The following is a 144,179-nucleotide window of genomic DNA, read 5'->3' on the forward strand; positions in this document are numbered from 1 at the left end:
GTTAAAGTACCACTTTAGTCCCTGAACTCTAGTTTGGGACTTTTCTTAACATTTTTCCTTTTAATTAAAATTCCAACTTTAGAATTGGAATATGATATTAAATTCCGCATAATTACTTTCCCAAGACCGACCTACTAAAGGCTTATTTACTTTAGTTTCTTGGAAATTATTTCCGATATCGCCACCCTGGCGAATCAGAACTAGACACATGGTACAATTAAATACTTAAATATTTTGGGGTATTACATCAAAGTCAACGAGGTTGAAAAATATCTCTAACCTTGTATGTATAACCAACTGTACTTGGGCATGCCAGCAATGTTTACCGCTTTCCAAAAGCATATCAATTAACTGGTTAAAGGACTAATCACACAAATAAGCCAATTAATGCAATTCCAGCCCATCATCTAGACATCGTAGGACTTCCATGAAATGAGTAGTAAATGGTTGTATAGGATATTCAAGACTCCCTAATAAAAACAATCAAATCTTTACATCCAGATTTAGGATTTGTGCATGTAAAATATCCAGACTAGCCAAACTCTACTATGAGTTAGAAACCTCTAAAGTTAGATGTATGTGTATGAGTGCTTGCTACTTGCCTCAAATGCCAGTCGAGGTCGAGCCATATGCGGGTCAAACCTGTTTACACGCTTTCATACTTGTCAATTTCCAGCTTTCATATCCAGTTAACTGTATATACTATTGAGATGAGATTAATGCAAATATGTCCGACAAATAAAACTGGTAACCGATAAGTTAACACACGAGTGTCGGGGAGGTCCACGAACCCGATCTTTTGGTACGATGTACGGTAGTCTTACACATAAGTAAGTAAGGTTACCTAGTCGGTTAAAAGACATTTCCTAGAAGATAAAACAGAAAGGCCCGGGCAATTTGATTAACATCATAATTGCTCCTCGAGATACGTCCCTAGTAGTGGTCATACACATAAGCATACTGCAGGGTACGACCCTTGGCTTTCAGCAACACACCCATCATCTCAAAGATGTAGTCATACGACAGAGGTAGTTCAAAACACCGTTATTTCCCACCAAACTCCAGTCTGATGATAAGAGAGGAATCCAAAGGATTGACTATCATCTTCCCTACTAGTAAATAAAATGTGTGGGTGGTGTCCATCCATGTCTTTATCAAAGCATGCAATGAGGGATCGTCGCACTTTCTAGCTCTAGTGAACAAGGCACAAACAAAGCGACCAAAACCAACATCCTCGATCCAGCTTTGAACCGGAAGAGGCAAGGACTCAAACCACTACCAAGCATGATGGAAGTTACCTAACGTCCGTCTCTGCCCTGGAATTATAAAAACGACAAGTTTGTTAATATTGATAAAGAAATAGCCTAAAATTAGGCCCGAAATTTGATTTTTTAGGAAAAAATCACGCTCCACTAGCATCATGTCCATGGCGCTAGTTCTTTGTGGCGGAAGTGCCATATTAAACTAGCGCCAACGACAGTACAAGTTGTCCTTCGGACGACCATTTTTCGAACTCCCATACCTATTTTTGAGTATTTTTGAGCAATATTTTGAACGATCAAACAATTAACCCAAGAGAAAAATTTGGAAAAATGTACCTCAGATCAAAATATGGTGCAAATATGACGCTCCATGCGGAGAAAAAGCAGGACATCCTGGATCATATCGACAGACAAAGTATCTTACATATCATGCCTGTCAAGATCCGGACACGGCTCTCTAAACATCCACCATCGCCACATGATAAAGATCAATAGAAGATGTTTTTAAAGTTGCGAGAAAATAAAACAATCAAGAAAGAGAAAGTAAGTAAGTAAAAAAGTGAAAGTGAAAGTAGAAAGTGAATAAGGAATTCACATTTCTAAGGTATTTATGGCGTCAAGCCTTCAAAAGACAAAACTGCCCAAAGCCATAATTTTCACCTGAAAAAGGATATAACATCGGGTAGATTTCAGATTCTCAAACACTAGAAGGATTTTAAATTCTTAGACTAGAAGGATTTCAAATTCCCAAACACCAGATGGATTTTAGATCATCAGACACCGGACAAATTATCAGATCTCTAGAAAGTTATCCCTAGAGGACAAAATTAACTTCAAATAGTCAGCGGTATAAAGACATTGGGATATCCAGTATTTGTAGAATGTGACATAAAAATTGGCACAACAATAGTCTAACCCTACATGCAAGACTCCACACAAATGAGAATCATATTGTCGAGAAGACATCACAGATATCGTCTACAATAGTTTAAACAAACTTCATAAATTCCTGGTAATTGTGGAATAATTACATAATCCAAATTTCCAAGCAATAGGATGGCCCTCGGGAAGGTCGAGGGGATGTTGTCCCCTCTACAAACTCAAGAGGCACCAAACATGATAATTACCAAGCATCCCTATAATAGGATGGCCCTCGGGATGGCTGAGGGGGTGTTGTCCCTTCTAAAAACCTAAGAAGCACCAGACATGATAATTATCATGAGTTTAAGCCATTAGACTACCATCACGCCAGATGAGGGGCATAGGTCTATTCCACGGGGCAAGCTACAGGTAGTTCGGATCCAACATACAACCTTCAAGACAGCTGATTAGTTTTACTCTCGAAGAAGAGCAGAGTAAATCAGAAAAAGGAGGCATGGAATCAAAATCATGCACCTCAACATATAATACTCATGCTAGGGCATTACCAAACCACTGGTGAGTACCTCCAGTGTTGGACAATATCCTTGTCACTTTTCGAACAACAAGTCTCGTTCTTTGACGAGAATTGACCAACTTTGTCATTTCTTGTCAAAGAGGGGGAAAACTATAGACACCTCTTTTCCAAATAGGTAGAGAAGTGATAAGGGACTGAAGCGTCTGATGATGATTTTCAAAGACACCCGTTCAGGTGACGAGCTAGCGATCCGATGTTAGAATTCAAGCGGGTTGGATCAGTGCACAGCGACAAACTTGAAGGATTAAAATGTCATTTGCCATAAATAGCCTATAAAAATCCAAAAGGATTAAGTTAGAAGTCTAAGAAATTGGACTAATTACAATGCTTTAAACGTTTATGAGCTAATTTGTAGATTTGATGGGTTAAATTTCTTTTTGATACTTTCAGGCACCAAAATAGCCCTTTTGACACCTTTATGAGGGGATATCTTAATTATATGAAAATTGAGTTCTAAATATCCTAGACAGTAATCTAATCTAATCTAATCTAAACACTTACCATAACGATCCTAACATACCTTAGACTCTAGGAAACCCCAACCTAATCCTAATGAATATAAACAACTTCATAACCAATTAAAGGAGGGGACAATTCAAATAAATAGGACATAATCAAACATCAAAAACCATAATATTCCATAGACTTTGCTGAACCAAACATCACCATAAACACCAAATCACAGGCAATTCTACACTTCAAATCAAGCTTAAAATGCTTCAATCAATCGAGCAAATTGTTGCACTTCGATCCAGAGCTGGATTCTACATCTAAATCACCCGAAAGCGACCCTAGGATTCAGAACGATAGTTTGAGGACCTAGTATCATCCCTTTCATTATTTTAGTTATCATATATGCATTCTGTCATTGATTTTGTTCATTAGGATGTCTATCAGCTTTTTTGAGAGGAAAGTAAATATATTGAACTTCCAAAGTTAGAGAATTACAAATGCATGCGGGAGGATAAACATCCCAAAACACAACATCAGAGAAAGAAATTGATGCTCTCGCTAAGGCGTGGGCACACGAATTCGTTGATCTAAAAACAAACATTAAAGTCACATCCACTAACTCTTTTAAAAGAGTTTTAATATCCTGATTGATTATGCCCTAATCCGACAAGTCCTGTTTATTATTTCAAACTGAGAGAGCCACTTCCTATGCGTCTGATTCAACAATGATCTTTGATAAGTTCATTTTTTGAATCCAACCTAATGCCTCTCTTATACCTACAACTTCAACTATATGGGCTTCAGAGGACGAGCGAATAACTCTAGAAACATAAGCCAAAAACCTCCCAAGCTCATCCCTAACGATCCATCCATAACCTCTAAGATTCTCACTGTCGAACGTAGCACCATCGACATTTATCTTCTTCCACTCATGTTTAGGCTTAAACCAAACAGCTGCACCATGTTCTTTGGTAAGCAGGGACTACCGACCTGATGCATTTTGAGCATCCTCCACTGAGCCAGAAGCATATTCATTTATTACAATATCCGTTGAAAACCTGTTTATTATGCCATACCACGCCATTTCTATGCTTCCAAATGCTCCAAACCGTTGTGAATATATACTGAAAGGTATACGCGCTAACTTTAATAGCCAAACCATGAAGCCAAGCCGCAAAAGAGTTGTCCGCATGATCAATAATACATGTTGCAGACATAAGAAGACACTTTTTGGCAAACCTGTAATTGACAAGAGCATGGGAAATTGTTTCTCTTTCTAAACCACACACAGGACAATAAGCTTCCACCTCAATGTGTTTTACACGCAGTTGGACTCTGGTAGGAAGAACATTCTGGCACGCTCTCCATATAACATCTTTAACTTTTGACGGAATTTTACACCTCCAAATTAATATCCATAGACCACTATTCCAGTTTCTTGTTTTGTACTCCTCCATATCCTTATAAGAGCTTTGCACCGAATAGCAACCATCCTTTGAAAGGTTCCAAACCCACGTATCTCTTTCTATAGCATTACTAAGTCTCAATTTTCTGATCAACGAAGCATCACTGTCATTGAATAAATCCGAGATTATCTCCTCGTCCCAATCTCGAATACCAACTGCCATCAAAGAGTTAACTATAGCGTGCTCTAACCTATCACCATAATGCGATGAAATAAAAGGGTTATCATTATCCGGCAACCAAGGAGCCCCCTAAATCTTCACCGAGCTGCCATCTCCCACTCTAACCCGTAAATTACTTCTCAAAACATTCTAAATAGACCAAACACTTCTCAAGATATAGCTAGGATTACTACTAATACACGCATTTAAATAATCAGAATGAAGGTAGTATTTGGCTTTGTAAACTCTAGCCAAGAGAGAGTTAGGATTTGATAGCAATCTCTACGCACTTTTCCCTAACATAGCTTTATTAAACTCATTAAGCCTTTTGAAGTTTAACCCTCCTTGCTCTTTATCAACACACAACCTGTTCCAGGAAAGCCAATTGATTCCTTTCCCCTTCTCCTTGTCTCTACCCCAAAAGAATGAATTCATCATGCATTCTAATTCAGCGCACAACTCCAAGGGAATATGGAACACACTCATAGTATATGCTATTGAAATTGCCGTAAACTGTTGAAATTGCCATATTATCATGATTGTAATTCTAAATAAATATTTTAGGATTTTTTATCTATTTTATGCATATATTTTGAATATACTGAATTTCAGACCTTAATTTGCGCGTTTCGACTACTTTTTACATGTTTTTCAGGCGTATCCTAAACCGTTTCGGTTCTTGAGCTTGGTGGCGCCACTGCCACTTCTCTATGGCGCTGCCGCCAGTTCAAATGGTGCCACCTTGTCACGACCCAAAATATTGAGCCGCAACCGGCGCTAAGGAACGGGAGTGGTAGCTCCGGAACCCGTAGCAAGCCTTAAATCACTATTAATTTTTCGCAAATAATAAACAAATAACATAAAGCAACAGAAGCAAGTATACATAACATGTATACACAAACATTTAGACTAACTGTTCAAAAACCTCGCGGGCTCTAGTTACCGTACCCTGTACGAACTGGCCTCGCGGTACTATATCCATCAGTTAGTGTATCCAACATATCACCGGCATCTGGTGCCGTGAATGAAACATAAAACACGTAGCCTATCAAAACATATAAACAAGACAGCAAGCATTATGTACAATCAAAATGTACTGCTGTCTAAACTACGACTCTGTCTACGCGGGACCACTACTGCAGCATTCACAGAAGTCAGAAACTATACATACACAACTGACTTCTGGACTTCAAAATTGGCCTCTAACTAGGTCCACAAACTAAGCACCTGAAAGACATCAAAGGGGAGGGGTCAGTATTTGGGGAAATATTGAGTGAGTTGACATTTACTAACGGTATTAATATAAAAACATAGCATCGCATTTCAAGAAAACAATAATATAAAACATATAAACATGTATTCGATCCATACGAAACTAATACCCTAGCATGCGGCACATCTCTCGAATAATCATGTATCATTCAACCCAATCGTACATTTCAAGTTGTGAGTCCAACTCACTGGTGGGCCCAGCCCACTAGATACGGGAACTTCCAGACTACACCGTAGCCGAGTTCACTCTCGTATCGAATTCATATCGTATCATACATATCCAATCATTTCTCAAATGCAAACACACTAGACTGACTCAATACTAGTGATCACACAGCCTATTGACACCCAATAGGTAGCTAGTTTCTTCGGATCGCATACTAGTTCTTGTATATAGAAATTAATAAAGCATATAACATTTCAATCAATTATATATAATGCGATGCGTGTAAACAGTATATATATCTATATAAAATAACTTTAATATATAATACACGAAAGTAAAATGCAACTCACAGTGACCGCAATCCAATCAATAATGTGGTCGATGAAATGATATGCCCTCGCTATCCCACGTCTACTGACCTCTCTGCTCTGACACGTCTGATAAATAATTAACGTTTAATGATTAGACATTAATCTCATATTCTTATACGTATAATACTTTTAAGTTTTAGGGTTTAGTTTCATTTCGATGAAGTTTCAAGGAGTTTTCAGGACAATGCGTAGGTGCTGCCTGCACACTGACACTGTTTAGTAAAATGACGATCTCTCCTAATTGAACCGTTGGATCGAGATGAAATTTGACAGAGGCGTTTCTAAGAGGAAAATCTATAAACCGACCGTTGGGATTTTGAATATGCCAAGTTTTGGGTGGTGTGCGAACGCACACAATGAGTGTGCGAACGCACACCCTAAATTTCAAGGAGTGTGCGAACGCACACTCAATGTGTGCGAACGCACACCCTTGATAGCCCCCCGGAAAGTCGTTTTCTGGGGCTTTTCAGCCATCTCGACGTGCTATACATTAAACTATACAAAACCCGCATTTCGGTTTTCATTAAAACGGTATAATAACTTCAAAAACGTCGCATTCAATCCTAAAACTCAATTCCATCAAAACAGCCAATAAAATCCTATTTTTGTACCAATTCTCGAGATATTTACCTTGATTTGATGCTCGGGATTGATAGAGGATTCGATTCTGACGAAATCGCCGCGAAAATCGCTCGAATCGGACTTCGAACGGCGAAACGACGGTATCGTCGAAGGTTTTATCATTTCTTTCGATCCTTCCCTCTGTATCAAATTCCATCTTTCATTTCTTATATAATTCGGATAAAGTGCCACTTTGATTCTTGTTCTTTTTGTTTATTATCATTTATCTTTTAAACTTTTCTTTTATTCAATTTAATCCATAACTAAATCAATAACTTCTTAAATTATTACCTTTACGTATTATTTATATCCGATAAATAATACAAAGCTCGATATTAATATTTTCCCGTCAAAACCTAAAACTTCCGTTTTCGACACTAAGTGGCTAAATTACCACTTTGGTCCATGTACTTTATTTTGAGCTTTTCTCAACACTTTTCCTTTTAATTCCAATTCCAACTTTTGAATTGAAATATATCATTAAATTCCTCGCATATAATCCTTTCCAAAACCGACCTACTAAAACTTATTTATCGGAAAACTTTCTGATATCGTCACTACTGCGACTCAAAACTGGACACGTGATCCAATTAGCTAATTAAATATTTTGGGGTATTACATTCTTCCCCCCTTATAAAAATTCGTCCTCGAATTTTCATAAATCTTGTGGGGATCTTAACTTATCCTTATAGTTTCCTTGACGTCCATTAATACGTTTTGATCGCAGCTTTTCCTCTTACTTAAACTCTTAGCTTTCCACGTATGGCTGTGACCTCATTAATCGATTATCTATTTTGCTCACAGTAGGTTCTTGCCGCTGTATAATTAAGAATCTTCTCATTGTCACATTTGTCTCATTTGTCGTCTTTCCAAAATAGTGTAGTTGTAGATGCATCCTTGACATCATAATCCTTGCGTCGTTACTACTTGGTTGTCACTAATCATTCTCGCTCCATCACTTCATTTTTAGTAGCCCTGGGGTTGTTACTCGTCTTCTTTATACGTGAATAGTCACGACGTGTTGACTCCATCTTTAATAACGTACTTACTTTATTCATACTCCTATGAGTATTTTCCTTTGTAATCACAATCTACGACTTTTAATTTTTACTATCTTCTGTGTTGTCACTTTTCTTTCTTAGCTAGTTCTTGTCATTTATCATTCCTTTCTATCATTGTCTAATACTTCATTCCTCATTAATCAATTTTTCTCAACTTGCACCATGTCTAATACATTCACTTTCTCTTAATATAGCTAAGCCTGATACTTCCTTTACTTCTTCAATTTGTCCTTCCTTTGTTCCTTTAATCTATCGTGAACTTCACGTCGTTCTGTTGGTCGTGATCCTTCATCCTTTACTATTGTCTTAAACGTTTCATTTCACGTTACTTTTAATCGTATGGCTTGTACAGTTGCATTTGTTACTAATACTATTCGTATTATCCTTTTCACTTCCCTCTCATTAGCCTTTTGAGGTACGTCTCGAGTCTGTTATTGACTTTCTAGTCAAAGCTGTCTTACCTTTGCGTTACCGTTCCTTTTTCATGATGATCTCGTAAGAATCTTATATGTTTCTTTAACATTTAACTATTTCAAGAATCCTTATCGTTAGTTAGCCTTCGCTTAACTTCATCTTTACCTTTAATCTTTAACAAGTTCAGTAGGTCCTTAATAACTTATTTACTTTCTTTATTGTTATTCTTCCTTACTGTATAAACAACTTTCTCTTGTATCTTACACTTCTTCTTCTTACTCTCGAATAGCTTCACAATATTGTTCTCACTTTTCAAGGTATCCTCTTGGCACTGACTACGATCATTTCTTAGTTTGTCTTTACTCTGGCTCTCATCTTCTTCTTGAAGTGTTTCCGACTATATATTCCTATTGTATAAGTTATACATAACCTTATAAATTCCAAAATTAGGGAATAGTTTCGATTTTGTTGTCCTATACACCTTATGCTTCTTTAGCACTTATAACATGGTTCTCATTGTCTTTAAATAACTTAATTTTTCTGTACTAGCATCATTTTTCGTTCTTGTGACATCACGACTTCTTAGATACGGTTCACTCCTATCTGTTTAATAGCAATGAAGTATCATCTTATCCTTTACTTACTGTATTTATTACGTCTTTCCTCCGTTTATAATAGCTCCATTATTATTGTTCTATTCTGATGATCCTTCTGACGTATTTCTAGAACTTTCCACTCCTCTATTCATCTTACTAAATCTTAAGGGTATATGAGTTTCCTCATTATACTTTCTTTCATATTATCCACAATTCTTACATTTACTGACACGTATGCCTATACGTGTGCCTTTCTCCTTATACTAGAATTTTACAACTTAACTTTTCTCCTTTCTGTTAACGCAATCTATAGCTCTTAATGTTGATATTAGTGACTTCACTTAATATCAGTCATATAGCATCATTATCTCCTACATACACATCAACACTACCATCTTGTGCCCCAGCCAGTGCCATGTCCATGACATGGTCATCATTTTCCATAGGAATTAATTCTTCAGTATACATGCCAGCCCGCCTCCAATAATACATTAACAATCCCTGAACCTTCAATTCAAGTAACCACTTATCTAGACCATTTAATCCTATATCCTCAATATGAAATTTTCTGACAGCCACATCCTCATTAAAATAACCAAACCATTCAAAGTCTCCATTGTAGTTAAGAATAATTTCAAAGACCTCAAAAAAACATTCTTCACTAAGAGCTGCGCAAACCAACAAATTTAAAAACAAACAAACAATTTTCAATTACTGAACAAAACCCAAACTGAAACAACAACCAATGACAAACTAGAAACAAAATACCCGCAAAAAACAACATCCCATAAAAAATCAACCCCAAAATTCAAAATAATCAAAAAAAAATAACAGAGACCAGAAAAATCATACCTTTTCGTTTCTTCCTTTCTCTTTCTTCTTTTCCCAATTTCATCGTTTTTTTGGATCCCATTTTCTGAAAATTAACAGAGACAGACAAGACAAAAATTTAAAAACACTTCGGTAAATGACAAACAATGTTGAACAATGGAGGAAGAATGGGGAACAATGCAAGGAAAATAAGAAAGAATGAACGAAAAATGGGAAAGGAGCAAACCCTAGGTCAGTGTCAGCGAAGAAACGAAAAAACGGCAGTGAGGGGGAAGAAGACGAAGAGTGGAGAAAATATTTGAAACGAAAATAATGAAACGGAAGTGAGGGGGAGCGAGTGGGGAAAAGGAAAAGTAGGAGAGAGAAAATAGAAAATTACCGCGATTACTTTTCATTTGTTTTTTTTTTTGAAAAAAGTCAACTGACGCATTCTTACACAAGCAGCAGATGTCAGACATGCATGCAGGGGGGACAGGCGCCGCCATTTGGTGTCCGGACGAGAAATAGGATGCCACGTCGACAAAAAACGAAAAAAACGGCGATTTTTGGTCTTAGGGGGTTTTGTGAGCGCCGCCTCAAAGGTCAGGGGGTTTAGCGCCCGTTTTTAAACATCAGGGGGTTTAGCGCCCGTACCCCCAAAGTTGAGGTGCCATGGGTGATTATTAGCCCTCTTGATCTATCAAATTTCTAACTTTCATATCTTGCAAAATCACCTTCAAATTTTGCAAAATCGTCTGCTTCATCATTTCGTATCCTTTCTCTTTCTACTTCTGTATCTTCGAACACTGATAATGATAAAGTTATATTCTTTAAATATCACTTCATGTTCATCATATATAGTATCATCTTCTCGTCCTTTATACTTTCAATTTCTTTTCTCTATTGTTATCCTCGTTCGCTATGCTACTTATTTCACCATAAGAATAATCGTTATATTCTTTGTCCTTACGTATTTGTTACGTTTCTTTCGTCTAACATGATTCTCTGTCATTTCATCCTTTTTTCTATCATAAGGATAAATACTGTATCCTTAAATATTGCCAGCGCATTGCTCCTTGACTGTGTTCGCTCTCCGGCAATAACTCCTCGTTCACATTTTACTGTAGCTCCCTTAACATTATTGCAATTATCATTAACAGGGCTTTATTCTGTTATTGGTATTTGTTTTTAAATTTTGTTCTTATTTACTAAGAACATTTTATTATATGTCGCAGAGTTTCACATCTGAGTTCACTTACTAACAAAAGATTTCAAAACATTCTTTGGCTGACCAACTCTTTTAAACCACTTTTCATAAATCGTTTGAAATCATTAGTACAATTGTAGCTCAGAGTGATGACGCCTCTCATCACCAAAGAGTTGCTAAAAATCGCATTTTTCTTCATCGTTATAAAGATATGATGCATGATCTACATTTCGAAGATCATTTTCTTATGCATTCTTATCGTGATTATGCAATGTCATATGCGATGTCTGAGCACAATTGTATCTTGAAAAATCTTAAATTTTTTCATAAAATCGTAAGTTACTCTAGATTGTACACTCTGCGACTATTAACGGCTTTCTTTATATTTATTGGGTATATTTCAAATTTTTGTATTGCTGTCACTTTCTGTCACTTTTCTGACTATTCGTCTGTCATATCATTTCTTTCTTCATATCTCCGACAGCTCAATTCAATTCAAAATTTTCTACTGCTGTAATCACCACATCCAATTCTGCAACATTCTGTACTATATCATATAAAATGCAGGTACCGATGTTCCACATCGATTTCCTCTTCTAATAATATATCTTTTCCTTTACAGCTTCTAGAACGTAATATAGGAATTACGTTCACTACAAATGTATTATGTAGTGTGTATTATATTATTGTTTTTGTAAGTTATTTTATATATTCTTTTATTAGTCGCGTGTTTAACAACAGCGCTTCCTATAGGTTCTTACTTCTGTGAGGTATTATCCTATAGGCGTATCCTTAATTGCTATGTTCTATTATGCAATGCAGCATATATACACAATAATGCAACACGTAAACACAATTACATAGAACATATTAATCATTTGATACCAGGGTTGTCTAATATGGGACACTAGGTTTCCTAATAGCTACGCCTATGTGTCGACCCCTAATTCTTCTACTGGAGTTGCCTCCGCCTCTATGCACAGAGTGGGGGTTAGTCCTAATACCAAAGGATCGACCATTATAGTCTGGATAGAACGCAAGTCCGAAAAAAGGTAGGGTCGTACAGGATTGCCATCCCACTCTCGGTCAGCCTCGATCTTACGGGCCATCATAGTGAGCGTTCCAAAGTGCTCGTGAACATACTCATATAGCTCATCAAACTCGAGTCCCAAACCCCTAACGTATCTACGGTTAATCGTCTTATTATCTTCATTAAGAACTCTTTTGTCCATGCGCAGAAAGTCAGAGGAATACAGTCCCACTGGTAGTATTCCTTTAGAAAAGGAGCGCATTTGCCTCCTAACCTGATTCAAAACCACATGCCCCTGACCTTTAGCTATCTCTGTATCCTCTCTCAAATTGCGGTATCTCCGCACATTAGACTAGAAATGTTCACTCTGATACTCCTCGACGTCTGACTCATCTGATAACTCTTCTTCTTCAAAGTCCTCCTCTTGAGGAACTTCTTCTGATTCTTCCTCTAGATCCTCCTCTGGATCTTCCTCGGGATCTTCCTCACTTTCCTCACTGTGCCCCATTTCAAGCGAGTGAGTTCTACCTCTAACCCTAGAAGAACTACCAATTTCTGATACTGACATGAAACCATTCTGATATATCTCAGATGATCTCCCAATATCTATGTGGAATCCATTCTGGTGGATTCCAGATGGTCCGCCTACTTCGTTATGAAATCCATTCTGATATATAGGAGGCGCTTCCTCCTGTTTCTCTGCAGCATGTAGCTGAGCTCCATTTTGCCCAAACATGCTGAAAAGAAACAATTCCTAACGTCACCGACTATCTGAGCCCCTTTTTCCTTGCTTAACTTCATTATCATCTCATAAGGCATCACAAATATTAAACTTTCAATCAGTCTATACATAATTCATAAATATGAAATCACCTAATATTCCTTACACGAGCAATACACACTTAATTTCCTTAGCAGTTCGCATTTGCAAACATTAATCACTTTATTCGCTTAACTATCTGCGTTCGCGCGCGTTATGGAACTTACTAATAATGCACATATCAAATGAATGCAGACAACTAAGGTCCGACTCTCTGATGCAGTAGTTCCTATGTTTACTTACTGACAGAGTATTCAAAGTCAAACAGATATTCAGACACAACTGGCAGTGGTAACTAGACCAACTGCTCTCAAACAAACACTAAAACAAACTTGCAGTGGTAACTTGACCAACTGCTCTGATTCCAACATTGTCACGACCCAAAATATTGAGCCGCAACCGGCGCTAGGGAACGGGAGTGGTAGCTCCGGAACCCGTAGCAAGCCTTAAATCACTATTAATTTTCCCGGAACCCGTAGCAAGCCTTAAATCACTATTAATTTTTTGCAAATAATAAACAAATAACATAAAGCAACAGAAGCAAGTATACATAACATGTATACACAAACATTTACACTAACTGTTCAAAAACCTCGCGGGCTCTAGTTACCGTACCCTGTACGAACTGGCCTCGCGGTACTATATCCATCAGTTAGTGTATCCAACATATCACCGGCATCTGGTGCCGTGAATGAAACATAAAACACGTAGCCTATCAAAACATATAAACAAGACAGCAAGCATTATGTACAATCAAAATGTACTGCTGTCTAGACTACGACTCTGTCTACGCGGGACCACTACTGCAGCATTCACAGAAGTCAGAAACTATACATACACAGCTGACTTCTGGACTTCAAAATTGGCCTCTAGCTAGGTCCACAAACTAAGCACCTGAAAGACATCAAAGGTGAGGGGTCAGTATTTGGGGAAATACTGAGTGAGTTGACATTTACTAACGGTATTAATATAAAAACATAGCATCACATTTCAAGAAAACAATAATATAAAACATATAAAAAAACTAATACCCTAGCATGCGACACATCTCTCGAATAATCATGTATCATTCAACCCAATCGTACATTTCAAGTTGTGAGTCCAACTCACTGGTGGGCCCAGCCCACTAGATACGGGAACTTCCAGACTACACCGTAGCCGAGTTCACTCTCGTATCGAATTCATATCGTATCATACATATCCAATCATTTCTCAAATGCAAACACACTAGACTGACTCAATACTAGTGATCACACAGCCTATTGACACCCAATAGGTAGCTAGTTTCTTCTGATCGCATACTAGTTCTCGTATATAGAAATTAATAAAGCATATTACATTTCAATCAATCTATATATATTATAAAGCTGAGCTTCAAATAATCTATCAACACAATTAAGCCAAGTGGAGTTCTCTTTGTAAGCCATGTGTACTCTTAATTAGTTTTATGTTTCTTATCTATGTGGACTCCTCTTATCAACATACGTTACAACTATAATCACAATTGCAAAATAAATTTTTCATCTTTTTTCATTCCATTAATCTCAATAATTATTACGTAACAACAAACTCTTACTCTCCTTTTTATTAATTCTTTTGAATGTCCATCTATCTACATCTACATCTACATGTTGAATCTATCTATAAGTAGCATTAGTTTATAGAAGAATTTTTACTTGTCTTCTTCCCATATACACAAGGTAAAGAAATTTTCAATTTAAAACTATTTTATGGGCAAATCACTTTCTAAATTATTTTTTATTTTTGATTAAATTGCAAGTTGATGGGTTAGTTTTACCACAAACTTTTGTCTTTTTATTAATTTATTTTGATTTTTATATGTAAATGCAATCATATGCTAATTGCGTCAAATATTGGCATATTTGTATATCAATTTACAGCACCAAATATGGAGTTTAAATTGCAGGCAGTGGATTTCACTATATTACAACATCATGGAGATATGCTGGTTACATGTATCTGGTAATTTTTTTCTGATGAATCACATGTATATGGTAATTATTAATTTCTTTTAAATGATACATACTTTTTTCTTAGGATATGCAATTGCACCTGTTTATTGATTAAATTATACCCAAGCCGGAATTCACATTTTAATAAATATTTGGAGGGCCTAATGGTAGAAAAAACCCAAACCTTTACGACTTGTTATAATTATATTCAAACCTTTTAATTTTTGCAATAATATCCAAATTGCATTTTTTGTAGCAATAATAGTCAAATTGATGGCTAAACTTGTTGTTTTAAATTAAGATATTAGGCTATTATTATGTTTTGATGTATAATAATATAGTAAAAGTCCTAAAAAATGGCAAAAAACTCAAAAAAATTCACATGAAAAGTGCAATTTGGATATTATTGCAACAAAATAATGCAATTTGGATATTATTGCAACAAAATAATGCAATTTGGATATTATTATAAAAATTAAAAGATTTGGATATAATTGCAACAAGTTGTAAAGGTTTGGATTGTTTTTGCTCATCCATGGGCTTTCCGACAAAAAAGATTACAAGTCTTACTGAGATAGATATCAGAGGTTATTACTAATACTAAATCAATAGATCTTACTAATACTAAATCAATAGATCTTACGAGTGGCTCTATTCCTTATCAAATGTCATTCATTCTATGTAGTTAAGTGTATGGTTACAAAAATAAGCATTACTAAATTGCTAATTATGTTTATTTCAATGACCATTTATTCTAACATAAATATTTTCATATTTCAGGCAAAGGCATACTAGACGAATGAAGTTAGTCACATTTGCTTAGCTAATTAGTCAAATTTGCAAAGTTCGGATAGATGATGAAGAAAAAATATCTTTCTTTCAATTTTTCTTTTTTAAAATATTGTATATTTCATCAAAAAAATATCATATTGATTATATAAAAAATTTAGCTATATGCTAATATGCAGATATTACACAAATACAAAAAGAAAATAGATTTTTCCATTACATTTGCAAATTTACGATTTAAAAAAGCATTTTCAATGGCTATACATCATTTTTTGAAGAGTTTTAATTGATTTATAAACAATTTTAAATATTTGAAAAGTTATTCAGTTTGTCATTACATAAATTTTCTTTTGATTTTCTTTAATTATTAATATGCTTAATTACTACTCCCTCCGTCCCAATAGAGTTGTCCATTTTGCCTTTATCACACAGTTTAAGAAAAGCAATTATTGTTTATGGGTTTTGTAAAATTTACTTTACTTTTCTTGTCATACCCCTATTTAATATGGGGTCCACTTACAATTTACTCATTAGTAGATTTTTAATAGGGGTAATATAGAAATATTAAGTGTAAAAGTTAATTATTTTTTGAAAGTGGACAAGAGTTTTGGGACAAATTTTTTTCTCAAAGTGTACAACTCTATTGGGACGGAGGGAGTATTAGAGATTTATTTTTCAATCTTTTGTGTTACTATTATTTGATTGTGAAATTGTTTTTAGCATGTTATACATGTATTGTTTAATATATATTATCTCTTATTATATTCAACATCTCTATTTCAGTTCAAATTAGTATATTTATAGTGAATTCTTACAATAAACTAATTCATTTTTTTTATAAATCTAATTCAATTATTATATTGAATAAAACTCTAATAAATTAAAATAATATTATAAAAATTGACTATTTTTAACAAAAAATTAATTTTTAGAAATCTATAAAATTATTTAATCTCATCCGCGCAACGCGCGGGCATCGACCTAGTTATATATAATGCGATGCGTGTAAACAGTATATATATCTATATAAAATAACTTTAATATATAATACACGAAAGTAAAATGCTACTCACAGTGACCGCAATCCAATCAATAATGTGGTCGATGAAATGATATGCCCTCGCTATCCCACGTCTACTAACCTCTCTGCTCTGACATGTCTGATAAATAATTAACGTTTAATGATTAGACATTAATCTCATATTCTTATACGTATAATACTTTTAAGTTTTAGGGTTTAGTTTCATTTCGATGAAGTTTCAAGGAGTTTTCAGGACAATGCGCAGGTGCTGCCTGCACACTGACACTGTTTAGTAAAATGACGATCTCTCCTAATTGAACTGTTGGATCGAGATGAAATATGACAGATGCGTTCCTAAGAGGCAAATCTATAAACCGATCGTTGGGATTTTGAATCTGCCAAGTTTTGGGTAGTGTGCGAACGCATACAATGAGTGTGCGAACGCACACCCTAAATTTCAAGGAGTGTGCGAACGCGCACCCTTGACAGCCCCCCGGAAAGTTGTTTTCCGGGGCTGTTCAGCCATCTCGACGTGCTATACATTCAACTATACAAAACCCGCATTTCGGTTTTCATTAAAACGCTATAATAACTTCAAAAACGTCGAATTCAATCCTAAAACTCAATTCCATCAAAACAGCCAATAAAATTCTATTTTTGTACCAATTCTCGAGATATTTACCTTGATTTGATGCTCGGGATTGATAGAGGATTTGATTCTGAAGAAATCGCCGCGAAAATCGCTCGAATCGGACGTCGAACGGCGAAACGGCGGCGAAACGACGATATCGTCGAAGGTTTTCTCATTTCTCTCGATCCTTCCTTCTGTATCAAATTCCATCTTTCATTTCTTATATAATTCGGATAAAGTGCCACTTTGATCCTTGTTCTTTTTGTTTATTATTATTTATCTTTTAAACTTTTCTTTTATTCAATTTAATCCATAACTAAATCAATAACTTCTTAAATTATTACCTTTACGTATTATTTATATCCGATAAATAATACAAAGCTCGATATTAATATTTTCCCGTCAAAACCTAAAACTTCCGTTTTCGACACCAAGTGGCTAAATTACCACTTTGGTCCATGTATTTTATTTTGAGCTTTTCTCGACACTTTTCCTTTTAATTCCAATTCCAACTTTTGAATTGAAATATATTATTAAATTCCTCGCATATAATCCTTTCCAAAACCGACCTACTAAAACTTATTTATCAGAAAACTTTTTGATATCGTCACTACTGCGACTCAAAACTGGACACGTGATCCAATTAGCTAATTAAATATTTTGGGGTATTACACACCTCCTTTTGTCGTCGACGCTAGTTCTTCCAGCGTCGCCGTTCTCCGCTGCAGACCCCTTCCAAATCTTTGATTCTAGTTTCTATTGTTGTTTTTGTAATTTCGGGCCCGTTTAAGCTCGAAATTGAGCCTCGTTTGACCCCATAAACTTGTAATTAGTTGTAGGACTAGTTTTTGTAATTTTCCAAACCCATCCTAGCCAACACGTGTCTGCCATGTCAGAACTAGTGGATCGGCATGTCATCATGGGTTTCGAGGCCCAAACCCGCCAGACCAGCAACTTCCAGACCATAATCCCGGTTTATTTGAACTCGAAATCAAACCCGGTTTGGACTAGAAGATTCATATCGACGAGAGGAACAACTTTCATGTTCTGCCTGGATCCTAAATCCGAGTGTACAGACATATAGAGGACTGACAACTACTGGACACTCCAAAATAAAGGTTTTAAATTATAGTATTTCTAACCTTGTATATATATCAATTTTACATAGACATGTAAATAATGTTTAAATGATTTGAATGTATGTCTAGATCCATTTTAACAGGCTTAATCAGATAATCACGCTAAATTAGCTTCAAATTAATCAAATCACATAGAAATCTTATGACTTCCATGAAAATATAATTAATGGTCTTATAGAAATTCAAGATGATAAAACTAAAATTAATCGCATATACATTCAGTTTAGGATGTATGCATATAAATGGAATAAAATACACCTCTGTCTGTTACATGTTAGAAACTTCAGGATTAGATTTAGATGCTTGTTTAGGAGTATTTTCTACATGCTCACATGCCCGTGCACATCGAGTCATATGCGCGTCATGCATGCTTATATCCAGTCTTCCATTTTCCAGCTTTTATATGCTTCAATCGTTCAAGTTCGTCGCTACGCATTGATCTAGTCCGCTTGAATTCTAATATGCGGATTGTTAGCTTATCATCAAGACAGGTGTCTCTGGAAATCATCATCGGACGCTTTAGTCCCTTATCAGTTTTCTATCTGTCGAAAATAGGTGTTTATACTTGTAAATCGATAAATTTAATAAATGCCAATGCTTATAGTTAATTATGTCCACAAATCTGGATTTTTAGTACGATGCGCGTCGTCTTATACATCTATAAATGAGTGAGATATCTAGTTAGTAGAAACGCTATCCATAGCCCTGCTAGATAGCGACTCCATTTTCACTACAAAACTACCAAATTGCCATAAGTCTGAGCAAACTCGACACCCCCACGACCCAATCCGCTTTGAATAACATGGTTATTTAATTGAATAAACATACAACAAGTGAACAAATGCACTCAAATTATCCAAAATTGGCAAAGATATGACCTAAATTGTCCTCAATAATCAATTGTTGCTTTAAATGAGAGTATGATCCAAGTTTAGACACTAATTGAAGTGTTTGTCCAAAACTGATTAATCATACAATCATACGCGGATTGCAACTGCTACAGTCATTTGTGTAGGCAGTGGCACCCACCAAGAAGACGACGTCACACTTCCCAAAGCCCTTCACTTTATATTATAATTCTCTCTCACAATTCCAAATTTTCAATTTCAATCTCAATTTCTGGGATTATGGCTTCCTTTACTAACAATCTCTTGTCATCATCAGCTTCTTGTTTTCATCTCAAAACCTCTTCTTTTCTCATCCCAAATCATTTTTCTAACTCCAATGGAATCTCTTTTTCCTCTCCAAGAAGGTGATTCAAATAATTATCAACTGTACAAATGTGTATTCATTTCTTGTTTTTTGGTTTCTAATGTGTTTTTTGTATCAGGGTTATGTTGTATGCTTCTTCTACTAATAATACAAATGCTACCAGCTCAAGCTCAATCCCCTTGGTCAGTGTTTTCTATGATTATTTGTTTTTTTATGAATTTATTGACTTTTTTTATGTAATGTATGAGGGTAATGATTATATAGGAATATTTGTGTGCTGAGTTGTTTATTGTATGCAACTCTTTAATTCTTACTGAGTTGTAAGCTTCTAGTTGTGAGAGATCTGATTTTATTACCTCAACTTATATTGTTCGGCAAGTGCGAAATCTGAGGGTGTAATATTCATTGTTCGAATTTGAGATTTATGTTTGACTAAGGTGGAACTACATAAACCTTTTTGGTGCAAACTCTGGAATCAATTGTCGGGTTGGGAGCTAAAAGGAGAGGGATGGGGGGTTGGTTGCGGTAGAAAACATAAGAATATAAACCGTGGGAAGAAATGTTGCTGTTTTGTTCTTTTGAAGATTGTCAGATAACCCACATACTGCAAAAGTGGTCATTACTTAAAAGATTTGAGGGAGCGAGAGAGTAAGTGTGACGTTTTAGATGTACACAGAATCTGGGTAGCTGCTGATCATCCTTTTTTAATAGCCTGCTTGCTGGTGAGTTTTAGCTTACATTTGTCTCCACTTGGAATTCAAATGTTAGATCTCAGGCATGAGAGCATAAATTGTCCTTTTGTACTTAGAAAAAGTTTAGGACGATCATCGCATGTTGTTGGATGGTAGAAGAAGAAGATAAGACTTGACATGCCCCCGATAGGTTTCTGTATAGGCAGTGAAGGAGCATGTGTTAAATTGCTGTTTACAGATTACAAGCTGGAAGGTTTCATGGGTTCATTGTATTGTTTCTTTTGTCTTGGACACTCTTCTTACACTATCACTGCATTGGAATGTCTAATTAGTGAAAACCCTGAAAAAGGTATATATTCTGTTATATGGGAAATGAAAAAGCGAGAAACTTAAGATAAAGAAAGAAAATCTAGCTGCTGAATGTTTGTTGGTATAGATTTTATGTCCTTAACTGAATTCTCTAATGCTCTTTTTTGTTCTCTTCTTTAACAAGTGAAATCCTTCATTTCTTTAGAAGATAATATATAAAGACATAATTCATGACAGAGGGAAAAAGTATTTACTGCTTATTAATTTTGTGGATGGATACTTGGGTAGTGCACCCAACTATTAATGCTTTGGAAGTTTGCATCCTATTGATCCTCGTATAGTTCAATGTATATGGTTCTCGCGAAGCATATTTCTTGCATTTAGTCAATAATTGACGTACAGGAAAACTGCAATCTTGTTGATTTTAGCTGCAAATATTTGTAGATGGAAAAATGGTTCCGGGAGATCTTTATTGCAGGTTGTGAGTAATGATAGATTATAGACACAAAACTTTTTATCATCTTAGTTAGAGATGCAAACGTGTTAGATACACTACTCTGTCTTTTGACATAATAAAACATGTGAAAAAAATGGTAAAACATGTAACTCTGCTGTGTTAGATAATCATAGCATCACTGGTTAACTAGTTAAGTATACGAACTTTCTGATATCGATGTTTCCTTTCACCAACTGTTATGCCAGTTTTTGAGCATAGTTTATGGTTTTTTCAAATATTTGTTGGTCGAAGTTTTTGCAATTTCGTACAATTTTCAGGTTATTTTACTGTAAATGTCGTATTTTCTCTATTTTTGCGTACATGTTCACTATTTAACGAGTGCTTGTTGGAACTGTGATCTCTTCTATTCCTCCAAATAACTAGTTCTATGAGCTGTTGTCACGTATTTTGTCTGAAACTCTTGGGAATTTGATTTGGAACTCTTGTTGCTTGGATTGCGTGCTTGGCAGAAGTCATTTTCTATATAGATCAACTAGTGTTTGATTTTTCATTCATTTGATAGTTTATCCATCTTTTAGAAGAGTATAACCTTTGTTACTAGGTCTTTATGTAATTTGTTGATGGCATTTGCAGAATTTTGAACAGGATGCTGATGTTCCTATGCCAGTAGTTCTGATAGATCAAGATTCTGATTCTGATGCGACGATTGTACAAGTTAGCTTTGGAGATCGACTTGGAGCTCTTATTGATACGGTAAAGTAACTTTCTTATACTCAGACCATCTCTTGATCTGAAATCTGGTATTATCATCACTATGCATCTCTAAGAAGCTTGGGCTTTGTTCACTTGAAGGGAAGCAGCTTGTGAATAGGAACTAATGTAATGTATTTGTGGAAAAATTAACTAGTTTACCTCTGATTGCTATGAGAAGCACTCGAAATAAATTTTTTTTTTTTATGTTGTTGAGAGCACATTTAAAAAAGCTGATATTGCCTGAATTTTAAAACACCATGTAAATATTTAGATCTGCAAGGAGTTGATATCTTCTCATTTGTTGCATGGGAGTGAAAATCACACAAAAAAGATAGTAACTTGTGATGGTCATTGAAACTGCCTGTTGTGCTTACTGATGATGAGACTAATGGGTACTTCTCTTTGTGATTTTCTAATTTTTCTTACAAGTTCTTGTCATTGTGATTGTAATAATTTCTAGAGAATGATTTCTCATTTGGAAAGGCTTCCTATGCTTTTAATAGGAAGCTCCTTTCTTGAAGTTGCGTTACTTTTCTCCTACTTGATAAATAGTTATCATTGGTTGATTTACTTATGCACAACTACACCAAAAACTGCAGAAAAGTGTATTCAAGGGGATTATGTTGGTTGAAAGAAATGGTGTCTTTACTTTAGTCACCAGTCACTGAAAAAATCAGAAGTAGGATGCTTTCCCATACATCCTCAAGGGTTGAATCAATGCATGTAATTTCAACTGATTATTAATACTGCTTTATCCTCAACTTGTATTGCACTTTACATCTTTGGACTCTGGCATCTATCACCTACATTTGTTTTCTTGAGCCACTGTGTGCTTTCATCAACATAATAATTGATTTCCGGCCTATATGATCTCATTTTTTTTGCATGTACACGATTATGTAACTCTAGAGACTTATGGATAAAATCAATTTTGTGAATCTTCTGGTTTTATCTTAGGACAGATGAATGCCCTGAAAGATTTGGGATTGGTTGTGGCAAAGGGTTCTGTTCTTACGGAAGGATCTGTCAAGCAAATAAAATTCTTCATTACACGCTTGTAAGTAATCTTTTCATGGGTGTTTATTGACCTGCTGGCTGCTACAGGGTGATTTTATGTTGTACAAACAATTATACATAATCCTACTAAAAGTTTCTTTCTAGTTTTGAAATTCTGACTTTTTTTCCCATTGTTTGGTAGCACTAGCTTGATGATGTTTTGTCATTTCAATGCATGGATATATCAAACTATTTTCTCTCAGTAGGTAGGTCTTCAAATAAAGTATCAACAACTATACATAGAATACAGTAACTATTTATATTGTGGTGCTTATTCTTCTTTTTGTCTCAAGAGATTTCACAAGTTAAATTTAGATTTGGACTTGAGTTGGTTAGAAAGAAGCTTGATTTTGAGTTCTTATTTTGGAGATTTTCTTGGAATCTGTTCTATTTTAAACATCATTCATTGAACAACATACTTGTTGTAAGCCTAGTGAGCTAATGGCTTATCATACACTTGCTACATTCATCTCATAGTTCAGATGAAGTCCTGATCTGCAGATGCGTTAGTTCTCTAGATCTCAGCAGAACTGCTATTGAACATTAGTAAAAGAAATATACTGAGAAACTAGGTTTTGATGCAGTGAGATGCATGAAGCAGGAAGAGTCATATTATTCCTTTAGTTTCTATGTCATTAACTGAAATTGAGGAGGGAAAACATGATTTTGATGAAATATTGAAATAATCAAAAGCAATCATTTATTTTGCAAGATGTTCTTCAAAGCTGATGGCCGTGGCCCTCTTCTTGCTTATTTTTGACACTGAAATGTTAATTAACTGTGTTTGCGTTAATCTACATGCGCAAATTTCATAAGCTGTTGCTGTACTTTACTTGATTCCTTAAACTTCTGAAATTTGTACATATACTTGCCTATTAATTATGGATAACTATATGGTTTATTGCAAGTCTTAGCATTTAGAGATTTGTTTTGATTATGCTAGAGACAGTGGGCGCAAGGTTGAAGATCCTGATTTGTTAGAGAGAATTCGACTTACCATCATTAACAATCTTTTGAAATACCATCCAGTATGTATATTGAATTTATATTGTTGGCTTACTCTAATTTTTGCTCTTTTGAAATTAATGATATCTTCAAAAGGCTACAGGCTGGAATTAGACAAAATATATGCTCAACATCTATAGTTTATGGCAATGAAATTGTTTCTTTTGACTCCCTCACCAGGAATCTAGCGAGAAACTTGCAATGGGCGAGGCTTTTGGAATAACAGCTCCTAAGAAAAAGGTAAATTTTTTATTCCTAGATTTTTTTTTTCCTTCGTGAGCATCTCAAAATATAGAGAAGTTTCCTTATTTGGTTATTAATTAAAGTTGGTTAAGCACCAAATTATAAAAAAATATCCATATTAAGCTATATTAATTTCATCATAAGATGTGAAATATTTACCTTGATTTATTGCCCACAAGTAATTAAGTTTTGGTTTTAATGCACTAGACTTATGCAAATGATTTGATTATTGTGAATTTTACTCCACTATTATAATGGAGTGTCTCCCCTTAAAAGGAATTGGGATTCTGGGAAAAATATAGTAAGTCAACTAAAAATACCTACTTTTCTTACTTCATGTGCAAAATAAATTTCTCTATTTAATGGGGGTAAAAAAGTATATATTTTTGTTATTCAATTTGTCACATATGCCTAAAAATCAAACACATACATGTGCCTTTAAACTGAAAAGGATACTTCAATACTTATGCTTTAAAAATTGAAATTAAAGTCAAGCATGGATGAAAAATAACGGCACTCAGAATTTGTTGTGACTTTGAAAAAGTCATGATATGAATTTACTTCTTTATTAGGGGTAGCTGGGTTGTAAAGTATGTACGCGCAAATTCACAAAACGTTCAGCCTCTTCATCATGCAACCACTTGCTGTTTCTCAGAAATGGACTACCTATGTTTATCTAGATGGCTTGTGACTCTCATGTGATACTAGATATGATTGAGCTCTAAATTCTCATACTGTTGTTAGTTAGAATACACACCATCTCTCTCGGGTGATAAGGGAAATGAAGAGCCACATTCTTTAAGTCCTAATGATAACTAAATGATCTTTATTTTCTCTTGAAATTAATTCCATTAACTTCCTAATCCATGTTCTAGTTTGAACTCACATTCAATGTCTAGTGCCCCGTGATCTTTTTGACCATTGTTCTGCTGGCTTTTTTAATCAGTGGTCTCTTCTTATCTGATGACTGGTTGACTGCACCAAAAATATTTTTTTATGAAGATCTGAAATGCCATCTTTCCTTTACTTTCCTGCATATAATTAAGCTTCTAAGAAATGTTATATTTTCAAAATAGTAGACGTATCTTCCAAAGTTCATACAAAATTTGAGCTAATTTCTTTCTTTATTATGGCAGCTTGATGTGGATGTTGCGACTCATGTTCATGTCAAAGCCGATGGACCTAAGAGGAGGTGTGCGTCTTTACAAAATAGCAGTATAGAATTATTTTCTGGAGCTGTATTTGTCTTTTGTTTTTTTGCTACATACTGAATCCAAATAATCTTTATTTTGCCAGTTTGCTTTGCATTGAGACAGCAGATCGACCTGGATTACTTGTAGAAATAATCAAAATCATGTCTGATATTAATATTGAGTTTGAATCGGCAGAGATTGATACAGAAGTCTCTCTCTCTCTCTTCCCCTCTCAAAATACACACCGACACTTGTCTTTTAGTATACCTGTCAATACTTTTCCGTTCTCATCACTAACTTCTTGTTACATCCAGGGATTGGTAGCCAAAGACAAGTTTCATGTCAGCTACAGAGGAGCAGCACTAAACAGTTCAATGTCTCAGGTAATGAGCTGACAGGACTGTTGTTCGAAATTTGTTGATGAATATTTATTTTTTTTGGACGTATGAACTCCAGATTTGTTGGTTTTCTTTCCCGCCTTAATGAAATAAATGTTAAGTCACAAATTGATAACATAGCAGTCTTTGAAGTCTTGGGAAGGACATGTTTTTCTTGCCATCTAATCTTGCACGGAAACTCCTTAAATCTTAGGCTTTGGTGTTCCGTCTGCATTTTCAGAAATACTTCTCCGAGCTTCTATATTTTTAAGTAAAAAAGGTTGTTCCTCCGTTTTCTATTCTAATAATCTAACTTCTTTCAATATTTCATTTTGAATGTGCAGGTATTGGTGAACTGCCTGCGTTACTATCTTCGAAGGCCAGAAACAGATGTGGATAGCTACTAACACTTGGTGAGCCATTTGTGAATTGTAAAACCAGTGTAATGGTCTGTGTACCAAAATTCTATATAAGTTGTATGTATGTTTCGAGCTACTGAAGGACGTGTCCTTGATTGAAATACGACGCTTGTGGAACACTATCACAACGACTTCATTGCTCATCCTCAAAAGGGTAATAAAATGGAATATCCAATATAAGAATATGTACCCCCTTGTTTGTCACATTTCCAATTTTACTTTTGAGGATCTGTAAACTTGTGATGTTTGAAGACAAAAGGCAGTCTCATCAGAAAGGTTTGATCTTCTTAAACAAAAGCTTAATGTCATTTTATTGGGGTTTGGCCAGATTCATCATATTTTGATTGTGAAACCATGTTTTTATTTTAATTTTAAATACATTTCATGTTCGTTGCGTAGCTTAATACACCTTTTCATTTTAAAGAGATAGAAGCTCGCTAGGTCAGATAGACGCTCGCTATGTTAGTTGTTAGAGGTAGAATTTTGTGTTAATTTAGTTGAAATAGTAGGCTGTGCTGAGGCTAGGGTCGAATTTGAGACCTCATGAACGCATTTGGAGAGTCTAGCCACTACCACCCGCTCTTAACACATTTTGTTAACATGTCTTCTAATTGATTTTTTGTGATGTGTAAGCTATGTTTACTCTATGTTTGAAATGAAATAGTAGTGTTCATAAGATTCAAATTTAGATAAGTAATACTAATTCTATCAAATTGTTTTTCTATAAATTTTTGGAATAACTATTTCCTTAAAAACTAAAGAAATTCTACCACTGAGCTATATTTCAAATGGTATAAACGTTGGAAAGTTAATTGCTAAGTCTTGCGTTCATATCTTCCCACGCTCTCCTCTCCAATTATCAAAAAAAAAAATCTATTTTATTGATTATGATTGTGACATTACATTTTTGGCTTTGCTGTCAAAGAGTTTACATATGAAGATACATACTTTTTAATCACAAAAGGCGCAGGAACTTTATCATTTCCCCCAACTCAGTGACTAGATACAAGGATCTTATAACAAAAAAAAAAGCTATTGTTATTTCAAAGACTGTATAATGGTCCTTTATTTATGATGTTTTTGTTATTGAGAGCTTAAACTTTTAAGACGGTTTGAGGAGAAAGAAGAAAGTTCGGATACCGTTGGTGAAAATTATCCTCGTAGCTAAAGTAAAACTAGTCATATATAACAATATAAAATAAATATATGCTACTCACCGAGTTAAGACCGAGTTGTGCTCCGACAGCGAAAAGGTGCACTAAGGAGTTCCACATATGTTTCTCAAATATGCTCTAAAAGTATGATAGAATAGTCCTAGAAAGTGTCCCATGTCATTGCTGATTCATATTAAAGTGTATGGCTGATGTAGTAGTTGGAATCTGGCGTTCAGTTTAAGTAATCTTTAGGTACAAGCTTAATCTATTAACACAACTCATGTCATTTGCTTTAATCATATATTTTTCATTAAAATCTTCCAAAAGCTAAACCACCGTTTGCACCTACTCCATTTTCGCTTTCTTATCAAGCAAAATGTACCATAAAAAGGGTCCATTTCTATCCCATACAGAACGTATTCCACACGGTGTTCGTGTATTTACGCTCATAGAAATGGCCTTAAGAAGGGCATTAGTTTTCTCTCTGTTTCTCCTCGATGTCTATGTTGTCTTTGCTTCAGACCCGGATCCTCTCCGGGACTTCTGCATACTCAATAACGATGCTGCAGCCTACGTTTCATGCAAGAATTCATCGGCTGCCACAGTAGAAGACTTCACATTTTCCGGGATTAAATCTCCCGGAAAATTCGACGAAACAGGACTATCATCTATTCCTGTGAATGTGAATGTGTTTCCTGGTCTCAGCACATTAGGTGTGTCGCTAGTTCGAGCAGATTTTGAAGCTGGAGGTGTGAATGTGCCTCATTTCCATCCGAGAGCAACCGAGATTGCAGTTGTTTTAGAAGGGAAACTATATTCAGGATTCGTCGACACGCAGAATCGAGTTTTCGCTAAGGTGATTGAGAAAGGTGAAGTTATGGTGTTCCCCAAAGGTTTGGTGCACTTTCAAATGAATGTTGGAGATAAAAAAGCAACAATTTTGGGTAGTTTTGACAGTGAAAATCCTGGTTTGCAAAGAATACCAAGTGCTTTATTTGGATCAGGAATTGACCAAAAACTTTTGGAGAAAGCTTTTGGACTGAGTTCTAAAGAGATTGCTAAGTTAAGGAAAAGGCTCACTGTCCATGATCAGTTGAGCTAGACTTCTTACTAAAAGCTTTATGTCGGAATAGAATGATAAAAAGCGCGTACGATCTTTCCTCGCTACTATAAGAGAGCCTCTAGTTCGAAAAATTCTTACACGAGTTCAGTTCATAGTAGGACGGATTATAAAATTTTCATTGATTGTCACTTAAATTAGTGATTTTTTAATTAGAATGGAACGCTTTTTAATTCGAATTAAGTGCTCTTTTTAATTAGCTTCATCATATATCATATCATCAATGAGAATTTCATAATCCTATGTGATGAAGTATATTTATCTAATAATTTTGGTGTTTAACATTTAGTAGTTGATTAGTAAATATAGGTTTCTTTTATATATGTACTCCATTTAATTGAAAGAATCAATAAATTAAGTCATGTTTTAGTTTGTGCCTGCTAAATTGCAACCAAAATACTTCTAATCTTTAGCATTGCTTTCTACTTCTAATTGAGGTTAAAATTTAAGAGTTCTAATTCTCTGATAAGTCTTGTACCATTAACAATTTATGCGAAGAATCTAGATATATACTCTAACTAAAGCGTTATTTGAGAGACACTCCAAAATATATCGTTTCATCTAAGTTACTAGAGTCAATTCGTTTTAAATATATTATTTCAAGTTTCAATTCTAATTAGTTGCTTAACTATCTTACTAAGTTAACAGAGTCAATTCATATAATTATATGATGATTAGATATTAAATAAGACATGAAAATAACATTTTAAAATGACAATATCACATAATAAAATATCATAAACACAAACCATTTATCACAATCTCTAACATACACTAGAAATAAAAAGAACACAATGAACAAGAAATAACACTAGATATTTAGTAGAAGAGTTATTCTACTCACTTAATACTAACATTTTCTCTTAACCTAAAGAATTGCACTTAACATCTCATTCCAAATATCAGGTACACCTGGAAGGCACCAATGGCTACAATCCGACGAGAAGTTTGTCAAGTGCTGCCTCTCAGCTTCTTGCCTTACCGCCCTTCTATACACGGACGGATGCCCGTCTCTACGTAGAGCCGACATCGTTGTGATATCGTGTAAATATACCGGAAAACTCATCTTTTTTACTACCTCTTGTAGTACTACTAACTCTTCTGGTATGTGTTGGTGACTGAAATGTGTTAAAGGCTCCCTCTGTTTGTAGCATTTCCAACCATTTTGCCTGCAACATATTATTTTTGTCCGTAAAATTTTATTCTATTATAAGAATTACAGCAAGTGCTTTATTTTCGTCAATTTTAGATTATAAAATTATTTTTTAATCTATGTAATGTCATGTTGAACATTATCATGTGGAGCCAGGGCGGAACCAAACATATAGCCTCAAGGGGCATCCGCCCCGCAAATCCTTCAACTTTTTATTTTTTTAAAAGATATAGTTATTTTTGTACCTTTCGCCCTTTCAAAAAACAATTATATGATTACGTCCTGCATTTTGCAAAACCTAGTTCCACCCCTGTGTGGAGCTACATCAACCGATGCTTGTATTACAGGTAACATGGTTGCACATAGTCTTAATATGTGCTACGATAGGATTTGAAGGTGATATACCTGTTATGCCTTGGAGACATGCTCCGAAAAATAACTCTAGTTCGACGAGGATCGAGATTTAAATCGATCCATTTAGCCCATGTACTCAGTCCCTTCTCATAAGCAATCATCGGATTCATACTTTTTGTGACAGACCCTCTTTCCATGTAATAGTCCCACCTGCAATTTTACTATCTTTGTGTCATCTCCAATTCATACTAAATAATTCAATATATTCAAATTTATGATATCATGAATAACATAGATATTAGGAGTGAATTAAAATGACTTACGAACTCCATTTTTGAGAGTGAGTCCACCAATGAGCTGAATCAAAGACAAGAATATCGACATTTCGCCAATATCTTGCATTCTCTTCGATCCTATCCAAATGAAGAACTCGCTTGTTTCCGCCTTCTTTTTTCAGTTCCACAAGCAATGGTGCCCATGTAAACTCTATTGATGTCTCAAATTCCTGTTCAAACCATATCGCTTCTTCAACTTATTACGAATATCGTGACAGTATATTATAAGAATATGTTTCATTAGACCGTCCTATCAGAACCGAGTAATTAAAATTAAAAATTTAGACTATTTAATGTGACCAATTTGAAACATATAAAAATCTAGAATCTCTCACATAATAAGAAACTAGAAAAGAGTTACCAAAGCATGGAAAGCCATAGAAGGACCATTGTAGGTGAGCTTCTTATGAGGAGTGGGAATAAGTCCTTGGACTAAGCACACAAGAGACTCCCATTGGTTTCTCATTATGGAATCACCAACTAGCATTATTCTTTTCCTTCTCATCTTTCCAAGAAATTTCAATGCATCAAACCTAATATTTCATCCCAAACATAGAATTAATAATGTTCAATTGGTTTATAATTAGGAACAACCAACATTATGGTAATTGATTTTGAAGGTATTTAAACTATAATATTTTATAAATACGTTCATAGACCAAACTTTAGTTTATCCCATTTTGGTTTTTAAATTTTATTTTTTCCAATTAAATTATTAAATTTTAATTTTATTTTAACGGAAAATTTCCCATCTAAAAATGCATATGTGATAGCCAGATTTTATTTTTTTTCTTTTTATTTGCAATCATGTATGCATAATTTGCCTAAATACTCCCATCTAAAAAATATTATACATACGCGACATATTTTAAAAAAATACTAAAAGAATCCGGTTGTCACGTTGTAAAATCCAACTACCATTTATGCATTTTAGCCGAAATGTTTTTTTGTTGAAACAAAATTAGAATTTAGTAAATAAAATAAAATTCGATCACCAAAATTCGAAATAAAAATAGTTTGTGTTGATAACAAATAACCCGGAAAAACTACAAGTTATTACCTAGGAAGAGTGCAAGAATGAGGGTTCCATCTCCACTTTTCATAGTCAGAATCAGGCCTTCCATTAGTTTTACAAGTGACTGAAGTACTAAGATAAGGGCAAGTTGAATCATAGAGAGGATAGGACTCATCATATACCCATTTCCCTGAGCTTAGATCACACTGATCATGCCTTGTTTGGACCATGTCAACTTCATTATCGTCCTCATTCAACCAGCTAGGCAGCTCAGATGCCTTGCCACGGAGAAAAATGCTGACGACGAAGACGACGACGACGACGAAGTGATGTACAGACATTGTTGGTTTGGCCATTGATGAAGAGAAGAAGCTATAGAAGTGGAAGACTTAGTAGTTCATTAAGGCATGAATTACGGAAGTGCATAGGACCACATCATCAAAATGTTACTTTTTATTCATTACCTATTGCTTCTACTTACTCATTATTCATTATTATGTCCATTCTTTTGCTTTATGGTGTTGCCAAGACACATATTTTTCAGTTTTGATTCGGTTAAACGGTTTGATCGGGTTTTTTTTGCTCACCCCTAGATACCGGTATCGGTTTAGTATCAGTTTCAAAATTATTGCAATTATGTATATTAAAAAAGTTACAGTTACCAAACAGTTGTAAAAAAACAAACAAACAAAGGTTAGAATAATGTAGTAAGTTTAAGATAATACTAATATTCTAATAATAAGTTATTTACATAATAGTAATTTTTGACATCAATTCGTTCCATATAAACCAAAGTTGAGTAAAATAATTTGTTCTTTTTTTCTTCACAATATTATCAAATTGCTTAATAAGTTACTGAAATGAAGCTTCTAAGAAAGAGAGGACCCTGTGATCATAAATTTGTGTTTACTTGCTTACAAAAATAAAAGAATACAAACAAGTAATTTTGCTTTTTATAAATTGTACAAATGGTGAACAGTTTACTAGAAAAACTAATACTTTCCCTTTTCTTTTCTCCCAAATAAAAAATCTTATCCGTCGGAATTTTTTTTTATTTCCTTTTCCGGCTGTGTTAATAGTTTATTTTTAATATTGACGATAATCATTTTTTTTAATGTTACTTTAACACATCTTAGGTCTCACTTGATTGGGAGTGAGTTCACTAAGAAAGTTTAACTTCTCGTAAAATAACATTTTTTTTTGTTGGTTCATTTTTGTCAATTTAATTCCTGTAAAGTTGAAGGGTTGACTTTCCTTTAACTAGAGAAATGACTTCCCCAACAAAACCTAAGTAAGTTCTAGTTCTCTAGTTAAGTTAATGACAATACAATTATAACCCTATATTTAATTAGTTAATTTAGTTATTGAAGGTAATATTGTCTTTACGTTTTAATTAATTAAAAATAAAATGTAACTTCCCGACAAGTTACTAAGTGAATCAAGCAATAAAAATATTGATTTCCTCCACACTAACTTTCTTAGTAATGAATTATACTCTTTAAAATCAAGTGAGGCCTAAATATACAAATAATCAAATTTACTTTCGTCTTTTTTATTTTAATTGGTTGAACTTGTCGGCGAAGAACATTCGAATTTAATTTTATATATGAAGAATCGAAGATAATAAAGATGAAATTATTTAAGGTTTTTATTTTGCTGTTTGTCTTTTTTATAGATATTTTGTCTGTTTTTTTTATGAAAGGTTGCATGTTTTTTTTTATGAAGGGTCTGTTTGTCCCTTTTATATTGATAACTTGAAACTTATTAGAACGGGTCTTAAGCCTACGAAGTCCTCAAATCCCACCTGAAACAAGAAGAAGCAACCGTTAGGACTATTTTTCAAAGATGGTTTTGGCTCATACTTGATATTATAATATCTCAACATAAGTCTCTAGTTTTCCTAATGCTTTCTTGAATGGTTGGTTGGTGCACACCACTACTATGTGCGTTTGAAAGTATCTTTTCAACTTTTCGACCGTCAATGTCAGAGTAAAAGAAATTTTTTCTATCTTGCCGCATCTTAGCTCGAGGGCCTTCAGTACTTTGCTGTTGTAATATACAGGTCTTTGCTCTCCCTTCTCTTCCTTAGATGACACTGAAGCTACCGTTTTACTAGTGATAGATATATGCAGGTATAGAATCTCATCAATCTCTGATATTTCCAATAACGGAGGAGAGCTTAAATATAACTTCAATTCTTCAAAAGCTTTCTGTCAATCGTTATTCCATTCAAAACTTTTAACGTACCTCAGGGTTTTAAAGAAAGGAAGACATTATCTTTGCTGAGCATGACATAAATCGTCCATGCGCTATCATCTTTTTCAAACTTGAGTCCATGCACTAAAAAGTATTAAAATTATGTCATATACTATCAAAAGTCTTCAATTTAAGTCCCTCCGTCTCATTCCGTTGGAGAGTAAAATGCACGCACTTACCTTTGAGATTGGTTGTATTTACACTATAATTGTTTTGTCAATTGAGTCTTTATATTACTCCCTCCGTTCCGTTTAAGAAGGGACATATCCCATTTTTATTTGTCCCATCTAAAAAGGCCATATCGTGTTTTCCGTGCCAATTTATATTAAACTTCCACTTTTATCCCTTTAATTATTCCAATATGTATTAAATGCGACTCAATTTACAATATATCTATACTATTATTAGGAGAAACTATACTAATTAATAGGGGTAGACATGACAAAATAGAATATTGTCTTATTTTATTAATCTTTGTGCAAAACTCATTTGTCCCTTCTTAAACGGGACGGAGGGAGTATAATTTTTTGTCAATCGAATCCATGCACTATAAGTGTTACTTAAAATCTTATTTATTCAAAATTTATTAATTTAATTAAATTAAAATTAATTAATTTAATTAAATCAAAATAAATAATTTTTTATATTTAAATAATTTTTAATTAAATTTATTAAAATCGTTCGTATTCCTCAAGATCTATCTTGGTTCGTCTCGAGGAAGACAAACAAGATTTGATTCGTCTTTCATGGTAGGAAGACAACCCAGTTGTCTTCCTCCCATAGAAGACGAACTCTTTGGTTGTCTTTCATGGAAGGAAAACGAACGAATCAGATTTGGTTCTTTTTTCTCGAAACCAACCAAAATTGGACTTTGAGAAAGATAAACGGTTTTTAACATATTTAATTTTTTAAAATAAAAATTAATTATATCTTTAAAAATATTTATTTTGATGTAATTAAATTAATAAATTTTAAATAATTAGAATTTTAAATTATATTTTGAATAGGTCTTAATATCAGGAGACGGTTTCAGTGTCGAAAACGCTCGAAATAATTAATAACATTAAAATAAAATTAAATAAACAATTATTAATATTATTTGAATTATGTGACAGAAGGATTTAAAATAGATATTTCTAATAGCATAGGGATTTAATTTGAATTTTTTTTAATGCAGAGATTCAATTTGGAAAAATTATAATGTAGAAATTCAAATTTATATTTTGCCTCCGTTAATTATAAAAGTCATTCACACTCCGTAAACTCGTGCAATAATAAAGATTTAAAATAGATATTTGTAATAGTGTATGCTATATTTTAAATGTTTTTGAGTGTACATATCCAAATTAGAGAAACATAATAGCGCAGGGGCTAAAAAATGTGTTTGGCCTAATTCATTAAGGCATGAATTGCGGAAGTGTAGGACCACATCAAAAATTTCTTTTTATTCATTACATATTGCTTATAGTACTCATTATGTATCATTATGTTATGTCCATTTTGGCTTTTTCGTGTTGTCAAGAGAGATATATTTACTTAGAAACCGATAAAAACCGAAAATTTTTTCTAAAGAAACCACTTTTCTTTTAAAACTCTATCAGGTCAGGAGCTGAGGTATGCATGTATACACACATTAAATTTTATTTTTTCAGCTTAAACCTAAACTAATTTAAGCATCGGAGAGTCAATCAGACAATCATTATTTTATTAGTTATTTACCTTGTTTTACAAATCATAACAGTCGATTGGAGCACACAATCCATCCGTTATCATTACTGGCATCGTTGTTGTACATTTATTTTCCTTTCTTCTTTTTCATCCCGTTGTTAGTTTTCTTCTAATTTATTTTTTGATATTTTTTAATGATTCTTTTTCCATTAGCGTGTATAAAAACTTCAGTATATTGTAATGTATTTTTGTATTATATAAACGATTTTGTAAATTTTATGTTTTTTTTATTATGATAATTGTGAGTTTATGAAATTAAATTGTGTTACTTTCGTATTTTTATTGTGTTTTTATATTTGATGTGCTTTCTATAATTACTTTGTTTCGTCAAATTTTCACTTCTAGTCAAACATTTTAATTTTGTCAATTGTGGCTGAGTTCTTAGTACATTTAAATTCAATTTGAAGGCGTATTTATAAAAAAAAATGAACACTTTTTAACCTTTTTTCGTCAATTGTATAAGTATCTTCAGGGTGACGTAAGGATATGTTTGGTTAGAACCAAAAAAATTGAAAAAAGTTTTTTTTTTTATGAAAATACCATTAAATTGTATTATTGGCTATTAATAAAAGTTAGTTATTAAAACAGTTGACTAAATAAAAAGGTTCGGTTAGAAGTGAAAAAAATCAGAAAAGATTTGGTTTATTTTTTACAAAATAAATGTTGCTCAGTTCACTTATGAGTGTCACCATTGGATGAATTTAATCCCATGGTAAAATAAATAAAGTAACGGTAGAAAAAGGCGATGTGCATAGTACAAAAAGATTATGTTGTTTCATAGAATGTGATATTTGAAATTACTGTGATTCAGGTTTCTTTTGCAAAAGAAGAAAAGCTCTTGCAGATTCAGCTGCGACAAAAGAATATAGTGTCCTTGTAAGTTGGTTTTCAATTTCTATGTTATATGTTGGGGAATGTTATATACAAGTGATGATGAGCACTTATTTGACTGATTTTAGAGGTATTTCAACCCTTTCTTGTATGTACACACAGGCGTAAAAGTTTGAGTGAACTTTGATGTTAAAAGTTTATGTTTTATTAGCCGGCAGAACGCTTCTTAGCAGCGTTTGACAAAACTATGAAACCCGGTAGTTGTATTTCGGCATAATCGAGTTCCGATTTTGGGTTTGTCATTCTATAAGCGAATTTCTTTTATTTTAAGAAATTATTAACAAAAAAAAGGATGACTTTTACATTATTCCTTCTACAACTTTATGGTACAAAAAAAGATTTACTTATTAAATTTTACTTTATAGTAGATTATATGGAATCTAATGATTAAAAACCATTTAAAAAATTGACAAAATTAATTAACGGTTAGATAAACTGATCAAATATAAAATCAACGACATAAAATGAAAAGGCCATTTTTCAGCCTTAAGAATCAAGATATTAAAAAATACCAAGGGTAATAAATGTAAACAGTAGCAAATACTAAGGGTGATCACATTATGCTGAACCATTCTACTACTGTTCAAAAAAGACATAATCTCTTCATCTCAGATATCTTGTAAAATCATAATAATATTAATTTAACTCCAAAAAGTAAAACAAAGCTTTAACAAAATTAACTCCAACACCTCCTAAATATGTTCTCCAGTTCAAAAGGAACAAAATAACAAAAATAACCGATAAGCCAGAGCTTAATAGATCCAATCCGATGTTGAATCCTTAACGGTTAGCCTTGGCAACTCTTTCAATCTCATCCTTTTTCTTGATAGCGTAACTGCAATATAGGAAAATAACAACAGTTAAGTAGTATGAACAAACCAGTAAAAGGATGAAGCAAGTGAGCAAAAAGAAATGGGACCAACCTGTTGGAAGAGCCCTTGGCGGCATTGATAAGCTCATCAGCCAAACATTCAGCAATAGTCTTAATGTTGCGAAATGCAGCTTCACGAGCTCCAGTTGTAAGGAGATATATGGCCTGGTTAACACGCCTCAAAGGAGAAATATCAACAGCTTGACGCCTAACAACACCGGCAGAGCCGATACGTGTAGCATCTTCTCGTGGCCCACTATAGTAATAGAAGAAAGAAATATTCAAAGTTAAAAACTCATCCCAAAAAAGAAAAGGAAATTGACATCCAGCAGAAAGCAAAGTGCATTCTAAAATTTAAAAGTGACCTGTTAACAACAGCATCTACAATGACTTGAATAGGGTTCTGATCAGTCAAAAGGTGGATGATTTCCATGGCATGTTTAATAATTCTAACAGCCATCAATTTTTTGCCATTGTTTCTACCGTGCATCATAAGAGAGTTTGTAAGCCTCTCTACAATTGGGCACTGAGCCTTCCTGAAACGCTTTGCGGAGTACCTTCCAGCAGTGTGTGGAACATAAGTGGCATGCTTGGCTGGTTGCACACCAACATAGTCACTCAAGGAAATATCATTCACCTAGACCACAACAAAACAATGAAGAAATGAGTACATAAAAAAGCGAACATAACAATATCAAATCAATAAGAAGAGCTACTAAAATGATTGAACATAAATATACATGTCTCAAATAAAAATATTAAAGTGATTAGATGCGCATTTTAGTACTGTCTAGTCTAAAAGAAATCAACATTTACTAGCATATCAGCAGATCATGGCAAACGCATAACTTAACAGCCATCGCTTACAAGATACTTCCTACACCTGTACTAGAGTAATACACGAGGGCAACAACGAACATAACAGAAGAGAAATTACATAAATCAATCTGCAGTTATGTAGTTCGAATATGTATTCGGCAGAAATAATACGTATGATATAATCTAAACTAAGCACTGATTTCTTGAAAAGAGAAAATTTGTTTGGCAATCCAAAACCTAACATCGTAAAACCACTAAAGTCGAAAATTACACCAAATACAAATAATTTGACTCTCTGAAACTTAAAATCATAAGAACACTTGAGAACATTCAAATCAAAAATGCAAATAATTTGAGTATCCAAAACCTAACATCATAAAATCAGTTAATAGCATTTAAATCAAAAATAGACATCAAATGCAATTAATTCAAACCATTAAACACTCGATAGGGTAAATACCGAAACATCCTCGAAAGTCCAGCGATTGAAGAGCTTGACTTCCGTATAGGGCTGAGTTGGCTCAGCATTGACCGGAATTGGAACCGGCGCCGCCACCGCTGCTGCTGCCATATTTGCACCGAGCTAGTCTTTTCTTCAAAACAAAAACAATGCAATTCGATTGAATTCAATTCAATTAAAATAGAGTGAGCAGTAATACAAGAAAACCTACCTTGCTTTAGACGATTAGAGAGACGGTGAGAATCGAAGCGGCTCAGACTGAGAAGCGAAGTTAAGGGTTAGGGTTTTATTGTTGGCATTTTAAGGTTTCTGAGTCTGCTTTCTAATGTGGGCCTTGGGCCATGTCAATACCCTCCTAGGCTTTCCTAAGCTATGTTTTTTTGGGCTTTTTATATGTTTTACGGGATTTCTTAGTCCAATAACTTTTATACGGGCCAAGATTTTTCTTTACTTTTCATACAGTCTTTTATTACTTTTTTGACCTAAATTTTTAAATTTTTCTCTTTTATACGAACTTCTTTCTTAGATCTGATATTGGCGGTTTCTTTTTTGTTTTTCTCTGAAAGTAGCGATTTCTTTTCTTCTTCTTCCCACGATTTCTTCTTCTGATAGTCGTCGCCCTTCATCAAGTCTCAACTCCACTGCCGCCTTTGTTGTGCCGCCGCCTTTCTCTTATTTTTGTGTTTTCTTTTTCAGATCTGAATCGGAGTTATTGTCGGAAGGAAGAATAGATATCAGAAGTTTTTAATGATTTTAAAAAGAAGGCATATGATCAGATTTTGAGACAAAAAGATTCACCATTCTTCTTCTTTTTCTTTTTCATTTTCAGATCTAGAAATTGTTTTATTAACTGTTTTTAAGTCATGATAAATTTTTTTACCATTAAACATGTGTAAAGATTATCTTTAAGGAATGTAATACTAATTTTCATGTATATAAAATAATTTTATGATTTTATGGAATGAAAATATGTTATTTCTGCAGTTTTACTATGTCTGGTTATAATTCTGTGTTTTTTTAATTCTGCAGCACGATTTGTTGATGATGGTAGATTGATAAAATTATTATAATGTTTCAGTGTTGTTGATTTTATGTTAATTTTATGTTGATAATCAGTTGATATTTATTGATTTTAACATTGACAAATAAGATAATGATGTCCGTAAAATAAACTAAAAAAATAAAAATTTAACTGAGACTAGATAATGATATGTTAGCTTTGGGAAAGAAGACAAACAAAGATGTTGAATTATTGCCACTTTACAATGTTGAAATTGTGTTGATTTTCGGTTAATATTTTGTTGATTTTAACATTGGTGAAAAAGACAATAATGATATTGAATTATTAAAATGTTACAATGTTGATCTTGTGTTGATATTCTGTTGATGTTATATTGATATCAACATATGTAATAAACTAACTGATTTAAATTTTTCAATCTTTTTTTATACTAATTTTTATTTTTTCAACATTTTTTCAATTTAATTTCAATTTTTTATTTTATGTTCACATATAATGTGTTATTTTTCGTTAATGATAAAATCAATTAAATATCAACATAATATTAATGCAATATCAACATAAGATCGACATTGTAACACTATAATAATTTAACATCATTATTTTCTTTTTCACCAATGCTAAAATCAACAAAATATCAACCGAAAATTAACACAATGTCAACACTATATCATTACAATAATTCAACTTCATTATTTGTCTTCTTCCATGATGCTACCATATCATTATCTAGTCTCAATTTAATTTAATTTAATTTTTTAGTTTATTCCACAGACAATATTATTTTATTAGCCAATGTTAACAAAAAAAATCAGTTGATATCAACATAAAATCAACAACACTGTGATATTACAATAATTCAGCAGTCAATCATCATCAACAAATCGTTCTGCAGAATTAAAAAAAAACACAGAAACACAAAAAAAATGCAGAAATAACATAATTTTATTCCATAAAATCATAAAATTATTCTAAATAACATGAAATGAGTATTAGATTCTTTAAAGATACTCTTTTATACATGTTTAATGGTGAAAAAACAGTAAAAAATTAGCAAATTACAGATCTGAAAATGAAAAAAAAGAACAAAAAAATTCAGATCTGAAAATGAAAAAAAAGAACAAAAAAATTCAGATCTGAAATCAAAACGATAAAAAAAAGATGACGGCGAGACGAAGACGGAACGGCGGAGGCGGAACGGCGAAGGTGGAACGGCGGAAGTGGAACAATGGAAGAGAAACGATGGAAATGGAACGGCGGAGGCGGAAGGTGAGCTGAGAGAAAGAAATGAGAGAAAAATTTGAGGAGAGAGAAAATTATTTGGTTTATGAGGATTTGACTTGGAGTAGTATATATTAGTCCGTATAAAAGTAATAATCTCCAGCATGGATGGTAGTTTTCATATTGAAAACTCTTACCCGTATAAAAGTAATATTTTTGTAAATGTTAGATGTTTATGTAAAAAGCCCATGTTTTTTTGGGAAAAACTGGGAAATTAAGAAAATTACATATTTATGCTTAACGCGGTCAATGTTTACAGAAATGCCAAGCTTTCAAATGTTTTTACTAATGCGAATTTTAACTTTACACATAATATCTAATTTTTATATTTATTTCACCTGATAGTAAACATCTCCTAAGAACCAACACGTGTCACAGTTTTTAACTTTAAAAGAATGAAAAAACACACACCTTATTTTATTTATACTTTTATCAGTAATTTTAATTTCTTATGATTTTAAGATTTAAAATTTCTCATCCAGTTTTCTCAAATGTAATCTCATATACACAATTTTAGATCATTTTATTTAATTTTCCACACAAAATTGATAATATTTTTTAAAATTCTAGGGTTTGTAATTGAAAATTAGTATTTATCTCAATAAAAAAAAACTTAATGGCGAAAAAAGAAAAACCTTTACGATTTGTTAAAATTTAAACCAAATCTTTCAATTTTTATAATAATAGCCAAACTGTATTTTTTTTTACAATTATAGCCAAACTGCATTTTTATGTGAATTTTTTTGAGTTTTTTGTCACTTCTTATGACTTTTAATATATTATTATTTGTAAAATAATAATAATAACCTAATATTTTAATTGAAAACAACAAGTTTGACTATTAGTTTGGCTATAATTGCAACAAAAAATACAATTTTGCTATAATTGCAAAAATTGAAAGGTTTGGTTTAAATTGTAACAAATTATAGAGGTTTGGCTTTTTTCACCATTAAACCTCGAAAAAAAAAGATAGTACGATTTTTTTTTGGCCTCCGTAGGGGCTGCTGCGGTGGAAGTTATCTTTTGACTTTCGACTCTTTCGCCATCTTCTTGGTGACTTTCATTGACTTTGTTCCCTTTTGGATGACGGTGCCAGAGTGCAAATAACGGTTTCATCCATTTAATTAACTCAACGAGTTAAATCAATAAGTAGGAGAAGCTGCTATGATTTGTAAACCAGATAGGGACTAATGTGTTATAGAGTAACTGTAAGAGTAACACAATGCTTTGCTATTTATATCGTACTGGTTATACATAAAAAAATGCTAAACTGCAGCTTCTGCTTTCTCCTTTTGGTAAAAAGATCATAACCAAAATAAGCAATACAAATAATTATGTTGATTAGCCAGAGAGAAGAGGGTTAGTTAATGAATTTCAGTAAATCAATTCCAGTTGCTTTTATTATTGTTTATATTTTACAACTTATGTTAATCCAATTTGTAATAATTTTAATTGATTCAATTATGTTGGTTGACATTATTGTTGATTCAATTATTTTGGTTGACCTTGTTGTATCCTCAAATAACTCTGGTAATTGACTAATATATAATTCAATTATGTCATTGTCTCTTAGTTACTTTATAGATATACCATTAATATATTTATAGTTTATGGATTCAAGAATGTCTTTAATGAGAAGTTTAGTATATCATTTTTTTAGAAAATTAATTTAAGTTGTCTCTGAAATGTATAGAAAATGTATCTGAGTTGTCTCTGATACATTATTGATACATCTCTAAAACATCGTGGGATAAATATGTAAAGAAAGAGATTAGAACTTTCAAGAGGGCTAGTAATCAAATATTGACAGCCAGAAAAACTGTGAAAGTTCGTTGCAACCAAATCTCATCAACCTCGTCATTCAATCCATTGTTGGAAGTGAATAAATCGTTTTTATATTGTTACGTTAAAGAACTATAAAATTATGTATCAAATGTGTTGTATATATATTATTTCAATAAGTTTCATTAATATTATGTGACCGTCTTCGAGATACATTTTTAATACATATCAGATACATATTCTATACATATCAGATACATATTATAAACAACTCAAATACATTTATTTTTAAATATATATTAATTCATCAATCGCGTTTGACATGTTTCTTAGATGTATTTGTAGATAAAAAAAATTTAATATATAATTTATACATGATAAATATATCCTTGATATGTGTCTTCTCGTCAATGGCGGTAGCTCAATGCCTTCGAAATACATTTTCGGTACATATCATATACATTTTTGATACATTTCGGATACATCATCAATACATATCAAAAACAGCTCAAAGAATATTTACATATATATTGTGTATATATGTCTCTTAGATGTATTTTTTAGATCCATCTTTCATATACAATTAAAACATGATAAATATTGTTGGGTTTTCTAGGTTCATAACGCAGCGGAATTTCAAAATTTTTATCTAAAACCCAAAACAAGATCCATGTAATTCGAATAAATAGATTAACTACAGAATTAATACTTACTTGTATGTCGAATTCAACAGCAATGTAGGAAGGAAGGAGGTGGTTCACTTTGGTGATACCTGGCCTCGGATCAGAAACGCCTCCAAAAGAATGCGTCCTCTACGAGTATCCACACGAACAGACCTTAGCCAAAACTAGTGCTTGTGTGCTAGCACTATTGCTTCACAAGCAATTTCGAATTTTTAGTGATTTAGTGAATAATGAATTTCGTGATTCTCAAACCAATTGCTTAATGTGTATTTATAGTGATACAACAACACTAGGGTTTGAGACAAATTCGAATTTCAATCTCATTGCAATTCTTACAAGTTTATGTTTATCAAAAACTCCTTTTTTGATAATCATCCATGTATATTAATTATTATATTTATTATCTTAAAAATAATAAATTAAGGAAAACACTTATCTTTAGTTTCGAATTAATATATATATATATATATATATATATATATATATATAATAATAATAATTGATCACTTAATCACATTGGGCTTGTACAACCCATAACTGTTTTGGGCCTGTTGTTAGTGTGCGGCCCTGTACGTTCATATAACGTTGGCAGTAGGCCCAAAATCCCTATTTCAGCCCAGAAGTCATAAGTGGCCTCTAGCAAGACATTATGACTACCCAAGTTATACGAATATCGACAATCCGATTGAACCATTTACAATAATATTTTAATCCTTTTATCTCTCGATATCCGGATTAAATATAAGACATAGTCCGTCATCCTTATGATATTCAATCATTAGTTTCTTGACTCTAAGTAGACTGAAAATGATAACTCTTTATCAATTCATTTAGCATGGCCATGCATTTCCTTCAGTCTATCTTCTTCAAGGGGCCCATAGATATCTTACTCAAATAAATGAGGGACAAATTCCTTCTCAGTCACTCACATTTCTCACATAGTTACTTTCATATCCAATGACAATCTATTCCATTATCCTGTTAAAGATAATATAAGATTATATCAAAATATGAAATAGCTATGTAGAAATCCATGATGATTTCAAGGTCAAAGAATTATACTAATAGAACTGTAATGAGAATTACTTATGACAGTAATCTATGTAGTATTCTCATGGTGGGTCATCCAGTGCCTTATTTCTCAAATAGCACCTATGATTTGACTTAATATCTCATATATATAATTAGTAAACATAATCATCAGTTAACATCATACTAGTCTCAATGTTCTATTAAGACTAGGGATAGATGGTATATAATTCTTTTATAAAACCTAAGGGTTCTACTATCAAGTCACATACTTGATAACCTTAGAAAGAATTAACCATTCAAGTATTTTAATCATTAATATAAAATGATAAAAACTGCCAATCAATAAATAACAAAATGATAAAGTCACAACATGGTCAAACATGATTGACCCAGTGCATATCACTAACAAATATATCCTTAATACGTATCATTGATAAATAATTATACAATTTATGGAGCATGCGACATATTTTTTATTTTAATATATGTTACAAACACATTTCAACTACCCGTAAGTTATATATTCAATGCGTTAAATATATAACTCAAATACAAATACTATACATATTCGATACATCTTTTGTACATATCAGAAATAATTTAGATGTATATTTTTTATTTTAATATATGTATTATGTGTGTATTTTAAGATGTAGTATTAATGATAACAACCTAAATAGACCCGCTAATATCCAAGCATATAATAACTCGAGTATGTAATACATAGTAACCAACAAAAACATAAATAGATCTACCAGCATTCGAGTATACAATAATCCGAACATATGATAAACCCGAGTATACTCATGCCCGGCAAAACAAGGCCGAAACATCAGTGTCTAAACAATCAACACTCGGCAACAATGTCAACCCGACAACCACTATAGTCTCCGAGACAGCCACAATCGGACATAACCGAACCAAGTTATCTTATACTCGGTATGTCCGAGCAAAACGTCACAAGAATGATGTCAACACCATATCGTCGTTACTACCAGCAGAACCTTCGAACTGATATAAAACATCCTCTTACAAAAAGAGAAATCCTGACCCAAAAGCTACTGACACCTAGCCCCCAATCTATCTGACAGTACGGACGGAATAGACATACCTCGTACCAAATCCCATCAAAGTCAGCAGGTATAAATATTCAAACACCATCAACATAAAAGGATAATATTCTTTTTCACTCATCACTCCCTCTTTCACTTCTCTTTTCTTTCTTTCACTAAACACTGACTTGACTGTCGGAGAGGAGTCATCGGAATACCACTCCGACGTCCTTTTAACGATTTCTCTTTGGATCTCAGGTACCTCATACGAATCCCTGCTTTAGGAGACGTCTGGATAATTCTCAAGTTATCATTTGGCGCCGTAGGGGTGTTAAAATGGGTTGGTGGGTCGTGTTCATGTCGCGTCGACCCACTCTGTTGACAAGATTAGGGTCAACACGAACACGACCATTTAACTAATCGTGTCAAAATTCCCAACCCTAACACGACACGAATTTTAAATGAGTGACACGACAAGACACGATTAACACGTTAAGATAAATGGGTATCACGATTAACACAATTACACGGCTAACACGACACGACTAACACGACCCACTTAACATATAAGAATTTTTTAAATCATATAAATATAATTTTAACCTCAAATTTATCAATTAATTTTCAAATTGTAAAATTTTAATATAATTAATTTATTTTTATATTAATATAATTAATTTAGTAATTTTATTTTATATTTTTTATAATTATAACTATTTATTTTTATATTATTATAAATAATAGAATTTATAAACGATTTAGGTGGGTTAGATGGGTTCGTGAGTCAACCCGTGACACAACCCATTTATTTCGTGTCATAAACGATTGACACATTTTCGACACGAACCCGCTAAGCCTCAACCCGGATTCGTCAAATTTATGGGTTAGACGAATTGTGTTATTGTATCATGACCTATTTTGACACCCCTATGGCGTTGTCTGTGGGAAAGAAAAATAAGAAAGTTCCCCCCTTTCTAACTCGTAAAATCGGCACAACATTAAAACATGGAAGAAGACAACCCACTGACCAAAGATCCCGGAATAATGCTTAGCACACTCAATTTCACACGGGAAGAAGTAAACACCCCCCTGTAGAGAGGAGCAGAAGGAAGCGTTTTCTGCCCGGTACTAATATCGGGTGGAGGAACTCACTTAGTAACCATGTACGGAGTCACTAGCCAATACCCTTGGGGAATGCCTCTCACAGCATCAGGACCCTCGACTTCACACAATCCAGCAACATTCTTCACCCCCACACATCAGATTCCGCAAAAAATTTCTATCCGACCCGGCATTGCTCCCACCAACTTTCACCAACAGCCAAATGCCGACTTCGGCAACAACTCATGCCCCGACAACGGCCGTAGAGAACACAAGCCCACACCTGCTCAGATACAAGAATATATTGATTATCATGCTCGCCAAATAGCTCTTCTACGACAGGCACAACAAGGTCGAACTCGACCTCCCATCCCTGGCTCCTTTTTGGAAAACACATTACCGCAACCATACATACCGATCGCACCACCTCACCCCCCAGAGTTCTACCAAGGACAAACAACCTCCAAGGAAGCAACCCCAAATAAGAACCAGCAAGAACACCAAATCCCAAGAAACGAACATTTAAACCAAGCCGGTCATAAAACGCCCAAGGAACCAGGAAAACTCCAAAACGAGTAGAAATCGAAGAGAATGTGCACAACTCAGGTGTGGGGTCAGGCCAAAAGAAAAATATGGAGCAGGAAATAACAGAGAGGGTGAGAACCGAGATGGAGAAGTACAAAAGAAGAGAACCGAGAAGTACGAGCTTTCTGAACATTGGGAATCCATTGTCTGCAGAAATCCGAGATGAACCTTTCCCATTGAACTACCAAACGCCACAGCTGGACGACTAAAACGGAACGGGAGATCCCATCACCCACCTAAGTTGTTTTAAGGTAGTCATGATGGTCCAAAGCTTATCTGAGGCAGGGGTTTGCAAACTATTTCCAACAACTCTGAAAGGACCAGCAGTTATATGGTACCAAAGTTTGGAAGAAGGGTCTATTCGAAGTTTCGACGAGCTGGCAAGGGCCTTCCGAACTCATTTCGCACCGAGCATACAACGGAAAAAATTATCTAGTGACCTCAAACTCTACTACCAAAAACCAGGAGAAAATTTACAAAGTTTCATCGGATGATTCAACGCCGAGGCAGTCGAGGTGGAAAATTTGAATGATGACACCGTAATAAACGCAATGAAAGACAACACCAGAATAACGGCATTCCGAGATAACCTAATTACTAACCCAGTACAAACTTACTCCCAAATCATGGACCGAGCATGGGATTACATAAATCTAAACGAGGAACAACGGAGAAAAGCAGCTACAACTACCATACAATCTCAAATGCCAAGGCCGACCTTCAAGCAGAATAACAGGCAAGATAGGTTCAGACCGAGAGAACAACGACAGCCCATACCCCCCGGATGGAGCCACACGGCCGGTCAAAATTGAAGACATCCCACTTAACACTCTGAGATCACACATCCTGATGTGGATTCAAAAAAACAACGAGCCAGTTAGGTATCCCCCAAAGATGCAATACGTCTAGTTATCCTCAAATGAATTAATGATTTCATGTTCCAATACAAGACTCACCAATAAACAAGTTAGTCATTAGTATATTATTTACATATCTAATAATTATAGAAGGATAAAATTGGAAAGTTGAATAAAAAAACGAATTTTAACAAACTTAACTATATTTTTCTTAACTTTTATGTTTGTCTAAATGGCCTATTTTTGTGGGACGGAGGGAGTAGTGTATAGGACCTCATAGAAACAATCGGAAGTCGAATCGGAGCCTTCTAGCAAGAATCGAGCTTTTGGACCTCAAGTTGTCCAGTAGCTTTTCGCGGGCGCTACAGTCTTCCATCTCGGGTGCGACAGCTCAGTCGCGGGCGCGGCACATCAGATCTCGGGCGCGACATTCATACCTGTAAAATCCTAGTTGGCCGTTGGAGATATTACGAGCGCGACAAAGAGATCACGGGCGCGACGTATGTGACTGTTGGTTGCCCAACAGATAGATTTGAGCTGTCCCAATCAGAAGTTGCCATGTGTCAAGAGCCGTTGAAGATCTGCTGATCTGGCACGTATCGCGGGCGCGACATTAAGCATCTTGGGCGCGACAGGACTGTTTTCTGCCAAAGTATTTTTGTTTGTTTATGCTTTTGTGTAGATTGCTTTAGGCATAAATATGAACCCATTTGCAATGTTTCAAGGTTAATGATTTCCAAACCTTGAAACACCAAACATACAACTTTAAATTACATTTGTTTTGTTGTAGTTTTGAAGTAAGCTTGTAAACTCCTAAATCATTGTGTGTTCTTGATTAGCCTTAGAAAATCAAGTGTGAGTTAGAGTTTAGCTTTGAGAAAACTCAATCCTTGTAAGTTAGAAATTAGCTTTGGAAAATCTCATAGTTGGTGTTTAGCTAAAAAGCACTAAGTTTGGAGTTAGCTTAGAAAATTCTTTGTGAATTCCTTTTGGTGGATTCTAAATCTCAATCTTTGATTGAGTAGTGGAGTGGGATCGATTTGTGATCCGAACCACCCTAAATCTCTTGTGTCAATCCTCTAAACTCTAAACCTCTTTTAAATTCTTATTTTCGCTTGAAAGAATTTTAATATTCTGATTCACAACTCAAAAACCGGTTTGCCCCTTATTCTTAAAGTAACAGAGACGAAGCAGTTGGGTAGCCCTCTGGCGGAGAAGTAGTTCGACAACGGTCCAACAGAGAAGCAGATCGCGGAGAAGTAGTTTGCAACGGTCCGACAAAGAAGCAAATCGGTAGCGGTCCGGCAAATAAGAAGTTTGGCGGAGGTTTGGCAGAGGTCCGGCGGAGAAGAAATTTGGCGGAGGTCTGGCAGCGGTCGCGCCGAGTTTAGCGTAAGAAGAGAGCTTAATGTCAGGATCTCCTTCAATTTTTTCTGCCCGCATTTTTCAGTACTATTTTCTATAGAAATAGCTGCAGCTACCACACCGGCTATGTTGATGGTGAGTTCAATTTTTTAGAAAATGAATATTGCTCTATTTTGATTGTTTCTGTTTTAATTGACGTGTTCTCAAGTCTTTTAAATTGTTTTATTTTTTGTATTTTTATTTATGCTCATTATATGCTTGATAAAAGTCCTGAATAAAAGAGTGTTAAAACAAACAAAATTCAATCTCGGTTTGTGATTTTTTTTTTGTAGTTTGTGTTTGTAAAGTGAGTTTTTTTACATATATTCCATTTGAAGTTCTACTAAATTAATTATTGATCCAATTTTATGCAAACAAATCACATTATTCATTCAATCAATTGATTATTGTTATGCAATAGAATGATGACCAAATTACTTCTGCATATTTGATTATTGTAGTTTGTTTGTTTGTTTGATATGTGGTGTTGCTGGTTTATTTAGTTTCCATTATTGGTCTTGTAATAATGGGTATATTTACATGAGCTCACTTGTTATATCTCTACATATACTTTTCATAAGGCCAGTCTAACTCAAAATAACTTTATTTGCATTATACGTCACTACCAATTCATTTTTGCTCTTTGTTCCGTTGATGTCTGCAGACTTGAAATGTGGAAAAACTCTTCCAAAGCCAAATTATGAAATCAGAAGTTAGAATCAAACTCAATATGTCCATAAAAACTGTATCAAAAAATTCAATATATGGTATTATTTCAGGTTGCTTTTCAGTTTTATAGACTGTCAATTACATTTCACTCAAAAACAATTATTCAATTTTTATATTAAACTATATTTTAAAATTATCTCTATATAAATTATCAGATAAGATTGTAAAGAGCAGTAAGACAATTTTTTTAAAAAAACATGAATTAAAATAGTGCAGTTTATATAGGTTCATATCATGTTCACATCCAGTTGATTTTTGGTTTTATAGACTATCAAATACATTTCACTTAAAAGAGATATTCAATTTGTATATTACACTAAATCTCAAAAAAATTATCTATATAAAATGTCAGTTAAGATTGTAAAAGTACTAAGATAATTTTTATAAAAAAATGAATTAAGGTAGTTCAATTGATATAAGTTCATATCAAGTTCACATCTGGTTGATTTTTAGTTTTATAGACTGTCAAATACAATATACTTAAAAGAGATATTTAATTTGTATATTACATTAAATTTAAAATTTCTCTTTATACACAAAGTCATTTAAGATTGTAAAGAGCATCAAGATAAATTGTATTAAAAATTAAATTAAACTAGTTAGTAGACATAAGTTCACATCCGGTTCACATCAGGTTGATTTTCAGTTTTATAGAATGACAATTACATTTCACTTAAAGAATATTCAATTCTTAAAATAGGCCATATCTCAAAATTCTCTCTATATAAAATATCAAATAAGATTGTAAATAGTAACAAGACAAATTTTATAAAAAATGGATTTATATAATTCAGTTGATATAGGTTCATATCAGGTTCCCACTTGGTTGATTTTGGATTTTATAGACTATCAAATACATTTCACTTAAACAAGATATTCAATTTCATATTATACTAAATTTCAAAAATTTATCTACAACAAATGAATATAATTTGTATATAATATTAATACATTATCCAACTTTTATTAATATTTTAAAATAAAACTAGAAATAATTCATCATCAGTTATTTTTAGGTTATGATGATCATGTAAGGGGACAGCTGGCAAGTGGCAGCCATTATCATCTCTAATTAGAAGATGAATTTGCAGGAAGAAATTTAATTGAAAAGTTGTTTACACAGTGACGTTCATCTGTTGGAGTTTTATACCCTTCACCTTTAAAAACATGATCCACATGCCCACCGCAAGCTGCACTTGTGATCTTCGTTCCTCCCATTTGGATCCGCCATCATTATGCCATTAAATCAAACAAATTTTTTACACACACAACATATCTCTGAATTGATGTCATCCGATAGGATCTAATGAAGCTCTAGTCGAAACCAATCCCAAATTAAAAAGAAAAATTCTTGCCATAGAAAATTATATGACTGGTGGTCTGACCACTGCAGGTCCTACCGTCGACGATGTCTCCACCAAAAACCCACCATCAAATCATGGTCAGGCCAAGCTTGCCTGAAAACATTCGTGACATGGTTTCGGACTCCATGACAGTGACGGTGGAAGTGAGAAAAAGAATGAAAGAAATGACCGAGCGCGTGATACACAAAAAGTAATAAAAGTGTGAGTGTAAACAGTATAGGGTTAAAAATGGAATGCAAATGTAATTGAGGTACACCTGCAAATGACTTTTTAAAAAAGAGAGATTCTTGCAAAAAGAAAAATAATGAATCACTATCATAAAGTTTTCAATAATTGAGTCATATGGCTCCATGCGAAGGGACATAGTCAGTAGCAACAGAAGATATGGCTCAAGGCGAAGGGACATCGGGCATAACAGCATGAATGGAGGCCAAAGAGGCAGCAAGATTATGAGGAGGAAGGTCACCGGTTGCAGTAGAGGGTCCATCCTCGTTATCAGACAAGAGAGAAATAAAGGGAGTAGACAGTCGATCGAGTAAAGGAAGACTGGACATGATAGTGACCTCATCATCGCTCAACATACCCGCATTCATAGCATCAAATATGTTCTTGGTCATTCTTGTAAAAAGAAACAACGAAAGCGAGCAAAAAAAATCGAAGAGAATATTTCGAAAGACGTAAAGAAAAGAAACAAAAAAGGAGAGATTTATTTATAATCTTTCCCATGAAGGTAAAAAGGAAAAAACAAAAGGGTAAAAGCGACAAAAGAATTAATAAATAGCAATAAAGTAACTGCAACTACTACTGCGCTAGGAACAAAAAGGTACAAGCAACCCAACCGTCAAAAGCAATCATGAGAGAGAAGCACGATGCGTGAAAAAAGAGGAGAATTCAGAAAGACAATACAGCTATAGTGCATTACTCTAAGACGCTATAAATACAAGAGAAGAAAAGTAAAACACACACACACAAAAAGAAGAGGAAAGGGCAAAGAGAGGAGTCTTCCCGAGCACTTTGTAGCTTGTTTGAGTTTGGTTAAACAAAACTAAGAAACCAAAACAAGCTACAAAAGCACAGGGAGAACTCATAAATGAAAAAGGAAAACACAAAAAGGAGGGTCGTTTCACCCACATTTGTAGCTAGTTTTGGTTCATTTCGCACAAGAATAAAGAACCAAAACACGCTACAAAAATGAACGAAACGAACCACGAAACAGGGCAAGTCACTAAAGACCAGAAGACATTTAGACACAAAGGGACGAGGTAACGACCGACAAAAGAGGAACGACAAGAAAAGAAGTACAATAAAATAATAATAATAAAAAGGACATAACGAAACTATAAAATTGCGATGAGTAAAGGAAGGCATAAATACCTAACCACCGCAACAACTAAAGGTGAGGGGGGGGGGGGGGGGTAATGATGGAATAAGCATAAACGAGGAAGTAGAATATCACAAGGGAATCCCATATCGATTAAAAGAAGACGGACACGCTGGAAGTACTATAAAAAGGACACGAGTCTATGCGCCTAGAGGTATGACAAAATCCGAACCACACTATATTACTCTTAGACAAAAACGATTAACTGACTAGAGTTTCGAAGCAGTCACGGGGTCTCGGACTCGCTGTTTTCGATTCTCCTCTTATTGTCCCCATTTCAGGACCCGAGACGCACGCCAGACATCCGGATCCATCATGTATCATAAGGGACGTGTTGAGATTGATTGATATGGAAAGAGGTTCAGTTGCAGTGCTATTAGAGTCCACTTGTGAACATTTTTACAAGTTTGAATGCAGTTTCATTTTAAGCATTTTGACATAATCATTGCAGTACTGATCTTAAAGCTAATAAAATTCACAAATAACTTACTATTAATCTAGTTTACACGTTTGAAATTGAGATTCACTCCATGGTATGCCAACAATTCAATCATTTATTGTTCAATCCTCACTAAAAGTAACTAAAAATACTTAGTTAAATTTTTGAGCAAATTACGCTGAGATCCCTAAAGTATATCATAATTAACAGTTTAGTATCCATTGTTTCAAAAGTCTACTTGATGCTCCCTTAGTTTTAATTCCGTTAAGTGATAGACTGTTTTGTTAATCTTTGGGACCAAATCGTTTAGCAGAATTAAACCTAAAGTATCAAATCGTTTAAAAGTGAGGTACCAAATCGTTTAAGAAAATTAAAAGTGAGGGACCAAATCTCGTTCACGAAATTAAAGGTGGGGTATCAAGTTGTTTGAAAGTAAATGTTGAAATTAACGGAGGGGTCTAATAGTTAACAGAATTAAAAATAAGGGATCATTAAGTAGACTTTTGAAACAAGGAGTACCAAACATTTAACTACGAGAAATTATTCAATTCAATCGTTGTGCCATGTCATTCGTGCAACAAATCAATTGTGCGTTAGTCATGTAGAATTTTTAATGATAAAAAATTAAAAAAAAACTCTTATCTTAAATGCTCATTTGTTTGTTGTAAATATGGCATGACATAATTATTAAACACTCTTTAATTATAGTAAACCTCAGATACCTCAGCGTAATTTGCTCTAAATTTTTTATTGTCTTTTGGCAAAACTTCATAAGTTGGACTTTGTCTTTGATCTCTTTATTCCAAGTATTTATTCCAAGTTGAAGGGGCAGATTGAACCTTTATCCATAATGGTCCAATAGTGAAACGTTGCGGGATTAAACTTGCTTAAAAGAAATCATATAAAACATGTTTAGAATTTCCACTTCAAATATCTTTCTTCGCCAAACAAGGTGTTAGTTAGGTTAGGTAGATACCAAAACCCAACCTTTTTTAGAACTCAAAAAACGTCAAACCTCATAGTTAATGTCAATAAAAGATACTCTCCGCCATATCTCCAGACTGCGACATCTTCCCCACTACTGCACACACTTGTACTAGGAACCACCCTTAAAACAATAAACTAAAGCTGGGCCCCACCCACTTCTCAAAGACTTCGGAGTTTAAACAAACCCATGATCATCACCATCACCTTCATTTTCTAGTTTGACATCTTCAATTTCGGATCTCTTTTTTCTGGGTGTCTGAGAATTCGAAAAGGGTATTCGAATCAGCAATTTGTTTGAGAAATGGATGAGAAATGGGTGAGAATGGTGACTGCTCAAACACCTACTAATATAGCTGTTATTAAGTATTGGGGGAAAAGAGATGAGACCTTGATTTTGCCTGTTAATGATAGCATTAGTGTTACTTTAGATCCTGCCCATCTTTGTACTACCACTACTGTTGCTGTCAGTCCTGCTTTTGACCAGGATCGGATGTGGCTTAATGGAAAGGTATTGTCTTTGTTCAATTTTATTTGTTCTTTTCTGAATGTGGCTTGATTGGGTTTTTTTTTTGGGTTGTTGACAAATTCAATGCTTGGTGGGTTTTTCTTAGTTTGTTTTGATGTTGTGTGTTGATTTGCAATTTGAGACTTCCTGACATTGCTAGAAATTCTCTATTTTGAAACCAACTTGGAGATTTATATTAGCTCAAAACCATAGAAGTTACAAGTGTGAGTTTCGGGATAAAACCCGATGACCTGATATAGAACAAGACCAAGACGTCTTACCTCCATTGCAGATCGCCTTACAAACTTTAAAATCCTTTGGTCCATCAAGAATCTGCGACATGCAACCTGAATCATTGCAAAAAATTGCTGAAAATAGCACCTTTGATCAAACAGTCTACTGTGTAAGAATTAATTTGACCCTGATAATTTCAACTAGCTCTAAGGATTTTGGTATGACTGAACAGCTATTTTATTGATACATTCCTGATGCTGTGCATGTGTTGACTATTTGATATGGTTTACATATTTGTTGATTAAATGTTTGACCAGATTTTTTTTTTTTTTTTGAGGGATTGGACATGGATCCATGTTTGAGACTTCGAGTTAGATTCTAAACAAGTTCGTTTTGGGGGGGTGTTATGAGAATTCAAGTGGGAATAAGTAAATCTCAGTTCTTTTGCGAAGCACAAATTACAGAGTCAACTACTTTGCATTTCTGTAATGTTTTATCTAATAGCTAAAATGTTAGTGCAAGTTTAGCATAGTTGTCGGACGTCATGTTCTTACCTGTAAGTCTCAAGTTTAAACGTCCCCTCCCCTTTGCTTAAAATATTAAATATGCTACTGCCTGGTGTTGACTAAGTAAACAGTGTTGTCATCTCTCTGAATTTTCGTCGACTTTGAGTTGATTCATGGCTCTTTTGGTTTTTGCTGGTTAGTGTAGGAGATTTCCCTTTCTGGAGGCAGGTTCCAAAATTGCTTACGAGAAATTCGTGCTCGCGCCTGTGATATTGAGGATGAAGAAAAGGGTATCAAGATTTCAAAGGAGGATTTGGGAAAAATGCATCTACATATAGCTTCGTATAACAATTTCCCTACTGCTGCTGGGCTGGCTTCTTCAGCGGCTGGTTTTGCTTGTCTAGGTAAAGATACTTGTCTCCTTTCCAATATAGCCTACAATTCTAATGCTAATTGTCTCCAATTCAAGTATGATGGAGCTTGTCTCCATTTCTGAGAAGTCATTGTGATTTGGATGTATTGTCTCTAAAGTTGACTTGATTCCTTATTTCTCCTTTACTAAGGGATTGGAGAATAATGTCTAAACTGTATCTTTATGGATTGCCTTCTGGGGAAATGCCAACTTTTTTTTAGCTTGCTAAAATATTTATGCATGCTTAGTTCAAAAAAGAAAATTATCAATTTATGCATGTAGGAATGCAGCAGCTCGTTACATTCACCTGTATTTTGTTTGTAAAAATAATTTGGGAAGTGTACAATATAATAACTTCATGACAATTACTGCATTTTTCAAGTAGAAAATGATACATTGACCAAAAAAAAAGAAGATAAATGTAGCTGTTGATCTATGTATATCTTAATTTTTATCATTTCTCTTGTGCCTTATAGTGTACATCTTCTGCATAAAACATATACAGAACCTATTGTCCTATTTTAAGCATGTAAGATTATAGCATCTTTAAACATTCATCTATATATGATTTTGTAATTGTAACTTAGGAACTATGGCTCTTAAGTAGATAGTTAAGTGGGTCAAGATGCTGTAGACTTATATACCCTTAAAATGGTACATTATTCTGAATTTGTTATTTGAATATTATTTTATGGTCAACTTGCATGGTTCAAATAATGTGTAAATTAGTCTTTTCTATTTCATGTCTTGCCATATTTTCTGATTCAGCCAAAAGGTAACTCCGCTCTGGGCAATCTTTTTATTTATTTTGAGCTTCACATGTGCAGACCTCTATCTTTAGCTGCAATATTTATTTGACAATAGAATTGAACACGCATAAATTTTATGTTATGTTTGATGCAGTGTTTTCCCTTGCAAAGCTGATGAATGCTAAAGAAGACAATAGTGAGCTCTCTGCTATTGCAAGGTATTTAATTTTTGCTTGGTGTTGGCACATAAATTCATTTTTAAATTTCTTGAATCTGAGTTCAGTGGATTTAGTGTTTGTGCTTTATATTGAAGTTAGTCCATTAACTCCCGATACTAACCACTTGCATTTGGCTTTTCATAGTATCTACTAAAGGAAAATTTTACCGACACCTGGATTGGAAGTAATTTTTAAAAGAGGAATTGGACTAATTGACTGAAATGGGACTTCTCAGCTGACATATTAGTTATTCTAACTTTCTCATTGGCAATTGGGACTTCTTTATTTGCATTCGTAAACATTGCTATGTGGCTAGGATTTCTGTCTAAAACTTCAAAGTTTCAATTTTATTTACTGCAAGCAATGACTCCTAGCTGTTGTTTTGTGTGCGTGCATGTGTTTTCAGCTTGTTTCTCGGTTTGAATAATGCGAAATGCTTTGATAGTTGTTTTCATATGCTGTATTGCCTGCTTTATTTCCAATATCTAATTATTCTTTTTGTATTTGATTTTGCAAATCATTGACATGACTGATGTCTATTAATCATCATCAAGGATTTTTTTTAATCAACTCTTGACTTGAATGATTGAATCATTTTATGGTTGTTTCATCTCTGTTAACTTTAAATAAGTCAGTGATATTCATATGAGGCTGGCTGAGTTGTTATTATATACTTCAGCTATATTTATATTTTAAATGTCAGGGATGTCTAAAGAAGGTGGATTAGGCATTTGATAAATATGTAAATTTTGTTTCTTAGGCAAGGTTCTGGCAGTGCATGCCGCAGTTTATTTGGTGGATTTGTGAAGTGGATCATGGGAAAAGTAAGACTCATTTCCAGTTTTATCTTTCCTATCTTATTTTCAGAAAGTACCTGACCATTTTGATCAAGAAAAACTAACCTTTCTGTTTTAATGCATTAAGGCGGATGATGGAAGAGACAGCCTTGCAGTTCAACTTGTTGATGAGAAGCATTGGGAGGATCTTGTTATTATTATTGCCGTGGTAAGTTGGCTCTTTCTTAATTTCATAAAGTGGTTTGCTGTTTGAGTTAGCTACAGTTTTATTCCCAGTAGTTTTGACTAGAAGTTTTTCTTTATTTGTTCACTTCTCTTTTTACATTTATCCTTATCTGTGGTGACTGGTGAGAGTTTATTATTAAAGGTTGAACTTATTTAGCAATGTGCAAAGGACAACATTCCCATGTCCTCCCTTTCCATACTTGTAATTTTTTTTACCTTATCTCACATTTTTATTTCATTATTATTTCGTGTAATTTTATTTTTGTTTTGCTAAAATTGGAATTTAAGGAAATAAGTTGCATGTGCCACAAGCATAGGAACTATGTTGAAGGATGAGGTCTGTGTCCCTCCCGGAACTTGGTGCATTGCTCAATCATGAAATATAGTTGTCAATTAATGTTGTAGGTACTTTTTTGGGGTTTGAATAAGAGAAATTTTTCAAATCAAATGTGGCATTCTCCTAATCATATGGTCTGCTAAAAAAATCTCGGAAGAATATTTTCAATAGATTAGAGGTTTAATATTTTATCTTGAAAGTTTTCTGCTAAATATGATAAAGAGTTGCAGAGTATTGAAAAACATAATCTTAAAACCACTGCCTGGCAATAATATGTATCAATGGAAAATGCGATCTGAATAATTTTGAAATGTGATGTTGTTGGCTGATGGTCCAATGAATACTGTAAATCCTTTTCTGATGCAATGGATATGTTGATTCTGTCATAGTACGGAATGACTTTCAGTTTTTCATGTTTTGTTTTCGTAGGATTTAAGATTGCAAGCCTTTTCATTCCTTTGCAGTTATTTTGTCATATGCTCTCAAGAATTACCAGATAATTTTTAGAAATTTATGGCATTTCCATTTTCCATGTTCTGATAAATCTGATTTATTATCTTGTGCCCAGGTAAGTTCACGGCAGAAGGAAACTAGTAGCACCTCAGGAATGCGTGAGAGTGTTGAAACTAGCTTGCTTTTGCAACATAGAGCTAAGGTTCTTTTCAATTTTCTTAATCATTTTTGGTTACTCCATCTTATAAAAATGTTGTTTCTCTTTAGCTAAGAACATTTTCTAATTGTTGAGCTTTCTAAATGGACGAGTTTCTAGATTTCACCTGTGCTAGATGATAAACAAGTTCTCTAATTTTTAAACATATTTTTCCTTAGGTTTAGTTTCTTCAGTTTTTTCTCTTCCTATTGAAATTCTCGCACAATTTCCCTTGATGGTTGTTATCTTTTGGTTTTATTATCTCTTCACCTGTTTAAAAACTGGTATTGATACCACTTCATTGGTTAATTATTTTTATAGGAGGTTGTACCAAAACGCATTGTAAAGATGGAAGAGGCCATTCAAAAGCGTGATTTTGCATCTTTTAGTCAATTAACCTGTACCGATAGTAACCAATTCCATGCTGTCTGCTTGGACACATGCCCTCCAATTTTCTACATGAATGATACATCCCACAGGTTAGTTTTCTTCACATCAAACTTCAAGCCTTTTTAGTTGGTGACTCATGATGACTGAGGTAATCAGACCCCAGCATTGTAACATTTACATAATAACTGTGTTCCAGGATAATAAGCTGTGTTGAGAAATGGAATCGTTCTGAAGAAACACCTCAGGTAAGCTCACTGCTTTCTTCTGATTTTGTAGGATATACTAAAATTTTGGTGATTAAAATAAACTCAGAAATAGGAAATTACAGGATCAGCCATAGCATGTAATTGCAATCATTTCTCAAAATTCCACCTGTTCATTTTTTCTGTTTGAACCTCATTAGTAATTACTTATTAGAACAATAGGAATATTTAGAGATCGATGTTTTTATTGATTATTACCACTGGTATTTGAACCATCCCCCCCCCCCCCCCCCTTCTCTCTCTCTCAATTTTTTTGGACCATGCAACAGGGAAATCAATTGCTTCTAATTACCAGAATATATAAGAATGTGAAATAAATTGTTTTAGTATACACTAGGGAAAATCAGGTGAAGATGAAAATTCTCATCTGCATGCGGTTTTTCTGTATGACGTGATATTTAAAAGTACTTTTTAAGATTTTAAAACCATTTTTGGAGGCTCACCTAACAGTTTAAACTTTTGAGTGAATTAGATTAGTTATTTGTTATGATATTAGATAAATATCAGAGAAATTGGATTTGTGCTTGTTCATACTTCAATTCCAATGAGCATTTGTTTATATGGGGTGTGTTAAGATAATATCATTATTGTTGAAGTCTCCCCTACCTGTTTGGGTTTTGGGATAAATTGAGCTTTGACGGTAATAAAGCCAAATAAAACTTGCAAATTACATTTTGAAGACTGTACATAGTAAAAAAAACTTATTATTTTTTCTCCTAGAAAAATGATTTAGCAAGTACAATCTGCTTGATCCTGAATTCTTTTTTCCATTTGAAACATATAGTCACCTCATATTCTCGTTAATACTCTTGTTTTGGGTTCAGGGGCCTTCATCATTAAAGATGAAATTTTTTGGCCTTAAAAAGTTGCATGCCTCATTCATGTTGCTCTACATTTTAGCTGATCACAGTTGACACCTGTCTCTTGTTTTTATTCTCTGCACACCTGTCTCTTGTTTTTATTCTCTGCTTTCTTGGCTGAGGGCGTCATCGTTGCATTTACTATCAGGCCTTTGAGTGTTAAAATTGTTTACTTTCAAAATGCACTGACATGAAGCTGCTCGTCTATTGTGGCAATTTTTGTCGAAGCTGTTAATTGACTTTACTATTGGGGAATTATTTTACATTCATAAGGGTTGAGAAAACTGAACGTCGAACCTCTTGGTTGGATTGAAGCCTCTCGTGTAGTCCGCCAGTGATGACCTGGTGTAGTTTTATAATATTTGGTCTTCCCAGCCATTCTTAATTTTAACTAAAATAGGGAGTCTGGAACAATACTGATTAAATATGGTGTTTCCAAGTGATATACTTATGATGGCTAATGGTGAGAATACTGATAGGTGGCTTATACCTTTGATGCTGGGCCAAACGCAGTTCTAATTTCACATAATAGAAAGGCTGCTGTCCAGTTGTTGCAGAAGCTGCTTTATTATTTCCCACCCGACTCTAATACTGATTTGAACAGGTATATATACTTAAGAAGGATTTTAGTTACGATGTTTAGGGTATCACATCGACAAAGCATAGGCCAGTTTTGTGATAATACTTCCTTTGTTTTTTTCTTTATCCGCAGTTATGTTATTGGTGATAAGTCAATATTAAAAGATGCTGGGATTGAGGAGTTGAAGGATGTGGAAGCATTGCCAGCCCCTCCGGAAATTAAGGATGCCCCGAGATTCAGAGGGGATGTTAGTTATTTCATCTGCACCAGGCCGGGTAGAGGTCCTGTTTTGCTCGCGGATGAAAGTCAGGCTCTTCTCAACCCTGTTACAGGGCTGCCTAAATAAGCGTGGCATGAATTGCCTTTCTCTTCCATTTTTATTATCTTGCTATGCCTAGGCGAACATTTGTCGTATAAATTGTTTTCAGTAATTTGAAGTTGCAGGGAAGCATTTCTGTGCAGCTCCTGGGGCTGCTTTTGTCAAGTATTTGTAATTTATTCTTTTGCTTCTAAGTTCATTTAGGGTTGTGAACTCTTGATGAATAAAACCGTTCATTGAAGCTTTTCTTGCAGCTGTTACTGAGAGAATATTTTTTCTAGTAGTTTTGGCATTTTGTTTTTCGCTTTATGGTGCCATAATTCAAACTTTTTGACTTTTTGAAAATTTATTCAAAATTTTCAAAAGTTATAAATTTATTATAATTTGGTCAATTTGCTGGACATTTATACAATTTTGGAAAATTGATTTAATTGTATTTATGTCAATTAAATATGTAATTCTAAAATGATTTGAGAAAAAAGAAGGTGACTGCAAATTTGAAATACAATCAAATTGATTGGATAAATTTTCCAGCGATTTGAGCAAATCATAATAGATTTAATTTTTTTGAAAGATTTGAATAGGTTCTTAAAAAATTGAAAGATTTTAATTCAAAAAATATTGTTGACTTTTTAACACTTTTAACATTTGTTTTGTTTTTAATAAGTAAAGTCTTCACTGTTCATTTCAAACAGCGGTTGGATTGCTGTATTTGTTCTATGAATAATTATACAACGCAACGGTTGCGCCACATCATTCATGCAACAAACCAGTGAGGCGTTAGCCATGTGCAAATGTTTAATGATAAAAAAATAAGTAATAAATAAAGATTTTCTATCGCAAATGATTATTGGCTTGTTGTAAAAATGACGTGGCACATCCGTTGTGTGGGATAAACACTCTTGTTCTACTTATTTAACGTTTTCCAGCTTGCCATTTCAGGATTCAAATCATCAATCACATTTTCAATGGCTAAATGATTTACAAAATTAAAACTTTTACATCATTAAGCCTAATTTGATTAGCAAATGTTGTGTGCCAATCAATTCTACTAAATTACTGGCCTGGTTCGTACCAATTATTACAAAAAAACAGAGATTACAGTGTTAAAATAAGAGCAATGCTACTTCTCAATATGCAGAAGAGCTTTTAAAATGTCTTCACTTACCCCTGGAACATAGGGTAACATATGTCCAGCATCAGGTACCTCGTGGTAGTGAATCCATGCAAGTTTCTGAGCAATGTAACGCTGCAATATGACTGGCACCATCCTGTCGTCACCTCCATGCCATAGATGAACTGAGCCTTCGTTATTCGGAAAAGGGTTCTCAAGATCCATAGGATCAAATTCCCATTTCCCGAATCCTACCATCATGTCACGATGCAGGGATTCAAATTTTCCCTGTTGGAGTATCTCAGGCTGCACATTAACATATCATCATTAGATCTTGCATCAAAGGTTTACCGATAACTTAATGTGGCTGAAAAACGAAGTACCTGGGATTTTTGACCTGCTAGCAAAGGAAGGAGTTCGTGATCCTTTGGAGAGAAAACTTCAGGCCTTCTAGCTGCAACTGCCGATGAAGGAAATAATTTCTGTGTATTCCACCAGTAGGTCAGGCACCGAGTATAGTGAGCAACGCGCAATGTCCATTGGTCTTGTGGAAGCTGTAGGTAGTAGGCTTCCGTAGACAAGTTGGCTGGAAAACCAGGCCACCAGTAGTTGATAACAGGAGCCAGCAATGTTGCTCCTGCTAGCCTGTACCCACCCAAAAGAATACCCGTCAAAAAGATCAAGTGAAGAGACCAATGAGACATGCAGATATACTGTTTCGGAGTTTGGAAAACTTTCTGGAAATGGAAACGAAATGCCAAAACATACGACTCGATAAGTTTTAGTGCAACAAACAGTATAGACGGGAAAACAAGAGCGAGATCCCATTTTTTCACAGTATTGTTATGAAGTTGAAACATTTTTCCCGTTACACCCATACTCGAAAAACGAACTTTATAGGTAATTTGATGTTGTCTCGTGGGCAAATGCATCACTGAAATTGCTCTATTTCATTCAAAAATAACCTCAAATTGTGAACAAAACAATGAAAAATATTCCTGAAATGATAATAAATCACAATTATATCAGAGGAAAAAAAAAACAGAAGTCTTACCTGTGAGGAATGTACTTAAGGCATCCCCAAACAGCTTGGCCTCCCATAGAAAATCCTATAACATAAAATTTAGATCCCAGTCCCAAATGATCAGCAAGCTCCTCTACATCAAGAGCCAAACTCCTTGGAGTCCGTTTCGGATCGGGATCACTTTCTCCATAACCCGGTCGGTCAAAAGACACAATATACACACCTAGCTCTTCAAACACTTCCTGAAATGTAAGATTGCAAGCCAAAAAATGGAAACTTATTGTCTGAAATAGCTAATAGATCCTCTTGATTAACAAACATAAAAAGAAGGGGAACTACCGGAGAGACATTCGTCGCGATCGCGCAATCATGTCTTGTAGACATGAATCCATGAATGTATATGATCTTATATTTGGCAGTCTCTCTAGATACACCATGTTCCTTGTAGGCCGAATACCTTCCATCTCTTAGCTTTATTCTAGGTGCTGTGACCGGAGGACCGCCGGGGCTACCACAAATCTTGGGAGGTGGAGGGTAGGTGCACTGGTATGCCCATGCCACCAATACAATCAACACAACCGCAATAGCTTCTCTTAACATCCCTGAAATGAAACTAGAAATATTTCAAAACTTGGGAAAATTCTTAATCTACTAGTCACTTGGAATATATTATTACATCAAGTTGACTATGCATAAATTACAATTAAGGAAATATAGAATTTAATGAATTATATTCAAATTGCATCTAAAGCTAATAAAAGTAGATTATCAACAATCTCCAAAGACTGATTAAACACTTATAACCAAGATTGTTATGAACATGGTAGCAAGTAAAACAGAACTTATACCTACAATCTCTCAATATAAATAAGATAAAGGGCTTATCTGCAACTTAAAGTTTGATCAATTCATATCCAGTATAGATTTGAAGCAAGTACTCAAAAGGCAAATCAGAAATCAAAATTTCATACTGATCTTTTGCAATTAGAACCTATGTAGCACAGACACGGAAAACCGGGACACTTGCGCACGGACATGAGGCAAAACCGGTGTTATTTTAAGGTTTTCTGTGTAAAAAATGAAATTTCGTGTCGGAAACATAAGTGTCTGACACGTTTTCGAAACGGGATTACCTAGATTAGAAGATAAGCTAAAGAATAAAATGAATTTGCAGATGAATAAGGTGAAGTTTGGATTAAAAGAAATATATACATTTGAGCAAAGCTAATGGTTAATAGTAAAAATGCATAGAGGGCCCAGAGAAAATAAATGAAATGAGACAGAACCAAAGAGCACCTGTAAGAAGCAACTATTGAACTGCTACTATGTTAATGAGAAATAAATAACACAGCAGTTCAGTTGATTATGTAAGAAGACATATTAAAGCTAACAAATACTTTTCAGCTGGATTCAATTATTTTATAGCAAAAGGTACAAAACAAACCCTCCAGATTTCATCAAAAGGACAATCAAACCCTTTTTCTTTTATTTGGGGCACAATAAACCCCTCTAAGTTCTATTTTTGAACAAAAAAACTCCTCCGGTCATTTTTTTGACTAATGGTCGTTAAACTACTGATGTGGCGATAGAAAAAAGGTTCAAACACACTCTTAATATTTAAAATACTTATCAATTTTATATTTATAATTTTTATATATCATTTTATCCTCAATAAAATGTTCAAACATACCTTTACTGTTTAAAATATTTACCAATTTCATATTTATAATTTTTTATATATTATTTTATCCTCTTCTTTCTAATTATCTTTAATTCATTTTTTTATTAAAATCAATTAAACAAATTAGTTTTTTTAAATTCAGTTAAATCTAATTGAAACATCGTTAGCCGACCCTTCCGGAACAAACGAACACTGGCATACCAAATTAATTTTTTTTCTGTTTTAATTAAAAAAATTCAGAAAAAGACGACCTCCGTTCTCACGTCTGTTCTCCGGAGAGACCAAACCCAAGTCTCTGTCCTCATGAGAGAACAGACTCTCCTAAGAACATGGTATGTTCTCACGGGGAGAACATGCCTGTGTTTGTTCTCCCCGTGAGAACAGACACAGAGCTGTTCTCAGGCGAGAACACTGTTCTCGCTTGAGAACAGATACATGTCTGTTCTCACTGTAGGTCAGTTCTCACTGGAGAACAGATTGTTCTCCGGTGAGAACACGGGCAATTTTTTTTTAATTAAAAAGGAAAAAAGTTTATTTGGTATGCCGGGATCGTTTGTTCCGGGAGGATCGGGTGAAAGTGTTTCAATTAAATTTAATTGATATTTAATTTTTTTAATTATGTTTTAATTGCTTTTAATAAAAAATTAATTATAAAGAAAAAAAATTAATTCAGTACGTCGGGGGTCGTTTGTTCCCGGAGGGTCGGGTGATGGTGGTTCAATTAGATTTAATTGTATTTTGAAAAGTTTAATTATGTTTTAATTGGTTTTAATAAAAAATTAATTAGAGTTTTTTCATAAAGAAGAGGGTGAAATAATATAAAAAATTATAAATATAAAATTGGTAAGTATTTTAAACATTAAGGGTGTGTTTGAATTTTTTTCTCTAGCCACGTCATCAGCTAAATGTCTATTAGTCAAAAACAAAAATGGACGGAGGGGCTTTTTTGTTCGATTTTTGAATTTTGAGGATTTTTTGTGCCTAAAAAAGAAAAAGGGCTGTATTGTCTTTTTAGGAAAATTTGGAGGGATTTGTTTTTTTACCTTATGCCTATTTTATAAAAAGTAACTTCTCTCTCAAAATGTTCCCTCTTTTCACTTTCTAAAAACTTTTTTTTCATTCCCTAAAAAAAAGCATTGTTTTCATCTTAATTTTTTAGAGGATTGGAAAATCATTTCTTTATCCATTCATATAAATATTATTTTTCTATGATTTCTCTCCTTTTTTTTAATAAATTTTTGCAAGAGAAAACTTATTATGTGTTTGAATAATTTTTCTATAATTATATTTTCGATTTGCATATCAATTTTTTACAATTATTCAAAGACTTTTGGTGATTGTTTGAATTTCACATTTAAAATATTTGATTATCTAAAGTTTTTGTTTGTAGTATTATAATATATCTTTTAGAGTTTCATTAAAGATAATTATTTAGAAATACTAAATAAGCTCGCACGGGTTTAATTTGGTGGTTTAATCTTCAGTCACATGGGCGTCATGGTCGTGAATTCGAATTCCGGCTACACTTTTTCTATTAAATGAAGTGGTTGGGATTAGACCACTGGCCATTATAATCCGTATTTGCTAAGTATGTGGGCTTGCGGGCGGCCCACATTGGTAGTTTAACAATGATTCTGGATTTCGGCTCAAGCAAGTGAGTTCTCGTCACCAAAAAAAAATACTAAACTTTAACAATCGAGCGGATCATCGGTTTAATCGACAGAGTGTTACATCAACTTTCTCGCACCAACACATTTTTTTTTTGAAGAACGCACCAACACATTTTGTTCATCGTTAAGAGATAAGATGGTATTTTCAATGAGATTTATATTTAAAATTTGGCTTAATCACCAAAAAATGCCAAACCTTTACGGGTTGTGTCAGTTATAGCCAAACCTTTTAAACTCACCAAATATAGCCAAACCTTATATGTTGCGTTTCAGTTTTGGCCATTTGCAAATCAAACCGAATTTGCTGCCCTTGTGTCATCCCAGTCAACAATGACGCACCAAAACGCTGTCGCTTTGAAGTCGACATGGCACACGGATTAGACTCAAACCGAATTCGGTTTAAACCATAAAGAAAATTACCAGATCAACAAACCAACCTTACTCAAATGCCAATACGCAGCGTTTTTGTTTCAAATTTTTAACCCTAAACGCTGCGTATCATTTTCTCCTCTGAAACTTAATTTCTTTTTTCCCTCTTCGCCATTTTCATCTTCTCAATCTCTTATTCTCTAACCTTAAAATTTCTAGAAAGAAAAAAAAAACCCTAATGTCTCAAATATATGCACTGAACAACTCAGTTTCTGAATAATTTCCCCCACGTTTCAGTGAACATAGATGGCGACTGGAAGACCGAAAAATTACATGTAAGTAATTGCAACTCGTTTGAATAGGGATTTTGAAATTAGGGATTTTAAGAAACTTTGTTTCAAGGATTTTGCTTGTTTGAATTATTATATTTATTGTTGTAATTAGAGTGCATTTTCAGTTTTGATTTCAAAATTAGGGTTTATCGTGTTAGCCATTTTAAAATTAGGGTTTTTAAAATTAGGTTTTTTTTAGCAATGTGGAATTAGATCTTTCGTTTATTTGATGGTTTCTTTTTGCAATTGTGGTTATTTTGGAGTTTCAAATTTGATTTTTAAATTAGGTTTATGTGATGCAACAGATGCCTTCATTCCTATTATTGTTTTGTCATTTTCTCCATTGCAGTAGATATATATATAATCAATTATTCATCTTTTTTCATTATTTCTTCATTGCACCAATAGAATTCCATAAACGATAAATCATACCTTTGCCTGCTGCACCACTATCTGCTTATGTTTTCCATTTTTTATGTTTTGTTATCATCACCTTCCAGTTGTTATGCATTTTGAAATTAGGAGCTTTAAGCATGTTTGAATTAGGTATTTCGATTGTTTGATGATTTTTTAAGCATGTTTGAATTAGGTATTTCCTTGTCTGCTGAATCAGTAATTTTGGTATTTCACTATCTGTTAAAATAAACTACTGTTAATTATGTTTATTGTTTAATTTTCAGAGCTTCCGTGGAAGTATGGGTTGATGTCGATATGACTGATACAATACCAGTGAAATGGAAATACAAGAGCGGTCACTACGTTGAATCGTCATGGTACTGTAATGAAGGATTAACCCATAGTGGTATAGTGGCCAGGGTTAAAGAAATGGGGCATGGACACGTAAGCAGAATAGGTGTGTATAAGCCAAGCCGAGAGTTTAAACCAAGACTAGAATGGGAAGCATTAACCATGCTGAACAACGACGTCGAGGTCAAACAATTCTGGAACGAAGCTGAAATCAACGGTTTTGGAAAAATGTTTATAGAGTGTAAAGCTGACCCAATTGAAAAGCCTGTTCTTGATAGAGAAGGAGATTTTGAGTTTGATAATGCTAGTGTAGAGGAACATTTATATTTAGAGGATGATACATATGTGGAGGATGATGCGGGTGTGGAGGAAGATGCAAATTTGGAGAATGAGGCAGCTGTCCAGGCATATGTGGAGGATGATGCGGCTGTGGAAGCTGCAAATTCGGTGGATGAAATGAGGTACATGGCTGACAGCGAACAAGGAACTGATGACGAAGACGACGAAATCAATGGTGCGAATGAGTTTGACGAAGAGTGCATTACTGCTAGGGAGAGTAATCGTAATTTTCGCACTGCGGACGTAGATGCAATAAACGGTTTAGGTTTAGATGACTTGTTAGCTGCCCCGGGTGGTGTTTTTAATGAAGATCAGGAGTGTGGGGACTGGGCTACATATAATGCAGCAAATCGAGATACAAATGATGAAGAAGTTGAAAAAGTTGGGAGTGATTATGCAGATAGTGATGATGGGTTAGTCACACAATCAAGTAGTGATGAGGGTGATCTAGAGATTAGGGTAAAAAGGAAACCTAAGAGGGTTTTTTATAATCCCAAGTGCAACCACGAGGAACTGAAATTTGTGGTCGGTATGCGTTTTACGACAAGAGATCAATTGAGGCATGCTGTTCAGCAATGGGCAGTGTTGAATGGGCACAATGTGGGCTGGGCTAGGAGTGCTGTTGATAGGTTAGAGGTTGTTTGTAGTGGAGATTGTAGTTGGAGGTTATACGCATCGAAACTCGGTGGTGAGAAGACATTCTGGGTAAGAAAAGTTTCGAAAACCCATACTTGCCCCAGAGCCATGACTAATAGGCAAGCTACAGCGGACTGGGTTGCAAAGGAATTCATTCAGAGGTTTCGTAGAAACCCAGCGTATGTTGGAAGTGAAATGATGCTTGACATTAAGGACAAGTACAATGGCCTTAGTGTCTCGCGATCGACCTGCTACAGAGCAAGGGACATAGCTTTGGTGCTTATTCGGGGGTCTCTCGAAAGCCACTACGCGCTTTTTAGATCATATGATGCTGAGCTGAAGAGGGTTGATAAAGAGGGCCTGTTTAGGTTTTATTTCATTCACGATCCAGAGACTGGGGCTCCAGTGTTTCAGAGGTATTATGTGGGTTTTTCTGGCCTAAAAAAGGGTTTTATCTTTGGGTGTAGACCTATTCTTTGCGTCGACGGTTGTTTTTTGAAAACTTTGGTTGTCGGAGCGCTACTTAGTGCGGTTGCACGTGACGGCAATAACCAGATGTTCCCGGTCGCGTGGGCCATAGTAGAAGCTGAAAACGAAGAAACATGGACATGGTTCATCGAATATTTGATGGACGACTTGGATTACGACGATGGAATGGGACTGTCATTTGTCAGTGACCAACAAAAGGTCAGACCTTTACTTCATTTTTTGCACTGTGTTATATTTGTTGCTGTTTATGGCTGTGTTATATTTGTTGTTGTTTATGGTTGTGTTATTTGTTGTTGTTTATGGCTGTGTTATTTGTTGCAGTTTATGGCTGTGTCATTAGATTTATACATAGAGATAATGAACTGAAAAACAAGACTTAATGGACTCAAATTAACTAGAATTAGAGCCCCAACAATCAACTAGATTCCCAACAAATTAACTAGAATTAATTAGAATTACATCCCCAAAAAATTTGATTTTTAAACTTGGTCAATTTCACATAATCAAAATCAGATTTCTAAACTTAATTATGTCACCATTGCCGCTGGTCATGTTTTGGTATTTTGCAGTTTTATTACATGGTTTTTTGTAGTTTCCTTACTTGAAATATGGTGTTTGCCCACTTGTGTTAACTATTTCATATTGTATTTGATTGATAGGGTTTGGCAAATGCTATTCGCAAACGGGTCCCTATGGCAGAACACAGAAACTGTGCGCGCCATATTTACGCCAATTGGAAGAAGAATCATAGGGGGCCTGAGTTGAAAAGAATTTTCTGGAATGTGGTGAATGCTACGAATGAGCCGGAGTATGAGGCGCACCTGAAATTGTTAGAAAAGGAAAGCCCATTTGCACATTCAGATTTCTTAAAACAGAGTCCAAATGTTTTTTGCAAATCATTTCTGAGGGAGAGGCCATTGTGCGATGCGATAACTAGTAATCTGGTGGAGACCTTTAACGGATACATCGTCAAGGCGCGACAGTTGCAAGCCATCCATATGCTCGAAGAGATTCGTACAACCTTGATGGAACGGATGTTCACGAAGAATGAAATGATGGTGAAGCATCATGAGGATCTTTGTCCTAGAATTAGACAGAAAGTTGAAAAGAATCAGAAGCTGACAAGGCATTGCAATGTGACACCTGCAAAGGGATCGTTTCAAGTTAAGTTTTTCGAAACTCAGTTTGTTGTTGACCTCACTAGCAGAACATGCTCCTGCATAGCTTGGCAGTTGACCGGCATACCGTGTTATCACGCACTCTCTTGCATCAATTTCATGCGACACAATGCGGCAGACTATGTGGATGGCTGTTATAAAAGAGAACAGTACTTGAAGGCTTATGAGTTCTCTCTCCAGCCTATCAATGGCCCTAACATGTGGCCTAAAGTGGAAGGGCTCCCTATAAGTCCGCCTCCATATAGGAAAATGTCGGGGCGACCAAAGAAAAAACGAAAGAGAGATGCCGATGAGGACCCAAAACGCAGGAGTGGAATGGTAATGAATTGCAAGCACTGCCGCAAAGAGGGTCACAACATCAGGGGATGTCCCAATATTGATAAGGCTCCAACTCCAATGCCATTCAAGGTATGCCATTACATAAGTTTGCGGTTTTTTTATTGTTGGCAGTTTTATAGATTATTATGGTTGTATTTGATGTTTGTCTCATGCTGTTATATGAAGCGTCGACCGGGTAGGCCATTAAAGAACAGAGACAAGAATGTCAGTAATACTGCCAACACTAAAGAGAAGGCCTCTACCTCGTCTTCAAAGGGGAAAGGGAAGGCAACTGACACCCAAGCTTCTATACCTAAAGCGTTGAGAAAGAAAACAAAAAATAGCGTGGTTTCGACTCAATCATCTGCAGCACCAGGGAGCAATAATCAGGCAAGTCAAAGCAATGAGTCTATTATTGCAAGTGCTATCCAAAAGGCACACAATGCAAGAGAAGCTCGCCAGGTAACCCTTCAAACTCTACTTAATACAAATTTAAGATTATGTGTTTTGTGATTTATTTTGATTCCTTCAATTGCAGGTCAGAAAAGGCGTAGGTATGCGAATAATGACTGAATCTGGAAGTATATACACTAGAGTAAGTTATTTTGTCCGGTCAAATTTGGTTAATGCATGTGTATTGTTAGCTGTTATTGTTTGAGTATGTTGTTATTGTTTGAGTATGCTTCTGTTTGAGATGGGGGTATCAAATAATTTAAAAGGGTTATTATTGGGTTAATGTGACACCTGCAAAGGGTTAATGAATGTCAATAATTGATTGTGCAGTTTTGAATAATTTTATTAGCTTATAGCTACTCTAAGTTTTGAGACTTACTTAGTTTTGGTAATTAATTGTTGCAACATTCGTGTTATGAGTTTGTAAGCTCTTTGAATGTTTAGTATTGTTTGATTAGTGCAGATTATGAATCCAATATGCAGACTGGATTAGTGCTGTGTGATTTGATATAGTCAACTGTTTCATTTTAGTAAGCTCTTTTAATGTTTAGACATTAGATGTGATTTAGTAAGCAGTAAGCTGTTTGATTTAGTAAGCTGTTTGATTGATTTTCTTTTGTTTATATGTTTTTGCAGTCGTCCGCTACGGCTAATGTAAACTACGTTTACGGTTCCAATGCTACAAAAGATGCACTTACAGCCCCTAAAAGAGGTAGAGGGAGGCCTCCCGGAAGCAGTAACATATCAAAGGGTGCACTAGGTTCAAGCAGTAATACGTCGAAAGGAAGTTGATCAATATGAAGGACTGTTTTTGGATTTTGTAAATGCTTGTAATTAAACACTAACAAGCTGTTATGGTAGTAATAGTTTTTGGGATCACTAACTCATACACATAGTATGTTAGTGTAAATGCTTGTAATTATATAGAAACAAGCTTCTTTTGATTAAGGTAGTGCTTGTATAAACAAGCTACTTTTGGTTTACACTATCTATTATTTATTATAATCAAAATTTGAAGTATTTCTTCATGTAGAAACATGTTTAATCATTCAATTGTGGTTTCATTTATCAGTACTTGGCTATTCTTTGTAGTTAGGATTTTATGAGCAAGTACTAAACCTTAAACAGCCTCTAGACACTAAAATGAATTCAGTATTCCCTAAACCTAACCCCTAATTTGTTTCATTTAAGTGTCTAGAGGTTAGCAAAAAAAAACACAGTACAACCTCTAGACACTAAAATGATATGATTTCAAACACTCTATATACATTGGTATTGAGCTACTGAAGCCTCTGACCCGTAAAAGTAGCACAAAATGGAAAGAAAAGACCAATAAACACCCTAATACTTTTCTCATAAGTCATTAAAAACAGTGAATGGCGAAATAAAGAGAAACAAACATAATAGATAAGCCATTCATTACATTAATAGACATTACATAAGTCAGTCAGTCATTACATTAATAAGATTGACCCAAAGTCAATTCGCAAAATAATAGGTATCTCGTACAGTACAAGATTTTACATTGATAGCACTAAAAAAAGTTTAATAAGCCAAAAGATTCATACTTCCTACATAGTTCCTACAGACAGCCTACATACATACTTCCTACTTAGTTCCTACAGACAGCCTACATAATACTTCGTACAAACAGCCTACAACCATCTTCGAGCTCCACTATCATCACCTACAACACAGAGACAAACCAAATGCTTCACTAAGGCAAACCCAAAAACTCATTTCCATTACTTGCAGATGAAACTACAAATAAGTAAAGGGCATAAACAAAAATTAACAGTAGCATCATCTTGCAAAACCTGCCACAATTCTGGGAACCTTCATCTTTAGACTTCAACTTCTTATTCTCTTCAATGAGCTTCTCAAACGTTACTGCTGCTTTCTGTTGTGCCTCCTTAATCCTAATAAGTTGTTCATCTTTGTCTGCAATCAAAATCTCCTGCTTTTGCACTTGCTCATTCAGCAATCTGATCTTTTCCAGTAAATAGCCAATCTTCAACATTTGTTCTGCCGTAGGCTCTCCATCATACCATTGGAACGCACCACAATCATCTGTCTAAACCAAGCAAACATTAATTCAGTATACACGCTAACTCCTATTATGTACTCAAATTGCTCATTACATCAAAAACTTAAAGCTAGCACGACTACAAAACACACTAATCCACTAACAGTTAGCAAAAAAAAAAACATAGTACAAGCAAATTATACACTAATTACTACCAAAACAACATAATACATCCTGAATATCCTTAATTTTTCACTAATTTGGAGAACCCTCAAAATTATCCCTAAATTCGCAAACCCTAATTTAATTTTTACAAAAAAATATTTTTGCATTTTACTTACTTTAAACTTGGAGCATCTCCAGAACCTTCTTCCAGGGTTCATTCTCGTCCACGATGTGTAAAGATACAGTCTTCCGTGCTTACAGTTACCACGAACTTTGGTAGGAGGCAAATTGAGGAACTCTTGCCTCGCATTGTCCATAAGCCAAGATGATTCAGTAATCGAAGACATTTCGACAAAGAATCGGAGGGATCTGTAATGGATTTGTTATGGAGAAGGTAGGATTATTTTTTCTTTGAGAGAAAAATTAGGGTTTTGCAGAGAAAATAGAACATGTTTAGGGATACTGAAAATTTCGAAATTTAAGGTTAAGAATTTGAAACAAAAACGCTGCGTATTGGAATTTGAGTAAGGTTGGTTTGTTGATCTGGTAATTTTCTTTATGGTTTAAACCGAATTCGGTTTGAGTCTAACCCGTGTGCCATGTCGACTTCAAAGCGACAGCGTTTTGGTGCGTCATTGTTGACTGGGATGACACGAGGGCAGCAAATTCGGTTTGATTTGCAAATGGCCAAAACTGAAACGCAACATATAAGGTTTGGCTATATTTGGTGAGTTTAAAAGGTTTGGCTATAACTGACACAACCCGTAAAGGTTTGGCATTTTTTGGTGATTAAGCCTTAAAATTTTTGTATTAACTTTTTACTTGTATTTTTTATTGTTTCCTTAAATTACAGTTTAAAAATTTATATATTTAAATTTTATAACATAATTTTTATTATTTTTATTTGAATTTTTTTCAATAAATATAACTTTGATGAAAAAAAAATAAGGGTAAAAATAATATAAATGTCTAATTATTATCCAATTTTAGCCTTGATTGCCTCCATGACCTGAATTCTAATTTTGAAAATTCACATGACAAATAATAAAGGCCAAATGTTGTAAAAAAGCCAAACCTTTCACAAAAGTTTCACAAAAGTCTTGACCTTTCAATTTTGTCGATTTTGGCCAAAAACTGATTATTTGGTTTCACAAAAGTCCTGACCTTTCAATTTTGTCGATTTTGGCAAAAAAATGGATTATTTGGTTTCACAAAAGTCCTGACCTTTCAATATTTGGCATGCCACATAGGCGTCACATAGGCAAATTAAAATCAAATTGAGAGTTGGCCACAATTGAAACCAAATAATTTGTTTTTGGCCAAAATCGACAAAATTGAAAGGTCGGGACTTTTGTGAAACTTTTATAAAAAGTTTGGCCTTTTTACAACATTTGGCCAATAATAAAAAAGAAAGTCATACATTAAAGTGATGCATTCTAAGGCCTTAGTAATTTATGAAGAATTGTATAATATTCATACTCTCTCTTTTATCATTTTATTATGATCAAATAAATAAAAGTGTCCTTGTAACGCCGCACGATATCATGCATATGCATTTATATATCTCATTCATATTTAACGGACATGAGCATATGAATGGAAGTATATGATTGTGGATTATAAATTTTTAAATTCGGTTTAAGTGTTTGCACTTATTTTTTTACTCTCGGTTGTCTTGCACTTCTCAGTGGCAAATGGAGGTCTTGTGCCTTTTTTGCCCATAAGTGTTATTATTCAGTGTGTTAGTATGTTCCCTGATTCCTTATTTTTTTGTTCTTTTTGACAATCATTGTCTCTACTTGGAAGGGTACCTGAACTTGGACTATTGACCAGTTACAAGTCACTGTGAATTTTCACCTTCTTCGTCTTTACCTCCTTGGCTATGGCAAGCCCTATGAGTAGAGCCTCATATTTTGTTATGTCGTTAGTGCGATGTTTATTAAATGATACCTTATAGTTAATTGAAAGAAATTATTTTTATACTGCCACGTAATTGGTAGCCTTGAAGTCGAGATGTACTGCGTATTCGTTGATTGTTTTACCAGATTCTAATAAAACTATTGTTCCTGATCCTTAGTCACTTGTCGCTCCATCCACAAATAAGTTCCATGTCATCTCTACTGAGACTATGTATGTCGCTTTCTCTATCATTTCTGCCACAAAGTCAGCGAGTGTCTGTGCTTTTAGCGTTTTTCTGGATTTATGCCGGATGTCGTGCTCACCTAACTGCACCGACCAACTCACCAATCTTCCTGAGGTTTCGGGTCGATAGAGCGCCTTTCTGAGAGGTTGATTTGTGCGTACCGCGATAGTGTGGCTTCGAAATATGGCTTTAACTTTTTCGATGTTACCACTACTACTAGTGCCAACTTATCAATTGTGGGGTAGTTCAACTCTGGGCCCTTCAGTGTTCTGCTGATGTAATATATCAGCCTTTGTGCTTTATCTTCTTCTCTTACTAAGATAGAGGTATTGGTCTCACTCCCTACTAAGAGGTACATATGTAGTGTTTCTCTCGCTATTGGTCTGCTCAGCAGGGGTTTCTCAGTTAAAAAAGACTTCAACTCTTCGAACGCCTTTTGACACTCTTCGTCCTAGGAAAATTTCTTCATGTCTCTGAGTTGTTTAAAAAAGGCAGACATTTTCCCGCTGAAGAGGAAATGAAGTGCCCTAGGGCCGTGACCCTGCCATTCAAATTCTGTACCTCCCTCACGTTTCGTGGGGCTTTCATTTCTGTGACCGCTCTGATCTTTTCGAGATTGGCTTCTATCCCTCTCTAGCTAATTAAATAACCAAGGAACTTCCCTACTTTTACTCCCAAAGCACACTTTTCCAGATTGAGCTTCATCCCAAATTTGTTGAGAATGGAAAATGTTTCTTCTAGGTCCTTTGTATGTTCTTCCTCTGTGACACTCTTCACAATGATGTCGTCTACATAAGCTTCAATAATTCTTTCCAGCTGATCTTGGAACATGAAGTTGACTAGTCTTTGGTACGTTGTTCCTACGTATTTTAAACCGAAGGGCATGGCATTGTAACACTATGTGCCTTTGTCTGCCATAAAAGATATCTTCTCTTGATCATCCTTGTTCATAGGTATTTGATGGTATCCTTGCGCTGCATCTATGAAGTTGTGTAGCCGGTAGCACGTCGTTGAGTCAACCAATTGGTTGATGTTGGCAAGGGGTAACTGTCTTTGGGACACACCTTGTTCAAGTCAGTGAAGTTGATGCACATTATGTATTTCCCATTTGCTTGCCTTACCAAGACTACGTTAGCGACCCGCTCTGAGTAAAAGACTTTTCAGATGAATCTAGCCGAGTCTAAGGTGTTCACTTCTTTTGTGATTACCTTCTGTCTGTCTTCTGCGAACTTCCTCTTCTTTTGGACCACTGGTTTGCTTTTGGGCTTAACATTGAGTTTGTGCGACGTCACTTCTGGGTCAATCCCCGAGATATCTGAGGGATCCACAGCAAATGGCTCCATATTTTTAGTAGGACGCTTTCTATGTATTTTCTTACTTTTGATGGTATCTCTTTCCCAATCTTGAATGTCATTGTTTCGTGAGTAGCAGTTCCTCCATGTTTCCGATCGACTCTGTGCTTTTCAGCTCTTCGTCAATTTTTTCTTTCGGTGAAGCTTATATGGTCATACTTTCATCATCTACTGCTGATACCACGCAACATTCCTTGGCTATGTCCTCACACTATTACTGTTCCTTTTAGGGTTGGTATTTTCAAGGTTAAACACCTTATGTTAGCTGCTCCTGGCTGGTATAGTAAAGGCCTTCCTAAGATGTCGTTGTATGCTAGTAGTAGGTCTACCACGTTGAATTGGGCATGCAGTCTTTTTACCGGTCCTTCTTCTTTCCTTCCCAGCTCCATGTATAGACTAATGATGCCCTCTAGTTGTATCGGTTTTCCTCCGAGTTCGATGAAAGGGACTGATGCTCTACGTAGTTCTCTGACGGATCCCTTCATTCCTTTAAAAGCCTCCAAGGTTAGCAAATTCACCGAGCCCCCTTCATCTACTAAGATTCGCATTACTCAGTGGTATTTTATCACTGATTTTATGACTAATGCGTCGTTGTGGGCTCCTCTGACATGTTCTCCATCTTCTGGCCCAAATGTTACTTTCTGCATCACGAGATGGTGTCTGCTCTCTTCCTGTTTCTTTTTATTGTTTGCGTGTGGCTATATGATTCTCCCCCATCTATGACATGAACCACGCCTGCGATTTCTTTTGGTCTTTTACTTATGTCTTCTTTCTCTGCAGATTTTGTTTTCCTTTTTTTCTCTAGATCTATCGTGGACGAACTTCTTTAGGACTCCTGATTTAATTAACTGTTCTATTTCTCTCTTCAAGTCCCAGCATCTGTTTGTGTCATGGCCATACCCTTCATGGAAACGACAATATTTGCTTTTATCTCTTTCTCTGTCTGGGTCCATCTTTTTGGAAGCATTGTACATGACTCGGTTGGTCTTCATCCAACTGAGTATGTATACAGGGGCCCAGTTTAATGGTGCGAAATCATAAGGTCTGTTTCTTTCACTATACTTCTGCGTTCTGGGTTGTTCCTCCTCTTTCCTTCTCTATATCTCAAGTGGTCTGGTTTCTGGCATTCATGTTTCCTTGTGAGTGTTCATTTGGCCTCATATAGTTCTACATATTTATACGCGATCAACATCAGGTCGTGGAAGGTTGCTGGTTTCTTCATCAGAATCTTATCTCAGAGTTCTTCGAATTTAGTGCCGACCTTCATTGTCTCTATTGTTGTGTCATGATTCAAGTTCTCGATTTGAACTGCCTCTTTATTAAATCTTTCTACAAAATTCTTCAAGATTTCATATTCGCCTTGCTTGCATTTCCTTAAGCCACTTGAACTTTTCAACATGGAAATGTTGGTTCTGAATCTTGCCTTAAATGCTGATGCTAGGTCAAGGAACGATGCAGTCGACCCTGACTTGAGGTAGGAGTACCATTTCTGGGCTGATCCCTTCAGCATCGCCGGGGGCATCTTTTAGCATCATTATTGCTTTGAACTTTGAGATATGGCTCTTCAGATCTCTTGTGCCATAAAAAGAATCGAACGCTAGTAATTTAAAATGTGAGGGAAACCTCACCAATTGTATTTATGTCTTTAAAGGGGAGTCTTCATCTTCCCTATCCTCATCATCGGCTTTCCCTCGCAGTTAGTTTTTCCTTAACGCATCTTTGATTTTTTTCGTTAATGGTGTTCTTATCTTCCTCTCTATTCTTTTTGTAAGAGACGCGACTTTCTGCTTCCCTCTCTAGATGTCTGGGTCTGTGACCTGAGTCTTTCCTCAAGGGGCCTTTCAAGGTGACCTCATCTACATGGATCCGGTCCATTCTATGACTCTCATCCTTTTTGTCTGGTGAGGCTTTCTCTTTCTGCGATAGTGCTTTTCTAGGTTCTTTATCTGGTACCTACGGGTGTGCATTCGGTTCTTCGGTTCGGTTCGAAAGTGGAATTATCAAAACTGATCGGTTTTTTAAGAATTTTAAAACCGGTCGGAACTTTGAACAAAAAAATCGGTTCAGTTCGGTTCGGTTTTTGGTTTTACCAAAATAGGAAAATAATTCTTTTTTCTTTAAATTTTACCCATAAAAAATTAAAATTAAAATTAAAAAAATAAAAAGATTAAATTTAAAATTCAAATATAAGTCAATTACACAATAACACTTAAATATAAAAGAAAATAGTATTATTTTTAAAAAATAATAGTAATATTTCAATAAAAAATTAATAAATTTTAAAATATTAGTTTTTCGGTTTTTGAAAGCTCAAAACCGAACCGAACCGAGATGTATCAAAAAATCTTAATTTTAAAACCGAACCGGCGATTTTCGGTTCGGTTTTGCACACCCCTACCGGCACCTCTTCTTTCCTCCTCGTCGATGGCTCCGAGTGTTCCTTTTTAATTGGATTTGTTACTCATTTTATTTGTAGGAACAGTCTTTTCTACGTCTTTGACGAGATCTGTGACATCTTTCAGAGATCTTGGTATGCGCCTTTCTTGAGTGACTGACTCTGTGGCCCACCCAATTAGTTGATCCTGGAAATCGCAAATGATTTTCATTACCGCCTTGTAGTATAGAGGGGGTAACTGGGCTCCAGGGGGAATATACGGAGGCACTTGGGTGGTTGAGACAGTTGTCCCTTCTGTGTCTAGTGACAGGAATGGTATGGATAGCTTCGGTGGTTCTGGTCATTCCACGGGTAATATCCAGGAGTCCATCCTCCTCCGGACTGCTGGTATGGCATAGGTATTTGGTACCCTAGTGTATTGTATCCCCATGATGGAGATACGTGCATATGAGGAAACCTTCCGCCATTCCTTCTCAGGTATGGTGGTGGTGCGATATCATAAGGCCCTCCGCCATTTGCTGGTATTACATTGGTTATCACCATTGATGTTCTGCTGACACCTCCCTCTGCATGAATCAATGTGGGAATCAGTCCATTGCTCACTAGTTGTGCCTCAGATACGCGAACCACTCCCGATGGTTGCGGCTCTTCCTAATTATCCATTGATAGCCACAAAAAACCAAAATTAAGATTTTTATTTTCTGAAACGAATACTCGTTCTCATAAATGGCGCCAAACAATGGTTTTGGTGTGGCTTGAGTAACTTTTGAATCAACCTGTCAAAAGAAATATAGGTTAGAATGACTCGGACCAGTGTTGGACTGAATACACTCCGATGCCTAAGTCATAATTCACTTATAATCTGATATGAATCAAGTATTGTTGTATGTGTAAAATTAGGGCGTATACCTTACTTAAGCCTTATACTTATATTTGCCAAGAATCCTCTTCCTTCTTAGCTATTCTTGGTTAGGATAAGGTAAGTTTGACATTTGATTCCTATAATCTTACAGATCATGTCAATCAGCTAATATTATAGAATCTTATATCATGGGGGTGATAGTCAAATGATTTGATGCCAATCCCTATAAATCTGGGATTCCCATTTGTCTGTTATACCTTTTGTGTGAGTCTGAGTCTGGAACATTACGTGTTCTGTTGCCTGTCGATTATTTATCTCTAAAGTGTTAGTTTGGTCCTTGCATACTGTGACTAGGCTAAGTCCGAGTCCGGTATCCATCAGGAATGTTGGAGGAATTCAGGTATGAGATTCCCAGTCTTCTCATGTTTGATTTTTGCAGGTTGGGTTAAGTCTTGGCTGACTGGGTTAGAAGAGGAGGAGTCGTATCTAGTTGGTATGATCTGTTGGCAGATTTGGACTCACAAGAAATGTATAGTGTGGTTTGAGAAGCATCTATCGGTGTTGTAAGCTCTAAACCTGCCCGGTAATCAGCTGGTGCCGTGGAGAAAAGTTTGAGCTTTAAAACCAGAGGCTGATGTGATCAGTTTGTCGCGAGAGGATGGCAAGGTGAAATGGGTTAAACCAGCTGAAGGTACTTTGAAGGTAAATGTTGATGCGTCGTGCATGAGTGACGGGCGTTCGATTGGAGTAGGCATTACGGTCAAAAACAGTTCTAGATTGTTAATTCAGGCAAGTGTTGTCAATTTCCTGGGTAATTTTGAGCCTCGGGTGGCAGAGTATTAAAGAGTCTTTAAGTTGGATAAAAGACGGACAAAAGGTGGAGCTAGAATCCGACGCGACGAAGGTTGTTATGGCAATTAGAAATCCAAGTAGAGTGGAGTCAGATTTTTTGGTTTTAGACTGTGTTGATTTAGCGAAACAGTTTCTTAGTTTGAATTTATTTTTTGTAAGGCAATCTGTGAATCAGGCTACGCACGCATTAGTGCATTATGCCCGTTCCATGTCAGGTCATCAGGATTGATTTAATCACTATCCTAAATTTATTACAACTGTTGTCGCTACTAATTTGAGTTAATAATTATTACATTTATTCTCAAAAAAAAAAATTAAACTCGGTAGAGACGTCTCGGGAACTCACAACTTGGAATTAAGAATGGTATCAGTTAACTCGGTGAGCGGTCTCTCGGGACTGTGCCGCAAGGATTACTATGATATAATCCGAAATGGACATGTTTGTAAAATCAATAAAGAAATAGTATTTGGATTTGGATTTAGGATTTCAATCAAAATCCATATTAGGATGCATATAAAATAAAATGTTTCTAGCATGCGATTTGTTTTATCAAATATTCATTAGTAAATTATATGACTCACTCAAAATTGATCCCCTTTGATATTTCCCTTTTCAGGTATATAATGTTTTGATGTGACAGACTTCCATTATTATTCCGGAAGTCTATATTTTAAAGTGATGTAAAGAAAACTACTTGTCAATCGAGAGCTGCAGTGGTGGTCGATAGATGGTAGACTAGTCTGTTATCGAACGGTTTTTGTGATGTTTTGTTATAACTCTGATACATATGCATATAGTTTTAAATATTGTGCTACCGTTTGGATGGTTAGCCAGTTGTTATTTGATAAAGTGGTTTTTATGTTATGTATTACATGTTCGAAACAGGGCAATGTGTGATATACGAGATATGTGTAAAGATACTGATTTCCATTATTATAGTATATATTTTTCAGAAAATGATTTTAACGATTATCGTTATGTCTTATAAAAGGATTTCATCAAAATGTATTTTCATAAGTTATTATGATTTGAAAAGCAAAAAATTTATAGTGATTTTAAACTTGTTACGGGTTTCGAAGAAGCCACTCCCTTTTTTTAATGTCGGCCTCGGCTTAAGATTTTCGGTCGTGACAGACGAACAACGACAATGATATGAAATAGAAACGATGACGATAAAAAGCATTTAGATCTGAGAAAGATAAGAAGAAAAAACGACAGATATTAACATCTCAAATTTGAAGAAAAAAGAGATGGTGAAGACGATGACGGTAGCGAAACAAGACAATAATTTCATATTTGAAAAAAAAGAAGTGAAATGATCGCAGCAGCATTGACCATAGAGAGAAACTGTGATGAGAGAATGTGAATGTTGATGATTTTCAAAAGAAAAAGGAATAAGAGGAGGGAAAACAAGTGAAAAAAAAAAAGAAATAAAAGAGAGTTTATATTTAAAAGGAAATTACACCATTTATCAAAAATAAAATTACAAAATACATGTTGATTTTTTTCATTTATAAAAATACTTAATTGGTTTAAAAATATTAATAAAAATTCCCAAAAATAAAAAAATAATTACAAGAATATGATGTATACTATTGGTATAATGTCAGTATATTAATAAACTAAAAGTATACTAACATAATACCAACATTATACTAAGGATATATACATCATAACATATTAAAATTTTATTAATATTAAATAAAAATTACACCACATCGTATATACTAAAAATTAAACTAACAATATACTAAAATTATACCAATATTATACCAAGAATATACACATCATAACATACTGAATTTTTCTTAATATTAAATAAAAATTATACTAACATTACACCACATCATATATTAAAAATTAAACTAACAATATATTAAAATTATACCAACAGTATATAATTTTCTGGTTCACTACCAACTGTAATGAAAATACATATAAAAAAATGTATATGTATCAACTAGATATATAAAAAAATTATTATTGATATACAGAAAGTATGCTGAAATTAAAACTAATATTAAACCAAATATTGTTTTCAAGTTCTCTGGTTTATAGTTTTAAGAGCAAATTACTATGACACTCTTCACATTTGACACATTTCACATTTAATCCCTCTTATTTAAAATTAAACTATATAGCCCCTCACTTTTATTTTTGTCAACGATTTAGTCCTTCTGTCCATTTCGGACTTTAGTCAACAAAGTCAACGAACTATATAGTCCCCCACTTTTGTTTTCCTCAATGATTTCACCCCTCACTTTTGTTTTCGTCAACGATTTCGACCCTGGGTTATGATAATTATTTTACCCATAAGTTCTTTGACTTCGTTGATTAACACTAAAAATGGATGGATGGACTAAAATATTGACGGAAGTAAAAATGAGGGGCCACGTAGTTTATTTTTCAAACAGGAGGGACTAAAGTGTGAATTATGTCAATTGTGAGGGGCTTCATAATAATTTGCTCTAGCTTTAATATAGCAACATTATATCGACATTATACCAATATTATACACACCGTATTTTTGTACATAATTTTTATTTTTTGATATTTTTGTAAATATTTTTAAGTCAGGTCGGTATTTTTATAAATGAAAAAAGTCAACGGGTATTTTTATAAATATTTTCAAAATTTTAGATATTTTTTAAGAATCTTTATATTTAATAACCTTAAATAAGATCAGTAGTTTTAAAATTAAAGGTAATACCCTCAAAAACTACCCACATTTACTTTTTTTTTTCAATAGCAACACGACGTTGTAATTTCGTCAATTGGACCCTATTTCATATTTTTACGTTTCAATAGCACTCCAAAGCATTAAATTGAACTCTTTTCATTTGGATAAAATTCAAAACAAATCCTTTATATTTATCATTTATTCTAAATAACATATAATATTCTAAATACTATAAAAGACTCTCTTCTTCACACATTTAAAGATTAATAATAAAAAAATTATTTAATACAAATAATTAAATTTCGACTAATAGCCACCTCCCTTGGACCCGTTACCGACTTCCTCGGATCCATCGCCGTCACGAGGCACGCCATGATTCTTAAGGAAGAACATTGTTCTTGAGGATTCAAGAATAGCTCTGTTTCTTGAGGAAGGTTCTTCCTCAAGAACAGATCTGTTATTGAGGATTCAAGAACAACTCTGTTCTTGAGGAAAGTTCTTCCTCAAGAACTCGTTCTCTCAAGGAGGATGAGCAGATCTGTCGTCCTCCATGTTCGAGGTGGTGGGTTGAGGAAGACCCGGAAAAGATGTAGGGGAGATATGGTTTAATATTTCTTTTTATTGTTTAAATTAGTGGAGAAGAGGGTTTGTTTGAATGTATTTTAAGTTAAGAAATTTATTTGTATTTGTCCAACTAAGATATAAAATGATCCTTAAATTTGGTTATTTTATAAAATTTAATCCTTATAATAATAAAATTATCTATTTTTTTAATTTAGGATGCTATTAAAACGTAAAAATATGAAATAGGGTGCAATTGACGAAATTATAAAACTGGGGTGTTATTGAAAAAATGAAGAAGCTAAAGTTGGTAGTTTTTGAGGGTGTTAGCCGAAATTAAAAGATGGATATTTGTTATTTGTATGAAAACCCCTTTATTTTATCATTTATTACTTATTGCATGCTAGTAGATTATATGTGTAAATAAAGTTGACATATTTGTCAGTTTCAATTGATTTATTGTAAAAAGCAACTAGATTACATAGCTAGGAATCTTAAGATGCAGACGTGCACTACTTTTTCTTTTCCTTTTTTTGAAAATACGTTCACTACAATTTATTCACTTCACCTGAATTAGGGTTGCAGCCTTGCCAAAATCAAATTGCAGCGATCAGCAAAACTGTTGCAATTAAAGCAATATCCAACGACAGTCGCCTAAATCAAAATTCATTTATTACTTGTTTTTATGATAAACCATGTAATTTTCTCTTCATTTTATTCAGTTCACCTGAGTTAAACTTGCAGCCTTGCCAAAAATCAAATTGCAGTGGTCAGCAAAATTGTTGAAGTTAGCTGAACCTTCTTATATTAATTACCACAAATACTGACCAAGAAAATACCAATGTATAAGTGAAATTGAAATTCAATTAACCAACAACGAGATTTCACGCGCGGGCAATTTAACAGCTTAATGTACATTTTGACAAAAAGAATTACAACATATTACTAACATTCCTTGATGTTAGTTCAATATTACTATTTTACGTCCTAATTTTAAAAATCACTTTTCCCCCTGAAATATAAGTATTTGATAACCGAAAAGGAAACAATGAGTTTTTAAAATTCAGTTAAAACAGTAGTTTTGACTTAATATCAAGGTAAGATATAGTAATTTTCCCACAAATATATTGGCTTGCAGAGAGGTACTTCCAGAAGTAGCCCATCACCAGATTTTCTAAGCAATTTGCACCTGTGATATAACACAAACATGATGGGTTTGCACAGAGAGCACTACAGTCAGGATTCCGATTATTCAGGCGGTCTTGGCATTTTTTGATGCATTATCCTTTCGCAGCCAGAAATTTACAAGAAATGAGTCCATGATTATCTATAAAAAAAATCAAATGTCAGATCGTTGCAGAATCTTAGATAAACGGAGAAAAGAAAACACAAAAACGAAAAACCTGATTCAAATGTGCAGCAACACAAGGAAGGACCAGCAGCCCAGATTCACCAAATGCACCACCAAGCTGTTCCACTACTGCAGCAAGAACTGGAAGAGTTTTCTGCATTGAAACCTCTCGCCAAATTAACTTAAGCCAAAAGCAAACTCAAGATTTCTGCAAGTAAACGAAAGAGCGAGCTTATATCCATTTTTTTCTTTCACCTGGCTTGTAACGAGGACGAAAGCATCAGCATTTTCTTTCTTAGCGAAAACTGATTGGTCGCCTCCAGATACAGTAGCAAGGCCTCGTATTGCAAGAGTATTGAAAGCAAATAAGACGACATGCAGTAATCTGCAGACAGGGGGAGATTTTCCTTCATTAGATAATTTGCTAAAACATACAAATCAATTTACCAACTACACATCAACAATATGTAGTACATATCATATATCTCACCATTTGTTTAATTTTAGAAAAGTTTAAACATTAGGGTCATCATCAATAGCTAAAGAAACTAAATACGTAATAAATTAAATTCAGTAATTCCAAACATTTGTTATCTCTCCTGGCCACCACTTACTGCATCTCCTGCCTCTTTTTATCTCAAAACAGTAATGTCGTTTATAAATTCACCTTCATTAAGTCGGCCACTGAGTCGGGTGGTTTCAGGTAGTTCCTAAACTTCAATACTTGTAGAAGGTCAAAATTCAAAATCCATGCAATTGTAATTATCAGAAACTTCTATAAGAGCATCATATGTTGGCCCACTATTGCATAATTTCCTCATATAATGTATATTGCATCCAATGTTTTCACAAATTGTATGAGATGAACGCCTCTAAGACCGGCTCCTGGTTCGAAGTGTTTTGACCAGGTTTAAAGCTAATTAACAAATGACTATGAATATGAACCGGATAAGACAGCTAGCTAGTTTACAGTCAGTTGAGTCCAGTTTTCAAGAAGCTTATATAAACTGAAATTCCATCAGATCTTCAGACCACCCAAAGGGTTTCAACAGGGAATAATTTATTAGATTGAACTCCTATATGACAGTTCAAAAACCCATACAGAGGATCATAAACTTGGGAAGCATAAATAATAGATGGAATTAATCTTTAAGCAAATAATATTTCGATTCAGTGCTCACTCAAAGAAAAACAAAAAAGCACCTTTGAGAATAATGACAACTATGTATGAAGAAGATAAGGGCTAGAAAACATACATTCCCATACCAACAGCTACAAGGAAAACTTCAGGCCTAACCATCAATAGCAGTGACCTTGATCTGCTTATTTGGATCCATGGAACCTGATTAAATAGAGCATCTTTTAAAATGGCTTCTCTTTGTAGAAAAATCAAAACTAAAGGAAAATGAAAGACAATAATCCTCAGACACGTAAATAGCACTTTCATTCATGACAACAATAAAAAGCAAGGACATTTATACAGCCTGCATAGAAAAGTAGGAAACCAGGTTTTACAAGGTGCAAACTGAAAAAAAGGAATAGCAAAGAGAATCAGTTCTCTGCTTTTTATTCAAGATTTTTGGCAGGCAAAATCTGTCAGAAATTAGTCGGAGAACAATAAAGGATAACTCATCGTAATCTCAAAAGAAAAGAAATAGTGAACAGTAAGGCTCAAAATATCATGTCCAATATTCATAAATGCTGTGACCTTGAAATTACTAAATTGCAAAACATCATTAGAAAGCCAGATATATATCCTACCAATTGTGTGACAACAATAATGAGGATGATAATACCATCTCAGATATACATCAACTAATTACATATCTAAAACCTAATCATCGTCTCATATTTAAGTCTTGGGTCAAATAATAAGGGGACTGCTACAACATTTTTTTTTAATCAAAAGAGTTCGAATGAAGCTAACAGGTCCCTAGATCTATCTGATGCATTGTGGATTAAGCCACGGCGTCTCTCTTTTTATTTGTGAAATTTGTGAATCTTGAAGGAAGTTAATGTTCAGGCCAAACATTCTACAACCTAAGTCTATATAGTATCACCTGTCATCCATTCAGTACATGGCTAGTAGAGAATCCTAACATTCACAATGATGATAACATCATCTCAGAATAAAGAACATACTACACAGATATAACAAATTCAAAAAACAATCCAACTAAAGGTGTGAGACTTACAAAACAAAGGCAAATGGCATTCAACTTTGAGAAAAGCTTACGGTTTCGATCAACAAAGCCTGCACAACCTGAATTGCACAGTTTAATCAGAACCCATACAATTTCTCTACCCGAAGTTGTTTTCAATATTGAATATTTTTAGTATTGTTTGTAAGTATGGAACAGAAAAATGCACAAAAAGCAACCATTGTTCCGTTCATTAAAATAGATGCTGAATGATAGGGCATTCCAAATTTTATGAAGAATTTCCCATCCCTCCCTATTTGTTTTATTTCTTTCCTTCTTACTCTACATTAAATCTTAGTAGATGTAAGAGCACCCTTTTATCAGTACCAGCAAACAACTATAATGGAAAAATCAGTGCTAACAAACAACTATAATGAAAGCCCAATTAGAATTTTACTTGCTCGGCAGTAACCGAAAAGGCAAATATCATAATAAAACAAATTATGACATTGTTCCCTAATCAAACGCCAACCAGAATTTTACCTGTTCGACATTAACTGAAAAAGCATATATCATCATAAGAGAAATTATGACATTGTTCCCTAATCAAACATAACAATGGCTCATCCCTATGAGCACAGCAGAATTCCATAATCTTTCTTCCCCTCTTGCTTTACCATGTCCTTTAAACCAAAACAAGTAGATCACTGGATAACTGCTCTTTAATAATTTGTTCCCATAAAGACATTCTTCTACTGATAAGTGCTGGGACCACATGTATTCAATTATATGGCAGATAAAAGACCAACAAACTTCCAAATAAAAGAAATTAGCAATATGATCACCTTTGGAGGATTCGCGAACAACCTGCAGGTATGAAACCCTGAATTATTTAAAGATGAATATAAATAAAAGTACTATAGATAATGTTAAACACATTATCATGCATTACATAACAGGAAATTCAGAAGATCTCAAATCTGACAGAGCAAGTATGAGAGCTTATAGCTTGTAAGCAATGATTAATAGGGAAGAACTATGTAATTAAATCCTTTATGCTTTCAAATATTGCTCAGTCGGGATATGATCTTAAGGGTTTTTGACAAAACAGACAGTCTTTAAAGATGGATTGCTAGTGGTAAGACAGGTGTGCAAGATGGCGAAATGGTTAAATCCATTCAAATCCAAAATACATGGCTTATACATACTTGTTGGAGCACTGTCAGCACCAAAATTAGACCCTTTTGATCATCAAAGATTAATGATATTTTAATGATTCTCTTTCTTACTTTCCTTCATTCTCTACTTATTAGCAGCTTTTATTTACCCTTAGCATCTCCACTCCATGTTCTATTTTTTATGCTAATTTTAGCATAAAAAATAGCACAATTCTAAATATGGCAAAGATTATTAAATTTCACTCCATTGCAAAATGCTACATGAATTGCTAAATATATTTTTATAGCTAATTTTATTTTAAATTCAATAATCATAAATATTCAACCAATTTTCTAAATATATAAACCTTAAAAGCTAGATGATTTTGACTGTGTAGTCTTGATCTTTCATTAAAACCTAATTGTCCTCCTTTTAGAAGAAAATACAGCACAAAACCTATGAAGGAATAATGGTGAGTAAATAGGAAAAATAGTAGCTAAACTCTAGAAAGATACACAGATAAAAAAATTCCACACATGATTATAATTATTAATGGCAATTTTGTAAATAATTTGGATATATATTAGAGTTTGGCATATGCTAAACTTTCTAATAATTTTCGGCACAAGTTTTAGCATATGCCATATTTAGCACATGAAATAGTATAGTAATGGAGATGTATTTTCTATTTTAAATGCTAAATTATAGCATTGTGAGATTATTTGGCACATGAGTGGAGATGCTCTTGGTTGATTGATTTTTGAATCTGGTGCTTGTTACAAGTAAGCATGTGCCTGTTATCAGTAAGCATGCACTTACTCATCCATGGGAGGCAGTCTTTTTGCAGTAGGCAACCTACTGTTCTTGACCCCTTGACATTTTCAGTTTATATCCAGATCTATTGTTGGACAGTTTTATTCAATAGTTTTCATCTTATTTCGCATGCTTTTCCTTTTAATTTTAATCTTTCAAACCTTTATTTCCATCAACTCAAATTAATTTCATTTTATAGAAAGTTTGACTTGCTTCATTATCGCTTTCTGCTTGAATGGGTTCATGTCATTATGCTTTACTAATATTGTTAGTACGATGTTCATTCACTATTTCTCAAACATAACTCATTCTCCCCACCTCCTCTTTCTTTACGTTCCTTGACTGCTTTGACAATAGTCTTTAATACACTGTGTTGTGAAGTGTTTTGGTGGGGATCTCAAGCATCAGAATCCATTCTAAGCTGCAGAACCAGTTGTTATTCCTCTAACTAAGGACGAATGATAGGCATAATCCTATTCAGGAGTGAGCATCCGCCCATTATATAGTAGTCTAGCACCTATTGTCGCTCATTGTGATGAATTTATTCCTACTGTTTATTACAAGTGTGTGCCATATCATGCATACTTCCTAGTTTCCTAGTCACATAATTTTACAGAAAATAACACCTCGCAAATCAGAAAGAGTTGATAACCATCTTGTGAGAACAAAATCAGTTGAAAACACGGAGGATAAACCACACTATATATACTTCCCAAACAATCTAACTCCTAAGGAAGTGAGAAGATTTACAAAATTAAATAAATTTAAACATAAGAAATCTTTGGTTTCAGCTATAATGACATGCCATGGTCGATCAGAAATTACTAACATAAGATTCCAATCTATCCACATACCAGACCTGTTAAACAGAAGTTGAGGCTACAACCAGAATGGACGGGGAAGGTGAAGAATAACATTGCTAAGCAGTTGAAAGCTAGGTTCTCAAAAGTTGTGGATTATCAAGTGGCTAGCCAATGTGGTTCCTGTCCTAAAGACAAATGGTCAGGTCAAGGTTGTATTCTTGACTATACTCTTTCATTTCATGTGATCTGAGTGTTTTGGTGGAGATCTGGAGCATCGGGATCAATTCAGAGCTGCAGAGAGCCTATTGTTCTTCCTCTGAGGAAGAGCTGCAAGCATTAGCCTATTCAGGAGTGGGTGTCCCCCCCCCCCCCCCCCCCCCCCCATCCTACATAGGCTGACACCTGCTGGCTGCTGTTCCTCACTGCGATGAATTTATTGCTACTTTTTCTTTTGATTGGCTTGTATCTGTGATATCGCTCCTAATACTTTGTGGATGCAGAAACAATTCCAATTGCACCATAACATCTCTTTTTCCAATTTAATTGCTTATTAAATTAACCAAATCCAATGAAACTAAAATCATGTAATAATTTGATTTTCTCGCACTTTTATTTTTGTATTGCCTCTTCGTTTTGATTGGTCACCATATGCAAGGAATATTACTTAATAAATGCTAGATAATCTTTAAAATGAATTTCATTGATTATTTGCTCAGTAAAAAAATGGGACTTTTATTAATACAATTTCGACCAATAATGGCAAGCAGAAACAATTGGCAAATTATTCGACGCAAACATAGTCTTTGAAGAAGTGATGAGGTTATCAGTTTAACCGTCAATACCTTCCAGGTTAGGCCAAGGAAGACTCCCGATTTCAATGCACGATGAGCTCTTAAAGCTCATACATGACATGCTCTAGATACGAGTCACATAAGCCTGGGCGAAGGCTGAAAGCCAACACTCGCACACTTCAGCAAAACCAAAGAATCTATTCAGTTGCAGAGTATAATTTCATCAATCTCTAAAGACAGGCCCTAATTGACATTAAATCCTAATATGCTTTAACAAAATCATACCATGTCCAGATTTAGATGATTTAAGATTTACATGTTCTTCAATAGTATTCAGTGTTCCTATGTATTATTCACCAAAATATATGTCAATTCATTGATGATTGAAAAAGAAAATAGCATGCAAATGTTGCTTTGAATTGGCATCAGTAGTAGCATAGTTAACTTGATTTACCTTTCCAATGATAAGAGGGAGTAAAAGAGTGAGAGCAAGACTTTTCAACAGTTGCTCAGTTGGAACAGATACACCAACATCGGCACCTATGAATCTGGAGATAGAAAAGGGAATCTGAAAAGTAGCAAACAAAATTGACTTTAGCATGAAAAAATAGAGGGAAATATATTTGGTACAAAAGAAGCTGATATAAGACATGAAAGTTTCACAGAGTGCATCCATGAGAGATTAGAGACAGAGAGAAGGGTGCATTAAAAAATAAAACCAATTTGCTTATCGGGCCATTCAAGTTTATTTGTGGATAGCAAATCTATACCTCGTGAAACTTCGATGAAGATAGCAAATCTATACCTCGTGAAACTTCGATGAATATGGTGCTGGTCTAAAGTTCTTCTCATGGATACTAAAAATGTAATGATTAGAGAAAATTCATCATGAACTAGTAGGCCTACTGTTGGAATGTTCAATCCTTCAGTCACAAGACCATTTCTATAACATAGAGAAAATGGGGTCAACAGTCAACCCATTGGCTTTCAATGATTTTGCTATATTTCTCTAAAGGAATGAATCAGTTGGATTGAACCTGAGATCTCTAACATAAGCACGTATTGAAGCAGCCCTACTACAGCAAATTTATGTCACTGAAACATCTAAAACTATTTGAAACCCTAAACAACCTTCTCCCTAGTCATAATGTAAAAGTCATAGAAAGAGCATTATAAGAATTACAGACACAATAGGAAATAAAAGCTATTTACAAAAATATATACATGATAAGCCTTCCCAAAAAGCAACTAGAAGAACCTTCACTGACCTTGTATTTAATTCATAAAAAGATCGTGCATGAACACACTAGATAAACTTGCTCAAGGCCACATGGACAGTAAACATTAGTATATTATATATTTTTATGAGCCTTAGTTCCACACCTATTTCTTAATAGCTTTTTTTAGGGGAGCAAACATCAAGGTTTGACATAGACCAATAATACCATTACAATCTGCCGGTACTCTTTAAGCCTACAGTACAAAATATGTTGATGACTGGTCAAAGTGTGCAGTAAAGAACTCAATTTAAGGGTTGAAGTGCCATAGCAAATAAATCAATTCCTCACATGCCAACAGAATTTTAAAAAAACAAATTCATGCATATTTTTACTTAAAATTGCTAATATCAATGAACCTTGTATCAGTAGCAGACAAATGCACATAGAGAGGACAATATTGGAAATTCATCTCTAACAACTCCAATTTACATGATATCAAAGAGTTAAAATTTTAGAAGATATCAAGTATGGCTCTTTCCACATGACTTACAATCAAAATTCCCAGAAGATTTGATATCACTGTCATTGCTAAAGCTAGAGCAGAATTTCCTCCAGCAAGCTGCATAGTTGAGAATAAAAGTTGCTATTGAGAACAAGATAAAGAGGACTACAAAATCAAAAAAAATAAGGGAAAAAAAAGGTGGTGGTATATAAAGGAAGATAAGAGACCTGAGTTAGTGCCACTCCACTCGATAGTGTAGTAGGCATGCAGCAAAATAAAGCCAGTCCTGAGGCAAATATAGGCAAACTTTCAGAGTCTGCTACAAAAGCCAGAAAATGTAACTAATTGCTTTTTGTCACGATGTTCTTTCCAACAGCCAAAATAACAAAGGCACTAAACTTAACAGCTCAAAACTGAAGTCAGAATATATTCTACACAAACTTTTTGACTCCAAAAATTTGCATATGCACTCTTGCATAATTCACACAAACATATATGATGAAGTTGCCTTCCACTTTTTCTTATTAAATATAATGCTTCTACCTAGGTCAACAGTATGATATATTACTGTATATATTAAGAAAAACAAAGTCAAACAAAATCTTTACATCAAGATATGAAATATCATGTCAAACTCCAGATGAAGCAGTCTAGAATTTGAAGATGCAAAAACTCTTTTACACCACATCTAAATGTTAAGAAACAAATCAGAGACAGGTGCCCTTACCGATGCACTAATTCTAGCCACATGTGATTAATGTTTATCAATAACATACTGATGGAATATAAAAGAGATTATGATGTTAGCTGCAACTATGAGAGATGGCTACTTACCCACACTTTCGATTATCTCCAATTATAAGAACCTTAGTTGTGGTAAATAGACCTAGTCGTTAACAAGGAGTCTGATTTGTTTCTTTCAGGTTACAAGTTACAGCAGATAACCTTATTAGGCATGTAAAACTTAAACTTTTTCAAAACACGGATTCTTAAGCATATTTTACGCCAATATGATCATGCACTGACTGCATTTAGTATGAAAATAAACTTTCTTTGATGAGTAATGCCGCTGCCACACCCATCATTGCATGAAATGATACAGGAAACTCAAACCAAATAGGTAAATATCTTTATGATTCTTGGGGCAAGGAATCTTGGCAATTCTATTTCAGAATTTGAAAGTAAGCTTATCTACTAATGCTAAATCACCCAATACATAAATGCAAATACTGAAAAGTTGAATGCTTTAAAGATTAAGCCATACTTACTTTAAAATGAATCTACCAATGTCATCAATTGTTGATGCTAACACTAAAAAAAATAAAGTTTCTATTGATGAGCGTTGCCAAATTCAATAATAGAGTAAAGTAGAGCAACAAAAATCCTACTAAAATAACAAGGAAATTTCACATGCATGTGTGCAAACACACAATCACAAGTCCAACTGCCAAACCTGTTATAAATTCACGAGGTTGCAGCTGAATTTGCAAAATTATCCTTGATAGGTACGGTGTGAAAAATAGAATGGAGCACTGCATTAGAAGAGGATTATGAGATCAGTGATCTATGCTACCATCTGTATGACAATTTTCTCAACTGATAGTATAATGTTTGGAATGATGAAATATAAGGTACAAGAAACACGCTGTCTGTTAGTAGATGTGGTTCAAAAACTTCTTCTTGGTCTTCATAAACAATAAAGCAATTCCAAAAGCTCTTAAATAAACCTTGTTTTAACAGTTTAAAATGTGATATATAACACACCTTTTATTTTTGAAGTTTTTACTTTTCTTGTGATCTTTTTTTGTAAGGGTAATGGCAAATGTATGCAATTGTTTTCTTTTTCATCATATGTGTGTTAATCATAAGAGTTTGGAAAATTTTGTTGCCATATAATAGCCTAAATCAAAAAAAATTATTGAGCTTAACATTTAATTTGTTCTAAAATTAGGTTAAGACTACAAGTTTCAACTATTTTTATCATTCAAAATCAAATGCCCTACATAATAGAGCAACCATAATGAAATATATTCTTAAATCCAGTTAAGTATACACATAGAAGCCAGTTATAGTAATAAAAAAGAAAAGGTATTAAAAACAGAGCATGAACCTACGAAATGCAAAATGGCAGATAGAAAATTCAAGGTCATACAAGCCCAAAAACTCCCACAAGCCAAGCTTCCACAGCAGCACCAACTTCCGCATTTCGCAGTGTCAAACCTGTAATAACCAAGAGCACAATATAAAAAAATATATGAAACAACATGAGACTTACATTGCAATACTTCTATAATTGCAAAAAAAGCAGCAACGAAATTTCTGACCTGAAATGAAAAATATCCCAAATGTGCTAAATTTTGAGAGAGAATATTTATCAGCAACACAACCAAGGCTAGGGTTTGCAAGTCCTACTACTACTCCACCAATAAGAGCTGCAAAAAAAATAAAAAAAAATAACGAAATCATATAAAAGTGTGTTTTTAATAAAATCAAGGCCTAATAGTAATAAATCCAAACTTTTTCCGGTTGTTGCAATTTTATCTGAAACTTTTAATTTTTATAAGAATATACCGATTTCATTATTTCCTTGCAATTCTAGCTAAAAAAATTCTAATCAATTTAATTGTTCCAATTTTTAGTTAAATTTATAAATTAAATCCGTAATTAGCAAATCCTATTTTTAGAATTTCAAAAGTTGATTTCAAATATCAAAAATTTTCAAAAATAACATTAAAATCTAATTTTATATTCACTAACTTTTTCGATGGTCGAAGCAAAAAGAACGAATTTGAAGCTAAAAATGAAGAATAAAAAAGCCAAATAAAGCTGAGAAAACGTGAAAGATTGAACAAATTAAATTGATAGAAAACAAATGGCTAAAACTGCAACAAAATGTTGAAGTTAGGACATTATTACAAAATTGTAAATTTTTGGATAAAATTGCAGCAATCAACACAGTTTACTTTGGATTTATTTTACTATTAGAGCTAAAATTAAAAACCCATTTTACAGAAAATCATTACCTAGTGGAAGAAAGTTATTATCTACAAAATTCAACAATGATTGTCCCCAAACTAAGCCTTTGGCTGAAACTTTGTCGTTGTTTTCCTGCAAGTTGAAAAAATACAAAATTGAAATTTTATAATTCAAAAAATTAGAATTTGTCAATCAGAACTGAAATTGAAGAGTATACCTTGTTAGGTTTCTGGCAGGCTTTGATTCTCAAGGGGAGAGGAATCGAAGAGCTGCGATGATTCAAAGAGTACGGATTGCTTGATACTGGTCGGAACCTGGAGTTGCGGTGTCGAATTGACGGCGTTTTGGGGGAGTTCGGCGAGAAAAATAGAGAGTGAACGATTCCCGCCATTTTTGATAAATGACGAGAGAGCAAAATGGAAGTGAAACACAGAAAATTAAAAAAAAAAAATTCAACCAAAACACTCACAGGAGAGACTGTTGGAAATTGAGAGGACGTAATTGAACAAAAGAAAGTTTTACACACACTCATGCAGAGTAAAAGATCCACACAAAAAAACCTGAACTTAGCATGAAGTATCAAATAAATTCAAATTCGTAAAAATTGATTAAATCACCCTAGAACTATGCAAAAACGGATCAAATACCTTCTTATTTTCATCCTACAGAGTGAACACTCTCCGGTTTTAGATGATTAAAATCTTAAAATAATCCTTAATATTTATTTTATTCACAAAATTAACATTTAATTATTTTTAAAAATGTATCATTTTTTTATAATTTCAAAATTTTAAAAATCATTTTTATTTTTAACCACTTTATATCTTTTAAACCTAAACCCATTAAACTACAGGACCGAAAAAAATTCCAGCAACTAAGAAAAAATTCTGGTAGCCCCCATTATCGGAATCGACGATGAAGAACAGACCCGCTGGGTCTGGGTCGGCCAGCGGTGGTGGGGTAACTGGAGTTTTCTCTTTGACGGTGGTCGGTCGACAGAGATGGTTGATAGTTGGAGGTTGTAGGTGGAAGAAGAAGATTAAGATTAATTAATTAGAATTAGTTGTTAATTAGGAATAATTAAGATAAGTATGAAAGTAATTAGACTTAATTAGGGAAAAAGATAAAAAAGGCCCTCAAATTTATAGTAATTAAATTTTAAATTAAATAAAATTTATTAGTGTTTTGATTAAGGTAGTTAGGGTTAATTTTTAAAATTAGGTTATTCCACTCTCTCTTTTTGGTCAAAGGTGAAATCGATCCGGTTTACCAAGTTCTTGGATGATTTGATCTGATTTTACAAATTTGGTTTTATTTAATACTTTGTGCCAAATTCAGGGATTTTTTCATACTTTACTCCACTCTTGCACTTTTACCAACACTCTCACGTCACTAACATCTTGCACACACTCCACTCATTTGATTTATTTCTCTTCTATGTACAAAATATGATAAGGCCCTTATATTTATAGGCTTCTTTAAGTCGGTTAGGTGATTTCTAGGTGTTTCTAAGTTATCTTTTCTAGTATTTACTTACCATATCTAGAAGTACAAAATTCTAGAAGAGTAGAGAATTAGAAAAGTAAGCCGGTGACTATTAACACTCCCCCGTAACAACTATTTTCTTTAAACGCTTCTCTACAGCAATAGTTGCAAATTGGTATCAAATCGCTAAGTCTAAGTGTTATTTACACCACAAAGGATTAAGAATCAGTTTGTTAAGAGTAAGATGATAAACTCAACCCTTCAAACAAACGATTAAATACAAGAGAGAAGAAACGAACTTCAAGGGGGGATTCGTCAAACATCGATTCCAAGTCATTATGATACAAAGTATAAGAGGTGGAACAACGATACTATGTGCCAACTAGTTGTCACGACCCGAATTCCACCCTAATTCAAGTCACGACCGGCGCTAGGGAATGGGAATGGTTGTTCCAAAACCCGTATCAAGCCTAGGACCTCTAGAAATTTTTCGCAAATATTATTACCGGATCGTACCTCGCGTACGATCCGTTTTCAGAAAATACCGTTATTCTTTTCTCGTTTTACGCAAACACCTTTCTGAAAATATACATATAAGCGAAATCTGGTTTTCAGAAGTACTGGTTGGATAACCTCGTTATCTCCACCCTCGCTTCCTTCTGAAAATCTGGCGTGGTGATCACTGGAAAGCCAGGGACTTATCTTTCGCTTACCTCAACACACAGGCAGCCCTGTTCCCAGTAACACGCCACCGTTAATATGTTTAATAAAATAGTGCGGACACCTCTGCGTCTCGCAACGGTGGTATTAAACATATTAAAATACACAGCGGACCGGTTACACATAGCCGGCGTATATAAAGCATACTGTTTTTGACCCTCATAAAAACACATGAGGCCGACTCGGTAACTAGATACAATGTCACTAAACAGCCACCCGAAAGGTACACATGTGCACTAGATCCTATCAGAGTATCTAAACAGAGGACTAGTGGCACGGCTATTGACATATTACACTTATACTATTGCAGCATACTAAGAGTGCAAAATCCTATGTACATTACCAAAGAAGAGCTTTCCTGAAAAAGGGATGTGGAAACTCGACTGACCTCAAAGCTCATTTCCTGAAAATGGGATAACAACAACGGGGTCAGAAATATAAATATTTCTGAGTGAGTAAACAGTTTACAGATAAATACCAAAATCGCATTATATATATAAAACAGTTATATATATAAAATATTACCAATGCGTTGATCCATATGAAACCCTAGTCCACAATTGTCCTAATAGACACACTCTTAACACGAGCTTATAGACAACAGAATAAAGACCGTGACCCGAGTCACTGCCGTCCAATTCTGTATCTCTGGTACCTGGATCGTAATCATGAAACTGCCATCGCGGTTTTACCCGCGACCGTAACTGTATTACTGTCGTCTCAGGGTTTACCCGTGAAGTCAGGGCATCTACTTTCCCAATGACTTACACGACATACATACCTCTATACCTCGACAGAAGTACATCTAGAAATCGGTGTTGGTGATCACGCAACCGTATTGCTGCCCAATAGGTAGCTCGTTCCAATGGACCTTTCTTGGCTAGTTTATACTACTGCGATTTATGGATTTAAAACAGTTGAATAATGATATTCAAAAGTAAACACGTAAACTCACAGTACTGCTAAGTAACTACTTAGCCCTGCCGTATGTGTGACAGACTCCCTGGAGTCCTGGTCTGACTGCTGGACAGCTAGTCGGATCAAACATATAAAACACACAAGACAACACATCAATACTTGTTTCCAATATAAATATCTAGGTTCCGAAACCTAGGTTTAGGCTAACATGTAACACTTAACACGTATGGTCTCGTTCTTTTTTTAAAATTATTTAAACTGTTTTCATCTCAAGAAAACATTTAAACTTTACTCTAGAAGTCATTTTAGGTATAACAATACCTAATTAAAATCATTTAATAGTATAGACTTGATTGCCAAAACAATTCATAGTCGTATACGAATTATTTAGCAACATCGTTTGCTAAATCTTTTAAACTGGTTAAACGTCGACTTTAACTCTTTTAAAGTCCTTTTTAAACGTTTAACTTTACTTTTAAAATCTCATTTTAAAAGTCTTTGACTTAGGTTTAAAAATATTTATTTAAATATTTTAGTTTCGGTCAGACAACACATCGAGTTACTAGGCGAAAACATTTCAGAATCGCCCCTCGAAAGTCCGCCGAAAAAGTCCGGAAAAGTCCCTACGCACACGTCCCGCTAAGTCACTGTGCGTCCGCACGTGACTGGCTGTGCGTTCGCACAGCCACTGCTGTGCGTTCGCACAGCCACTGCTGTGCGGGCGCACAGCCTCTACTGTGCGGGCGCACAACAGGCCAGCCCCGGGGAAATCGATCCCCGGGCCATTCCGACGTGCTTTTAATCTCGTTTTTTCCGCTCCTAACACGTATACAAAATCCAATCTATCCAAATTCACATTCGAAACGTAAAAATAATAGGTATACGTTCGATTCGATACGGTAACCGTTTATAAACGTATATATATTCGATATATATATCAAAATATATTAAAATAAACGTTTAATACGAGATTAATACCTCGATTACTCGAGTAATCGTCGAAGAAACGGAGTTAGAATCGAGAAACGGTCGGATCGCACGAAACCCTAAGTTTCTGCGCACACACAGAGAGCTAAGTAGCTCTCCATTTCTTTCATTCGAAAGAAATGGCATCTGATGGCCAACATTTCATTTGAAATGTTATTTATATAAGATTTGGCCAAATGATCACTTTAACTCAAATTCTTAATTGGTCGTCCGTAACTCAAACGGAAACGACTTTTAAATTTCGTGAAACTTTACCCAAAAATCTAATAAAATCTAATAAGAATAAAAATATAATTTTTATTCTCATCCGACTTATATTTTATCTTTAATTAATCCCAGAAGATTTATTAAGTCCAAATCAGTCCCACTTGATTAAACTTTCTACGTCCAAATTTCATGAAATTTTGACGATAGCTTCGTCAAATTATTTCGCGAATAATGACACCAAAATTATTCGCTCGGGACTTATAAATTATTTTATTTTAATTTGGACTAACGAATAATACTTAATTAGTTTATAATTAAAACTAATTGAAATAAAAATTTAGGGATTAAAATTGACATTTTTCATTTCTTGCCGCCCACATCTCACCGCCTCTCTACTTCTTATCTTTTTTTTATTATATATATATATATATATATATATAGAAATATATATATATATATATATAAATATATATATATATATATATATATATTTCTATATATATATATATATCTATCTATCTTAACTTATATTCGTTAATAACTCGTCGAAACTTCCGAGTTTCGACATTTTAATTTTGGGGTTTTGTCCGAAATATTAAACTCTCCAATTAGAGTGGTATATTGATATATTAATTATCAATATATTTTTATCTTACGACTCCAGTCGTATTTCTGGTTCTATTAGTCCCGTCATATTCTTTTATTAAAATTTAAATCCTCGATTTAAATTTTAAACTCCTATTATTACGATATAATACTTATAAATTAAATTTACGCTTAAATTTAATTTACGTATTCACGGCTAATAAAAGCTTTACACGTAGCTTATAAAAATACGGGGTATTACACTAGTGTCATAAAGTGAATAAAGATAAAGTTAAAGGATAAGAAGTTGTATGAAATTTCGAGGACGAATTTTTATAAGGGGGAAAGAATGTAATACCCCGTATGTTTGATGTTGCCAAATATGCAATTTGTCTCTTTTCGATAACCCGAGCTTGTAGGATGAATATCGAAGTGATTAGATAAGACAAGACCCGAGTAGGTCGGTTTTGAGAATTCTAATACGGAAAGTTTGGTATTAGAACTTAATTAAAAGGATAAGAATTGAGATTAAAGGAAATGGTAAGATATGTTATTAAAAATAAAATTTAAGTCTCAAAATGGTAAACAATAAATTAATTCTCGAAAATTGCAAATAAAAGATTATCGACGGAAAATAATAATGAATTAGTATTGTTTATTTGGGTATAAATAATACGTACGTATTCGAGTTAAAGCTAGTAATTGACCGTTTTATTAAAATGATAAGTTGAAAGAGAAATTGTTTGAATTAAAGAAGTGAGGGATCAAAGAAGTATAGTAACCAAAGTATATAAACAAATTCATATGAATATGAATTCAAGAACAGAAGAAGCAACAAATAGAAGAAAAGAAGGAAAAAGCTAGCGATCACTAGGTTTTGGTCGTTCGACGTCCGAATCGCATAATTTTCATTCCGTTCTCTTTAGAAATTCGACCTCTATCATCCCCAAGCTTCGTATCAAGGTAAGGATGAGTTCTTGGCTTTGCGTTTTAAGAGTTTTGTGTCTTTTTTGTGTGATATTGTGTACGGTCGAATCGAACTCGCTTAAATCACGTTGTTATGGTCGTTTTTGATGATTTTAGTGATGGGTTTTGTGTGATATGGGTGTAGAAGCATGTCAAAATGAGTCGGAAGGCTAAAAATGGTAAAACATCGTGGTTAGGGGGCTGTTATTGTTGCCACACGACGTGAGACATGGTCTCGCAACGCGAGGCCTAGTCTCGCGACGCGTGACAGTCTCTCACGACGTGAGATTATGTCTCACACCGTGAGAGAAGATGGGAACAATGTGCCCAGCCACCGATGACCCCCATACATCGTGCCGAGGTCCAACACGACGTACCCCAACCCGATAGCATTTTGTGGACTCCGAAAATATGAATTTTGATCGTTGAACTTGACGTTTTGAGTTAGGTTTGCGAAACAGATACTTTAAGCAAAGTTTAATCGATTAATCGAATACCACGAATGGTATTAAACAAGTATAAGACTATGATTGAAGGTTAACGAGTTTACAAACCATATTAGGATTGAACTGGGATAACCTAAGTTTGTAACTTAGGGTTTTAAGGATGCGAGGTTCACGTTTACTTGCTAAACGTGTATTTGATTTGAACATGTAGCTGACATATCGGCAAGTTACGAGGTCGACGAGTTTAGATTTGCGGGGTTTGATCTTCATATCGATAGTACTGTAGATTGGATAGCAGTCCATGTGAGTTACATTTTACTTTTGTGTATTATTCGTAAAAGCTATTTGATATATTATAAATAGTATTATCAATTTCATTGCATATTATATGATTTGATTGTATATTATATCGTTTGATTGATTTTTTTTAAGTATGAGAATCTTGTGTGCGATCCGAGGGAATAGGCTACCTATTAGGTGTCAATAGGCTGTGTGATTACTAGTGTCGGGTAAGTCTTGGCAAATAGAATTAGACTAACTTCTTTGTGTTAGACGCAAGGTTTAAAACTCGGTCGAACTACCCAGGAACCTGTGTCTAGTGGGTTGAACTCGGTTGAACTATCTCGTCACTCACTTATCAATCGATCGTTTGGATTGAGTAGTGGTACTGGTTTTACTCGGTTGAACTATCCCGGACTGTACCACATGGTAAAGGTTAGAACTTGGTTGAACTATCCCGGAACCTTACCAACAGGAATTGAGAAATTACTATCGCTTGTTAATACTAGGAAATACCTAGTTTAGGATTGTTATAAGATTAGGGTTTCGATCGGATCAAATGCTTGGCTTATATTGTATATTTGTATAAAAGATTGTTTAAATGCGATGTTATTTTTATAATACTGTTAGTAATATGTAATCTCACTCAGCATAGTCTGACCCCTTGTTGTTTTAACAATTTCAGGTGCTTAGAGTCTGGACTCGGCTAGAGTCCACCTTTTTGGGTCCGGAAGTCTTCAATTGCATGTATAGTTCCTGACTCCGTAGAGATGCAGTAGTAGTAGTCCTCAGTCGACAGAGTCATGGCCTGTGACAGCAATGTATTGTGTTTGTTGTATATGCTTGCTGTTATTTGTGTATATCTTTTTGTAGGCTACGTCAGATGTATTTTGTTTCACGACGTTAGTTACCCGTGATATGACCTAGATACACTAGTATGTATATAGTATCGTTGGGCTAGTACGTACGTGGTACGGAAGTTATATGACCGTATGTTTGATCGACCAACTAGTGTATATATGTATGTATGCTTGATTATTTGCTTCCATCTGTACAATCGTTATGTGATTGTTAATTGCGAAACAATTTTAATTGTTTTAGGCTTGCTACGGGTTTCGGAGCTATCACTCTCATTTCCTAGCGCCGGTCTCGGCTCAATAATTTGGGTCGTGACATTGAGATTGCCTTTTCAAATCTTACAGGCTCCTTCATATTATCATTTTCGACAAGTACCAAATTAGCAGATTTAGGATTTGGCTTTCTGTGTCTTTCACTTCTTCTAGGTTGTTGTTCACGTTCCACCCGGAACCTCTTCTTGAATCTTATCATTGAGTTGCTTGGTCTTTCTTCTTCAGGTGTTCGTTGGTATACTCTCGTGCACCATAGAGACATAACCTTTTTAGGGGATTGACTTCTCGTATTTTCTTCACTTGACTCCACCTATCGAGTAATCTGCTCGATCACCTTGTCTTCTTCAGAATTCTCTTCTAACCTTTCCTCTATCTCTTTGGAGTTTGGAAGAACTACTGCTTGATAAGACCATCTTGAGAAAGCTTCATCAAATATTACATTGCGCAGGGCGCGGGGGGGGGGGGGGGGGGTTGGGCTAAAGATGGAAACCGAATTCCAATATAAGTATAATGAAACCGAATCATATATGATCTACCCTTCTAGATGAATCCCAGGACTCGCCTAAGGCAAAAGCCGAACGATATCAATGCTCGAGTCCACGAGACTCGCCATGATTTAAGACTAAAGAGGGATTCGCCGGAATACCCAACAAGACTGACTCCAAGAGGATTCGGTAAATATACAAAATGTACGCCAAAACGCGTCGCAAGAGACCTAATTACATGGGAAAAGAATAATATTTAGAATACCGAATATACGGGATCAGATAAGCCTATTCAAAAAGATATTTCTGAATAAGACTTCCATTAAATAAGGAATACTTTTCCTATTCAAACACAAACTACTAAGTAGGAACAACTTTCCAATTTGGATTCAGCCATGTATTCTCTCAACTACTACTATATAAGAAGTTTGAGTTATATAGGGAGTTTGAGTCAATACCTAAACAAACAATTATTATATCCAATACGCTAAAACGCAGCTCAAAGCCTAAACTGACTTTAACATCGAAGAGTTAATCGGACAACCACCGTCTGATTATCTATCTACCGTGTTTTGCAGGTTTAATCAGAGATTCAGAAGACAGACTCCAACAATAAAGAAAATCAAAATTATGAATAAATTGAGTGTAAAATTAAAATTTGAGTCTTAAATATTCACTTATGTGGTGTTTGATAAAACTAAAACTTAAGTGCCGAATTTTAAGTGCTGAAAATAACAATTGTTGATTTTTTTTAAGTGCTGAATTAAATAAGTCTGTTTTGCAATTACTAAATATTTTTAAAATTATTATATTTAAACATCAGATTTTTGAACAATAATTATTTTAAAAAAAAATTATGTATTATTTAAATTATCAAAATATAAATAAATAACTTTTAAAAATATTATGAATATTATATATTATCATAGATATAAATTATAAACTTTAGTTTTGTATGTCGATAATTAATTCTTGAAAATTATAATAATTATATTTTTACTTTTAAAATTAGTTCTTAAAATAATGTTTAAAATTTTTAAAAAACCATTTAAATTTGATAATGAGTGTTGTGTATTACAAACAGAAGGTCAAATAATATTTAAGAGCAAAAATATTAAAAACATGACATATAAACTTAAAAAAAGAGGTAATAAAGAGAATAAAAATATTTATATCGAGAAAATATAATAATTTGTAATTTCAAGTGCTAATTTAAGTATAATGAAAACAATATTAATATATATGAGATAAAGTATTTGAGAAAATTACAGAAATATTGAAAACACGGAACTTTATTTCTCAAATGGTCATTTACTCAAATCTTTACATTTTCTGTCACTTTATGTTTTACAATTAATGACCAATTTGGTTTTTTTTATTTTACAAACTATTCTCTTTTTTCCAACATGCACAAAAAATCATTTTCATTAACTCTTTTTACTCCTCCACCTGCACCTACATTAGCTTTCACTTACTTTCACCCTCTCGTTCAAATCCTTAACTTCGTCACTATCGCCGTCACCGCTTAACTCCGGACTTCACCATTATAATCGTATGGCTACTGAACCTTCGTCATCAAGAATTAGGGATTAAACCCTCAATTCCAATTCCATTTTGTTATTCAGTTGTATATTCAGAAGCTATTAAATCCAAAACTTTTAACTTCTTTTCTACTAATACATAAAGGTAGATGAGAGTTCTTATATAAATGGGTTCTCTTAATTTTTGTTTTTTATTTGGAATTTAGTTTGTTTATAGATTTATTTACTGTATTTGTCTTTAATTGATGGAATGTTGAATATATGCCTTTTTGAATTTACTTTGATTTTTTGGATATTTTTGGTTCTTTTCTATTCACCATTCATGAATTTGTTGATCATTACCTCTAAATTTTCAGATTTGAATATAATTAAATTCATATCTGTACTCTTTTATTATTATTATTTCCATACATGTCATATGATTTAGGCTTCTACACCAATAAAGTATGCTCTGTTTCAATAATTTGTTTTGGATTATAATTTATATGTACATTGGCATTTTTTATTATGCGGTGTTATAAATTTTTGATAATGGAAGGTGTTTGGTGTTAGAAGTGAGATTAGAAAAGAAAATGAAAGAGTTGGCTTTAAAGTTGTTACTTTGCATGGTAGAAAGGCTCCACTTACTTCCACCATTTCCACGTATTAGTTATTCCCTGTTAAGGTCGTTGGTAAGTCCGATCTGACAACAATTTAACTTATTTTTTGGACTTGTTTAGTTTAAAGATTTCATCTTTTTAGTTCTGTTGATGATTAGCTTATGGACTACATAATATTCGATAGAATGCACTTAGAATATGCAGAAGCTAATAATAGTGTCAAAGCTAGTACTGTAATACTTTATTAATAGAAAGATGTTTGAATTTGTTGTTAATGTAGATTTTTGAGATGGTTGTGTGAGACATCTATACTGCTTTTAGATGTATTTTAGTTGTTTATTAGATGTATCTGTAATATATTATTTTTAAATTTTTATATGTATTAAGTGATATTTATTAACCTGTTTTTGCTTACTGTTTTTCTCTAGTTTTGCAGTTTAATATTTTCATCAATATGTTTTGCTAGAAGTTTAGTCTACTTTCTTTATTTTGAAGAATGTAGTTGAGCTAGTTCTAAGACGTATCTGTGCTATTTATGAGATGTACTTTACAATTGAATATGATTAGTACCAATTTGTATTGTTGGTTCGAATTTAGATTAAAGTCTGCCTATTTCAAGATAGGATTTGTAAAAGTTACATTTGATGGTGTGAATTCTTAAACTTCTAGACTAGTGTTACTTTCTTGAACAATAATTTAATTTTACTTGTATAATTTGCAGTTATTTATACATATTAGATACAGAAATGATACATTATACATACAACATTGGTACATCGTTGATACATCATAGATACATCATTTATTATATCTTCTAGAATCACTCTCAAATTTATAATAATTATTTTCAACGAATAAATTTTGGAGAAAATGAGACATTGTAGATACATCGCCGATGCATTATTTTTTATAAACCCTATTTAAAGAACCCATTATGACAAAACCACATCCTTAACTAATTCAAGTTTCTGGGTTCTTAGAGACCTGAAACAAATTCATCCAATAGTAAAAAATTTAGTACAATTGCCAAATTGGTTGATTAATTAACCAAATAAAACTATAAGAACTGAAAAATTGAGTTACATATATGTTATGATACATTAATGATACATAAATGATACATTGTAGATAAATTGCCGATATTTTATAGATACACAACTGATACATCGTAGATCCATTTTTTCATTTTTTGGATTATTTTAACGAAATAAATTTTATAGATACACTATAGATTGTAGAATTTAAAATTATATGCTCTTATTAACAACATATTGCTTGATCTGCCATAAACTTTTAGCTATCACTAACAAAAATTTAAGTAGGTTCAGGTTTTAAGTATATGTTATTATGTATATATATTAGATACATCAACGATACATTATATATACAACATTGATACATCGCTAATACATTATAGATATATCATTTATTATAACTTCTAGACAGTTTACAACTCATTATAATTATTTTCAACGAATAAATTTTTGAGAGACTGATACATTGTAGATACATCGTCGATACACTACTTTCAATGAACAAAAGTAATTCGAATATCCCTATTTAAAGAACTCATTATGAAAAAATATTCATCCAATAATAAAAATTTAGTACGATTGCCTAATTAGTGAAATTGGTTGATTAATTGACCAAATAAAATCATAAAAACTGAAATTGAGTTGCAAATATGTTTTGATACATTAATGATACATAAAGGATACATAAATGATACCTGTTTAAATAATTCTGACACGCTGACACGCGTTGATGGATGACTGGCACGCTTTTCTGACACGCGTGTCAGACGCGTTACTGTCACGTTGTCACGCGTTTTTACAGCTGCAACCCTTTTTTGACTTTTTTTTTTCACTTTAAGTGTGACATGTGTCTATTATTTAGTGGTTGACTAGTAAATGTAAACTTTTATCTTATTTGGTTATGAATGTAAAGATTTTGGGTTTGGGCTATTTGAGTAATATTTGGTCTATCTTGGAATATTTTTGTTTTTTTCTCAAAGTATTTTTATTTGTGAGTAATAATTGAAAATAATGAGAATATGAAATTTATTTAATAATAAAATTAATATTTTACAATTTAATATGTTCAAAGTTTTTGATTTATTATTTTAAGTCGGTTTTAACTTAACTGAATAAATTAAGTTGAATATTTTTAAATTATTAAATTAACTTAAAATGATTAAGTGTTTAATATATTAATTTAAACAATAAGTTGAGGTAGATTTTCGTTTTAAAAGGGCCGAAGGTACAAAAAACCCTTCGTAATTTTTTAAAAAGTACAAGACAACCCTTTAACTTTTTTTGGGTAAAGATCGATCCTTTAATTTGTTTTTGAGCAAAAAAACCTTCCGTCCAAATCTCTGTTAATTGGTGACGTGGCATATAAGAAAAGAATTCAAAAATATCCTTAATGTTCTAAAAACTTACCAGTTTTATACATACAATATTTTTTAACACATTTCATCCTCTTCTTCATTTAAATATCAAAATTAAATTTGTTTAAGGAATTTTAAAATATTAAATAATTTTTAGTTAATTCTTATTTTACCTCAAAATTTATTATTCCGAAATAAAATTCGTAAAAAAATTTTAGACTCCGTAATTTCTTCACTCCTGCTACTGTCCTCTCACCGAAGAAGCTCTGTGTCTGAGCTTTGTCTTAAACGCAGATCTGCGTCTGAGACGGAGCTCAGACGGAGAGATGTGTCTCAGACGAAGCCCATTGTTTGAGAATCGTTTGAGACTCGTCTCAGACGACGGGTTTCGTCTTAGACGAAGCTCTTCGTCTGAGACGAAGCTCAGACGTTAAGCTTCGATTCAGACGTAGTTGGCCGTCTCCGGCGCGTTTTCAGGAAGGGGCGGCGGTGGCTTCGGAAGGAGGTAGGTGATGGTGGTGGCTATCGAAGTGGGTGGAAGGAGGAGAGAAGTGGAAAAATTGAAAAAAAAATACGTTCCTTGGAAAAAAGCGTTAAACATAATATAGAGCAACAATTAGGTGAAGCGGCAAAAAATCGATGATGAAAAAAATTCCAAAAACAAATTTTATTTCAAAATAATAAAATTTCGAGATAAAATTCAATTATTATTTTTAATTGTGTTTCGAAGTGTTTAATTAGGTTTTGATTAATTTTATCGGGTTACGAAGTGTTTAATTAGCTTTCGATTAGTTTAATTAAGTTTTAATTATTCATAAAAAAATTGAGTTTAAATTGGTTCTAATTTATAATTTTATTTAAGGCCTAATGACTCAAAAAACCCCGACCTTTTATCCACTTTTCAATCCTATCCTGACGTTGAAAACTGGTCAATTTTATCCTATTCCGCATTTTTGTGTTTTAATTGTACCCTGAAATATTAAATTGACATTTTTTAATTGAAAAAAAAAAATAAAACACGTTCTCCATGTCTAGTATATATTAATTGTATATCCGGAAAATTTATTTAAATTAATTAAGAATTTATATTAGTTTTAATTTGATTGTGATTTTTAGTTAGTTTTTAAAAATAAAAGACTTATTTGTACTTTTTAAATTTTTTCTTTAAACTTAGTTAATTAAATAATTTCATCATTTAAATAAAAAAATTGTGAAAAATTAAAAATCAGGGTACAATTAAAACGAGAAAATGCGAAATAGGGTAAAATTGACTAGTTTTCAACGTCAGGGCAGAAATGAAAAGGGGCTAAAAGGTCGGAATTTTTTTAAGGTATTAGGCGTTTATTTAATTATAGATATTTAAATGAAGAAGAGGGTGAAAATAGTTTGAAAATATAAAATTAAAATTGGTAAGTATTTTAAATATTAAGGCTGTTTTTGAACTTTTTCCTTATGTGCCACACATCAGTTAACTGAGATTTTTGACGGAAGGGTTTTTTTGTTCAATTTTAAAAGTTTGAAGGTCGATTTGTACCAAAAATAAGTTAAATGGCTGTTTTGTACTTTCTGAAAAAACTCGGGGCTTTTTGTTTTTTACCTTCGGCCTTTTAAAAGGTTATAATAAGTTTATGTAATTTTGGTAGAGTGAATGAGAAATAGCAAGCATGAGCATCACACGGTTGCAGCTTCTCCACCCATTACTACCCATTAGACCGCCTTCCAAACTCACACACTCACCCTTTTATGCCCCCAAATTCTTGACCTCCACTCTCACCGCTCATTGCTTTAGTACCTCGCCCACACAATCCCAAGAGGTAAATTTTGACATTGGTACATTTTTTTTTATGTATTTTTGTGTTTCTTAAATATTTTTAAGTATAGTAATCTGGTTGCATTTGTTTGTTGTTAGAGGCGTGATGGGTCAATTGTCGGCGATCTTCTTGATTATCTCAATGAGTCTTGGACTCACTTTCATGCCACTGGTACATTCATTTTGTTTTTTTTTCCCTTTGTTGATTTTGTCTATTTGGGTTATTGTTGATGTTTAAGGATGAATTTGATCATAGTTGAATTAACCCAGTTGCTAATTTAATGGAAGTTTTGAGCTTTGAAGCAACACTCTGTATTTGAACTTTGAAGTAGGGGTGAGCAAAAAAACCGAATTAACCATCGAACTGATGACTTTCGGTCGGTTTGGTTATAAGTATAGGTTTGGTGGATTCAGTTTTGATGTAAAAAAATCCGGATTTCGGTTTGGTTTGAAATTTAAATTATCCGAATTCAGTGAAAATTTAAGCTTTTTTGATTTTTTTTCCCATGTTTTTGTTGGTTTTAACCGAATCGACCGAATTACCGACCTATTCGGTCGGTTTGATTTTGAAATTTTTTCTTTTTATTTCGGTCGGTTCGGGTTCGGCTGTTCGGTTCGGTCGAGCGGTTAATACGGTTAAGGGGTTGTCGTACGTTGCAATATGGAGTATAATGTTGACATTGATGCTGTCTGTTATATTTAATATGATGGATGTTTTTGGTTTCTTCTTGTTTGTAGCGGAAGCGAAAAGGCAACTTATTGATGCTGGATTTCATTTGCTTAATGAAAATGATGAATGGGATCTAAAGCCTGGTGGGCGTTACTTCTTTACAAGAAATATGTCTTGCTTGGTTGCTTTTGCTATTGGGGAGAAGTAAGTTGAATGAATTTTAGCTACTCAAAGTTTCAAAAACTGCATATCACGTTGTATATGGTAAGAAAAAAAGATATATGAATAAGGCATAAATTAGTATTTACAGACTTTTTTTCGTGATGTCATTGTCATCTGTGTCATGCTGCTGCTAGACGTTAGAAACGGGTAAAGATTGAAGAACTGAAAGTCTTATACTTTTTTGTCACAGCTGTTTTACTTTATATATACATCAAGTGTAGTTTGATTTTGATATAATGGAATTCCCTTAATTTTGCAGGTATACTGTTGGGAATGGTTTTCATGTGATAGCTGCTCACACAGACAGCCCTTGCTTGAAACTCAAGCCAAAATCTGCGTCATCCAAATCAAATTGTCTTATGGTCAATGTGCAGACTTATGGAGGTGGCTTATGGCATACTTGGTTTGATAGAGACTTGAGTGTTGCAGGAAGGGTAATAGTGAAAGGTACTGATGGTTCTTTTATTCAAAAGCTTGTCAAAGTAGAAAGACCTTTATTACGAGTGCCAACACTTGCCATTCATCTTGACCGGTACGCCCCTGTTTCCTTCTAAATTTCGTATGGTAGTTTATTTTATATAGCGGACTCTGTTGCATATGTTTAAATTTAGTTATTCTGACTTGCTGAATTCTATATGATATAGGGCTTATTTGGTTTGCTAGTGAAAGCTGCTATTTTTCCCTATTTCCTCAGAAACCAAAAAACAGTTTTGAAGAAAAAATTTACCTCCCATTTTTGTTTTTTTAAAAAGACCAGTTCTTTTTTAAATTTGCTATGATTTACTTTTTTAATGAAGAAATGTTCATTTTTTGCCAAGTATGTTTCTTATTTTTCTCTTGCTTCATGAAAAATATAAAATGTGGTGGAATAAGTTTGGAAAATTAACTTCTGAACAAAATGGCACCACCGTAGGCCATAGCTGCATAGTGGACTGGCTATAGTTTTAGCACAATTTATTTATTTAGTTAAGAAGAGTAAACATAATGCATAAATAAGAGTTCCTTTCATTATTGGAAAATAGTCTCAAACGACCAGCTGTCGTCTTAGGCACTATGGTAAGACTAAAAAGCCTGTGATTGTGTACACTTCTTAGTTGTTTGAATTTACCTATAATGATATGGAAAAGGACATTTGAAAGATCATTTCCAAGTCTTTATTTCAGTTAGAGGATTATTGTGTTCAAGAATCAAGTTCTCAATCCAATTTCAGTAGAAAACGTCATCCTGACAAGGGTAAACTTAAATATATTCAAAAGAACTTTTGTTTAATAATACAGAATGTGGAACTGTTAATGGTAATAATTAGGATGTATTCAATGTTCTGCACATTTTCCCTGTTAATCTTGAGGTTTCAAATTCACTTCTATGAAAGTAACTTAAAATATCCAAGATGTAAAATTATGAAGGGAGCGATTAGGTTTTCAATTGAAAGTCTGCTTTCTTTAAACTTTCGTGCTCTCTTGTTTGCCTCTAAACTAACTCTATTTACCTTTTTTATTTTGTTAGATTCCATTTTAAAACCAATTGTTGCTAAGATGGAATCTAACATGGTATCTTGTCCATTCACACAATCCGAAATCTGTATCTGGCCCAGCCTACGCGATGCGTGAGGGGGAGTGTTAAAGTGGGATAATCTCACATCTGTTATAAGTGTGAATGGACATGTGTTTATATATCAGTTGGGCCTATCCACTTGATACCAATTGGTTTTAAGACGGAATCTAACATATTTAAATTTTAAACCGATCCACCATGTTTATGAATTTTTGGTGTTTTAAGTCATATATTTATCTTGTTACATTCAAGTGAAGAACAAACTCTGCTAGTTTGTATTATCTGCTACTTTTGTGTTTTTCTTAATCCTTTCTTGTTTGATCGTTTAGTACAGTAAACACAGATGGGTTCAAACCAAATCTAGAGACTCATCTTGTTCCACTATTTGCAATAAAACCTGAGGAAACGTCTCAAGAGTCAAAAGATGAAAATACTGTACTTCAGTCAAAATCTGTTCACCATCCTCTGCTAATGCAGGTATATCATTTCATTTCACCACTATATCGAAGATGAATTTATGTCTTTATGTTGAGAAGATATAAAAGGGTTTTATAAAGGTAGGAAAGCTCGTCAGATATGAACCATATATGGAAGCCTTCCATTGTAGTACTTTGATAAGCCATTTGATCTTGTGATCTTGTTTTCAGCCAAAAGGTTGTCAATAATTACTAGAAAGGATATAATATATTGTCAATTCGGACTATAACAAGTGATGCTGTATCACTTGGACGTTGTAGACAAATGTTTTGAATCTCATCATTTAACTCGGTATGATATTATAAATCCTGCAGTGATCACATGAATGGATATCACTATTGTCTCATTATATTGATTCTTGATTATATTCAGATTCTAGCTGAAGAGCTGAGCTGCAGAACTGATGACATTGTAAGCATTGAGTTAAATATTTGTGATACTCAAGCTAGCTGCCTTGGTGGTGGAAACAATGAATTTATTTATTCCGGTAGATTAGACAATCTTGCTTCAAGCTTCTGTGCATTACGAGCTCTTATTGATTCATGCAAAGTGTCCAGTGATCTTTCAAATGAACCTGCAATGCGGATGGTTGCTTTATTTGATAATGAAGAGGTACTTTCTGTTGCCACAACTTGTGACATGGAATGGATATTGATTCTTACATTTCTCATCTACAAATGCCAATTAAAATAAAATATCTGGTAGTAGATTGACATGGGAGCATTTATTGTCAAATGGAAAATGATCAAATTTGAGTCAAAGCATTCTTTTTGCTTAAATGGCCGTCACATGTTCTCTCTGGCCACTCAGTATAACAACAGTAGAAACTTTGCTTGCTGGTGCATCACTTTTTGTATTTTTTTAAAGTAAGCTGGCCAGCACAGTTTAATATGTTTATCTGATTCAGTTTTTATTATAAACAGATAGTCTTACGAAATGCTTATTTATTCAAAGATAGTGCTATGATATAGAATTGAGTCATGCAGTGCAGGGAAAAAAAGAACACAGAGTTAAGAAAATAGTAAGCATGGTTGCTGCTATTCATAGGGTATCTGACACCTAAACTCGATTATATAATAGGAAATGGGCATATAGAGTACCCGTACCCGCTACCCATTATCTATAATATAATATCACGGACCGCACATATGGCAAAACTTTATATAATTCATATTATAATAAATTATAATTGTATACTGTCTTTAGTTTACTTAATTTTTTTTAACTTATTTCATTTATTAGATTTATAATTACTTTATAATTATATTTTAATCAAATAATATTTATTAGATTATTATTCATCATTAATTTTAAATAATAGTGTACCTTTATTACTATGTTTTTTAAAATTTTATATTCCCTCCGTGCCATATATATAAAAAAAGTTTCTATTTTGAGCTGTCCTAAAATATAGAGAAGTTTCTATTTTTACTCATACTTTAAATACTTTTATTTAGGTTTTTGATAGAAATACCCTTATTTATTTTTATAGATATTAACAATTAATATGGACAGTTCCAACTTCCAAGGGATACCTTAATTCTAGCCAATTGGAATTTACTAATGAAAATAAGTTTTGGGGTTAGGAATGTTATAAAAATGATATACGGCACCAATGGTATTTCTTAATCCATGCGCAACTCAAAAAATGTCAAAAAAATCTATATTTATGACGGAAGGAGTATATTAAACAGGTACGAATAGGGGCAATAAATAGGTAATTCTTATAAGTTCTGGGATGGATATGAGTATTGAAAAATTATTTTCAAACGGGTTTGGGACGGATATAAGTATTTAAAGTACTAACGAAACGAGTTTGGAAATGGGTAGTACCTTTTCTGCAGGTACTTATTCACCGTCATGCCTAGTCAAGGCAAACGTTTCCTTCTTTTCAAACCCCTATACTAAAATACTAGGTTACATAAACATATAGTAGTTCAATTTTTCCTTGTTTTAAATAACTTTCTGCCTGAAAAAATGAAAAAGAATGAAACTATCATTGAACTTATAGATTATCATGAATAAAGAATTATGGAAAAATCACTTTTAGTTATTTTTGGATAAATAAAATCACTTTTAGTTAATCTTCCTTCACTGCATGATGTTGTTTTTAACTGTTGCTGTTTAGGTTGGTTCAAGTTCAGTACAGGGAGCTGGTGCTCCAACCATGTTTCAGGCCATGAGACGAATAGTTGGATGCTTAACTCATAATAAAGTTGGTGAAGGTGCCGTTGAGCGTACCATTCGTCAATCTTTTCTTGGTAAAGTTTTCACTTGGAGCTTTCCTCAGCATATTAAGTTCTTTCTGTAGTTACATTCTCCTGCAGGCTGTTGGTTTTTGGGTGTTCTTTTTTCTCTGAAATTTCTAGCCCTATTTTTGGAACTTTTCTAGTAAGCTGTTATACCTAGAGTACATTCTTCTGTGGCCTGAGAAGTCCTTACCTCTTAGGAGCACCAATTGCAGTTGATCCTAAAGATTTTATGTTTAGGCTGCAGTATTGGTTTTACCTGATCTTCGTAGTTCTATAGCATTTGAAGACTTTAAACAGTAGAAAGTTACAATTTAATTTAGAATTTTTGAAACTGTTTGGGGCTTTCTTATTATGTGTGGTAAGATATGCTCTAAAGTAATATAAGAACATAAGAAGAATAGAGAAAAGGGAAAACATGAAAAGCTTTTTCTGGCCAGTTGCAGTAAGCAGGGAAATGGAATATCAACCAGACAGTGAAACTCAGAAGAATGTGTACTGATAAAACTCCCAACAATAAGAAGAGTGCATGATGGCAAGACTTGGAAACCTAACAGTTGTTTGTCTAACACTTACATTTTGTGCTACGGGAAAGCCCTATTTTAATCATTTTCCTTGTGACTTTTTTTTTTCCATTTTGTAAGTGTTTGAGGATAGTTGGCTAAAGTTCTTAGGTTTTAGATAATTCTCAAAGTCAATGTTCAGATTTGTGTTTGCAGTTTGATATTGTGGCATTATGCTGTTTTTCGTGATGGCTTTAAGAACCAGAATGGCCTGCAGCAATAACTGGACAAAATATTACTTTTAAGGGTTTTTTGGGGTGAGTCGGTAAAAATAAATTTGATATAGTTGAAGGGAATAAAGCTCCAATAGTTATTATTTCTCTTTTATAATATTTTCTTCCTAGTCCTTTTGATATTCAACCTTTCATAGAATAATCATGTCCTAAAAAAACTGGGGGACAAAGAAAATGGAAGACAACGAGAACCCACCACCTACACAACATTAACTACAAAAACATGGAAAGTACATGTTCCGTAACACTTTTGCTTTCCATAATTTATTCAATGTGTCGAGCAAAACCCTTTAGAGGTATAAAAAGAACATGGAACTACAAGGGAAATAAATTGCTAAGCGGGGCAGTGGCCTCCACCACCTCTTTAAGATCGAGTCTCTTCTTTAATATGCTTTTCTAACAAAAATGCTGAAGTTTTCTTTTTGTTTTGTTCAGTGTCCGCAGACATGGCTCATGGAGTTCACCCAAATTTTATGGACAAGCATGAGGAACACCATAGGCCAGAAATGCAAAAGGGACTTGTTATCAAACATAACGCAAACCAGCGATATGCTACAAATGGGATCACAGCTTTTCTCTTTAAAGAAGTTGGCAACATCCTCAAGCTTCCAACCCAGGTAATTTTCTATTAAAACATCTCCCCTTTATTGTGTATTGACCTATGTTAAATTGAAATTAGTGCACCAGCATACACAAAGTAAGAACACAATTTTCAAATAAATTGCACTAGAAGTATGATGTTAAGGCCATTTCTCTACATGGACACGATAAAACAGACGCATATAATGACCAGCAACATAATTATAGGTGTATAGCATTATTTTTTAGAATATCCTCATCATTTTGCATTGATGCTATTAGGATTGAATTTTTAATCAGTACTTGGTGATCCCCAGGAATTTGTTGTAAGAAATGATATGGGATGCGGGTCTACAATTGGTCCTATACTTGCATCTGGAGTTGGCATCCGTACTGTTGACTGCGGCATTCCTCAGCTTTCCATGCACAGGTTTGACGACATACTGGTTTTATTTCTTGTACTTTTATAGTATTTGCACCAACTCAAAGAAGCTAATCTAATAATGTTATCCACAAATTATGCCATGGAACCAGAATATAAATTATTGATAGTTAATTTAAATAACTGTGGAAACAAGGGAGGAGAATTGAATGGCATATTAATGAGGACAAGAGAAGAAGATATTAACAGTGTGGTTAGTTCGAGTAATAGTGGGGATAGCAGCGAAACCATAAAATAAAAAGAAAGGAGGTAAGAGAGGAGAAAAATAGGTGGTGACTGGAAAAACGGGCAGGTATGACAATTAAAGGGAGAAAGATGACGGGGGGTGGGGGGGGCAACCAAAAACAACTGGTGAGTGGAGGCTGGCAAGTGGTCGCCCATCCTGCCCCCTAACTTCCCCCTGTAGGGACAAGTGAGAGGAAACGAGGGTAAATTAACATAATCAATTTCCTTTATTGATGATGAGCAAGGGAAACAGGGGAAAGTATTAAGTATATACCTCTAAGCCTAGCAAAAGGAGGCGTTACCACAGACACTGAAGTTGTTTGTTTTCGGTTTCCTGCAATACAACTATGAATACGTAGTAAAGGTTATATAAAGTCAGTTTCACTCCTCTTGCATCACTTGGTAGCACTTAAATCCTATCCTACTGTAATTTTCTGCGTCTTTCACGTAATGGAGCAATAAAGAGAAGTTGTAGGTGGTGATCTTCATTGTTAATATTTCAATGACTATATTCTGGGATGTATTGTTATATAAGCTGCTTTTGTATATGGAAATGCAGTGTAAGAGAAGTATGTGCAAAGGATGATATAGATACTGCTTACAAGCATTTCAAGGCATTCTTCCAATACTTTTCAAGCATTGACAAGAAGCTACAAGTGGATTAAGAACTTCTGATATTTTTAATATCCTCTGGATTATGTATAGATTCAATTGTTTTTTTTTTTTTCAATTGTTGGCATGCATAACCTTGATCACATAAAAAGAAAGATATGTGAAGATAATTTGCTGAAAGGAAGGAAAAAAAGTAATACTTTATTTATTTATTTATTAATATATTTTTTTAGATAAGAAATAAGGGTGTTCCTTATTTATTGCTTATCAAAATATTTAGAATTTTTGTCATAATTAAGTTATGCTCGCGTTTAGTGACATTCATCTCGAATGACCTTATAAATTCAATTGAACTTCATTTGTGAACTTATGATCGTGTCTTTTAATAGTTAGCAAATTCGGTTTGTTTAAAAACTCGTGTATTATATAAACAAATTCGTATTATAAGTAAAAGAAAATAAAAAAGATAACGAATTCTACTTCTAAAGGTATTTTACTAAAAAAAACAACTTAACAAGGATATATCCGTTCCTAGGTATAAACACGAGACATTTATCTTTTTTTTTTAATGATGAAGGTTTTCAAATAAGAGTAAAGTTATTAAACATCAAAAAATTACACAACAATATCTCAATAAGTCAAAATAATTAAATTTATTTAAATATCCATTTAACATTTCCATAATCAAAGAGAAGTTGGACACTCCTGTTTAGTTGTGGGAAATACTGGCTGTTTTCCAGAAAATTACTCCAAAAAAATTGGAAAATAAAATCTGGTGTTTAGTTGTATTATTTTCTAATTTAGAAAACTAGAAAACAATTTTTATAATTTTTCATATTATAACTAATGGTTGGAAAACACCAAAATTATGTTTTCTCACTTTTCCTTTATTAAAATTAACTTTTAGAAAACACAATTTTCTAATTGATATTTCTATCTAACAAGTTCAAAAAATACTAAAAAAAATTAATTTAAAAATTTAACAACGAGAATTAATATTTATTCAATGTTAATATTAATGAATTTTTTTAATCATTAATAAACATTTGCATGTAAAAATGACCACAGTTTATAACTCTAAAGTTCACAGTTAGAGAAACACTTGAACCGGCCCTAAACCGACTCTTGAATTGTTCCGGACCGTTTTAAACCGGCAAATTTCGGCTGCACCCTATTCGAAAAATTAAAAAAATACATTACAATAAATTTTAATTTAAAATAAATTTAATATGATATAATTAATTATATTAATAATGAATTATATAGACATATTTAGTATATAATTTAAAATGTATATTTTTTAAAGGGTTAATTCCATAAAAAGTCACGACCTTTACACGAATTTTCATTTTAATCACGACTTTTAAAAATTATCATATAAAACCATGACCTTCCATTTTTTTTCAAATCTATCACCGACTATTTTTCCGGTGAATTTTACCTTTTATTTTTTTTCAAATCTGCCGGATTATGGTGGCCACGTCATAAAAAATACACCAAAAATTGATTTGGTGATAGATTTGAAAAAAATTGAAAGGTCGTGGTTTTATATGACAACTTTTAAAAGTCGTGATTAAAATGAAAATTCGTGTAAAGATCGTGACTTTTTATAAAATTAACCCTTTTTTAAATATACCAACCGACAGTTTTGGTTCTAATTTTTTTTTTGAACCGGCCTATAATCTCTCTGTTCATTTTTGGTCTAGTTTTTAAACATAATCAATGATCCAACCATATTATTTTCGAATTAAGTCATACACATTCATCATGATATAAAAAAGTTCCTTAGCAAATATTTTCTCCTCATATTTAAATTAAGTATTTATTTTAAATTAAATATTAAATAATTAAAACTCGAATTTCAATTCTTTTTAATATTTTCTGAGGTTAAACAATATTCATGAAAAATAAAAATACGAAAATCTCGTTATAAAGATGTAGTATGTTGCTTAATTTTAGAAAATATAAAATAAAAAAAAAAAAATTAGATAAGCAAATAAAATTTTAATTTTCTAGTTTTTTATTTGGAAAAAAAAACTGAAAAATAGAGAAAATGAGAAGAAAAATGAAAACAAAAAATAAAAAATATTTTCTACAACTAAACATGCCGAAACTAAAACATAAAAAATAAACCAAGAAACACATTTACTATCTCCCTTAACGAGTGTAAATTTCCCAACCAAACAATGCCTACATTCAAAAATTATGCGGCTCTATAAGAGTCTAAGAATACAAGGATTAATATGCAGCTAATAAAAACCTCTATGAAGACACCTTCTTGCCTGGTTGCCAACAAACTTGTTTTATTGTCGAGAACTGAGCATCATCATTTAAAGAATTTAACAATCACTTGTCCACTGCTTGAAAAAACAACTGTAACTGCCTTGCTGTAATATATATACTATATTTTAAAACTGAAGTTGAAAATCCTGTACATTGTACAAAAAATTTCTAAGAGTCGTGAAATTATATGAAGATTGCATTGTATAGTTTTTATGTGGAGACGGTAAAATAAATAGAGTTAACTTTCCAATCTTATCATGAATACTATACTATAGGGTGGATATACATGCTTTTAAACATAGCGTGAGTTTGCAAGTTTTAGAAAATTAATATCTTATGTATGGGGCCCAATAAATAAATTGTTGTTTCAATTCGTCAACTTTTCCATCCCATCTACTATCTACCGAATCTTTTAAAATCTGTGCATTGAAATAATAATAGACTTTATAGCTTTCCTCTACGTGCCTACGAGTGTCTACTGAATTGCTGAATTCATATTTCAAGGACTAAAACATACCTTTGCTCACCATAAATTAAGGAATGCCCCTCCTTTAGCATGTGCTACTTTTATGCATAGTCTTTATGTGGTTATTATTTTTCTCATTTCCCAATATATGTTTTATATCTTCTTGGTAGCATACTATCCTTCACTTCAATTTATAAATTGGCTAATATAGCAGCCATAGCCATAACACACTGCGTACTGAAGTTGCTCCGTACTGAGTTTGGTTTTGCTTACTATTTCAGTTTCATATTACTCTGCTGGATTCTAACTAACATTTTTTTTTCGCACAGATTTTTTTGAACGTTTCACTAACAAAAATCATTTAAGGTAACCAAATCAGAAAAAATTATCATTCTATTTTGACATTTACTTTTTTTCGAGTGAATCGAACGATTTTCTGTCACACAATATATAAAACTAAGACGCAATCAAGATTTGCTTATGTAGTGTGCGACGACCTTCATTTTTAATGTTTAGATTTTATTTGTTTCACATGTTTACTAATTGTTCATTTACTAAATACATGTATACGTATTTTTGTACGAGTCACACTATTTGAACATATTCGTTTAGGTTTGTTCTAAACAAGATGTCATAAATTGTTGTTACATATGATTATTTTCTTGCGATAACATTATCAAAATTACAATTACCTCGACATTTTTATAAGGTAGTTAATTAAGCGGGCACATTCTTATGGGATGCGACCGTTGTTTTCATACAACTACGCCAATGGCTTGGTCAGTTTCTTTGAATCTTTTGACCGGGATTTGAGAATGAAGCTTTAGGTCATCTGCTCTTTCGGCGAACATTTTTTAAGATGCTACTTTTAAACTGATTATATACTTTTTCATTTTTATTTATATAATTTAATATGTAATCGTAGAGTACAATAAATATTTTATTCTATTGTTCAACAAAATACTGATGAATTTTTATTTAATACTTTTTATTTTATTAGCCTATGTATCTATATGTGGGTATTTAATAAATTGTGGTTTTTTACATTATTATATCTTACGTGCAACAATTTATACAATAATTGAGTTTTCATTGATTATTGAAAAAAATGTTTCTATATGTAGTATATTTAATAAAAAAATTGATTTTAGTATTTTTTTTTTTCATTCTAAATAAAATTATTTTGTAATCTATTGCATTATCCATTAAAAAAATTCATCGAAATACACCAAATAATTTAGAATATAAAGTTATATTTGGAAGTTAAAATATTGTCACTATTGTTTTATCTAACATTTAAAAAAAAATCAAAAATAACGATAACATTTAACGGTAATAAAACGGCTACTTTTCAACCATATATACTAACTTTATTATTTTTCATTTCACAATATTCATCATTCATCTTTTACATTTTCATATTTTCCTCATCACATTTCAAAATGAAACTCTTTCTGTTTTTTTATTATAATTATAATTGTTTTGTGGCTCATTAGTATATTTATTCTAGAGAAAATAACAAGAAAAGCCACAATATGAACTTCCTTTTCACACTCTACCATTTGTTTTAGAAAACTTACATTAGTACCACAATTGTCACTTTTCTTTCACCAACACCATTTCAGTTATGATTTTTTCATATCATGTCAGTTTCCTTCTTCTTCATTATATTTTCTCTGCAATCAGAGTTTTATGGTTTTCTCCTTTGTTCTGTTCCACGATGGATCCATGGAGGGGTTGATTGGCGCTCTCCAATGAGCCTTCGCGACCGCTGCTGCTGCGGAGGAGTCGTTGTCAAAATCAAATAGCAATCGCAAATCACAGATAATCCGGCGAGCTACTGTTCATAAGGGTAAGGAACGGCTGGGTATGAACACCAATCTGAGTTTTGTTCAAAAGCCAGATTTTTTCCGGCTAACTCAGAAGCAACTCCGATAAGGGAACAACAATTGACGCTTCTAGCAAAAATTAAAAAGCAAATAGCATAATGAAAAAAGAAAAAGAAAAAAGTAACCATTATCATTGAAGAATGTGACGATGGAGAAGAATGATGGGATTAAAATAAAGATTTTTTTTGTTGAAAGAAGATAAATAATGGAGTTGGTGAGTGTTTCAGTGTGAGGTTGTATCAACGCACACAGATGTGGAGTGGGAAGAGTGAATGACAAAAGCAACCTATATGTCAGTTTATGTGCTTTTTATTAATGTTTTGGATTTAAAAGGTATAATGCATTTGTAAAAGAATTGATTAAATAATACAGGTGAATTTTATTTATTTAATTTATATGTAGAGACTGAAATATGTTTATTAAGATTTTAATTGTAGTTCAGATTTTTTATTTATATAATGGATTACACTCGGATACATATTTGATACATTATTGGCATATATTTGATACATCTCTGATACATATTTTATACATGAAAGATACATTTTGTACTTAACAGAGTTGTCTTCTCAAAGTATAAACAATGACGGTGTTAGTGCTTGATTTATTGGTGAGTTTTATTTGTTTATTTTATGTTTGAAAATCTTAAATATCTTATTTTATTTTTAAAATATAATTTAGATCTCAAATACATATTTGATACATTTTTATTATGTATCGGAAAATTTCATTACATGCATTAGATATATATTTTTATGCATGATTGATACATCTCTGATACATAATTTATACATGCTTTTTATAAAAAAAATTAAATATGATAGTACATTTTTTTAATGTGCTAATAGATACATCGCTGATATATAATTTATACACGAGATATACATTTTTAAAATTTACATAAACAGATACAACGTTGATATATATTTTTTTTTTTAAATATTCGTAATAGATACATCTCTGATACATAATTTCTATGTGATATATATTACTTATAAATTAGACCCGTGTATCAATAATATATCTGATAAATAATTTATAAAATTAGAATTTTAAAAATTGTATCATTTTTGTATATTTACATTCTATATTTTTAAATTTAATATATGTATATTTTTAATTAAAATAAAAATCAATATTTTAAAGTTTAAATATTAAATAAATATATAAATACTTTTTTTGTTTTATAAAAAAACAAAAAAAAAATAAATAGGCTACTTACTGACCCGCGCGTTATGCGCGGGTCTGTAAGTTTGATGCACCAGCAAAGAGCTGGTACACCATATGACACGCTGACATCAGCGTGTGTCATAGTAATGCACGCTGATGTCAGCAAGATGGTGTGAGTGTAAAAACGGTGGCACTCATGTAATAATATTTAGATTTGTGGCAAACTGTGAAAACGAAAGCTCTTTTATGGTATTTTTGTTATTTTCCCTTTATTCTATTAGCTAACGCATTTAATATCTTTTTATTTTTTTTATACTTATTGTTCTCCCATTATTAACTCTGGCAATATTCATAGATTATGAATATATCTAGATTGTAAAAATATAATTAGTATAACAATTGATATTTTTTATTATATAGTTTACTACTATCATTTTTTATGTATGTGTTTTAGGTTCTAAGCAGATTGCGTAAAAATTGCAGAATTACAGGTGATACGGACAAATGCGGTGATTTTCCACCTCAAGAAACTGAACAAGCAAGAGTTGAAGATTGTATCTAAATAGTTGCATTTTGCTTTCTGCAATGACATCATGTATCTCTTCTAAATCAAATTATGTATTATTTTTAACAATTTTATTCTATATTTAAATATTATTATTTTTAATTAAATGGATTGAAAATTATATATATTATTTCGGTTAATAATTATCATTCAATAATGTGATTCCCGAAGCAAAGCGAGGTTATATACTAGTATGCCTCTAAACTTAAATCCTTTGATGTTGCACGGAAATAAAAAAACACGGAAACCCCGAAACCACATGTTTAGAAGAATAAATCATAAAATTTAAGTTTCGAAATTTCATAAGCATTTTCCAAATACAGAATCAAAACGTCTAAACGTAGAACTTTAACAAGTTTCGATGCATTGACGGCTGTATCTCAGACACAAGCAACTAGTTTTGTTTTGTGATTTTTGCTTCTAGTCCTTTGACTGCAGTCAATAGATTGATGCAAGCTCAGTAGTTAACATCTAAGGGCCCTTGAACAAGATGATCTAAATTTCAGAGAAGTGAACGATGTCTAGTTTCTCCTTTCCCTTATCGGAAACTCCTTCCAACACACTCGCGTAAAAGCAAATATAGATTAGCATATAATAAGAAACTCTTTACATGACTAAAGATGTTTGGTTTCTATCTAGCAATGCACATAGTTCATATACTTATGCGATCTAATTAAGAAAAAGATGAATCGCATCAAGGAGAACAGCAGTTCCTCTTCAAGAGACTGAATTATAGATACCTCAACGATCATTTCAGTAAAAGCAGCAAATTGTATTCCTAACTGCTAAGCAATATCGATGATGGAAATACATGGTTATGCATACGATTATCAAAGATGCAATGTCTACCTCATGACACTCCAGGGATATATAAGCATTGAAACACATCGATCCAACCAACACAACACCCCATTGAATTGCAGATTAATTGAAATGTCATCGGGATCTCCCATATATTGAAATTAAAAGACCCACTTATGGTAGTAAGATAAAAGAGAAGCACTAACAGGATTGAAGAAACCATTGAAAATTATGAGAGCATCAGCAAAAATATGAAGAGAAACTAATAAGAAAATGTTAACTGGCAAGTTTGCATATGTCCTCATACTCCACAGCCTTGAGCACTCTCCCATCATAAAGCCCCTTCTCTATTTGCACTGTAGCACAAAACTTCTCTGTATCAACTTTCAACAGCCTCGCATTAGACCCTCTATAAGCTCCATTCACTATCCGCAATAGACCACCAATTTGTGGAATCACAGTCTCAAGCTCTTCCTGATCAACTCTCAAAACATGCTTAGTTTCAAGCATCTCGATTTCTCCAACATACTTATCAATCACTTTTCCCACAACCCCTTTCTGCTTATAATAACCTTTCTCGGCCAATGCCTTACTCATAACCTTAACGATAATCCCTTCGCACAACCAATAATCCTTCCGATTACTCCTCTCTTTCGCTTTCTCTTCCTCCTTCATCAACTCCTCCAACGCTGACTTCCCAGTTCTCCCACTACCATTTTCATTAACTTTTTTCCCATTCCGTTTCTCTTTCTCCTCAGTTTCGTCAAAAACCAGCCTACTACTCTTTGAACCGTCTCCCTTTTCCTTCCCAAGGTTACTACTTTTCGTACCAAGACTAAACCCGACCTTAACCCCATCCTCCAACTTCAATACCTTAGCTGACGGCTCTACAACTTCATTACTTTCTCCTCCATTCTGAACAATATTAGTAAGCAACTGCTCCGCCTTCTCAATTTGCTTTTGAATTTCCCGCTCTTGCTTCTCCTCATCCGCTAAATCCGCTTTGACCCTCTTATGCTTCATCTTCTCCTTAAACATCGTCTCAGAATCCCGATCACTATACGTAATAAACCACCCTTTCGGCGTCTCCTCCACCTTACACTTGCCCGTTTGCCCCAAATACTTTATAAACTCCGTCAAAGTCGCCCATTGCGTCGAATTCATATGCACATGATGCCTATCATTAATATACTCATTATAAACAACAGTAGCCGCCACCCGCGAGAACCGATGGCTCATCCGCATTAAATCAAGAAACCCGGACTCAAACTCTTCGGAGTAACCTTCGACTATTCGATGCGAGTTTTCGCCGAATATTTGCATCTGTCGCTGGTGACTCTCGCTCATACAATGACACTTGAAACCGTTCTCGTCGCGGCATTGTTTCTGGCACATTTGACAGTACCATCGAAGCTTCTGCAAACCTTTTGCTTTAATTCTATTTGCGATTGCCTTGGGAGTTAGAAAATCGTTCTTCCCCATTTGAAATTCCTAACCCTAATCCTATACGAAGAGGTATAACTTTTCAATTGAAAAAATTATGATTTTTTAAGCAGCTAAAAAGTAAGGATCAGATGCAAATTAAATTAAACAGAAGATGAACGTACCTAGACGGCACCGGAATCAGACACGAGAGGTCGTCGGCGATTAAAGGCGACGGCCGGTGAGAGTTTTCTTTGGGTTTCTTTTCTACTCAGTTTTATTTTATTTTGATTTTTGGATAATTTGGGAAATGAAACGACGGTGTATTGTTTAACTTTGTAATGGATAAGGTTCTCTTTAGTCCCTTATTTATTAGAAGAAATTAGGTTCACCATCACATTAGCCCATAATGTACTCAACAATACGGTCCGGTTTCCTTTCTTGCAAAAATACAAAGTATGTATCTTCTAGAGGTGTCAAAAAAGGTTAGCGGTTCGTGTTTGTGTCGTATCGACCCACTCTGTGGATATAATTAGGGTTAACACGAACACGATCCATTTAATTAATCGTGTCAAAATTTCTAAACCTAACACGATACGAAATTTAAACGAGTAACACGACTTGACACGATAAAAACGTTAAGATAATCGGGTAACACGATTAACACAATTACACGACTAACACGACACGACTAACATGACCCACTTAACATTTAAAAATATCTAAACCTTATAAATATAATTTTAACCTCAAATTTATCAATTAATTTTCAAATTATAAAATTTTAATATAATCGATTTTATTAATATATTAATATATTAATTTAATAATTTTATTTTTTATTTTATATAATTATAACTATTCTATTTTTATATTATTATAAATAATATAATTTGTAACGGGTTAGTTAGGTTAGATGACACGACCCATTTATTTCGTGTCATAAACGGGTTGACACGTTTTCGACACGAACGCGCTAGGCCTCAACCCGGATTCGCCAAACTTACGTGTTAAGCGAATCGTGTTATCGTGTCATGATCCATTTTAACACCCAATTACATCTTTCCTATTTCATCCTTTTATTTACTTTTTACCATTAATCTTTTCATTAATAAAGTTTCAACAAATAAAGTAAATCTTCACAATAATTTAGGGCTTGTGATTGTACTTGCAACTGTCACTATAATTTAGGGCTTGTGATTGCGCTTAAATACGACGAGTGTTGATCCGCCTTCATCTCTTTTTGAATAACCATGTGATCATTCGTCATTGTCTTGATAGCCTCTTCCATCATCGTCCCATCAAACATCAACTGACTTGACATTTTCTATCTCATTGAGCATAATTGTAAAATTGGCCAGGACAATGAAAGGCAAGTGAGAGGTAAGTCAGAGACATAGTCATTCATATCCTTCCTGGTTGGGGTCCTTGACTGCAAGATCGATAGTCTTTGCCCCAATGGAAGGTACGTTGGTCCAATTTGACAGCTGTCAGCATATCTTGTTGCCTTTTGTCCTGGTCTTCTCCAAGCCTGCATATGATTCTCCTGACGATGTGCTTCCTATTTGGGATCGGGCTCTATGTGAACAAGTAAACCCCATACTTTTTTTTAGTACCTATTTTTATGCTGACCAAAAAGTGGTCCTTAATGGAGTTTTAAAAAGATGTTCTCGTGGAGAATAATCCAACACTCGAGTATTTAAATTTATAATTGGGTTACATACGATATTGATGCTTAAATCAGTCATGGTTTGTATAAGTAATCGGGTTTTGGTTCAGAATAACTAATAAGAAATCTACGAAGATCAATCTGAACATTAAAAAATTCAAGCAAGATTAATATTAAAGCTATTTCTAAATTAAATCAATCACATAGATTGAGAAATAGAAAGCCACAACTTTGATTTTTATTGATAAAAAATGTGTTAATAGAATATTGAAGTCCAAACTATTTATTAGGAACTAATGGAGTCTGTCTTCTAAACCAGTGAACAAGACCTGCAAAACAGGGTAGAAGCTAACCGGACGGCGGTTGTCTAATTAACTCTTTAATGCTAAAGTCAGTTTAGAGCTTTGAGCAGCGTTTTGAGTATATGAATGTAATTGTGTATTTAAGCATACGTCATGATCCTTTTATAGTAGATGATTGCATACCTATCAGTGTTTTAGTAGGAAAGTGAATCCTATACTTTGTAGGGATTAACCCTGATTTACTGTGATCTTCCTTATTCAAACATGAGTCTTATTTAGGAACGTTTTCCTAAATAGTCTCGTCTTCCTAAGTTAGAGCGTATCTTCCTAAGTTGGAGTTTGTATCCAAATAGGAAGATACTTTGAGATTATGTAGTAGATCTGGTGATCCATCCGAATCCTAGGATCAACGCGCTTTGGCCGAGTGCTAAGGGATTCGGTCTTTATCTTGTATTTATTATATCATGGCGAATTCTATGTATTCGGCCATCTTTCTTTATATATTTGGTTCTTCCGATGGGAGTCTGGTATCACTTGAGAATGGATCTCCTATGACTCGGCTCCATTGTAATTAAGATAAAATTTGGTATCCATCATTAGCACCCCCCCCCCCCCCCGCAAGTGAGCTGAAGTCTTGGTATTTATGCCTTAGTAAATTTTAGCTCTTTAGAGCTGAGTCGTTTCATATTTGGGCGAGTCGTTTCATATTTTGGCGAGTCGCCTTAATTCTTCAGTAAGTTTCTATTTTACTCCTTTTTGCCACGTGTCGCATTTTGATTCTTTGTAATGATTTGATGTCATTTTGTTCCTCGTACTTAAACTCTTCGTGTCTCATTTTTACTTATTTATGAAAGTTCTCCATTTTCATTTTGAAATTGTTTCCATCTTTCCTTTAGGATTTCTTTCACCTTCATTTTCTTGAGGTCTTTCTGCGTTTGATTGTTTGTTTTTGAAGATTCCAGATACCTCTCTTTTCTTTGTTTGAGCTTTAAGGGTTTAGAGTAACTTCTGTGTTTTCTTCATCATCTGCATTTTCTGATATTCTGGAAATTACTTTGGTTGTTCTTGGTATTCTTGGATATTTCCCTTGTTTTGATCTTTTATTTTCATCTATCTTCGCAATTTCCTGTTCTAAAATGCCTCTTAGTCGGGCGGAAAATGCGTGTGCCGCTATGGCTATTACTAGATCGGGGCTTCGCAAAGACGAAGTTTTAAATATTTACTTTAAGTATAACTTTCCCTTTGATTATAGAGTGATTTTACCAGGTGCTGATATGGCTGCTTCTGGGTCTCCAAGCTCGTCTTGTAGGGCGATTGTTTTCGAAGAACAATTTGATGCCTGTCTTAGGTTCCCGTTGGATCCTTTCTTGATAGAAGTGTGTAGGGATTTAGGAATCGCCTTAGGGCAACTCTATCCGGGTACCATTAAGGTTATACTTGCTTTTGTGGAAGCGTGTAGGCTTCGGGGTCAATACCCCTTCCCTTAATGTCTTTCATTATTTTGTTGATTTTAAAAAGTGTGATGGTTGTTTCATTTTCGCTGTCGGTAGGAAGAGTCGATCTCGTATTTATTTTCCTTGTTTGAATAACCGTTGGCGGAGGCGTTTCTTCATAGTATATCATAATTTTGCTTTTCTTCATTTTCCGGATGGTTTTTCTTCTCATCGAATCCAAAACCATCCGTCTCCTTTAAGTTTGCCTGAATAGATTCTTGCTTTTGACTTATCTTTTCATAGTATTTTTCAACGTCCTGTTTTAGAAGTTTTGGTTAATAGTCATCTTCGATGTCGATGGCTTTCTCTGGAGGATCCTTCATGTGGCTTCGCGGATCTTCATTATTCGTTTCTTGAAGGTATTTTTCTCTAATTTTATTATTTTCTTTTTCTTTTGTAGGATGTCTTCTTCTTCTAACGATTTGTTTTCCGGGTTTCAAGTAGATTTGGATGTTTCGATGGGCGGTCCCGAAGTAGATATTGTCAAGCCAATTTCAGAAGATGAGGCTCAGGTTGTTTTGATTCCTGCTGGGGCGATTTTACTTGCCTGTGACGGGATAGTCATCGTGGCAGAGGGTGAAGTGGTTGGAGAGCCTTTGAATGATGAGGCTGTAGTTCCTATACCCCCTAACTCCGGTGAATTTTCCTGAAGAGGTGGGGGTGGAAGATTTGGACGAGGTAATTGTCCTAGACTCAGAGGAAGTTTTATTGAGTCGAAGTCCTACGGGTTTGCCATCTAGGAAGAGGCGTCGGGTTGACGAGGAGTCTCCTTCAAAGGAAAGTCCTCCTGGTAGTTCTTCTTCTGCCCCTAATTTGGTGCAGTGGGTCGAAGGTCATGATCCGGCTAGCTTGTTGAACCCTCGGGTTTTAGCCGAGTGCATCAGGACTCTAGCGATTCCTGATGATATTACTTGGTTTGCGTCCAAGCCTGGTCAGGAGCTTTCGGACATTGCTTGCTTCCACGGTTTTTCGGTAAGTTGATTTTTATATTATTTCTGATGGTATATCTTGCTTTTAGAATCGCCTTTAGTTTTTCTTATGACTTATTTTTCTTAACTTTGGGTTGTAGGCCATTCAGTCTGTTTTGGTGCTGAACGATCGTTGTTAATGCGCCGAAGAAGAAGTTGAGCGCCTCTCTTCTCTTCTGGCGACGTCTGAGTCTGAAAGGGTGAAGTTAAAGGCTTCGTTTGAAGAGCATGATTCGCTCCTTTTGCGGCTGAAGGCGCAAGATGCGATTAACGATCGCCAGGTCAAAGTGATCGAGAAGAAGACCGATGACCTGACTCGGGAGATTGAAGAGCTTATTCGGGTTAATACTTATGTTGGTGAAGAGCGGGATAAGTTGAGGGTTGAGGTGGAGAATCTCCAAATTCGTCTGCTCGATATGAAAGCTTTCTATTCTGCCTTAATCAGCGAGTATCGTCTCGCCATTGGGAAGAAACTTCCAGAGCAGAATCCAAATATTGATTTATCTGGCGTTAATTGGTTGGATCCCCAAGTCATCGCTCGTGACCTTCTTGCGAAAATGTCAAAAGATTGCTCAAAATAGATTTTAATTTCTTTTGGCTTTTGCCAATATTTGTATAAGGCTGGTAGTCTTATTTTTGTAATTTTGATTTATGAATTTATTTCTTTTTCTTCACTGTTGAATCGAATGTCTGCTTTACTTTTGCTTTGGTTTATTCCTCTATAACTTGTATGAATTGATTGATATTTTCCGAGTCGATTTGTATTTTAGTTCAGAGTTAATTTAAACTCTTATGTTTGGCATTTTTTGCCTTGAGAGTTAATCTAAACTCTTGTTTCGGCGTTTTGCCTTGTCTGAGTTAATCTAAACTCTTATTCTAGCGATTCGCTTTGTTTGAGTTAATCTAAACTCTTATTTTGGCGATTCGCCTTGTTTGAGTTAATCTAAACTCAATTTTATTGTTTTTCGCCTTTGATTCGGTGATTAATGGCGGATCGACATTTTTGTTTTTTGATTTCTTTTTCGATTCGTCTGGCCAATCATATAGTAAAAAAATTGAACTTTATGGATTTGAAAACTGCTTACAAAATATTAAAGATAGTTATGACACCATCGGGTAAGACATAAAATCTTTACTAGTGATGGGCCGTTTTTCTCCCTATTCTTCCTTCTTCTCTGCCTTGCTTTCTTGAAGATCCACAACGGACTCTTCGTAGCATTTTTTGGCGATATTATGGTCGCCTCTTAGCGTCACCACTCCTTTCTCAGTTGGTATTTTCATTGCCAGTGCCCTTATGCTGGTTACTGCAGTGGAATCATGGAGAAAGGGTCTTCCAAGGATGGCGTTGTATGTTAATTCCATGGCCACTATGTTGAATAATGACATGACCTTCTTGTTGGTTCCTCTCTCCGGGCCGATTATGACTTCCAGCGTGACAGCTCCTAGCGGATTGATGGAGGGGCCACCGAGTCCTGATAGTGGGATCGAGACTCGGCGTAGCCTTGGTGCGGTTCCTCCAAGAATCTTGTATGCATCGTTTGTCATGAGATTTACAGCACTTCGTTCATCAACTAGGATTCGCTCCATATTCCAGTTCTCAATGATAGTCGTCACCACCAAGACATCGTTATGGGGTGCTTTCACATGCTCATAGTCTTCAACATCGAAGATTATTGGTGGCATGTGGGTTTCTCTGATGTTCATCACTTCCCTTCTCTGTTTTTTTCTAATCGTTGAACTGATGTGTCCTCCTCCATTGATCATATGTATGGTTCCCAGTATTTTCGACGTCCGCTCGTCTTCCTTCTCTTTTCCTTTGTCGTCTCTGCTCCTCTTTTCCCCTTTATCATTGTTTTTTGTTTTGTGAGCTACAAACTTCCTTAGTTCGCCTGTGTCTATCATTCTCTCAATTTCAACTTTCAAGTCTCGACAACTGCCTGTCTCGTGCCCATAATCTTCGTGGAACTTGCAGTACTCTCTTGTGTCTCTGATTTCAGCTTTCATCTTTGGTGGGCATACCACATTCTTAACATTCTCTTTAATCCATATGAGGACGTTAGTTCGGCTGGTGTTTAATTGTGTGAAGTTGCTTTCGTCGTCTTGGGGGTCGTATCTTGGTTTGTACTTGTTTGGGGGGGCGAATCGTCTACTCTCCTCTGGCCTTCCTCTCCTATCTTCTGACTTAGACTTCGACTTTTCTTTGGATTTTTCTTTAGACTCTTTTCCCTTTACTTCTTTACCGGGATTTCCCTACGGCCCTCATCTAACTCGAAATATTTCTGGGCTATGCCCATAAGGTTTGAGAAAGTAGTGGGTTTATTCACTAGCAACTTGTCCACTAATTTGCCAAATCGTGTTCCTTCCCGCAACGCTTCTGTTGCCATGTCGACATTTAGATTATCTATCTTCATAGCTTGCTTGTTGAACCGATCGATGTAGCTTCTCAACGTTTCTCCTTCCTCTTGAATGCACGACCTCAAGATGCTTGTGGTTGTTTTTGCTGGTATGTTTGTGAGGTATCTGTTGAGAAATTCTGTCGATAGCGAAGCGAAGCTCTTGAGAGTGGTTGGGAACACTCGACACAGGATTGCGTCTGATACGCTTAATAGCCCCATAGTGGCCGTAAATCTAGAAGTATGGTCCCGTGGGTCTCCTTCTCCATTGAAGGTTGGAAAAACCGGCAACTTCATGTTGTAGGGGATTGTTTCCCCCATTATTTTGGGCGAAAGGGGCGATCCTTTCAGTCTGAGGTCATCTATGTCAAGCTCTTCAGATTTCAATTTTTTGAGAGCTTTGGCGATTTTTTCCTCCAGGTCTTCTTCTACCACGTAGGTAGCTTTACTTTTTTGAGGCGATTCTGAGGATTCGCCTTTCCCTTCCGGGTGTTTCTTTTTTGGTTGCTCTTTCCCTGCATCTTTGTCCTGTTTTTTACTTTTGGGCGGTGCATCTTCTTTTTCTTTCTCCCTTCGCTCTTCTCTTTTAGTGTTGAGCCCGCTTCGGGCGTCGTCCTGGTTTGCATCGTTTCTGGGTGTCTCTCTTGGGGTTTGTTCTTTAGAATCGTCTCTTCCATCTTCTTGATTCTCTGGGCATTCCTCCTCCTCGTTTCTGGTTTCGTTTTCCCGTTGATTTCTTTCATTCCTTCCTTCGTTTCTTCCTTCGGTTCTTCCTTCGTTTCCTCCTTCGTTTCTGGGTTCTTTTCTTTTTTCGCTTCTTCCTCTAGTTGGCTCATGTCGGCCTGAATTTGTGTTTTCGGTTCTTCCTCTTCTTCTGGTAGAGGTTGGGCTAAAAGTTTCTCTTAGGATTTTTATTGTTTCGTCGTGCCTGTCATTTTTTTCTTTTGGCTTCGTTGGCCAGCCTATCCAGATTCGCTTGGACAGATTCCAACACCTTTTTTAGCATGTCGTTGTATAAATCTTGCGCTGCCATGCCTGGCGCTGGTTCATCATCAGTTCTCAGGTTGAAAGCAATTGGGTTGCTTCCTCTCATCGGGTTGGTCTGGTACTGGGGAGTGGAAAAGGAGGTTCCTCCGGTGTCACCTTTCCCAGCAGAGCTGTGCAGCCCGTCTTCAGTGATGTTGATTATCTCTGGCGTGTTTTTGGGGTCCATTGGTTGTTTGTCATTCAGGTTCATTCCTTCATAAGTCATCTTCTTCAATGAAATTTGTTTGAGTTCAGAAAAGCTCATTCGATTTTGAAGTTTAGTTGAGTTTTTCCCACAGACGGCGCCAATTGATGGAGTCTGCCTTCTGAATCGGTGAACAAGACCTGCAAAACAGGGTAGAAGCTAACCGGACGACGGTTGTCCGATTAACTCTCCGATGCTAAAGTCAGTTTAGAGCTTTGAGCAGCGTTTTGAGTATATGAATGTAATAGTGTATTTAGGCATACCTCATGCTCCTTTTATAGTAGATGATTGCATACCTTGCAGTGTTGTAGTAGGAAAGTGAATCCTACTTTGTAGGGATTGACCCTGATTTGGTGTGATCTTCCTTATTCAGACATGAGTCCTATTTAGGAACGTCTTCCTAAATAGTCTCGTCTTCCTAAGTTAGAGTATCTTCCTAAGTTGGAGTTTGTATCCAAATAGGAAGGTACTTCGAGATTATGTAGTAGATCTGGCGATCCATCTGAATCCCAGGATTAACGCGCTTTGGCCGAGTCCTAAGGGATTCGGTCTTTATCTTGTATTTATGATCATGGCGAATCCTATTGATTCGACCATCTTTCTTTATATATTTGGTACTTCCGATGGGAGTCCGGTATCACCTGTGACTCGGCTCCATTGCAATTAAGATAGGATTCAGTATCCATTAGGAACAAACCTAATAAGAAAACCTATTCTAGAAGGTTGAATCTCTTATTTGGATAGATATGAAGTAAATAAAAACTAGAGAAAATTACACCATTTACCAAAAACAACTTACAAAAATATATGTTGACTTTTTTTATTTACAAAAATCTTAGTTGATTTAAAAATATTTACAAAAGTACCAAAAAATAAAATATAATTACAAATATATGATCTATACTGTTGCTATAATGTTAGTATACTAATAAACTAAAAGTATACTAACATTATACCAATATTATACACATTTGAATAGAGGTGGTCATAGTTCATAACTCGACGGTTCCGATTCGGAACCGCCGTGTCACGGTTCAATAAAAAATGGAACCTGCCCGGAACCGTCTAAGTGACGGTTGCTGGTTGGGAATCGACCGGTTCTGGTTCCGGGTTCTAGGCGGTTAGAAAAAATTGGAAGTAAAATTAACTTTTTATCGATGGGTTCGACCCTTGAACCGCCGATTCCAACCCGGAACCGCCGTTTCACGGTTCAAAAAATGTGGAACCGGCCCGGGACCGGTCTTTCCACGGTTCCGGGCCGGTTTTGATCTGGTTACGGGTTTGACCGGTTTCAGTTCGGATTTGACCGGGCCGGTTCACAGGCTGACCCAGCCCATGGCCAGCTCTACATCAGAACTATTGAAATTTTATTAATATTAAATAAAAAATTACCAAAATTATATCAAATCAAATCGTATATTAAAATTAAACTAATAATATATTAAAATTATATCAACATTATAACAAGAGTATACACATCAAAATACATTGAAATTTTATTATATTACATAAAAATTACACTAACATTACACCACATCGTATACTTAAAATTAAATTAACAATATACTAAAATTATACCAACAATATACAAATTTTCTATTTCATTGCCAATTATAGTGAAAATACATATAAAAAATATACATGATATCAACTAGAAAATACATATAAAAAATTATTATCGATAGACCATGGATATTTATATAATGAAGTATCATTCCTAACCAATCAATCAAATGCTTCCTTAATAAAGTTTTTTTAATCTTAAATACTTTTTAAAATAACTATAATTTAGAAATCTAAACGTATTTCTAATAATTTAATATGTACAGGTTAACAGATACAATCAAACAATATATGAAAAAATTCAAAATTTGAAATAAGAATGTATATCATATATTGGTTACAGGAATTTCAAGCCTGCCAAAACTTTTAAAGTATCCATAGAGACGATAAAACGGAAACTTGATCATGAGTCTTGCATAAATCGATTAAGAAAATGTCATCTTTTATGGATAGAAATATCATGTATTGTCTCATCAACCATATATTTTATTATTAACAAGCACAATCTTGCCTCCACAAAATTACTTTTTATACACATACATTACTATGTGTAACGACAAGAAGTTGAAACAAAAAAACTAACAATAATTTGTATTTCCATATTTGTACTTAATCCATGAGGAGTGCATATATGCATCAACAAAATCAAGATTTGTTCACAATCTTAGGATTTGTGATTGGTGGAAGTAGAGGTGTTGGGATTGGATTTGGCCTTGGAGAGTTTCTGCTTGAGCTCATCATTTTCCCTGTTCAGTTGCTGAGCTTTCTTCCTCAGCATCTCATTTTGCTGAATGATGCGACAGTTTTGCAAATATAGCTTGGAGTTCAACTTCTCCATGTTCATATATTTATCCTGATTCTAATACAAACAAAAAGGTTAATTAGTATCTTAATTAATAGTAAACTAAAACGTATAGCTATATTAAAAGTTCATGCATGGTAAAACTGTATTACATGCATAAAACAATTATGATTTGATGCGCAATGGACATGCATGGTAACAAAGTAACTATTTTCAGAACCAGGATGGGGCAAGATGGGGTGGCCACCTTGTTCCGGTTTCGAGATATCTTAGGCAGACGAGTGCCGGATAATTATATTAAAGAGAATCAAATAATCGTTTTTAAGAAAAATAAGCCGAAGTGATATGTCGTTTGATCTAAAAAGAATTAAAAAAATAACCAATGAGCCATAGCTGAAATAGTAAGGAAGAAATGACGTACCTATTAAGCAACATAGAAAGGAGAATGTTTTAGGTTTATATGCAATAATAGAGAGAGTGTGTGCATATATATATATAGAGTAGAATGGGACAAAAATAAGTAAATGGTTTCATTCAAAACAGCATAGCAAAGCCTTCATGTCTGCCTTTTTTGTGTAGAAAATCTTTGATCAAACCGTTGTTTCTATTTTGGCACAGCCTCACTATTTCAGAGTGCACGTAAAATATATGATAGTGCACACAAAAGCAACACAAAACATGATTGCTTTTGCCTGACATTCTAATTCTATGTCACACCAAAGTTTATCCCCTTTCATAGTTTAGCATTACTTGTGATATACTATAAAACTTTATATTTCAAAAATCGACATACCATTTTACCGCTTTCTATGTCGTTGTTCTTATTTCTAAAAATACTTTTAAAACTCCGAAACTCTATATTTTCAACTTATTTCTTGTATCATAATATTATTTTTCCGTTTTTGATTTCAGTATTTTTGTTTTCGTACTACGGAAATGGATATCCGAAGAACGGGATAGTAATGATTGGCAAGAGAAGAAGAGATGATAAGAAGAACGAGGGAGATGTGAATACATGTGTTGAAGGGGTAAGCACGTGAGACAGCTGAATTAAGAATTTCATTACATGTGATCACAAGCTGGAGACAGACCACCTCTTCAACTTTCAATCATTGCTGCTTAACTGTTTCATTCTTTGCTTTTTGTTTCCTCCTTAAATAGTTACCATTGTTTTAAGCAGATTTTATATTCCTATCACACTCTCACAAAATGCTACACCTTATTCACATTTAAAAGGTTACCAAACTTCTATATTATGCTAGTGCCGGAAGCAAGGTGGGGCTATCATTCACTCCGTTTCCGAAATATCTGAAACTGATGAGTACCGGAATAATTATTATAAAAAAATCGAATAATTAAATAGAAATCAAACAACACCGTTTAGTTAAAATAAATAACCGAATAATATTGAATGAGAACTAACCTTATTCATTTTATTCACTTAGTCCACATTTGGTTCAATTGTTATTGTTGATATGTTAAATTACTTTAAAGGATAATATTTTTTTTTTAATTTTTTATTTTATAAATAAATTATACTATATTTAATAAAACTATTTAAAAAATTATATAAAAAGAAACATTTGATTTAAAATTATTTTATATAAAAAAATTAAAAAATTATAATCAATATAAAGAATTATTTAATTATAGATGCTATAATAATATAAATAAGCTAATTTGTAAATAATTAGATAATTGAAAAATAATTTAAATGATTTTACATATTATAAATATTATACTTTAGTTGGAGTAGTTCTGTATAGACAATTAGTAATATTAAAGCAGATATCAGTTGTTAGTAAAAATATTAATATAGAATTTTTCTAAAAACAGTTAGTAGAGGTTCAAAAAGCTATCTGTAGTCTTTTAAATTTTTTCACACCAAATACTTTTTTTTTTTCAGACACACCAAATACTTAAATGAAACTTTAAAAAAATTAAAAATAAAAATTTCATCAAAAAATTGAATTAAATACCCTCTTAGTTCTTGCAAAAAGTAAAGAGTTAAAAATCGTCATTATGTTGCATGAGAACTATTTTTCTACTGTCTGAACGCTTTTTTAAAATTCAATAGCCTTCTTTTTATTTATTTTTTATTTTAGCATTTTCAGTTTATGTGCATAAGGTAAATTTTATGAGCAAAATTTTCAAATTTTTTTATGTAAATTCAGTCTAACACATCATCCATATACTAAGCCTATCATATTATAACATGTCATTAAAATAATGGCATTATCATAACATCACCATTAAAAGGTATAAATAAGTAATAACTATTAGGATAATGCCACTATTTTAATGACATGTTATAATTTAATATGTTAGTGTATAAATGACGTGGCAAACTGATGGTTTTCAGAAGCTTGACAAATGGAAAACAAATATACCTGAAAGAGGAAAGACGGCAAAAAGCTAGAACCACAAGGGAAATAACATCACAAATGATTTCAGGAGAAACGTTACAGAAATTTACAGCATTAAATCCCAAACAAAATCTTCGGATATCTGCAATAGGTTTTAAGAGACATTTTTGAATTCTAGATAACAAACCAAAAAGATACTATCACATTCCAAAACCAAAGATAGCAATAGACAATAAAGATCGATTTCATCGCTCTAGCCACAATAATCCTTGTGAAGCACAGTTATGGCTGCTGCCGTGAGCCGAATTCAAAATAGCACCTTCAGCCAAAATGGTTCGTGTATCCTCCTTTTCCGCTCCATATAGGGGCTGCAAGAAACACACATCATACAACTACTAAAACATGTAACCCACAACAGTAAACACAAAGACAAGCATAATCTCGATATCCAATGTTTAGGTTTTTAAATCAGTCCATGTTTACGAAATGTAGTGGCAACAAGTATGATTTGCTTTACACAATATTTATTACATTTCATTAGTTTGCTTCATGTCAAAATTCAAGCTTCAATGCACAAAACATGGGTAGAAAATCAAACTATCCGTCATATTAATGTCAAATTATTCTATTTTAAACAAGTTTATATATTTGGACTTCTATTACAGCGATAAAGCAGTTAAAACAAGATTTTTACCTTGAACAAAAGAAACCTACCCTTACACATTGCTAAATGGACCATTTTAAATTTCCATTGGATGTGATAAAGAAATTCATGTTCCGAAATGACCTCAATTTCAACGAAAAGCATGATACGAGTCATTCATAAGTTTAGCTTGTATTGAAAAATGAAAATCTTTAAATGGCATTGGGAAAAGGCAACTGTTAAAATAATTATGGTTGCAACTGCTTGTGAAAACCCTAATTCTACAGTTTTAGCCAGCACCCCTCTCACCGAGGTCCAACTCTACCATTCCACAAGCATTATTATTGCCCCTTCAGCCACAACCCTTATTCAGTCAGCAATTACCCAGTCTACTATCACAACTTGATCCTCCACAAACATTGTAACCACCAGATGAAAAACGTATAATAAAATTAAAGTCATGCAAAAATTCATGCAGTCTGCTTAAACCAAGCTATTAGTTAGATAAAAAGGGCAATAAATTTCAAATAATTTCAACCACGTTATAATCAAACTACCATGTCACCATAACAGCTGCTGAACCACCCTAAATACAAAGTGTCTCACTGCCATGACACCACACGGCCACCTTATATAAGAAAGAGTTCTATTGCACATAACTTCATTGATACAGTTACTGTAATTTATCTTTCAACAGAGGGGAAAAATTGTAAGAGCATCACAAATCATCAATCTTCCGTTTGCAGTTCTGACTTCATTCCTTTGCTCTTAATTTCAAATATAAAGATATTTTAGATACCATAGACATTGATTCTTGCTCTTAGCTTTAGATATAAAAGATATTTTATATTGATACCAAATATCCCTCAAGACAAAAAAAACAATAGATTGATGAAACAACACATACCTTCACCCAAACAAAGAACAGCATTTCCATCTCCGATAATTCTAGTACAAATTTTGATTTTCATCATCATCATTGGTAAAACAGGGCTCTCAATCATTCACCTATCTATCTTCCGAGCCTTCGAGCTTCTTCATCCTATATCGCAAAAAGAAGAAGCTTCAAGTGATACCGAGGCGGGCAGAATGGATCATATTTGAGGATGTCCACTCCCAGCCACCTCGGATCCTTATGCCTGCACACCTGCAAATTGAGCTAATATGTGATGTTGCGTCATCCATAAACATTCCGAGTACAAATTCCAGCTAGCAGGGTGCAGGCATGGCCCAAGCCCCTCACCGGGGCCGGGCTAAACCATAGCTTGCATCAGGTTGTTGTTGATGAGACTGCAACAAGAAAAAAAGTAACAATTAATATGATGATTCATACCCATAAATGGCAATAAAGACAAATAAAAGAATCAGACGAGCAGGTATAACATTAAGTCATAGATGGCATTTTATTGTTTCTTATTAATCTCACTCCCTTAAATATAAAATAAGAAACTAGTACGTGATCACTCAACTAAGTTTCCATTAATCCTCTTCAAAGGGGAAAATAGGTTTACTACGACTCAACAGCGTAGTTAGGGATACCACTATACTGCAGACATGATTATACATCGTGCTGCTCACATATATCACCCAAAACAGATTAACATGAAATCTTTATCATGTGAAGACCTTAATTACGAAAACTAATTGACTGAAGAAACTTGTCCTAAAGAATTTCAGAATCGTCTGACTATAGATAATCTAACACGGACTTCCAAATGAAGGTCCCCAACAACAAATGAGTATTCGTGATGGTAATCTATCCAATTACCAATGACAGATGAGGACTCCATACCTGTGAAAATGGCTGAACATGTTCATGAGGGTGGATGAAAGGCATTCCTGAGCGCTGACAGGGATATTGAGAGGAGTGCAAGTAAATGGCAGATGTGGAGCGCGCACCAACATGATTTGGAGTGAACGGTTGCATCATTGTTTCTGGAGGGCCATAACCAATTCCAGCAGGGTTTGATGGCACACCCCATGACCCAGGCAGATGCTGAGGCAATGGTTGAGGTTGGTGTTCAGATATATGCGGTCTATGGCTGGAACCAAGTTGTGGAAATTCAGTGTTGTAATTCACTGCAGGGGTATACATTGGCTGCATAGTGTATGGACCTCCATTGAATCCAAATCCAGGATCAAATCTTTGCAAATACCTGGATGAGAAATACATTACTAAAATATCCATCTTGAACAAAAAATACAATTTCACTGGCAGTTAAGTTTGTCAGCATCATTAGAAATAATTGAAACCATTCAAGAGTAGATTAGTCAGGTTCGAAAACATAGAATGGCACATAACACCAACTCCATATAGTCATCATCCTTTTTTTTCTTACATTAAGGATGCAAGTTATGCATAATAAGGCAACTTTTAGCACAAATGAGTCCCAGCTATTAGATGGAATAGGTATGGAGAGTAATCCCCGTAAATTAAGAGAGAAACAAAAAAAATCAGCTGACTTTTTATGCCATATGTACCAGAATAATTGACAAGCATATGCCTAGATAAAGGAAGCAGACTAAAATCTATCATTTTTAATCGTAAGTTCCGCAATACAAAATCTCTCCATAAGTATACACAGCCATGTGCTATGTTTGTGTTGTCATTTCCTTATCTTATTTCTTTGCCTCCACCATGTAGACCCCTAACAATCACTGAATTGAACTCCATAGAATTGTTAAACAAATTAAGACTTGCTAAATTAATAAAAATACCTGTCATAGCTTCGGTCATAGTCTGGATCCTTCCTATCAATTTCACGGTCTCGAAAAATGGCTACCCTATTGTTTGGTTTATACCTGCTTACTGGTTCCTTTTCAGCCCTAGTTCTAGCTGATCTATTGTTATTCATAGAAGATTCAGTAGCACCTCTACCAGAATTTACATCTAAATTTCCTGAAGAGGATTTTTCTTCTGTCTTCATCACACCCAACAAACCATGCTGAGAACCATCTTGCAATCTTGGTTCACTTTCTGGTTTTGCGATAGGAGCAGAAATGGGACTACTAGAGTTAAAGATTCTTGCACGTGCCCTGTTGTACTCCTCTTTTCTTTCTTCTACACTTTTGGAGCTATTGCCCTTTGCGGAATTGGAACCTGCGCTGTTGGCACCTTGAGATCGTTTGTTGGGCCTTTGCTTAATTGCAACTTTAACGACACTGCTGTCTTCTGATGGAATATTCACAGGGATGTCAGCCAAGCGTGTCAAAGGCATCCTACACTCAGGAGTCTTGCGGACAATAATTCTGGAACCAGAACCATCCGGTAAATTATTATCTAGCAACACCATTGACTGCAGAGAAT

General features: G+C 34.1%; 11 protein-coding genes across 14 annotated transcripts in view; 4 read left to right on the top strand and 7 right to left on the bottom strand.

Annotated features, from left to right (window-relative positions):
* The first annotated feature begins 19,604 nt into the window (after positions 1-19,604).
* LOC126660821 (ACT domain-containing protein ACR12) lies at positions 19,605-26,769 on the top strand. Of its 2 annotated transcripts, none has more exons than XM_050354512.2 (10): positions 19,605-19,969; positions 20,048-20,111; positions 22,021-22,140; positions 23,103-23,197; positions 24,146-24,224; positions 24,382-24,441; positions 25,581-25,636; positions 25,741-25,846; positions 25,952-26,020; positions 26,359-26,769. In XM_050354512.2, exons 1-10 carry the CDS (start codon positions 19,845-19,847, stop codon positions 26,419-26,421), a joined length of 837 nt encoding a protein of 278 aa, XP_050210469.1. In that variant the 5' UTR covers positions 19,605-19,844; the 3' UTR covers positions 26,422-26,769. The 2 variants fall into 2 exon arrangements, with proteins under 2 accessions (XP_050210469.1, XP_050210468.1); XM_050354511.2 differs by having other exon boundaries at positions 19,610-19,969; positions 24,140-24,224.
* Positions 26,770-27,917: 1,148 nt separating this feature from the next.
* On the top strand, positions 27,918-28,886 carry LOC126661428 (germin-like protein subfamily 3 member 2). Its single transcript, XM_050355283.2, has one exon. The coding sequence runs from the start codon at positions 27,964-27,966 to the stop codon at positions 28,687-28,689; it is 726 nt and encodes a 241-aa protein (XP_050211240.1). The 5' UTR covers positions 27,918-27,963; the 3' UTR covers positions 28,690-28,886.
* A 520-nt stretch (positions 28,887-29,406) lies between these two features.
* Positions 29,407-32,052, bottom strand: LOC126661427 (protein trichome birefringence-like 36). Its single transcript, XM_050355282.1, has 5 exons — positions 31,610-32,052; positions 30,911-31,082; positions 30,538-30,719; positions 30,266-30,424; positions 29,407-29,876 (listed from the first exon to the last, which is right to left on the bottom strand). The coding sequence occupies exons 1-5, from the start codon at positions 31,918-31,920 to the stop codon at positions 29,576-29,578; spliced, it is 1,125 nt and encodes a 374-aa protein (XP_050211239.1). The 5' UTR covers positions 31,921-32,052; the 3' UTR covers positions 29,407-29,575.
* A 5,000-nt stretch (positions 32,053-37,052) lies between these two features.
* Positions 37,053-38,909, bottom strand: LOC126661379 (40S ribosomal protein S5). Of its 2 annotated transcripts, none has more exons than XM_050355212.2 (5): positions 38,801-38,909; positions 38,590-38,722; positions 37,676-37,947; positions 37,363-37,566; positions 37,053-37,274 (listed from the first exon to the last, which is right to left on the bottom strand). In XM_050355212.2, exons 2-5 carry the CDS (start codon positions 38,698-38,700, stop codon positions 37,220-37,222), a joined length of 642 nt encoding a protein of 213 aa, XP_050211169.1. In that variant the 5' UTR covers positions 38,701-38,722; positions 38,801-38,909; the 3' UTR covers positions 37,053-37,219. The 2 variants fall into 2 exon arrangements, with proteins under 2 accessions (XP_050211169.1, XP_050211170.1); XM_050355213.2 differs by having other exon boundaries at positions 38,590-38,717; positions 38,801-38,908.
* Positions 38,910-54,221: 15,312 nt separating this feature from the next.
* Positions 54,222-61,633, top strand: LOC126660933 (diphosphomevalonate decarboxylase MVD2, peroxisomal). The gene is made up of 10 exons (XM_050354654.2): positions 54,222-54,795; positions 55,738-55,936; positions 56,848-56,911; positions 57,672-57,735; positions 57,836-57,916; positions 58,839-58,925; positions 59,241-59,398; positions 59,506-59,554; positions 60,912-61,036; positions 61,145-61,633. The coding sequence occupies exons 1-10, from the start codon at positions 54,589-54,591 to the stop codon at positions 61,356-61,358; spliced, it is 1,248 nt and encodes a 415-aa protein (XP_050210611.1). The 5' UTR covers positions 54,222-54,588; the 3' UTR covers positions 61,359-61,633.
* Positions 61,634-62,267: 634 nt separating this feature from the next.
* LOC126661240 (uncharacterized) lies at positions 62,268-64,865 on the bottom strand. Its single transcript, XM_050355068.2, has 5 exons — positions 64,766-64,865; positions 63,809-64,071; positions 63,500-63,711; positions 62,829-63,090; positions 62,268-62,751 (listed from the first exon to the last, which is right to left on the bottom strand). Exons 2-5 carry the CDS (start codon positions 64,067-64,069, stop codon positions 62,455-62,457), a joined length of 1,032 nt encoding a protein of 343 aa, XP_050211025.1. The 5' UTR covers positions 64,070-64,071; positions 64,766-64,865; the 3' UTR covers positions 62,268-62,454.
* Positions 64,866-85,616: 20,751 nt separating this feature from the next.
* LOC126660857 (probable sodium/metabolite cotransporter BASS4, chloroplastic) lies at positions 85,617-97,048 on the bottom strand. 2 transcript variants are annotated; one of them, XM_050354552.2, is made up of 14 exons: positions 96,691-97,029; positions 96,521-96,605; positions 95,822-95,929; positions 95,650-95,717; positions 94,951-95,029; positions 93,725-93,783; positions 93,546-93,614; positions 92,230-92,343; positions 89,056-89,077; positions 88,265-88,332; positions 87,326-87,411; positions 86,325-86,454; positions 86,122-86,223; positions 85,617-86,045 (listed from the first exon to the last, which is right to left on the bottom strand). In XM_050354552.2, exons 1-14 carry the CDS (start codon positions 97,003-97,005, stop codon positions 85,971-85,973), a joined length of 1,380 nt encoding a protein of 459 aa, XP_050210509.1. In that variant the 5' UTR covers positions 97,006-97,029; the 3' UTR covers positions 85,617-85,970. The 2 variants fall into 2 exon arrangements, 1 of the variants encoding a protein (XP_050210509.1); XR_007635457.2 differs by lacking the exons at positions 85,617-86,045; positions 86,122-86,223; positions 86,325-86,454; positions 87,326-87,411 and having other exon boundaries at positions 88,754-89,077; positions 96,691-97,048.
* A 13,805-nt stretch (positions 97,049-110,853) lies between these two features.
* Positions 110,854-119,054, top strand: LOC126661030 (probable aspartyl aminopeptidase). Its single transcript, XM_050354783.1, has 10 exons — positions 110,854-111,024; positions 111,120-111,192; positions 111,759-111,894; positions 112,172-112,444; positions 113,796-113,943; positions 114,316-114,555; positions 116,072-116,204; positions 117,424-117,605; positions 117,885-117,997; positions 118,794-119,054. The coding sequence occupies exons 1-10, from the start codon at positions 110,875-110,877 to the stop codon at positions 118,897-118,899; spliced, it is 1,554 nt and encodes a 517-aa protein (XP_050210740.1). The 5' UTR covers positions 110,854-110,874; the 3' UTR covers positions 118,900-119,054.
* Positions 119,055-126,110: 7,056 nt separating this feature from the next.
* LOC126661403 (KIN17-like protein) lies at positions 126,111-127,762 on the bottom strand. Its single transcript, XM_050355247.2, has 2 exons — positions 127,628-127,762; positions 126,111-127,523 (listed from the first exon to the last, which is right to left on the bottom strand). The coding sequence occupies exon 2, from the start codon at positions 127,500-127,502 to the stop codon at positions 126,297-126,299; it is 1,206 nt and encodes a 401-aa protein (XP_050211204.1). The 5' UTR covers positions 127,503-127,523; positions 127,628-127,762; the 3' UTR covers positions 126,111-126,296.
* Positions 127,763-133,032: 5,270 nt separating this feature from the next.
* On the bottom strand, positions 133,033-133,878 carry LOC126661866 (uncharacterized). The gene has a single exon (XM_050355747.1). It carries the CDS (start codon positions 133,876-133,878, stop codon positions 133,033-133,035), a length of 846 nt encoding a protein of 281 aa, XP_050211704.1.
* Positions 133,879-140,279: 6,401 nt separating this feature from the next.
* Positions 140,280-144,179, bottom strand: part of LOC126660419 (uncharacterized) — a 5,251-nt gene continuing 1,351 nt past the window's right edge. Inside the window, exons 2-5 of the mRNA XM_050353913.2 lie at positions 143,591-144,179; positions 142,665-143,028; positions 141,780-142,162; positions 140,280-140,597 (exon numbers count right to left, since the gene is read on the bottom strand). The exon at positions 143,591-144,179 is cut by the window's right edge and continues 120 nt beyond it. Coding sequence (XP_050209870.1) covers positions 142,112-142,162; positions 142,665-143,028; positions 143,591-144,179 — 1,004 coding nt within the window. The 3' untranslated portion in view covers positions 140,280-140,597; positions 141,780-142,111. The remainder of the gene's footprint in view (positions 140,598-141,779; positions 142,163-142,664; positions 143,029-143,590) is intronic.

The sequence above is a fragment of the Mercurialis annua genome, linkage group LG8 (assembly GCF_937616625.2).
Source record: "Mercurialis annua linkage group LG8, ddMerAnnu1.2, whole genome shotgun sequence".
Classification (NCBI taxonomy): Eukaryota; Viridiplantae; Streptophyta; class Magnoliopsida; order Malpighiales; family Euphorbiaceae; genus Mercurialis; species Mercurialis annua.

Coding starts and splice junctions, on each gene's coding strand:
- LOC126660821 (XM_050354511.2), top strand. CDS start 19,845: ATGGCTTCCTTTACTAACAATCTCTTGTCATCATCAGCTTCTTGTTTT. Junction 24,225..24,381: donor ATCTTTTGAAATACCATCCA/GTATGTATATTG, acceptor CTCCCTCACCAG/GAATCTAGCGAGAAACTTGC. Junction 25,847..25,951: donor CGGCAGAGATTGATACAGAA/GTCTCTCTCTCT, acceptor TGTTACATCCAG/GGATTGGTAGCCAAAGACAA.
- LOC126661428 (XM_050355283.2), top strand. CDS start 27,964: ATGTACCATAAAAAGGGTCCATTTCTATCCCATACAGAACGTATTCCA.
- LOC126661427 (XM_050355282.1), bottom strand. CDS start 31,920: ATGGCCAAACCAACAATGTCTGTACATCACTTCGTCGTCGTCGTCGTC. Junction 31,083..31,609: donor CATTCTTGCACTCTTCCTAG/GTAATAACTTGT, acceptor ATGAAATATTAG/GTTTGATGCATTGAAATTTC. Junction 30,720..30,910: donor CTATGGCTTTCCATGCTTTG/GTAACTCTTTTC, acceptor TGGTTTGAACAG/GAATTTGAGACATCAATAGA.
- LOC126661379 (XM_050355212.2), bottom strand. CDS start 38,700: ATGGCAGCAGCAGCGGTGGCGGCGCCGGTTCCAATTCCGGTCAATGCT. Junction 37,567..37,675: donor GTAGATGCTGTTGTTAACAG/GTCACTTTTAAA, acceptor CTATTACTATAG/TGGGCCACGAGAAGATGCTA. Junction 37,275..37,362: donor GCCAAGGGCTCTTCCAACAG/GTTGGTCCCATT, acceptor CCTATATTGCAG/TTACGCTATCAAGAAAAAGG.
- LOC126660933 (XM_050354654.2), top strand. CDS start 54,589: ATGGATGAGAAATGGGTGAGAATGGTGACTGCTCAAACACCTACTAAT. Junction 56,912..57,671: donor GAGCTCTCTGCTATTGCAAG/GTATTTAATTTT, acceptor TTTGTTTCTTAG/GCAAGGTTCTGGCAGTGCAT. Junction 61,037..61,144: donor TCTAATACTGATTTGAACAG/GTATATATACTT, acceptor CTTTATCCGCAG/TTATGTTATTGGTGATAAGT.
- LOC126661240 (XM_050355068.2), bottom strand. CDS start 64,069: ATGTTAAGAGAAGCTATTGCGGTTGTGTTGATTGTATTGGTGGCATGG. Junction 63,091..63,499: donor CTTAAGTACATTCCTCACAG/GTAAGACTTCTG, acceptor GGGTGGGTACAG/GCTAGCAGGAGCAACATTGC. Junction 62,752..62,828: donor TAGCAGGTCAAAAATCCCAG/GTACTTCGTTTT, acceptor GTTAATGTGCAG/CCTGAGATACTCCAACAGGG.
- LOC126660857 (XM_050354552.2), bottom strand. CDS start 97,005: ATGAGTGTGTGTAAAACTTTCTTTTGTTCAATTACGTCCTCTCAATTT. Junction 93,784..94,950: donor ACCTCGTGAATTTATAACAG/GTTTGGCAGTTG, acceptor TATTTGCCTCAG/GACTGGCTTTATTTTGCTGC. Junction 86,455..87,325: donor GTAGCTGTTGGTATGGGAAT/GTATGTTTTCTA, acceptor CCCTGTCTGCAG/ATTACTGCATGTCGTCTTAT.
- LOC126661030 (XM_050354783.1), top strand. CDS start 110,875: ATGAGCATCACACGGTTGCAGCTTCTCCACCCATTACTACCCATTAGA. Junction 111,895..112,171: donor GCTTTTGCTATTGGGGAGAA/GTAAGTTGAATG, acceptor TTAATTTTGCAG/GTATACTGTTGGGAATGGTT. Junction 117,606..117,884: donor TCCTCAAGCTTCCAACCCAG/GTAATTTTCTAT, acceptor GGTGATCCCCAG/GAATTTGTTGTAAGAAATGA.
- LOC126661403 (XM_050355247.2), bottom strand. CDS start 127,502: ATGGGGAAGAACGATTTTCTAACTCCCAAGGCAATCGCAAATAGAATT.
- LOC126661866 (XM_050355747.1), bottom strand. CDS start 133,878: ATGAAAGCTGAAATCAGAGACACAAGAGAGTACTGCAAGTTCCACGAA.